This window comes from Silurus meridionalis, chromosome 12, assembly GCF_014805685.1.
Source record: "Silurus meridionalis isolate SWU-2019-XX chromosome 12, ASM1480568v1, whole genome shotgun sequence".
In the NCBI taxonomy this organism is placed as follows: Eukaryota; Metazoa; Chordata; class Actinopteri; order Siluriformes; family Siluridae; genus Silurus; species Silurus meridionalis.
The window spans coordinates 15,122,000-15,243,895 of NC_060895.1; the positions used below are offsets into that span (position 1 = coordinate 15,122,000).

Here is a 121,896-nt window from a genome sequence, read left to right on the forward strand (position 1 = left end):
CTACCACTCTGAAGAACAGAGGTTCAATGAAGTGTTTTCAATCAGGTATTGAAAACACCTGTGGATATCAGGGAGCAGCAATAAAGCCTAATAAGCACCAATTAGGCAGCTTTAAAATGACTGTGATACTCAGCTCCTTCTAGACATTTACTGGTGTGGTTACAAACATGGTGAGGTCAAGAGAATGGTCCAGGAAGACAAGAGAACAGGTGATTACTCTTCACAGGAAGGGCAATGGCTATAAGAAGATTGCAAAGATGTTAAACATACCAAGAGACACCATAGGAAGCATCATTCGCAAATTCAAGGCAAAGGGCACTGTTGAAACGCTACCTGGTCGTGGCAGAAAGAAGATGCTGACTTCGACTGCTGTGCACTACCTGAAGCGAGAGTGGAGAAAAGTCCCGTGTGACTGCTGAGGAACTGAGAAAAGATTTGTCAGATGTGGGTACTGAAGTTTCTGCTCAGACAATACGGCGCACCCTGCGTAATGAAGGCCTCCATGCCAGAACTCCCAGGCGCACCCCCTTGCTGTCCCCAAAGAATAAGAAGAGTCGACTGCAGTATGCCAAAAGTCATGTGGACAAACCACAGAAGTTTTGGGATAGTGTTCTGTGGACTGATGAAACAAAATTAGAACTGTTTGGGCCCATGGATCAACGCTATGTTTGGAGGAGGAAGAACAAGGCCTATGAAGAAAAGAACACCTTGCCTACTGTGAAGCATGGCGGGGGGTCAATCATGCTTTGGGGCTGTTTTGCTTCTGCAGGTACTGGGAAGCTTCAGCGTGTGCAAGGTACCATGAATTCTCTTCAGTACCAGGAGATATTGGATGACAATGTGATGCAGTCCGTCACAAACCTGAGGCTTGGAAGACGTTGGACCTTTCAACAGGACAATGATCCCAAGCATACCTCCAAGTCCACTAGAGCATGGTTGCAGATTAAAGGCTGGAACATTTTGAAGTGGCCATCGCAGTCACCAGACTTAAATCCGATTGAGAACCTCTGGTGGGACTTAAAGAAAGCAGTTGCAGTGCAAGCCTAAGAATGTGACTGAACTGGAGGCTTTTGCCCATGATGAATGGGCGAAGATACCCGTAGATCGCTGCAAGACACTTGTGTCAAGCTATGCTTCACGTTTAAAAGCTGTTATAACTGTAAAAGGATGTTGTACTAAGTACTAAGATTGAATGTCACTTGGGGGTTGAATAAAACTGATAATGATGTGAGCTCAGAAAAGACATTTGTGGTTATTTCATTATAAATGTTATGTTATATTTGTCTGACCTACACGTGCCTCTTTGATTTAATTGTAAGCAGGATGACTGAATGATCATAATCAATGTCAAACCGACCAAAACAATCAATTTCAGTGGGGGTTGAATAATTTTGAACACAACTGTAGCAATAGAAATGAACAATACTAGTGGAAACCTGTTTGTATGATTAGGATATCATTTGCACAAAGAGAAATGGTTATCATCTTAGCATACTGAAGCTTTCTTTGGACTGCAATCGTAATGAACAGATTTGCACTCAAGTCTCAACTTTGACAAAATAGATTTAAAAAAAGCACATGAATGACTGTAAAAAAGACATACAGCATAACTGTAGGTATCAGGAGGTATGTAATCACCTCACATATACGCATACTGTGTATATATATATATATATATATATATATATATATATATATATATATATATATATCTATACATACACACACATACATACACATATACACACACACACACACACACACGAGTGAGTGAGTAAGTGAGTGAGTGAGTGTGTGTGAGAGAGAGAGAGAGAGAGAGAGAGAGAGAGATCTGTCTGGCAGGTAGTTGGAGCTTACTATACAGGTTATCCAATATAAACCTTTGAAGGGAAGGAAAGGAATCCACAAGAAAATGACAAGTTCCACCGTTTATTGCCAACAGCAAGTATGTTCACCACCTCCTGTTATATATTAGTCATGAAACACTTTTATCTTAGAAAGGAAAATCAATAACACTTTTGTGTTCCACATTTTGCCCTAAACACACAACCATAGAGCACAAATCTATCTGATTTTCTAAGATACAGGTAGTATATGCCGACCAGGCATAACCAGGGTAATATTGTGCTGGTCCTCCTTTTGTTGCAAAAACAGTAATCACCTGTTGAGCATTAACAGCATTAACTTCTTCAGCAGTTGAGGTGTGGTCTGATCTGTTGGATCAGCCCACACGGACCAGCCTTCGCTCCCCAAATCAGTGCATCAGTGAGTCTTGGCCACCCATGACCCTGACGCCAGGTCACTGTTCCTTCCTTGCACGCTTTTAATAGATACTGACCATTGCAGACCGGGAACACCATACAAGAGCTGCAATTTTGAAGATGTTCTGACCCAGTCATCTAGACATCACAATTTGGCCCTTATCAAAACTCTCTCACTCAAATCCTTACGCATGCCCATTTTCCTGCTGCTAACACATCAACTTTGAGGACAAAACGACCACTAATTATCTCTTTATTGAACATTTTGTCCTCAAAGTTGCTGCTAACACATCAACTTTGAGGACAAAATGTTCAATAAAGAGATAATTAGTGGTCGTAAAGATATGCCTGATCGGTGTTTATTTCCTCGGCAAACTGATCTCAGTAGCATTTTTTTGCTGAACCAAAATATCCGAAATAGGATTAAAGTTGTCAAATTCATAGTCCTGGAAACCTGGTCCTAAACCCAGTAATGAAGCAGTTATTTGGATCAGAAAAAAAAAAAAAAAAAAAAAAAGTTAATTTTTTGGAAGAAATCTCATGCAGGAATTTTTTTCTGTTCCGCAAAATTACACAAAAAGAGGAATATTAGGATTTATATGAGAAGTGATATTTTGTCATTACAATTCAACATTAAAACAAACGTTGCAATTTAGCTGTGCTCTATAAACTGGGGAAACAAGAATCATTAATCGTGCCATAAAACGAAAGACTTTTGGTTGTCGCCAGGATTCTATTACTGTGACTTATGTGAGTAATGCGCAAACTCATAATTGTCTAATGAATAGCATTTGGAATAATGAAGCATTAACAATGTTGCCCCCAACTTTAATTATTTATTTTTTTATTTTAAAAAATTAAAATAAAATAAAAGTCTCCTGAGCACTAATTAACTGTGAGAAAATAGTTTGTATTTAAACCAAACCAGTTTGAATTCCTCTGATAATATTAATAAAACATGATTCATTTGTAGTTTATGCACATTTACAACTGCAAGGCAAATCTAAAGGAACAATAGTACAGTAAAAAGACAATTTTTTGTGGACACCTGACCATTTCATTTTACACCACACACTGCATCCGCAAAGCAAACAGCATTGTGGACGACCACACACACCCGTCACACACACACTTCACCCTCCTACCATCAGGAAAACGGTTCCGAAGCATTCGGGCCGTCACATCAAGACTGTGCAACAGTTTTTTCCCGCAAGCCGTCAGGCTCCTGAACAAACATCTGGACTGAACTCTCTCTCTCACACACACACACACACACACACACACACACACACACACACACACACACACACACACAACTGAGTGACTGATCTGTACAACCGGACTCAACACACATACACTTCACACACCCAGGTTTCAGCACCATTCACACCTCTCATTATAGCATAATGTTTACATGCCGTTTGTTGCTGATCTCCGGGACTTGCTCTTTTGCACAATATTCTGTTAATCCCTTGGTCACTGATCACTTTATCTTGATTGCTGCTACCATATTTTTTACACTATTATAGAATTGCAAAATTCTGTTTATATTTGTTTACATTTCTGCTACTGTGCACCTTATCCTGTCACGACAGGTTTTACTGGCGGAGCTACTGCTGCTTTTATTTTTATATTTTGTGTATTGTGTATTGTCCTGCACTGTCCTGTGTTGTCTTGCACTGTCTTGTGTTGTCTCTTGCACTGTTTGCACCAGTTGCACACATGCACTTTATGTGGCGAGGATCTTAGTTCCTGGCCCTGTGTTCTTCTGTTCTGTGACTGTTGTTTTATGTTGTTTTATGTAGCACCTGGGTTCAGGAGAAGGTTTCATTTCACTGTATACTGCATCAGCTATATATGGTTGAAATGACAATAAAAGCTTCTTGACTTGACTTGATTTCATGTGAGTTTTAAACATCTCATTTTACACTTATTCCACATTTGCTGTTATATTAACCTCCACTGTTCTGAGAAGATGCTTTACTAGATTTGCAGTGCACTTGAAATGCATTTGTGCTCATTTAGCCTTGAGGGTATTAGTAAAGTCTGGTCGAGCTGTAGGGTGAGGAGGTCTGGGGGCGCACTCAGCGTTCCAAATCATTCCAAAGGTGTTTAATAGAATTGAGGTCAGAGCTCTATAGGAGGCCACTCAAGATCTCCATCTCCAGCCCATGTGAACATTCTTCATGCTTTGTGCACAGGGCCATTGTCATGCTGGAGCAGGATTGAATTTACCAGGTATAGTAAAGTGAAAATTCAAGGTCAGGTCACAGCAGACATTTCCAGCCTTATTTGATTTATCCCTAAACTTGTTACCACAAAGTTGGAGGCAAACAGTTTAGAGACAAATCAAATAATGCTGGAAATGTCAGCTGTACCAATTATTTTGTCCATATAGCGTATGATGAAAGCAATCTGTATTTTAAGTGGAAGAATAAATTCAGCCCAGAACCCCTGATCTTTGTTAGAGCTTCCTGATGATTTGATTGTGTTTTAAATATGTAAAGTCCTGATCATCCCCTCAAGATCGTTCAAAACATGCACCATTCTGCATACTGTTCATAGCATTTAAGAATGATCACTGTGCACTTTAATCAACACTGGAAAACAACATTGTATTTAGTTCTTAAACATAACACCTGATGCAGGTAGTAAAAAAGTTCCACCATTATTAAGGTGATTATTCCCTCAGAAGTGAAAGCTCCTTTCTGCTGTTCTCAGATGTTTGATAACAGCACCAGGGGGCTGCAAGAAAAATTATTATGAAATAAAATGTGATTAGTGTGAGATGTGTGTAAGCGTGTTTCAGTGCATGCTCTCCCAGACGATGATGTTACTGAAGATGAATGAAGAAATGGATAAAAGTGATGCAAATTTTGAAAGATGAAAAATGTCTCTGAGCATTTAGCAATAAACAATTCATAAAGAGACAATTAAGAATTATAAACCTTTTATTGTGCATGGTTCTTTCTGTAGATATCATGACTTTACAGATACACTTTTAGATACATATTTATGATTATACATTTCTGAATTCATAACGAACATTTTAAAGTGATATGTCTGGTACTATGTATAGTATAATAAATTCATTTTGGAATGTACGGGTGTATGAGGTAACTGCAACCATTAAAATTACATAAAAATGGTCTCATTTTTGTGCATATTTTTGTAGGTTTCTTTTTTGTCTCCTCCCATGGACCAAATGTAGAGTTCTACTATGGTGGGGGAGATGTTAAAATGGCACACTTTGCAATTACAGTTTTATCACTATCAAAAATAGGAATTTGGGTTTTTTTTTTCCTTCAGTGACAAATAGAAGACATCTGCAAACCACCTAGACCAAATCATGTAATTAAACCAAGACTTGCAAGGTACCTGTAGTTCTTAAATTGTCGTGACAGCACCAATGCCATAACCACTCACGACACTAGACCTCACAGCAAGATTGTCTCACTGCCATCCTGCAGCGTCGGCAATCTATCACAATGACTTTACATAAAGAAAAGGCAAACAATTCTGTTTCACAGGAAGTACATGTGGGATCAACACATTTTAGAACTGCTTTTTGCTTTCTTTTTTTATTTTTTTCTTAGTTTCTCTGGAGATGATTAACCTTGATTTTTTGCATAAATTAAAAAAAAAAAACCTTCAAATATGTGAATCAAACAAAGAAACGAATGAATAACATTGGTGAATATGAATACTTTTATACTCAGTATTGAGGAGAAAATGAATAATGGTAAATAGAAACAAAAATCAGAGAAATTAAGAAAACACTAGGCAGAAGAAATGGTTGATTCCAATCACAAGTCTGAAATCATTACTCTTCAAATAAAAGATTTCAATAACTAGTTTTATGGTACTACAATTCAACACCCAAATACACAAGGGCTCGCACAATCAGAGTGTGTGCTCCATAAAACGCATCACAAGATCAAGACGCAGTCAGTACTGTTTTTTTTTTGTTTTTTTTCTTCTCACTAAGGTGCAAAAATAACTGGATAAGCATACATTTTTTTTGGGCTGGACAATATTTCAGAGCAAAGCAGCTGCATGTAAAATTAAGCTACAGTATAATTACATGATAATAAAAATAACTTTTGACTGTGTTAGGTTTATTTTTTTCCTCCCCCCATAATCACTGATCTAACCCTATACCAACCCTAGATCTCAAATGAGCAGGTCCTTGCATCATGCTGTACAAAAATATACTACCATTTCTCTTGTCTTTTTTTGCATCCCTACACATTCTGCACATCAAAACAAACAAAAAAGAAAAAAAAAAAAGTTTTTTTTTTAAGGAAAGTGCTAAATGAAATCTTCTATAAGGTGAACATATGTATCAGTCTCCCTTCTCTCAGTGATGTCAAACTAATCTACGAGATAGAGCTCGGTCCCGTCAGGACCTTTCGTATCGCATACCCTACCTTTCTTCATCCCTCTCCTCTGTATTCACTGGCCCTCTGAGTTCTGTCCCCTAAAAGCACGCCAGTGAGCGGCGCATCGTGAAAAGCTTATCGACGAACAGCGGCCACTGCACCGGTGACCAGTGCAACAGCAAACGGCTCACCACCAAATCGTGCACCGGTGCACAAGTAAATGGCTCACCAGTAACTCACTGGGAAAGCACGCCCAACCAATCGAACGAGTAGTGCACCAGTAAATAGCTCACCAACAAACGTGCACTCACGAGTAAACTGGGCACCAGCGCATCAGCAAACCGTCCACCACCACCAAATAACTCACCGGTGCACTAGCAAACAGTTCACCAGCAAACTGCACACCATCACCATGCCAGCTATGGAACACGGATCCAAAATCACATACTGGACAAATTATAGTTAAAACTAAAAATATAAATAATAAAAAAAAACCTATAGCTACACATATAAATGAATGATAAAAAGGGGTATGCAATGAACAGTAAGCTTCGTTCCTAATCCCTTGGTAATAAACCTTCCAGCTAATGAGAGAAAGAGAGAAATACTGTTCTTTCTAACAGCGCTGCACAGAAAGAAATGTTCCATAGCAGAAAGAAGGATTTAAAAAAAAAAAAAAAAAAAAAAAAGTCGATGAAATAATTCTACGGCGTCAGCTTCCTTGTCTCATCCTTTCCCTTCACTCACCGTTTCCCCTCAACGCACTCTGGTGCCGAAAACGAAACAGACGGAAAATTAAATGGACAAAAAAGAAAAACGAAACCAAAAACGACAGGATTTGGCCTTGTGGCGTCGGGGATCACTCAATGACGAGGTACTGGATGGCCACGGCAATGAGGATGGATGTGAGGGCGAGCAGGGCGATGATGAGGAGGGAGAACTGCTCGTCTGTGAGGCTGCGTCGAGGCTGCTGGCTTTCGGCAGCTTTAGGCCCCGTGCTGCCGGATGAGCTGGGAGATTCGACACGAACAGGCAGTAAAGTGACACTGGGACTGTACGGCCCCATGATCTCCGGAGCATCCTGGCACTGGCGGATTGCACACACACGAAAACGGTATTCAGAGGATGAGCTCAGAGAGTAGAGGCGGAATAGAGTGTCTGAGCCCTTGTACATCTGAAAGGGAAGGGGAAAAGAAAAAAAATAGGGGAAAAAAAAGTGAGATACTGTATTTTTTTTCTTTTCTTTCTTCAATAAAACCAGAAAGTTTAAGATAATGTTCATTATTTTACCGAATGTTAAAAATAAGTATTTATTAGGGGTGCAACAGTGCACAAATTTCACGGTTCGGTACACCCCTGGTATTTATTGCATTACCACTGTAAATTACCACAATACATTAAATAATTATAGCAATATTGATGTATGCAATATATGAATTAAAGCAATATATAGAAAGGCTTCAAAAAAGGATTTTTACAATAGGCTTGCATTAAACATCATTTCCACATAATATTATATTTTGACTTTGCTGAAACATGAACCAGGCAAAAGGCTCATAAAAAATTCAAACTCTGGAGGAAAGCAGGATAACTATGACAGCAACACTGGTACCTGTTTAAAGTCAGAATTTCCCTGCATGCACTGCAGGCAGTATATGATTGGATCTCCCTTCATAGGTGACAAAGATTCCCAATTAATCTCACAGGATTCATCCAGTCGTTCCACACGTGGTGCTAGACACAGACATACACAACGATGATAAAGTTAAATGCACCGTAACACACTATGAACAGGGGTCTAAGGTGAGAGAGAGCAGAAAATCTTACCTTTGAGTGGAGCTGGAGGTGAGCGGGGGGTGGTGAAGGTGTACACAGAAGAGAAGGGCCCTTCGCCCGCCTCGTTAAAGGCTTGGATGCGAAACGAATAAGAGGTAGACTCATTTAGCCTCTGCACTTTGTGAGTGTGGCAAGGTCCTTTATACAAGGATATAAACCTATAGAGTGCCAGAGAAAGCGAGAAGCTGAAGTGTTTATTCCATACTAGATTAATTGATAAAGAAGTCATTGTACATAAGGTCTGTTATGTTACGATTGTTTATCTTTTACAGTACATCAGGCAAAAACCAATGGACCAGGTGTGTCGTATTTGATTTGATCCTGATTATCCATCCTCATCACCAGGGTGTTTTCAAGACTAATACTTTGGTTAAATTCTTTGTTCTTGCATGTCCAGGCCAAAATAAATAAATAAATAAATTACAGCTCATACTGGATGACCGATAGTCTCACCTGCCATTTCTGTCCTCCATTTGGAGCTGGTACTGCAGTGAGTCTGTGGGAGAATTCTTGGCTGGACCATCACCCCACTTCAGCCTGAGAGTCTGGTGGCTGAATGCAGTACACTCCAGCCGTGGAGGCAGAGGAGGCAACGGTTTTGTCTTCAGTTTAAAAGTGTGGCTAAAGGGACCAGCACCAAGGTTGTTCAGAGCCTGGACCCTTATCCTACAAACACACACACACACACACACACACACACACACACACACACACACACACACACACACACGTCTTTATCTTATGTATTTATACAGTTAATTTAACTTCAGATTCGTTTAACCATGTATGCTACTGTGTTTATAATTAAACATGATAGAGTCTGACTAGATTTTGGATTCCATCCGTGGCCCCGTTTTAATGAAGCTACATAATTTGGGTAACAGCATATCATCTAATTTTCATTAACACTCAGAAAGTGCATTAAGTGCACTAAACAGGTATAATGAACAGATCTAAAGACAAAAAAACCCCACTGTCAGACATTTAGACAGTGAAGTAACTTTACATGTATTTGCATTAGACATTTTTTTCAATCAAAATGTTTATGTACAATTTTGTAAATTGAAGCTGAGGAAAAAAAACAACAACCATAATAAACATGGTCAGATTAATGGAATTTACTAATAACATTTGGCTTAGAAAGAAAGAAAAAAAGAATATATACTGCTGTAAAACAAAAATTTTTTTTCTTTTATATCAGCAATCCAAACTTCTATATATACCTGTAGGTGGTATCAGGTTGCAGGTTCTGTATAATGTACTTGTTTACAGGGCCAGTTGAGATCGGCTGTCTTTCTCCTATATCAATCAGGTAAGATATAATCTCTGCCCCATGATCACATGGTGCCTCCCAGCGCAGGCCCAAGCAAGTAGAAGGGGAGTACAATAGAGGAGAGGGTCTTTCTCCATCTTCCTCATCTTCTTCATCCTCCTCCTCCTCCTTTTCTTCTCCATCAGAGCCCTTCTCATCCATCTTCATTTCGCTCTCGCGGAGAGCATGAACAACACTGACCGTTGCAGGCACAGAACAGGGCGTCTGACACAGTACCACTTCACTAAATGTCCCTACGCCAGCCACATTCACTGCCTGAACACAGACAAACCAACATACAGATTATATATATATATATATATATATATATATATATATATATATATATATATATATATATATATATATATATATATATATTATATATATTATTGAACACACACTAGAGGCATGTAACAACCCTTAAACTTTATCTTAATTAGCTAAAAAGTAAAGTTTGCAGCATTTAGCAGATGCCCTTACCAGAGGGATGTACAAAAGTGCTTTGAGTCTCTAGCAATGAATAAATCTACACTCTGCAAGATGTCAAACTTAATATAAAGTACAAAGTAATGTTGCATTTTGGCATTGAGAACAGCTAAAAGAGCTTTTAATCCCCAAAAGGGAAAATGAAAGTTGACTGATACCCATTTACAAGTTTTTCAGACATATGGTCAACTAAACAAACACATGAGCTGAAGTACATGAACTGGGCCTCTTTAACCACTTGGGGGAGTAAAGAGCATAATATTTACCATTATTCATCTTTTTTTTTTAAATGACTGAATCATTTCCTTTCATGAGTCAAGAGTGTAAAATAAAAAAATTGATTGGAAACACCTTCAACCCAACAGTGGCTTAAGACTGATCCAGATTTTTAACATGCCCATATATTCAATATTTATAATTCAATATAAAATCAAACATTTCCAAGCTTAACATAAAACGAAACTTGACTCAGCTAAAAAAACAGTCTAGGTAGATCCTAGGTATTGTTTTTTTATGCCAAGAAAAACTGCTGACAATCTAACACCCTAACAGACACCACAATCTGTCTTGTCATCAATTTCACTAACCTGCACTCTGCAGAAATAGTTAGTGGCAGGCAGCAAGCCTTTGAGCTCATAGCTTGTTGCAGCTCCATTGTAGATCAGCTGCATGCTCCCCTCAGCTGCCCCCCACTCCAGACGAAACTCAGTCACAGCTGCACCATTACAAGATGGAGCCTGGAAGACATGAGATGGTTTCAAAGTCTAATTCATGTATTTATAATCAGGGTATTATGTCTCACAAAATACAGCTCTGAATGAAAGTCTGGGATGCGTCTCTGCTTTTGGCTTTTAGCAGTTTCATTATAACAAGTGATTATTAGTACATTAAAATATAATGTATATAACCCTTACTTCCCAGCTGACCACAGCACAAGAAGGAGATTTGCAAATGACATGAGGAGGTCGACAAGGCTCAGGTGCTCCGGGTCCTGTAGTCACCTCAACACGTTCAGAGAAAGGCCCATACTGGAAACCAGAACAATACACACATGCTTAGTACATTAAATTAACAAAATGAAATTAGGCTTATCACTTGAAGGTTATCCTACTGCTGTCAATACAGAGATAGAAATATAAGAAAAAAAATGTATGTAAAAAAGGGTATTGATCATATAATGCATTAAGATAATTACTTTAAAAGCCACATTTAAACTAAACACAATTTGCATTAATAAATTCTTATGCAGTCAAATTATGCCACTGTGTAAAATATCTAATGAATGCATAAGAACATGACTAATGCACTTAAACACATGCACATTTATTATATATATATATATATATAGTTATATAGTTAAAGATAAATACAACCTTTATAGCATGTGTAACTGACACCTTTGTTCACACGTAAAGGGACAGTTTGCTAACAGGTGGTCATATAGTGCCACCTGTTTAACGATACAGATACAAGCGTTATATAGATAACTTCAGACCTTTTAGATCAGATTTCTTTATATGCCACACACAAAAACAAGCTTACGCACACACAGTACATTGCAAAAGTATTCATACCTCTTGAATATTACCACATCTTGTCTCGTTATAACCACAAAATGAAATGTAATTTATTGAGATTTTATGTGATAGACTAACACAAAATATCACATAATTGTGAAGTGGAAGGAAAATGATACAGGGTGTTAAAAATTTTTTTTTTTTTTTTTTAATACAAATAAAGATCTGAAAAGTGTGCTTTCAATGCTTTGTCAAGCCACCTTTTGCTGCAATTACAGCTTTTTGGGTACGTCTCTACCAGCTTTTGCCCATTCTTCTTAGCAAAGCAGCTCTAGTTGAATCAGATTGGACGGAGAACGTCTATCAACAACAATTTTCAAGTTTTGCCAAAGATTGTCAATATGATTAAGGTCTGGACTTTGACTGGGCCATTCTAACATGAATATGCTTTAATTTCAACCATTACATTGTAGCTCTAGCTGTATGTTTAGGGTCGTTGTCCTGCTGGAAGTCTCAAGTCTTTTGAAGCCCCTAATAGGTTTTCTTCCAGGATTGTTCTGTATTAAGCTCCATCCATCTTACCATCAACTCTGACCAGCTTCCCTGTCTCTGCTGGAGAAAAGTATCCCCACAGCATGATGCTCTCAACACCATGTTTCACAGAGGGGGTGTGTGTTCAGGCTGATGTGCAGTGTTAGGTTTCCGCCACACATAACGTAAGGCATGTAGGTCAAACATTTCAATTTCGTGCTCATCTGACCCCAGCACCTTCTTCCACATGTTTGCTGTGTCCCTACCTGGCTTGTGGCAAACTGCAAATGGGACTTTTTCTTTTGCGTCAACAATGTCTATATATTATATATAGCGTATACACGTTTGTGTGTGTGCATCAAAATACTTAAGGCAAACTAATAATTATGTTTAATTAGTTAACTACTTGTAATTGACAAATTATACACTTCAATCACGCATTTAGGAAAAGTAGGGATAATTTATCCACCCAATGTTAACATGACATCAGTCTTAAAAGCTGCATGTTGTTCTTCGATCAATAATTTAATGTAACTGCATATCATTCATTTTTATATAAAAGCCAGTGCTGCTGTATAAAGCCGGTCAGAGTGAGAAGTTTGTTTCTACGGTAACAGTCAGCATTTAAATCTGTAAGACCAGACACTTTAAACTGTAAGAGAATTTTAGGACTTTAAAAATCGTAGTGTTTTGTGATAGAAATGAGTCTACTGTTCTGTACTGTGCACTGAAAAATGTTAGACATGTAGGCTGGGGAAAAAAAAGCTTTAGTGTGAAATCCTTAACATTAAAGTCATCTGGTGACTAACGTTAAGCTGATAAGCAGTGGAGTCAAAACCATTTTATTTTAGTTTTTTACTGAGTGCTGTGGAAATGGTGTGTAGTTCTAACCCCAGCTTTGTTGGCAGCTCTCAGGCAGAAGCCGTATGTTCTTCCAGGTAGTAGGCTATGCACGGTGCATTCAAGCTCATGGCCCTGGTGGACCTCTCTAGGCTCCTCTCCTTGGGGGGCAAACATCTCCACACTGTAAGCACACACCGCACTCCCACCATCCACCTGAGGAGGAGCTGACACACAACAGCAGGAGAAGCAAATTAAAACACACGCAAACACACGGACGCACAATAAAGAAATAAAAACTGCAAGCTTACCCCAGCGAAGTTGCACCTCTCTGGCTTTTGGTTTGCCAATTACTCTTGGAGGCAGACAGGGGCCAGGAGGAACAGCTGGAGTCTGGACCTGCAGGGTCTCCGAAAGCTGACAAATACAAACAATAATAACAGTGATGATAAGGTAATAAAAACAACAGCGATTTAGAAAAAAAAAAAAAGAAAAAACATCTGGTACAATTTAAATGCATTAAATAACTAAATGCTAAAGTGAGTAGATACTTTAGGACCTTCAGAAACCATAGATATACAATTAGAAGAATGTTAGAAAAGTTACGATAATGATGACACCTGCACTTATTGCGAAATACAGGCATGCAACTTGCCAATCTTACTAAATGTCACTGAATGCACTTGTACCTAATGAGGCCCAGGTGGAGTAACTCTCATCAGCTCATCTTTATAAAAAACAATAATTAGTCTTTGTTTTGTGGTATTTGAAAAATCATCTTTAGAAAGTAGAAAAATGTTAATTGACCCTAACAGCAACACAAGGAGATGCAGCAACTCTTCTTCTTTCAAAACACAGCAGCGTTCACACATTACTCTGCAGGAATGAAACAGTTTTCTCAACTGCATATTCACAGATTGCAGCCCACTCACAGTTCTGCCTGACTCCCTGCAAAGCCTACGCTTTCAACATGCAGAACTCTTTGGGGTCTCAATGTAGAAAATGAGAACAGTCATTTAGGAGTGCTCTTCATTGTAACTCTGAAAACATGACCACGGTTATTACTGTAGCTGGGGCTGTAAACTAAAGCTAATTTATAAAAACTAAATCTTTAATAGATGTTGGGCTACTTTATCGTGCTAGACTCAAACAGTCCACCATTACTTATTGCTGCAACGGGTTTTGGGAGAAATTGTCTTCCAACCATAATCGTTTAAAATAGCTCTGTGAGGTCATGTCTCCAAACTCTTAGTTTGACCATAAAGCGGCTGCTCTGGGCGTTTTAACTTGGCCTACAGAGGGTTTGTATCTTTAGCATGAACAGCTAAACCAGTGATTCTATGAATCAGATGGGTCAAACAAAGGTAAAGTGTTTTATTTCCACATTTTGGGAAGTAAACATGGCTTTGGATGTTGTTGCTTCTTGCTTATTTAAAAGCACTATCCCAATAGAGGCTCTATTCATGTTGTGTTTCAGTCAAACATGCTTATTTTTGCTCTATTTGTTCATTTGTGTACTTACAAAAATTGTTTTTTCAAGAATGTTGGTAATGTAAAAGAGAATAGGCATTTTTTTTAATCCTGATTCATCTGAGCCACAGAATCACTGGCAGTGGTTCTCATGCAATAGTTAGTAGGGCTGCGCAGGTCATGTTCAAACAAATAACATGGATTTGAGTATTTTACTGGGCTTTGTCCTCCTTTGCTGTGGCAGCAGACTCTAGCTTGGTATGTCCCGCCCGGCTTCAGCCCATCGCACACGCATTCCATAGCTGAACCCCTGTAAACTTCCTCCCAAGAGGAGCCTGGAACCATGAACACAAAACACAGCTGTATCACAGTTACTTAAATAATTAAACAAAATTCATGACAATGAATTAAAAATCCCAATGAAACTTGCCACTCAGTCCTTCAGACAGTTCCACAACATACTCAGTCACATCTGAGCCACCAGTCTCTTTGGGAAGATCTGTGGAAAGAGTGCGTGCCAGCAGCTAATTTAAATGCACTATCTAATGCGAGTTCTTTTTAAAGCTTGTATCTCAAAGCTGAACTCACCCCAGGTAATGCGGAAGCTGGTAGGATGCTGTTTGCCCTTAACATAGGGTTTGCTGGGGCATCCAGGTCTGTCTGGGGCCGTGGTAAACTCTGATACGGGACTCGGGTTACTCTTCCCTTCTGCATTATATGCAGCAACCTTGAAAATACAAAAGTCACTACAGCTCTTTAACTAAAAACATAACTCTGTGTAAATAATATACTATAAATCTCGCCCATGATAAACCGCAAAAAAAAAAAAGGGTAACGTATAACAGGACCCAAAAAAGTCCCAAATCATGTTGCTTAATTAGCATCAAAAACCAGGGATCACAGTATACTCCAAGTAAGCATACAACAAATGGGACACCACTCTTACTCTGAATTTGTACTTGGTGCTCCGATGCAGATTCCTCACTGTGCATGACGGCTCATCACCATCATAGCTTGGCTGGAACCCATAACCCTGCACATCCACACCAAACAGCAGAACAGCAGTGAAAACTACAGAATCCTGTACCTGTATGTGCATCTCATCGCATAAATGCAAATGCCAAGTGAACTCTGGAATCATTGCTAGCTTTGTGCGAACCACAGATTAACATGTTCGACACCAAGACAGCGCTGTGAATAGATTACTCCCTTTGTGCACTGTGAAATAGATGGTTAGATATATGAAACCAGAATCCTTGTGCAACAAGTGGAAATGCAGGAGTTTTAGAAAATATTTACTGATCAGCTAATTACAAATATAACTAACCATTAGCTTTGTACATACATCAGACAGAAATCTTGTTTAAAAAACAAACAAACAAAAAAAGAAAAAGTTTATCTGGCAGAAGAAAACACTCACTAACTGGTGAAATAAGTTATTATGAGTAGTTTAACTATATTAGTTTGGTTGGATTACTATTTATTTTATTAATGGATTAATATATATAATTTTTTTGGAGGGGTGTGTGTATGTGTGTCATATATATATATATATATATATTCTTTGTATAAAATAACTTCAATCTTGTAAAAAACATATTTATGGGGCACTTTTACATGGTCAGAGTGGTAAATCCTGTGTGCTAAGTTCTCACCGAGCCCTCTTCTTCCATTTCCAGTACATAACCGATATCGTCTTCTTTTGGTGAGCTCTCTGGCCTGTTCCACTGCAGGGACAGCCAAGTGACCCCAGCCTGGAGAAGCTCAAGGCTCTTTGGAGGTGCAGGGACACTGCATGAGGTCAACATGTGTACAGGTTCACTGAACTCACTGCAAAAGAGATTGAACACAAACACAAACTCATGTACAACTTAATAAGTGACTAAATAAGTACTCCCACACTACACCCACATGTATCAAGTAGCAACAGGCTCAGAGCACGCACGCACACACACCTGACACCCATGTCGTTTTTGGCTGCTAGGCGGAATGAGTATTTGGATGCTGGCGAGAGCTTGGTCACCCTGTACTGCTTCTGAGGGCCATAGTAGCACTGCTCGAACATTCCTGTACCTTTACCCTGTTCAGATAGGACCATTCAAATACACCAGAAGACACAAAGTTACCCACAGCACACGGCATGACAAATAATGCATACTGCAGATTTAGGGTCAAAGTGTAAAATATCTTTAAACGAAAACACACTGTTAATGCCTAGTATCAAGATGCCATCTGTGATTGCCAATTTCACACATCTAATTATTCATATATTGCTCCTACATACAAAACCTTATGGTTTATTTGTGCGACAAACAAAAACAAAAAAATCAAGTCAGCTAAATCAAAGTCCAAAATGAAACTGTTTGGCAGCTCATTTAATCCTGTTTGTTTTTTGAGGTTCTTGACATCAACCCATATTAGGATGTTGTGACACAAGCAACTGCCAAATGTGATGCAGCATAATCCTAAACCCAGAGGTGGTATCAAAAAGTTTCGAGACCTGCTTGGTTTACAAGAAAGTACTTCATTTATCTGTTTTTATAAACTATAACCTTCAAAATAGTCTCCTTGCAAAGCAATACAGTGCTTCCAGTGTTCCCAATACTTCTGGATGTGTTCTGAAGGGTTTCTTTTCGAAGCGTGTCAGCACCTTCTGCTATTCGTGCTGGATCTCTGCAAAGGTGTCAAAACAGTGGCCTTTGAACTGGATCTTCATCTTCGGAAAAAGGGCGAAGTCCGCAGGAGCCAAATTTGGTGAGTAGGGTGGGTGCGGAAGTGAGATCGTGTTTCCAGACTCCAGAACAGCACCAATTGCACAGTCAAGTCAAGTTTATTTCTATAGCGCCTTTCACAACAGACATTGTCTCAAAGCAGCTTTACAGAAATCAACAGTCAAGGTGAATGGTGTGCATTTATCCCTGATGAGCAAGCCGTGGCGACTGTGCCAAGGAAAAACTCCCTTAGATGTAATGAGGAAGAAACTTTGAGAGCACAGCTCCCAATGTACACAGAACGAAGTGCTTTGGCACACTGATTTTTGAAGGTCGGTGGCCCCTGTGACTGTGCGTGCAGCCTTTTGCTGCCATCTGTTGGCATGATACAAAACAAGTCTCGAAACTTTTTTTTTTTTTTTTTAACCACCTCCTAACCTAGTGTCAAATAGTGATGGTGCATAAAGCATTACCTCGTCCCACTGGAGAATGTAGTTTTGAATTTTGGAACCATTGTCACAAGGAGCCTGAAACAAGAGATTAGTTTTAAAATAAATAATCTGCAGCCTAGGTAGTCATGAACTAATGAACAATTATGTAATACACGATTACAAAGTGTGTGCAATGATTTGTAAAACATTTCCATATTAATACTCTAACAACATAAAAAATAAGTAATAATAAGTAATAATAATAAATACTGACCATCGTGAGATTAGTAGCTATTGCCTAAGGCGCACAGTACACACGCTCTCACATACACAAGATAATGTGTGGCAAAATAATTGCATGCATGTGTGTGTGTATGTATATGTGTATAAACCTTCCACTGCAGAACGAGGCAGTTTTTGGTGCCGCTGGCTTTGCGAGGTGGGATGGGTGCGTCAGGTTCACAGCTCAGAGTTGTAAAACTTGCAGGCTCAGAGGGGTTTCCTTGTAAACAGTTATACATGGCCTGGACCCTACAGGTGCAAATGTACACACAATTACCTATTAACTTTACAAACATTGAACTTCATTAAATACCATCAAATGTCTAAACTAGAGTACAGACCTGACATGGTAGTCTGTTGCTGGTCTTAGGTTCTCTATGGTTGCACTTTGCTCCTTACCACTAATCAAAAAATAAAAGTAGAACATTTAAATAATATTTGTTTAAGCTGTCAGTTATGAACAGTATCTTTACAAAAATTGGTTCAAAAATAGTTTTTTCCCAGAAATACAAGCTCTATTTTGCAGTATTACCTGTAGGCAGTGTTGTATTTGCCGTCCTTGCCGCTGTATGAGACAGACACCTCATAGCTGATACTGGCCTCCTCAGGTTTCTCCTCTGGCTCTTTCTGTTCCTCATCTGCAGTTTTCCAGACTGGAGTTGTCCAGCAGACGCATGCTCCTCTGGCCTGGATATCAGCCACCTGAAGAGATGACAGATCAGTGAACTCCACTGTTCAGCTGTGTCTCTGATAAGCCAGCTTCTGCGACTGAAGGAGCTGATATAACCACAGGATATAATACAAGCACTCCATGTCTAAAAGCATCCTCAATGTTTTTGAAGTGAGTTATGTAAGATTGATTTGATGCCCAGGAGTGTTTGAGAAAAGTGCATGTGGATTTTTTAGCATTATTTAGATGGCTGTATATATTTCTAATTCTGTGATCATCGAAGCACAGAGCTGCACAACAGATGCACAGATGCAAAAAAAAAAGCTTAACTCAGCTCTTTTTTTTCTCCCTGCTTGGTGCTATTTTATTCTTCTCTACTTCTGTAACCTCTGCTCACATCCTTGTAGTAATTTCTGTGGAAATAATCTGTCCATCCGGACCAAGAAGTCCTTCAACCGGAGCCTTCGCTTCACTGCCCACCTCATTTCCTTCTGTCACTTCATTTAGTCTCTCAGGGCTCTGGGAACGTTTGTGATGACAAAACCAATGTAACTAGGTTCCACATAAGGATATCTAGACTATTACTAACTGCAACTTCTAAGCCATTACTCAATAGCAATCATGTTTATTTCACTAACCAGGTTAGAACAACCTAAAATATAATAAACATTAACAAGAATATAGTGTAAAACCATTGAAGAACCTACAAAGACTACCACAGAGATAACACAAAGATGCCTGAATACCACTAATACAAATGCTCCAAAATTATTGGTTCAGCCTCTGTATATGGACAAACAGAAAATTATTTCATGAACATAAACAAAACAAAACAACACATTTGAGAGAAAAAACAAAAACCACATTAAAAAAAAAAAAAAAAAACACCACCAAAATAACCAGGCATGTAGTAATTTGGATGTTAATAATGTAATTATATGCAGTTTTAGTGCTCTTTTACAGTCAGCTCCCACACACGTACTTTTGCACATCATTTACAATGTACAATTATGCAACTGACACAATGTAAAGTCACATTTATTGCATAATCTGACAGATTTATGATTACAGACAACCATTAAGCTACTCAACAAGAGATTCCCTTTGTATAATGTCTGCAGAAAATCTCCTGCATACTCACCACAGGTTTGCTGATATTGCTTAACCATTCCAGAAGAGCCTGCACCTTTTCATTCGATTCTGAAAACAGAGAAACACAAAACACTTTCTACCAGAATATTTACTTTCTCGTATTTTAGAAGACGACCATAAAATAGGCTTTTCTGTGTAGTTTCTTTGACCTGGTAGTCCCAGTCCATGATCAATAACAATCAAAGTGTGAAATATGGCCTCTAGTTTAGGTAATGAGATCATACTACGTATAATTCAGTCAGGCTACATTTAAGGTTTGTGAGAAACTCAGTCCCTAATGCTTCATCACACCTGCCAGTAGCACAATTTCCTATGCCAGAGTGGAGATTTGAGAAAACTATCATTTTTGCTCTTTCGAACTGATCTATATTTAAAAAAGAAAGAAAGAACCGTTTAAAGTGATTCAAATCATAAAGTCCAGCTAACTTCAGTACGAGTGATTTGGTCTTTGCCTCACTGGTCTTTGCCAGTCTTTTGACAATCCTACCCTTTACCGTGAAGCTTTCACATTACAGCATTAAACCTCGTTTGAAAACATCTTTTCAGACAGGCATATCATTGACGTATTTGTACACCTTTCTGGTTGTATAGTTTTTCATTAATTTAAACTGTTAATTGAATTAATTTTTTTATGTATGCAAGGTATATAAATAAAATGTATTATATATATATTATTAACATTGTTATATATGATTATATTTTAACTACCTCTAGTAACCCCCAACCTATTAATGTCATGTTCTATTTCCACATGGCCTGCATTTACATATTAAATAAAAGATGCAATAACAGTTCTGTGTCAGTGCCAGGTTTAGCACTTTGAACAGGCTTCTATCGCAAAGATGTATCTTATTCCAGACAACACGCCCTATTCAGTTCACTAACCCCCAGAGTGATACAACAAGCGCTATCAAAGCTAGAAGCAGAAAATACCCGAATGAACATCATATTTTGAAGAAAACTTCCCTACATAGCAAGCATGCTTTTTTTTTTGCACACATACACAGTACATATTAAAGTTTGACACTTTAGTAGTGTTTGTGACAAACCTTCAGCTCAGAACAAAACAGCTGACTTAAATCTAAAATCCCAACCCTTCATAATGCTCCTGATTAATCAAGAGAAGAGAATAGGGATCATTTCATAAAGCAGGGGAAAAAAGAAAAACTGGTAGAATTATGGATAATGAATATTATGGCACAAGGGATAATGATGACTAGATCTCACTACCGGCAAGCTCTGTCTCTCTTAGTCTTCCTGGACATTCTTTCCCCAGGCTGCCGAGTGTAGCAGCCTGACTTTGCTCCTCCAAACCTTTAAGGAGGCCGTTCTGAAGGTCGCCTCCAGCTGCTGGTGGGGTTCCACGGTTCTTCTGTGGAGAGAGAGGAGGACTGTCTTTGGTAGGAGCCTGGCCTCCACCTCCTCCTCCTGCCTGACCACCCTGACGCTCTTTCAGTTTCTTCTGCAGTCGTTCATGCGCCTTGTTAGCCCTTTCATCCCGGTGAAACGCTGCGCGTCCATGCGCCGGGTGAGCGTCTGGAGAAACTGGAAACGCACAGACTCGTTGACTTTTTTATCTAAAGTTGTTGAAATTTGAAGCAATATTGATTCCTTTTTAACACCAGATATTAAAACCGAGAAGGGTTTCAAATAAATAAATAAACCCCACGATTTACGCAGCCTGATCTTGCTGATAGTTTCCAAGCAAATTATATAGACAGAGCAGCTGAAATGTGCCTTCTGATGACTTTAGGCAACTTTCCAATTGAATTGGTGACTTGAGCTTCCTAATAATGTTTACTTACTAGTGCACCTTCATATTAATCTCAATTATGTGTGTCCTGGTAAACGGATTAAAACTTACAATAGCTCAAGGACTGAGCTGCTGGAAAAACTGAGTTATAAAACTGCCATACAATCAATCTCTGTGTTTATAAATGATACGAAAGTGTGTAAACGGCAGTAACTATTTACTGGGTGATATGAGAAAAGATTGAATTTGCAGTACAAAATGTGTGCGTGTTTGTGTGCATGTTTGTGTGCGCGCGTGTATACTCACCCTGGTCTGGGTAAATGTGGGCTGGGTGGTACTGGGAGATGTACTGGGCATTCATGTCTCCAGTTCCTCCAGCCATGCCTGAGAACAGGTGAGGAGGAGGATGAGGCAGGATGGGATGTGGATGGGGGATGAAGGCCTGCAGGTGGGGGTGGGTGGCAGGGTGGTGCAGCGGAGAGTGGCCCCCAGGGTGAAACTCCGCCTGAGGCAACACCAGAACCCGCCTCACTCCATTCTCTTCAATGATCTTGGGGGACGAAGGAGGGTAAAGGGCAACAAAAAAAAAAAAAAAAAAAGAGAAGACAACAGGAGTGTGAACCTTCCAAATGTTCTTCACTGTGAATTCAATTTTTAGGAAAAAAAAGCATTTTAACTCACTTGTTGAACGTATCCAGGAGGCACATAGATTGGAGGCACTGAACCATTTGGGGACATCATGGGAACCTGAGCAGGACCTGCAAGAACACAAAATCAGCCACACATTAGAATACTAAGCTGTTACTATAAGACTGGTTCCTATTGCAAAATCAGATATCGGATCTCTCAGATACACCAACTATTTCCTCACCAAATATATCAGAGCTGTATAGCTTTTTCAACTCTTTGAAAATGTGTCTGAAAAGCTCAAAAAAAAAAAAAAAAAAAAAAAGATTCACCATGCCCAGATGTATAGCTGACAAACTTAAAGAATTCAAATAAATGGTTAGTGTGTTTTGTAGTCTCATATCTTTTTATAGAAGAGGTAAAAATATTATTCGGCACAGTAGGGAAGTTTACATTTCGACGAGTGGCCTTAAAAATCAGCAGTCAGACCATGCACAAATGAAATTCAATTGCTTCAGAGCCAAAAATCACTTACACAGAACCTCTGAATACACAAGTGTATATGCAATGCAAGTCCAATTGCCTTTTCCGGTGAAAGCAGTTGAGTGTTGGGCACAGTGAGCGATAAGTACCAGACTCTCTAGGGATAGCTACAACTCTGGCATGTAAGGATACAAAAAGTCATAAATCTACATCGATTTGTACCGTTACAGAAATCAACACACTGCTTGTTCTGGTATTAGTAGAGCCTTGTAACGCATGCTCATGCTGCTGGATGCATGCCATCAAAACACACACTGCACACTAGGATCAAAGTCCGCATCAATAAACAAAGTCTTGCTTAAATCAACAACAGCTGCTTATTTTAGGATTCTCTTTACAAGAATATCCCTTCGGAGACTCAGGAAGTACTGCTGGGGTCATGCTCATTTTTAGCATTGTGAATAGACAGGCAGGTCACTAGAAAACCAGTGTTACTAAATGGAAAGCAAAAAAAAATAAATAAAAAATTGTCCTTTTACAGCAGTGATGTGAAAACCACCATGGGGATCAGGCACTAAGATATAGTGTCTGCAAACCCACATGCACCAGTGGAATAGTGCTCTAAATCGACTATGGGATGCTCTAGGAAATCGATGGGTTGAACTAACGCATGAATGAGCCAAAAGATCTGCTGTAGTACAAGAACAAGTAAAAAGACACTCTTAAGGACAAAAGGTTCAGGCAAAACACCGCTCTGCTATTCAGAGTACTTGCAAAAATTATTCAAGACTGTACATCTTTTAGTTTCTCAAAAATAAAGTGTGCACATTCCAACCGCTTTAAACTCTGACCATCACCAATCGTTTTTTTTTATTTATTTTTTGGTACTCAAGCAAGGGATGGCTGTGAAAAGAAATAAAGGCTCCAAAAATTCACTAAGAAACCAACACAGACTGTTTTTGTACTGCTAAATATTTGTTTAACTGATGAAGATGCACAGACACACAGATAAAAGCCCACACCTTATTTCATTAAGTTAACACAAAATTAATAAATAAAGTAGTGACTTTTTTTTATTATTATTAACACTAATAACTAGGTGGTTTGGAGCCCATCAGCCTTTAGCTGCCAGCTTTATTACAGACAATGTTGTACTTTCTAAAGTGAAAATACACAAGCACTTTAGACAGACAACCATTATGTCTTTACTTTGATGTGGAGTGCTGTGGGAGCTTTGAAGTCTGATTTAAAGAGACTGAATCTGCATAATTGATGTGAAGTGAGTCAGTCTGATGTAACAGGTGAGTAGACCTGAAGCCAACACACACACACACACACACACTCGCGCACACACACACTCGCGCACACACACACTCGCGCACACACACACTCGCGCACACACACACTCGCGCACACACAATTTCCAGACTCGTTTGAGGAACTTTACAGAAGAAGAAAAAAAATCACAAAGGGCTTTCCAACATTACAGCTGAGACAGTGACATCTATGTGAAAAGATGCAAATCATATAATATCTAAAACATTTTAGATTGCAGAGAAAAAATATTTAATGTTTTTTTCGTATCCTTGAGCAAATATACATGGATTTCTTTTTAAAGTTTTCCTAAAAACTTCTGCCCAAACGTTCGAAGGGTTCAATTGTACAGAAAGTCTCTGTACACCACAGTTTGAAGATTTTCCTCCACTGGAAGTAATGAGCCGTCCCAAATTCGCTCCATCATGACGGCCATCTTCACAAAACAAGGACCATGAAAACATGGTTTGTCAAGGGTGAGGTGGACGAACTATAAAATGTCTTACATTGAGCCTGGACCTCAAGCCCAATGACCCCCTTTGTAATGAACTGGAACACAGACTCAGACTGTGCACCAGGTCTTCTTGCCTGGCAGTAGTATCTGACCTATATAGAGTCAAAATTTTTTTTTTATATTTTGTTTTTCCAGAGCTTATAGACTAGTTAAACAATAAGAGGCATGTGCATTCAATAAGGATAAAAAGGAGCAAGTTGTAGCTGCAATGCAGGTCTCAGATGGGTCTAAGTTTTACGTTTTTCTCCCTCTATTCTGTTTCCATGTTTGAGACTGAATTCAAAAAGTAAGAAAGCATAATTCTGTCAGAAACATGAAAAATGGGACAGGACAAACCAGCCCCGGGAGAGAACGACAGACAGTGGAATGGAAGGGAGGATCAAGAGAGACAGGATGTGAAAATGGGGAAGGAACAGAAGTATTTAAAAAAGAAATAAACATATAAATAAATATATATATATAAATAAATAAATAAAAGAACACCCACACTTACATCAGATTGACGCACAAGCACTGGCAGATGAGACACAAAGGCCACACCCCCCCCCCTCGCCCCTCTTTTCCTTATCCCCCATCCCCTTCTCTTATTCATTCATACACACGCACGCACACCCCTCCCCTCAGGAACAGAGTCAGGCTGCTGCTTTGCTGACGTGGACTCCAGAGCCAACCTTCCGGAGGAAGAAACAACAAACACAGAGCGAGAAAAACACACACATAAAAATCCGAGGCTGAGTCAGGAATAGGCTAAACTCCAAAACAGCAGACAGGCCTGTTTGGCATGTGAACAGCAGCTAAACTCCTTCTCCTAATACACAATCAACTGTGAGTGTGTGTGTGTCTGTGTGTGTAGTAAAGGAAAAGGAAGGGGCAAAAAAAAAAAAAAAGGAAAAAAAAGACAGCAGGCGATGTTGGGAGAAGCTGAAACAAGCTGAAGGCTTATGTGTGTACTGTCTAGCATGTCAGCTGCGCCTGTGCTGGAGGCAGACGACAGACGGTTCTCTCAGTCGCCGGCACTAACGCATCTGTATGATCCAGCAAGGTAGCAGTAAAACAGGCCTTTATACAAAGGCTCTTGTTTTGCTGTCACGAACCTGAGTGACCGTGGCTCTGGGAGGCGAGTGGGCTTTGCTCTTAATTACAGCTAATCCAGAATAACATGCTGTTGGAGTGGGCACCCTGCTGGCATCTAATTACAGAGACCCTATAAGTATTAAAACAAACACACAATCGCAAACGTATCCAATAACCTCCACACCAACACCGCTCAATTCTGCCCTTAAACTCACGCCTTTCAGCACGCATATCCATGATCACTGTGGTAATTCCAGACCTGTGCAGCACTGGAGTACACTCCAATCACTCAAAAATACTCAAACAAAGCAGTCTTTCCTTTCCTCAATTAAAAAAGGCAGATAAGTCAATTACAAATATATAAGGAATGAGACCGAGAGGGGTTTTAACCTCGGACCCTTGGAAGCCACAGTCTCTTCCCTCATCTCACACTAGTAATATTAAACAATTTTTGGCACTCTCATTGCAAATGCATACTGTTTTGCATTTCTTAATGTAGAATAAAAATCTATTACGGTATGTTTAGCAGTTAAGTAATTATTTGTTAAGGGAAGAGCTACTAGCTTTTGGGGCATATGATATAAAGACATTTCAAGCTTGTAAATATTTCATTAGGGTGGGTGGAAAATTCAGGTGTGTATATATAAATGAATTAAAAGGTATATATCTATCAATTAAATTATATTTGAGGTATATATAAATTAGATATGAATATATATAAAACAAAAGCTCAAACAATTTCATATACTGCCGACATCTAGATTTTTACCCAAAGGTTTGTGTCACATTTTATAATGGAGAACATAACAGAAAAACCTTGAAAACCCCTGTGAATAAACAGATCTTATTCCAGTAGAATCTAAAAGTGTGTGCGGAAAATAGGCCTCCGCAAAAAAAATTATTTGTATATAATTTAATCTCTTTAAAATCTCTATAATTTAATCTCTTTAAAAAAAAAAAAAAAAAAAAAAAAAAAAGCCCAAAGGAAGAAAAGGTCCACTGCGCCTTTCTATTTTTGTCTTCCGGAAATAAGAGAGAAAACAAACTACAACAAAAGCGCTACAGAATGGCTTGAGGGGATAATTTGGCTAATTCGCTGGACAGTATTCAAAGGGGAATGCGGCGAGACTAACTCTGCAAACCCACACAGATTTATTAGCGAAAATAGCCAGCAGTTACGCAACAGCAAGCGGCAAGATAAAGCAGAAGAGATATGATGGAAGGAAAAGAAAAGGTCTAAAAAAAGAAAAGAAGAAAAAAGTAAGGTAATAGACCGTCTCAGAACTAGCCCCCCGTTCAGATATATTATCAGAAGATGAACCAAAGGTGAACAGATCTAAAATCTCTCTCCTGTATGCAGAAAACGCAGAGAGGGATGAGTCACCAAGTGGTTTATTCTCAAAGCTCCAGACTGCAGATGCTATGAATGAACGGTCTGCGCGTGTGTGCACGAGATTTAACAGGAATTGACTCGAGTAAGCAGACACATCAGTGTGTAATCAAGTCACATGGCTCAGTTTAGATTAACAAGGCTGGCACTGAAGAGTGACAAATGCCAAAGTGGCATTAGGTATTTCTTTAGGCCTGAACTGATGTGTTCAATCGAGAAAGAAGAATCCTGCTTGCCTTTGTCAACACAGAAAAACAGATATGCTTTTCTGAATATGAGAATGAGTTTAGCTCAGAGAATAAACTCTAATAGTGCTGATCAGAGAGTCTGACACAGAGTCGGTAAATGACCCCTGATCCTACATATTCCCATTGCTAAGCAAACTGTAGCACAGAGCTAAATAAGCTCCCGGATCGTACGGCGTTCCATGTGTGCCGAGAAATGGGTAGAGCTAGAAATAATGCATCACTAATCAAATGCAGCAGTCACAGAATCGAGCTAATAATGTCTCCGATTAGAATGATTAATCCACCAAACAATACAGCTCAGCAATCTTCAGTCCAATTTTCTGTCTTTCCAATTTTTTTTTTACTGCATAATTGTACCAAATTGCTTCAGATTTTTTTTTTTTTTTCGTGATTAAACCAAATCAGTGGGGTCCTGTCACATATATTGCTCCTTTTTTTATTGATTTATTATTATAAATACCACTTTTTATTTTTATAACTGACTTATTTTATAACTGAAATACTTTGTACTTTTAGTATATTTACTATTAAGTTTAAAAATAAAGCCAAGTCAGTGCATATTCATCCTGCAGTTTCAGTCCTGTAAGGTGACTGAAATTCGAATGCATTATAAGTCTACATACAAGTAGATCCTTATCCTATTCTTAGTTTTGAATATTAGTTTATAACGAAATATTAAGGACTTCGAGCAGGTACTATTACGAAATAATAAAGTTGTCCTCTTGCTAAACAGTTCAGGCATCAAGTAGTATTCTTTTCCAAAAACAAGACTAGTTGTTGTTTATATGTACTGTGAAGCATTAAAATGTAAAAATAAACGGTCAGTTCATGTAGTGTGGCTTTTGTAGAGAAAGAGACACTTGACCAGGGAACAGACAGTTCTGGATTTGCATTATTAATAACACCATGCTATAGTACACGGTCCGGTGGAAAAGTGCTATAAAGCTGAGACACCAGTGCCTGGTGACCTCTGTAAAAGGTGCAGAGAGCTGGGATCTAGAACAGACTGGCAAAAAAACAAGACCATATAAAAACCATCCACTCCACACACAATCTTAAACCTTAAAAACCTTTTAAGCCTCTCTTTCACATGGATTATGTCTTCTGCTTCAGTAAGCAAACAGATATTGTGATTTACAGGCTACACAATCTACTGCGAGTTTATCTACATGCTATTTTTTGGTAAAACGCAAGTCATTCAATTATTTATTTTTTTTCCGCCTTTTGAGGAGTTAAACTCTGCGTTGCAGGAGCTTTACTGATGCTGGACAACCTTTACTCACAGTAATACTAAAAACAAGCACAAACCAAATTAAGATCAGTAAAAGGTTATCAGAAGCAGATCACACATGGGATTGCATAGTCTTTAATCGCCCAACATCTCAAAGGCTTCAGAACAAAGTGGGTTGTAGTTTCTCACAGCAACATGACTAGCTGCTTTTTTGTCCTATGATTTTCCAAAGAGAATAACAGCAGAAACCGTCTATAGCTGTTATAAAATGAGTGAGAACAGGAACAAAAAAGAAATTACAGGTGTTTACAAAAACCTTCTAAACAATGGAACTGAAATGGTATAAGTGCAATAAAACATCCAGCAAGTTAAAAAATAAATAGACAGTTGATCATTTTTCCAGAACAGCAAGTTCTCATTAATCGTGTTTCCTCAACACACCACCATGCTGTCGTCATCCCCGAAATGTTTCTAAATCAAGTCAAGTTTATTTCTATAGCGCTTTTCACAACAGACATTGTCTTAAAGCAGCTTTACAGAATTTTAAGAATTAAGGTGAATGGTGCGCATGTATCCCTGATGAGCAGCCATGGCTACTTAGATTACATGAGGGAGAAACCTTGAGAGGAACCAGACTCAAAAGGGGAACCCATCCTCATTTGGGTGACATCAAGAGTGTGATCATAAATCTTTAAACAATACAGAACACAAATCTGCACTACACAACCTGAATTCAAACCACGTGGCTTCAAAGCTGGAGAAATAGCAGAACACTGATTTAGAATGAAGTTAGCGGTTTTGTAGTGCGCTCTGTTGGGCAAAACCCAGGAAAGGATAAGAATCGCAAAGCGTGCAAACCGTGCTACATAAGTAGGGCACACACATGGAGATTAGGACAGAATTTAACTTGGTTTCTCACAACAGGTACTACGGTTGACTTGCCTCTAACCTGTGATAAACCCTAAATTAAATCCACCCCCCCAAAGCCTTTTTCCACAGTCCTGCCTGTTCATATTAAGCAGAGAGATACGCAGCCTTTGGCCTGCGTGCAGCATTTACATACTTCCTCCTACTAAAAATACATGAATGAATCCTAAAATAGAGCTGGGATGGAAATCGGGAGGAGGGGTTATCTGGTTGATTTCAGTGTTGCCTCCGGTTCACGTTAAGGTAAAGAACAATAGAAGTTAATCTCGGAACGAACGAGGTTAATCAACGAATCGAGCACGGCCGCCTCCCTCCCTGAAAGCATGATGAGCGGTGAGTCATCGATCTGCCAGCGTCACTGACAGACAAGCGCTCACAGAAACATGCCAGTTAGCACTAGCCTCGCTCTCCTTTGTCTTTCTCTTCACACACCTCCAGGAAAAGACACTTGTAAATTTAGGCCACTCGCATCGTTTTAGACAGGAAGGGACGATCTATCTATAGCAGCTGTTTACTGGGGGGGGAAAAAAAAGCCTGAGGTTAACCACGATAGGGAAGTGCTTTCTCCACATCCTCGGGTGCCACATCCTCATCTACAACCTTACAAATAGTTTATCAAGTGTAACATACCCATGGGAGATATCTGAGGTATGACTTACATGTCTTCATCATGCTGACAGGGCCAGATCACAGCACAAGAAGCTCAGTGATAAAGCAACTTTTATTAGAAGAACACAGCAACAATTCATCTGAATTCAAGTTTACCACCATGCAATACTTTATAGATTATTACTGGCTGCATAAGATGTGTGGTTTCTGCTATGTAAGAATGCAACATTAAAATATTTCTAATTGCTTCCTATAATAATAACAAGAACAAAGTTTGAGGTTAGAGAAATGTCTGGATTTATAATAAATAAAGCTGGAATCACTTAATTATTATATAGATAATACATCTCATTAGTATCCTATTTCGTTCGGCTATGTTTTGCAAATCTGGAATCTGAAGGCGAAAGTGACTCCTCATCCTCAAAGGCATTTACACAATGTACAATACTGATCCAATAATAGAAACCTGAATACAACTACCAAGCAATTGAGTACCGTAATCGCCGGACTATAAAGCGCACCCTTGTATAAGCCGTTACAAATATTTGTATTTTTAACATAAATAAGCCGCACCTGTGTATAAGCACCTGTGTCTACACTGAAACTAATGAACTTTACACAGGAAATATGTTGTGGCTCCTTTAAGAGCAGAGCGGCATTTTGGGAACAGCACGTCACTGCATTCTTCCGGTATTACTGCGCGTGTGTGCGTGTGAGACTGAGGATTATGTGCTCATTATTTTCTGATGCTCATTTCTAAGTTTCTTTGACTAACCCATAACTCCCTTCACCCAGACTCAACGTGTTACAACGGCTTGTAAACAGTAGCCGACCAAGAAAGTCATTGTTTACTGTCTTCCTCCTTCCTTTCACAACTACTGTATTTCTCTCTTTTGGCATCGCCATGCGTTTAAAAATCAACACCGGTGAAAGTTTTTCTCCCGAAGCCGTGCAGCTCAGAACACAGGTGAGGTGCGTTTTTCGTTTCTGTTCGGAAATTTCATTGGTCTAATGTTATGGGGTTCATTTTTTTTCCCTTGAAGTTTGTGAAACCAGGAAAAACCCAAGAAAAATCCATAAATAAAGGCGCGGGAAACGTGGAAAAAAAGTAGCGGCTTATAGTCCGAAAAATACGGTACCTCTGCATCCTCAAGGTTTAAGTCTCGAGGATGCTACACACAGTCATGGATGTGATTTTTCACATCATTATATAACAAAGCCCTCTTAGATATAGCAACTAAACATCCAATTCGGAAGGAAAAAATATCTATATTTTGTCCAATTAATCGATTGAACATAAATCTGAAATATTTTGTATAGCAGAGTATAGCAGGTGCCCAATTAAAGGTAATATTACATTTCCATGCTTCATTCAACCACAGTATTATAAATATAAAACATTTTCAGGTAAGGAATCACAGCATATGCTTTGCACCAATGCAGTGCAGCAGCATCAAATAAAGTATACGCAAATGAATTCGCATTATTCTCGCCACCACAGAGGCAGAGTATAAATCATATAACTAATACTGCGTGTTATCTAATCAAAAGCTCAGAGGTGCACTTTCACACGCTTCACGTCTTACTGTGGCACCAACTGCCATTCAGAGACACTGCAAGTTTTCTTTGAGTCAGTCGCAGTTCATAATGTTTTCATACATCCCACACAATGGCTGAACACAAAAGGACCATTCACACTAGATGAATGTGTAAGACATCTCATAGCAGTCCCACAGAGTGCCAACGCTGACTGTTGTGACGGAGCGTTCAACACGGAGAACACTGACTGCTATGCTGAGAGCGGCTCTCCATCATGTGATGCACAGGAGTGCATCCACGTCGAAAAAAAAAATATTTCTAACGGCATCAATGAAGCAATAACAGAGTTTCAGGAGATTTTACAGTGAGCTTGCAATATTACTAGCTTTCAGTTCCATAAAGACGTGAACAACAAACACCGACTTGTTCACTGTTTTACTTTTACTTGACTCTTATTTAGACTGGAGTAATTTTACCTACAGTTGAGGTAATGCAATGACCTCAGTCCAAACCCCTTATGCCAGGTATTCAAGCCTGGAAATGCTTACATAGGCTTTTTTGACTACATAATATTTTACCTGTTCAAATAGATGGGTTTTATGAAATCCCTCACTGTCCCTCACTTCTGGGTTTTATCTGCAGCCTTTTTTTTTACCGTCTATAAACCAAACGCTCTGTGACACTGAACTTCAGAGTCTGCAACACGGGTATGACCGAGGATACTAAAAAATCATTGCTACACAATGCATGAGCAAATTATATTTCAGGATTAATACATTTAAAAAATACATTTAAAAACATTTTGAACTAAAATATACAGGGACATTTAAGATACAGCTATTTAATTTATAAGCACAAAAGTTGCATCGAAACATTTTAGGATTTATTTCATGAAATGCACACTATAGCACCGTTCTTTTCTTCTAATATCCCAGACTGTTAGAGAGCTGGAGTCAGAGCACGGGGTCAGCTATGACACAGCACCCATGGAGAAGAGAGACATAAGGTCCTTGCTCAAGGGCCCAACGGTGGCAGCTTGGTGATGCTGAGGGCTTGATCCTCGACCATCTGATCTGTAACCCCAGCCCTTGTAACTGTAACAGCCCCAACTGTTAAGCTACCAACCTAAACAATATTAGAATGACTTCTGACAATCCTTAAAAAAAAAAAAACATATATATTTTTATATGTAGAGTCTGTGTAGTGTTTATTTTACACAATAATCGAAAACCTCAATAATCATAGACGACACTGTAAAATACATGTTTCAGACATATAATTAATAATCAAGAGTGACTTGTGTGGCCAATTACAACACACAGTTATGATAAAGGTCAAAGCAATCAGTATACATTAAAGACTGAAAGCGAAGGCAGCGGATTATGGAGCTTCTGACGAAACAACTGTGTGTGCATGGCAAATAATAGTTCAGCTTTGGCACACATTAAATGTACTGGTAGAGGGAAGTTAAAATGAGTTGTTTTTCGTATACCACAAAAGGTTCATTTAAAGAGTTAAACAATAAAAATTTTTTTACATTTTTTGTTAAATAAACTGGATTATTTGCATAAATACCAGATGTGTTCATTGTCACATTTTAGATGTAGAATTAAGTATAAAACCTATTATAAGGAAGAAGAAAAAAAAAGAAACCTGCTGGTTTTAAAATAAGTCAAGCAATTGTTCCTTCAGACATTCAGCATCAACGTCAATGTAATCAGCAAAACACTGCGAGGACGAAGAGGAAGCAATAAAAGATAAATACATGCCTTTGCTACAGACCCAGATTCATGAACGTTTAAGGACTAGAAGGAGCTGAAAAACACTGAGCTGCAAAGCTACTATTTGGGAATAAAGGAAACAAGGAAATAAATGAATGACCATAAGAAACACTTACAGGCAGTTAGTCATGTAAAACTATACATCAAGCAGAAAAAACCTTTTCAAGTGGCAAATCAAGAGCAGAAATGTATTGCTTGCTGCATAATTCAAATGCATTCTGTACAGAAGGACTGTTTAGCAATAATTTGCTGATATAAAACTAAAACGAAAGTCTTTCGAAGCACAATCTTTGACTATTAAACGTGAAATGAAAGCAGACCTTTTGATGGTACGCGATGCTATAGAACGATAAAGACAAATCAGAGCTGGAGCGCAAATGAGAAATAAAGCTTTGTAGAGGGGACAAGGTCCAGAGTTTCCATTCAATGAAGCTCAAATTTCAACTGGTGGATTCGCAAACCTCTCAACATAATTAAAGGCCACTTCACGCTGAACGCTTTTCTGAAGAGTGTTGCGCATGACAAAACGGATGACATGCTTCAGCTTTAACTACAGCGCGACGTGACTCTCGTGCATAAAAGCACGTAAAATAGTCCTGCCGCGCATGTAAGAATTTAAGGTTAATCGAGATCCGTTCCAATCACACAGCTCCGTTTACTATATGATCTTCAAGCTCACGGCGTAATCATAATACAACTCCGTGCAACTTCAAGTAATGAGCTGTGCATCAACCTCGGAGCCCTGAAGAAATTTAATAATGCTGTCTGATTACAGTCCCGGGCTCCTGTCATATTTAAAGTTATCTATTAACTATCTACTGCCTTCATATTTCATCGACACAAAACAAATGATGCTTTTGTGGCGTCAGTGCTTATGGAAAGCGAACAGTGTTATTTTGACTGATTGCGGCAGATTACTGTATTGTGATTTATAATGTACAGCAAGATTTGCATTATTTAATATCTACATGCATAGCATTTGGCAGACGCCTTTATCCAAAGCGACGTACATTTATCTCATTCATACAAATGAGCAGCTACGGGGGGTTAAAGGCCTTGCACAGGGGCCCAGGAATTGCAGCTTGATGTGGCTGGGATTTGAAGTCGTAACCTTCGGATCCAAAGTCCGATGCCTAAACACACTATATGGACAAAAGTATTGGGACAGCTGTCTTTCCCAACGGTTCTTCCCCAAACTTTTACCGCAAAGTTGTAGAGGCTGTCTAAACTTCATGAATATGTGGAGTTTGGAGTGGAAGATCTTGAGCGGCCCGATATAAAGCTCTGACCTCAAACAGATTCAACATCTTTGGGATGAATTGGAATGCTGACTGCATCCCAGGTCTTCTCACCCTACATCATTATCTGACTTTAATAATGCCCACGTGGCTAAAGGAGCACAAATCTGCACAAGCACACTCCAAAACAAGTGGAGCATCTTCCCAGAAGAGTGGAGATTATTAAAACAGCAATTAGAAAAAAGAGAACATGTACAATAAAACAAACTTTGAGAAATCTGGAAGAGTCTTACCTGTGATACACTGAAATTGACCATCCTCTCGCTGAATTGTGAAGGCCTCACCTGGGTTTACTTGAACCAAGATTACCTGTAAAATTAAAAGTAAGAAGAAAAAATTCAGAAATGCAGTAATGAAGAAGCCGTTTTGTTACATGCTTACTTCTGTAACTACAGCGATAATCTCTATTCATACGGATCAACACTATGCAAACTGCCTTGGTAAATACACGTAAGGAGCAAAATGAACATAACCTGCCGAAATTCTCATGTTTCTGGTTTTGTCCTTGTTCCCTCAGTAAAAGTACAAATTGTGTTAAAACCTTTTTTTTGCCAACAAAAGGAACTGTGCATCCTAGTTTCAGTGCACCAGCTGTCCTTATTCTCTGCTTCCTGCTATAAATATATTACTGATTTACTGATTAACCACAAAGTACGCCACACTAAATCGGGAAAAAAAAAAGAAAAAAAAACAGAAACCGTTTTGTTAAACGTGTGTGATGCTTTAACTTTGAACACATTATAGAATTAGACTGCAGAATTATTCAAAACATGGATAAAGGATAGTCATTTTAAAAAGATATCCTGCTGCAGCATTATGAATTCTTAAATCGGATTGGTCACATGACATTGACTGTTATAAGAAACTAATCCATTCTAATCACAGGTTTATATCAATATAGTCATTTTGAATGTATAGTAACATCTAATTATATGATTTTAACATAATTGTTGAGATGGAAACCATTTCTGTTAAAAGCTGATTAGTAGAGTGTCAGTGCTTCTTAACATTCAGTACATTTTCTGTCAGTAAAAAAAACTTTTCTGTTTCAAATTTAACACTTTTTTTTTTTTTTTTTTTTAGAAGCTTTATAGCTTCTATAACATACTTGATTGTCTGGCAGATGTTCCACAACATTAAATATAGCTGTAAAAACCTAGCATGAGTTCTAATTTACAAAAAAAAAAAAAAAGGAAAAAAAAAAAAAAGAAAAACAATTTCAATCATTGACTAACTGCTGTGGTATAAGAGAAATAAAAAGACTTGTAAAGATGTTATTATTGAAAAATTAACAACGAGTTAAGAAGGGCAACACACCGACCTGGTGTTAATGATTTTCCAATATTCTTCAGAAATGAATGACCAGAATAAGCTAATTAAATGACGTATTTTGTCAAATTCAGGATGAATTTTGAAAAGCTGGTTTTAAAGCAAAATGAGACATAGCAGCGCATCATCTTTTATCAGCTTCACCTAATTTACCAAACTGGTCATAAAACTCAAAAGGGAATATCTTCTATGCTGCGCTGATTACACCTGAAGCCATAAATCTTTCCTAAAATGCAGATAAAAAGGTATATAATAGTGTGTTCCTGGATATGACTTTCAAACCCACGTCACAGAGACACGTTAACGGCACTCATTACAGGGACACTTGTTCCATGAAGCCAGTCTGAGTCAGCCCTCCACTGAGCCTTTGTTAGGGAGCATTCATGACACATCTGGCTTAGCGGAAAGCAGGAGCACTGATCTGTTTCAGCAATGCAGCGGTCCTAACCCAAAAAAACTCTACCAGGAAGTCTTTTCAGGAAAAATAAAAAACAAACAAACCAACAAAAGAACATTTAAATGTTGTGAATAAGCACAAAGCCTGAATATAGAATACATGGGGGAAAGCACAAAGGCTATCAAAGACTGAGGTGAAGCCATGGTGAATGAAATGCAATGCAGCTGGAACATTATTAGCTTTTGTGGCCTTGTGTTTTCAGGTTTGCCATAGCGACCACAAGAGAGAGTGACTGAGCCGTCAGGCTGATCATAGCAGATTGGAGCGCAGCATTCGAACACAAACTAATTCTGTCGATCCGCCGTTTATGCTTCACTTGGGCAGGAGAGAAAAAACTTCTAAATTCAAAAAACAAACGAGCTGAAAATGAATGAAAATCATGTAATTCGGGACAAATTTTCAGCATTGCCCTTTAAATACAGAGTTAAAACAGAATTGTGTGAACAAGCTTAAAACAGTGTTTTGTTTTAACTGGTCTAATTTATTGTATTTTTTTGTCCGACCCCCCCCCACACCTACAGCCACACCTAAACCGAACCATCAGGAAAACTAAATACGTAGTTCAGAAGTGTACAGTCATGCATCATCACCAACCTGGAGAAGCTTGTGGCACCTGCTTTAGACTACGTAAACACATGCACTACACTACGACCGATCAAAATTCACAGCAAAATGTCAATATAATACTCAGAAGGAAAAAAAAAACAAAAAAAAAGTTCAACAAGGTATTACACATCTAATTAGGTTGTGATAATGCCCAGAGTAGAATATTCTGGCATCCTCGAATTAAAAAAAACAGCTAACGAACCGACGGAAGGCACTGTGTGTGTATTCGCATTACCTCAGTCTTGTTGCTGTCATACTGCCTATATTCCCACGGCATGGGGCTTCGGCTGTGGGTCCCCCCCAACACAGCCATCCTCTGCACTTCCTTCTCACTCCCTCTTCCCATTCATGAATGTCAGAGAGACGCAGGCAGGCAGGCGCGCACTGGCCCTCTGCGCACACGCGTACACACACATGTTCGCGTACACCTACGCACGCAGCGTTAAACAGCGATGCATTAGCGAGGCAGTACTATGAGTGGGTGGCTGAGGGAAGTCTTATTGAATTAGAGTCGAGATGCTACGGTCGTTCGGCTGCACGCGCATGCAACAGTGTCTCTTCGCCTGCTCGCTTTCCACCCCCCCTTTGTTTTCAGCAAAACGCTGGCTTATCCGCCGCCCCCCTCTTTCTCCTCTTAATGACAACTCTCCAAATCAGTTGTATAGGCAGGGTACATCACGATTCTGGTCCCTCGTTTTTTGTTTCCCCCCCCAAAAAGCCTGCACCGAGCCAGACACAATAATGCGAGTGTCTATAGAGTAAGAGCGAAAGCGAGAAAGAAGGGGTATGTGTGTGTGTGAGAGAGACAGAGAGGGAGGAGAGAGAGAGAGAGAGAGAGAGAGAGAGAGAGAGAGAGAGAGATAAAGAGAGAGAGATAAAGAGAGAGAGAGAGAGCGCACGCAAGAGCGAGAAGGAACAAACTGCCACTTACTGTTGCCCGCATCTCTTCCCATTCAAACGTGCTTGCTTCAGCAGGGCTGGCCACCGTGTCAGGAATCTCGTACACCGATCCCCCTCCCCTCCCCACCACAGACACACACACACACACACACACACACACACACACACACACACACACACACACACACACCCCTCCCCAGGGGGTTAGAGTCTCCTTCTCTTTCTTTTACCCACCACTCATGAGAGTGGCGAGGTAAAGCAGGGCGATGGCCACATGGAGGGCCCGTCTGAACTCCAGTCACTCCCCCACCCCCACCCCAGCAAACAGACGAGGGGGTCCGGCTCGCCTCTGCCTGCTACCTGGAATCTGTTTACTAGATACAGGGAGCATAGCACGTATTTGCTCTCTCTGCCGCTTTATCTCCTCGCCTGCTCTCTCTGCAGCAGATGGATGTCTCTCTCTCTCTTGTTCGCTTCCTCTCTCTCTCTCCCCCTATCCTTCTCTCTCGCTCTGCCTCACTTCCACCGCCGGTCTCCACAGCAACCCCTTCAACAAATAAGCCGTGCCGATGTCCGCAGCCTTCCACGCTGGAAGGGATGAGAACAGCGAATCACCTGCGCGCTGCTCACGAGAGAAGGGCAACACACAGACCCTGAAATTTGGAAAACCGGCCTTCATCTTCATCTACAGGTTGGCCAAAACTCACCAAATAATTTTGCGTTATAGACTATAGAATCCACCCGAACCTCTAGCAACAGCAAAACGTCTGTGAATGCACCGATTCAGAAGTTTGTACAGAGGCAACATTCAAAAAGTGGTATGATGTTTACATGTTAGACTTTAACCACATAACCACATCACCCCCCCCCAGGTCTAAACACCAGCCGCTCCACCCAGTAGCTTTAGTGCATGCCTGCATTAAATAACCAGCCATTTTCTTTTCTATAATAATACCTTTCTTTTAATAAATTTAGTAAATCATTAGTAGCATCATCAAAAGATATTTTGAAGCGCAGTGATTAAGATCTGATCAGAAGGTTCTGAGTTCAAATCCCAGCAACACCCAGTGGCCATTGTTGGGCCTTTCAGCAAGGCACTTATCCCCTTAACAACTACTCAGCTGTATAAATGAGATGAATGGATTTCGCTCTCGATACGGGTGTTTGCCAAATACCAAATCACGTCTGTCATGCAAACACCGACCAGTTATAGCATTAACATTATAACATCATGAGCGGTGAACTGAAAAACACTGGCTCTCTGCATCATAGCACCTGTTAGTGGGCCATATATTAGGCAGCAAGTGAACATTTAGTCCTCATAGTTGATGTTTAAGAAGCAGGAAAAATGGGCAAGCATATGGATTTGATATCTGATCAGTGTGCACTCGGTCATGGAACACTAGGAAATAAAGCAAATCAAAAATGTTAATAACAAAACACACACAGTTAGAAAGCGAGGTATACGTGAGCATCTGAGCTTCAAGTCCTGGTCTCGGTGGTCAAAATTATCAGAGCTGTGTTTAGAATGATTTTTGTTCCAGAGAACAGCTGCGTTTTGAATATTGTATTGACTGATAGAAGCTCGGAAGATTCAATAAGGAAATGAAATCCGACGGCTTAATAAACAAACCGAATTATTTTTTGCATTGGAGAGTACTAAAGTGCTAGTGGGTTGGAAGGAAGAGCAGCGTGTTCACATAGGATGTGTTTACGATGTAAGAAAATATGAGTTAACCTGTGATTGGCTGTCATCGCATGTACGCACACAAACCGACACACCCAGCACACCATCTTTTATCCTCCCCCCAACACGTTCGCTTCATTTGCAGAGGGACCTGCTGCACAGCTTCTATTAATACTATGATCGATGCGCAGGGAAAATGAGTTTGGGGGCCTTCTGCTGTGTTAAAGGACCGCCTCATTAGTAGCTGTGCTTTGGCACTAATCCAGTGGCTTCAGGAACGGTCAGTGACTGAGTGTTTAGGTGTGCATGGTCCTTCACTATCACACCCCACTGTCTCAGGCTTAGAAGGCACTTTCAAACAAGTCATAAATCCCATGGGTTGTGCGTCAGACAAACAGCAATGTGGCACAAAAAAAGGCTGGAAACATAGCTCATGATAACAACGGCACACAAAACCAAACGCTTCCAAGCAATTCCCTGCTGTACACGCCGTGTTTGCAAACCAGGGACGACCTTATTTTTCAAATGTATTAGATAACAGCAGTGTGTTTGAATCTGGGAAACCTGTCGTAGCAAGAAATGTATGTCTCTGCCTCTCCCCAGCCCTGTTCTGCTCTTTACCAGTGCTCTCGATGAGGATCTTGATTAATAGTAGGAAAACCTATTTAAATGGTGAACAATGATGTAAAGAAAAAAACAGGGTTCTCTCACCACCACTGAACAGACTACAGGGGGAAAAAACATATAAATAAAAAAATAAAAAAAACAATTATTGCAATAACTTTTCCACGCATGATGAAATTAAAATGTCATAAGATAAGAGGTTAAGATATTCTCCAGCATGAGTAATAGATGATTTGCTTATAGAGATTAGAGATGGGGACATGTAATTCCTTCTGTGGCGTCATGGGCTCAGTGAACTTGCTGGGAAGAAGCACAAGGCTGTCAGGGAGGGGGAAGCACGAGTGATTAGCGAACACGGCTGCAGTAGTCAGCGCTGGCTTTATTGCCCTGGAGATGGTGTTGCGTTCACATCTGTTAAAGGCTGACGTCTTTACCTCTTCTATGAGTCAAGGCTCAGGTTCCTCAGTATTTGTCCCTCTTTAATTGTTTACCAGTGAACCCTGTGGCCTCGCAGCCAAGTTACTGCGAAACTGTTGTGTGTGGATTTATTAAGAAGAGTTATGTAAATCTAGAAATAAAAAATAACATCAAAAAAGCCATTTCTCTTTAAAAAAAAAAAAAAAAACCCTACTGAAATATTAAGAATTCTGATGCTGTTGAAATAGTAGAGTTTCCCTGCTTATATTGTTGAGATAAAGAGTGACAGCTGATTTCTCCTTTCAGCAGAACAGAGGAAGTTGTGGAGAACATGCAGTGATGCATTTCCTCACACTTGCAGCGTTGTCTATAAAAAGGTAATGATCTAATGTAGTCACATGGAGCCATTTAACGAATCCGATGGCCAATTTTTTTTTAAACCTCATTCATCATGCCTTGTGGTTTCTCTGGACATCCCACAAATATTTCATGGTACTCCAATACTGCATCTGAAGCAAAGCTGTAACTTCCCTTCCTACGTCTGGTGAAAACCACCGAAAACACCCACTCGACATACCAGTTCCTTTCCTGTGTTGTCGTCGTCGTCGCCGTCATCTTTTGGCTGATCCCCCTTAGGGGTCACCACAGCGGGTCGCATCATCCATCTTCATACAACCCTGTCCTTTTACATCTGCCTCTTTCAAATCAACCACCTGCATGCGCTCTCTTAACACGTCCAAAAACCTCCTCCTCAGCCTCCCCCCTGCCTAGTGGCTCCATCCTCAGCATTCTTCTACCGATATATACCTCATGCTCCTCCTTTTCACATGACCAAACCACCTCAAGCAAGTGTCTCCAAGCTTGTCTCCAAAACATCCCACCTGTAATGGGGGGTGCCTAATAAATGAATAAACTCATTTCTAATCCTGTCCGTCCTCGTCACTCCCAATGAAAATTTAATCATATTTAAATCGGTACAGACGTCAAATCAACATGGCTGCTAACACAGTCATCAATGTAAAGCACATCTCATATACTTTCAAATTAGTTTATAACAATATTGACCTTAGATTGGGTAATTTAAAGGATCATATGCTGTACATGTCTAAACCTTTAACACTGAAAGCAAGTTCTTAATGTTAGTCAGCTAGCTTGGTTCCAACACGACTTTCTGAGCTGGAGATACTTCAGGTAACACTGCTACCATTCTACCATTTCACAGCAACAAACAGCAAAAATAAATAAATTGATAAGAGATGAGAGGGAATGGGTCTCAGGGTTTTTGTGTGAATTGTACACATATGGTATTTATTCTAACTCAATTCCCAATTGACACAAATGGTTTATTACGAGCACTAGTTCAGCAGATGGCATGGAAGTGTTCAGCAGTATAGCCATAATCATCTATGCTGTTGCTATTTACACCAACAAGCATTCCACTCAGTATTGGAGTTTCTTTGCTGAATTTGGTTACTCTTCTTGCTCAGGTACCATGAAAGCCGAAGCTGGGCATATGGGAGGAGATGAAAATAGAGCAGAGTAAAAATTGATTAAACACAGTCGTCACAGATGTCTTGATTAATGTCTGGCTCCAACTGCTTCTCTTATATCTCGTCAATAGCAGGTAAGCCGAGTGTGTCTTAGCTTTTAGAGGTTTCTCACGTTTTTCAGCAAATTTAAAAGGATTACCAGTTACAAAACTTGCAGCTAAATTTAAAGGCTCATTTATTCTCATCATCTATTACTATTAATTTCCTTGCAGTTTTTTTAATTGGTATTAGCTTCATTCGGAAATTTATTCACCATAAAACCCATAATCTAGTTTGGGTAAATTCCACATGACTTTCTATTGACTTTTTATTTAAAGCGACTATATAATATGCATCTCCATAACTGAGGCCGATGCAAACTACATCTAAAAAAAGAAGCCAACATAAATGATGCATATAAAGCGACTACCAATGCAATACCATTCACACCTATTCTGATGCAGTCTGATGCAATTTTGATTTGATTCAACGCAATACAATGCATTGGGGAAAATTATGCTACGCAGTTCAATATGGTAAATATTTCGTTTTTATCACTTTGGTTCGAACTGACAGCAAATCATAAATTTATTTAAGTGCCTTCTAATTTCTAATGCATGGCCCTTTCAGTGGCGAAGAAAAAAAAAAAAAATGTTTTTTGTTCTATCCCTAGGGAGCTGCAGCTCCACCTATGCCATGTTAATCTCTCAAGACACGCCTTGGCTCCAGTGGCGTTGCGATACAGTACAGACCAAAAGTTTAGACACACCTTCTCATTCAAAGAGTTTTCTTTATTTTCATGACTATGAAAATTGTAGATTCACACTGAAGGCATCAAAACTATGAATTAACACATGTGGAATTATATATGGAATTATATACATAACAAAAAAGTGTGAAACAACTGAAAAATGTCATATTCTAGGTTCTTCAAAGTAGCCACCTTTTGCTTAGATTACTGCTTTGCACACTCTTGGCATTCTCTTGATGCCTACTTTGAAGAACCTACAATATGACATATTTTCAGTTCACTTTTTTGTTATGTATATAATTCCATATATAATTCCACATGTGTTAATTCATAGTTTTGATGCCTTCAGTGTGACTCTACAATTTTCATAGTCATGAAAATAAAGAAAACTCTTTGAATGAGAAGGTGTGTCCAAACTTTTGGTCTGTACTGTATATATAATATATATAAACTTTTGGTCTGTACTGTATGTCATTAACGTAGCAGCAGTTGTGTGGAGAGAACACGCATGAGAAACAGTTTAGCAAGGAGAAATCAATCTACATATACCATATTGGTCACAAATTATTGCTCACTTAGCAGTAATAAAAGTATAGCGCATCTACTAATAATTATATATAAATAGTTTTTTGGTGCAAATATAAAAAAAAAAAATGAAGCACTGTTATACAAATGGCAACTTGTATCCAATGCACAAAAAAAAAAAATAATCTGAAATACCAATCGTATTTTATTACTCATGTCGATTAAGTCACCCTCTGATAACCTCCAGTGAGCTCCTCCTGTTTTCAGAGCTACAGTTATGTGATAAAGTGAAGCAAGCCGTTGCCAGAGATACAGATACTCCTACATTTGCATTTGTTGCTGAGCTGTGGCAAGTCACAGTGGACAAGTGTTATTAATGAGCGATGATTGGTAATAGGTCAGCTGCGCATTGCTTTAAGGCTTGAGAAAGAATACCATCTGGGCAGCCAGCCTACCTGGGATGTAGCTTTTTCTGATGGTGCACAACTAAACTGATGGGCTTTAGTGAGCATGAAGGATTTAAAAGTTACAACTGTTCAATTACATACTTAGGAAAAGATATTTAAAGATCTGTTTAAAGTGCCCAGCTCATGATTTATAGAGTTCCACTACACTGCAGAGCCTTTTTATTTTTAGCTTTGCATAGAATTTTTTCTTAAAAGGTCAATCTGTAAAGGCTTTGAGATCAAGGCCCTTAACCTTCAACTGCTCAATTGAATATATAAGATATTTGTAAGTTTGGATAAAAACATCTGTCAAATGCCATAAATTTAAAATGTACTGTAATGAATATGGTTTCAATGACAATAAAAGCCACTTGACATGATTTAAGACGTTGATACAGTACAGGACTACTATACACCATATTTGCAAAAGTATCACCTGGTCATTTATATAGTATGTGATTATTCCCTCCATTCTTCTGGGAACATGTTCCAAAAGTTGTAGATTTTGGTGTGTTCATCAGCCACAAGTGTGTTATGAAAGGCAGGTACTGATGTAGGTGAGGAGACCTGGGGTGCAGTCAGCATTTCAATTCATCCCAAAGGTGTTTATTAGGTGTCCATATGAGATCAGAGCTCTATAGCAGTCCATTTAAGATCTTCCTCTCCATGTAAACCATATCTTCAAGAAGCTCAGTATGCACAGGGGCATTGCCATACTGGAACAGGTTTGGGTTTAAAGGTTTAAGTGAATGCAAACTTATATTATAGCGCATCTAAAAAGACGTCCTATACATTTGAGTGCCTCCAGCATTGTGGTAACAGTTTGGAAAAGAACCACATGTAGAAGGAAAGGTCAGGTGTCTCAATACTTTTGGCAATATAGTATAGCTCTCAGACAATGAATCATATTAATGACATGCTCCTTACAATCAAAGTGAGAGTTGACAAGAGGCTTGATACACGATTAAACTCTCAGCAAAAAAATAATTATAGCATTATTTGACCTTACAGCTTGTGATACTGATAAGATAATCAATAACCCCACATGCTACAGAACTACTATGGAGGAAATTGAAGGATAATTAAAATGCCACTATATTCCACTTAATAAAGTCCATTAGCCATCTCAGCCAACTAAAATGCTTCAGGTATATCAACCAAAAAGGCAATAACAACTGTTCCAGTGGTTATTACTTGTACACATGGTTCATTGGTCATGTTGGTTAATGTAGTGAGCCTTGATTCCCTACCAATCCTCTCCCCAAACATTCAATAAATACTATGCAGCAATTATGTGAAAATTACTGAATGATTAATGAGGCATAATGTGTTTGCTTTATATCTGTAGTTTATTGTATCGGTTACTCGTATAAAGGTTGGAACTTTGTAAATCTAAAATAGGGGAAACAATTATCTTTGATGATCAATGATAAGTTTGTTGTTTAAAAGGCACTCAAACCACACATTCGTCCAAAAACTATGTTAAAATGTTGGCTAAAAGGACGGTGGATTACGACGTTCAAGTCTGTCAGTAGCATTTCTCGCTCGTCGCATTACAACCCGTTGGACAACATTTCACATTTGTGGCTGGATAATTTTGTTTTAATTATGTTATTCTCGCAAACATGCATTTGATTTACATTTGGAGCAATTAATGGCACTCCGAAGCAGAGCGATAAAAACCTAACCCTGACTTAAAAAGCAAAAATAACCTCGTTCAAGGGGTTTATGTACAGAATACAAATTTAGCTTTTCTACAACAGCAATATTGTGGAAACCAACATCTCCATTAAACAACTAGAGGTCGACTGATAAGGGTTTTTCCTCTGGCTGGTGTCTATGACGATATTTAGAAATTAAGGCATCCAATGACCGATATTTGATGCCGATTTTCTTTTTTCCACCTTCTAATCTAATTGAATCTAACAGTTAATTAATAAGACATGATACAAAAAAAATTGCTTCAATTAAACATATGCTGAATACCACGAGCCAAATACAAACTACTGCCACCTGCTGATATGGGAGAGTTATTTTCTCTCACGCAGGGGCATAACGTACACGCACGGTTTGTTGACTCACGTGCGCCCGCCTAATAATTGGCCTAATTTGCAGCACTATCGGCCGATGCCAATTAATTAAACAAATGCCAAAAATCAGCCCGATCAATCGGTCGACATCAATTAACAACATATTAAGGTGCAGCCTGGCGTATAACGCTAGGCCATGTGCATCCAACTGGGTTTATTTTTTAGCAGAAATACAGTAATAACCACACAGCCCACTTGGTGCCAGTGCTGAGAAGTGAGGTGAGGGTGGTTAGCAGTAAATGCAGAGCTCTGACAGGAGAGTATGAGAGCGTCACTGTGGGGAGTATTGACTTACACGACGATAGGCCCATGAAATCAATCTGACTGGAGGCGACCAGGAATGACTGTTCTCCAGACTGGCCTCTCTGATGTGTCTCCTAATGCAGAGACAGGGTGGGTGGTGGTGTAGGACTAATAAAGCTTCATGCTGTTTGATTCAGCTGCACCTACGGCATGGCTCACTTTTCAAAAGTACCATCACTTAAAAAAAAAAAAAAAAAAAAAAGGAGAAAATAAAGGTTCATATTTGGTAAAGGAATATGTTCTCATTCTAAAGCTTTAAGTCTATTAACTATAATCCATCTTAAATTGAGGCAAATATCCAATGGGCATGGTGAGAACCTGTAGATGGCGAGTACAATGATCCATGTGTCATATATATCCTCAGCTCAAGTTCTACTGGCTACAGGAGAACATTCAGATCTCACCCAGATCTATATCCACAGGAGACACCAAGATCTACTACAAGTCCCAAATCAGGTCAAGACAAACACAAAAGCCAAATTTTAGCCTGGATTTTGCAAGACATCATAAGAGCTCAATAGGAGCGGCCTGGTGCTACTGAAACCTATTATGCAAATGCAACCTTATCCTTTTGGTGTTATCAGCATGCTCCTGGTGACAAGAGTGAGAACTCGGCTCAGGCGCGGTGAATAGAAACTGCTGTTATTTGAGACACTTTGCTAGCCTTACAGAGAATTTTCTCAGCCATTACCATTTTCTCTCCCTTTATACGACACACGCACACCGAAAGAGAGCGGAATCCGCAGAGAGGACGCATTGCTATGGAAACGTTGCTTAGTTCAGCGGTGACCAGAGGGAGAAATGGCACTGGGTTAGGAGAAAGCCTAACAAGATTAATGTTTGCTTCTGACATTTTATGATTTGAGCAGGCACAGATCTGGCCATTACTCTGGTACTGTGGTAGGCTGTAATTTATGAATCCTGTGCTGCCTCTGAGCTACATTCATGCCTCCTCTGGTTGGCGTTCTGCAAAGATGCAGCATAATGGCCTTTGGTACAAGAAGGAAAATAGGGGTACAAACACACTGAATATTTGGCAGACGTTGATCCAAACATAATGTATGCAAAAACAAATGAGATGCTTTTGCTGTCTGCCTGCCAAAATAAAAGGCGGCTCAGCATCCTGTTTCACAGAAACCACAAAAAGACAGAATTGCGCTAGCCACACCTCACTAAATCCATATCTTCACAGGGTGGATACATTTTACTTGCTAGTTACCAAGAAAGCTAATTAGCTAGACTCAAAAGTGGTAGCACATGAGGACCTCTGGAGTTTGGCTAGTGTCTATTTTTTTGCCCCGTCAGCAGAATGCATCTTGGTAGATGTGTGTAGTGCAGCAGATTGGTGATAATATATGCCGGTTGAATGACAAAGTATGACCATTTCATAAGTGCCTTTTTTATTTATTTATTTAAACCAAGTCTTTTTTTGTAGGTTCAGTTACAAATGCAAAAAAAAAAAATAATAATAATAATAAAAAAAAAAAAAAAAAAAGATTTTTAGCTAAAATAAATCGCAAGTAGAATTTTTCTTTTTTTTTTTTTGCATTCGTAACTGAACCTACAAAAAAAGACTTGGTTTAAATTAAAAAAAAAAAAAAAAAAGGCACTTATTGGAAATGGTCATACTTTGTCATTCAACCGGCATATATAATCACCAATCCAGATCAAGTGGAAATCAAGCAAAGACGCAAAAACAACCCCAAAGTATAATGTTTCCATCTTTCTCCATTGGGGCGAAATCATAAAAATCTTCGACTGGTAGTGAAATCTGCTTGGCCAGATCTTCTGATTTGTCCAGCCCTTTATCAGAAAACATGCTGCTCTTTCACCCCTTCACACACCACCCCCGCTCGAGCACTTTCTCAGGAGAAAAAAAGCTGAAGAGCTGCATGTGCCCCAATGGTCCCTGTTTTTTTTTTTTGTTTTGTTACATGGCTCATGATGTTTGTGTACTTCGTCTCAGCACCTGTTAGGCATCAGTCCGAGAAAACAGAAGCAAAAAACGTCAGGAAGTCACCCGTAACATGCAAAAATATTATTTAATAAGTGAACAAAGCATACCAGAAATAATAATAATAAAAAAATCCAGGATGTTCATGACTTATGATGGAGATGTGCTCTGATGACTCTATCATAACTTAGAAATATCATCAAGTCAAGACAAAGCCTAGCCGACTCAGGAGTCTTAAATCATCATACATCAGCATGAAGTAATATTCTGCAATTTGTTAATAATTGAACAAAGTAGAGTATATAATTTTGCTAAACAAAGCAATTCTCTAGTTAAATGTAAAAACTGTACAGTCTATATGTTCGTCTGGCGACGATGATAAAAAGCAAATGAGCTAAAAAAAATTTAAATAAATCAGGGTTCAAAAAAACAAAAACACAGAAAAAATATGCACTTTAACACAGGGACAACTGAACTCTGTTGACCCCTGACGAGATAAAAACATCTCACAAGGCAGGAGATGCGCACATCCTGGCAGTGTCCCAAAGTAATTCAAATAAAATTTAAATGCGGTGAAAATTTTTATTATTTTTACACATTTTTCAAATCGCTCTCATCATATTAAGATTGAAATTTTCTAACTCGGGGACTACCTGTACATTAATTATTAATCCAGTACATTCAAGCTGCAGGGCAGACAGTAAAACTCATCTGGAATAAGGTGCAGTTCAGTCTCAGCATTCTCTTCCCCAACTTGCTGTGAGGGTACTAGAGGCTACAACAGAGTCTGAGGAAGGACTGTCTAACTAGAATGATACTTTTTACACTGCATATGGAATTTGCCCAATCGTTTTTTTTTCAACAATTACAAAGGAATAGTAGTAGTAGTGCTCTGGGAAACCCTAACATTTGAACAAAGTTTCGGCTGAGAGTCGGCTGATTGCTAACACAGAAGGACAATGGCCTTATGGCTGAACAAAAGAGCAATGCAGTAGTTCAACCAATGGGTTTCAATTCCCATGAGAATGTTCTTCCGAGGACAAAGACACAATTTTCAGTCCATGTGAACTTTATGCTCTCAAAAAATATCGCAAAAATTTTGGACTTTCCACAGAGGGTCAGAATTCTTCAAGTATTTGTGTTCGTTTATGACATTTGACCTCAAACACTCCATCACTTTCATATATAAAGATGTAGTCCTTAAACACCTTGCAAGCTGAGTTATATTCGGTGCTATTTGTAAATTTAAAGGAGGACTAATATAAACTGCCAAACAGGATAAACATGAACAGTGTGGTATTGCAGGACAGGGGTGTATTGGTACCTCATTGTAGCATGTAGCATAAGCTTTACTACTGGCTGTATATGCAGGATTCCCTTCTTTTCCCAACTCAGCATCAGTGTATGTTCCCAAGTTGCATAGCTATTAACCATTTACATTTTACAGCTACACATTCGGATTTCCTCATCTGTACAATAGTGTCCTCATCCAGATAAGCACATTCATATCCAACTGAATAGTGGACACAGTAAGATACTGTCTCTATGGAGCTGTAGGCCAATCAGCAAGGTGTGTACACAGTGGAAGGTATATGAAAATGTTAATCTGCAGTATGTTGAAGCTCTGAAGGCATTTTGTCCGACTGTATCCATAACACAGAAAATATACTTTATGTTAATTATTATCATACGATCATTAACAATCATTAACAAAAGTTGAGAACGTCAATGCCAATGCCTTTCTCACGCTGTGGAAAAATGCTGAATAAGTGTTTACACAATTTTAAGTTCCTTATTCAGCCTTAGGACGATACTGACCGCGATATTTAATACAGATATATCTGTAAGAATAACGTGGTCAAGAACGGTCGGACTACAGTCACAACAGAAAGCTGTGAATGAAAAACAGCTTACTGAATGTGCTGATGTCTATTCTAATCACAAGGACCTCTGCTCACGACACTCAGCATGAAGAAATACAGTATATGGACAAACGCATGTGGACACCTGACAATCAGATTCTTTTTGAACATTCCAAAAATTCCATAATTATTCTGCCTTTGCTGTTATAATAAACTGGGAAGATGTTCCACTAGATATTAGAGTGAGCTCATTTAGCCACAGGAGCTTCACTAAAGACAGACACTAATGTACACGGAGTACAATGAGGCCTGGGGTGCAATTCATCCCAAAGTTGTTCAACATGATTGGGACCAGATCTCTATAGCAGGCAAATCAAGATCCTCTCCTTCAACCCATGTAAACTGTGTCTTCATAGAGCTTGGCGTCGTCATGCTGGAAGTGGTTTGGGTCGCGTAGTTCAATGCTACAGCATCCAAAGACATGCGACTCCAACTTTGTGGTAACAGTTTAGGCAAGAATCACATGGCTGGAAAAAGTGTCCCATTACTTTTGTCCATATATTGTATTTCACAATTACAAAACTGGGCAGAAGTCAGACTGGGGTAGGCCTAGAGGAACAGACTTTGCATGACAAATCAAATTTTCCATTCTTTGTACACAGTATTGTAAGGCCAATATTAACCTCGTCAGAAAGCAATTATAGACGAACGTGCCTGGTGCTTTATGGGGTCTGGTCACTGTTAAACTGGCCTTATTCTCCCCCCCAGGGATTTTTTTGTACCTTTTGTATGCATCTTCTGCCCTGTTGAATGTGCAGGTTATATACAGTCAATTCCCCTTTAATTTAATGTCCAAAGTACAGAAATGAAGTCTCTCACCTCCTCAGCTGTACGCTCTCCTCAAACAAACCAGCTTTCAAGGCTTTAACTTTCACGCTATCATATCTTTGAGTCTCTGCTGTAACTCATGCAGGTCGTAGTACGTGTCAGTGCAGCGCATTCTGGAAATATGGACTCAATATTTGTATGTCTATACTATTTCTGCACACATTTCTCTTATTAAACACTAAAGTCACTGCATTCGCAATGTCCTCCTTTGACATCCGCAGCACTTAAGTTCATGAAAATCTCATGGGAATAACGAACATGGAGCGAAAACTCCCAAAAGTCCCAGTTTATTTCTAAATAAGCGTGGTTAACATGTTTTGGGGTGGAGTTCTCCTTCAACAATAAAGAACAGAGATGTTAATTAAAGATTGTACACCTTCATAAGCAATGTAATCTTTGGCAAGAACAAAAACAGGAATGACTATAAATGAAACCGTTCATTTAACTTCCTAAGTAGGCAATTAAACATTAATTTTTTTTTTACTGGTGACAAAAGCAGCCAGTCACCTAAATCATGATCGCATGCAGTTTCATCCGAGACTTTTGAATGAAGCACATGAAGATAACGGCAGCAAAATGTCAGGCTTCATTTGAATGAAAATGATTTTTATTTGCTTAGACAGATAGGTTGCGGATGCAGGGACACTAAAGACTTCAAACGGATGATGTTCGGTAGGCTTAACCCATGTGGTTTCCAACATAATCGTCTATGAAGCAGGTTGCCATAGTAATTGAGCTAGATATTTAACCTCTTTCGTGACGCCATTAAGCCCAGGTTAAACCCAAAGCTGTCTCGCTATCCTAAGCTTTGTGATACACCTTTCAAGCAGCAAGCGTGGGGTTCGGGCTGCACTAAGGGTTGCGGAATGGCCAAGCTTGCAACGGGTTATAAAATCCAAACACGGCTTTTACGTCTATTGCAACAGCCATTGCCGTTCACAAGAAATATAAATCGTGCCTCCTCGTAACAGTGTTAGGTTAGATGTGGTTCTTAACACCTCCAAAAGGTACACCTATAAAATTATAACATTTCAAGGAAGTGTACAAATCAAAGTAATAAAAAAACGTAAAAGGGCACGGAACAGGGCTGATGGGTAGAGCCTTGCAAGACAAAAGAAATTAAGAAATGGTTGTGATCTCTACAAGCTTTACAAGTGGGTTAAACAGCTGGGTACCTCGGCCATCAGGTAAATAATAGTCAACAGTCTGAATAATCTGGGTCAAAATCTGCTGCATACAAACAGGCAAGCAGAGAGTGAAAAGAGGAGTGCAGAAGAAAAGGGGGGGCAATGAATGGAAAATGTGAATGGCGTCATGCATATTCCACTTGGTTTTTGTAAAAGAGTTTTAACGATGCTGCTAGGCAGTGACTCCTGCGCAACACTGATATCTGGCCTCACTAGTTTCCACTCTAATCTGTCTGAAGAGTAATGGACCAGTGGTGCGTTAATACCAAGCAGCACACTGGGCAACAAGTGCGTCGGTGGAGGGTGGTGGCTGAGTGAGTGTGTAGCTGGAAAAGGTCACGGAAATGAGCTCTGCTAGTATACCATTTTCTCAGCCAGTCTGTCAACAAACATGCCACACAAACCCAATCAACATACACACACTTTAAATAGATCCATGTGCGAGAACTCTCCACTTAATCGTACCCTGATTGGGACCACGAGATATCTCGCTCTCTGACACACACTCACCTTGTCGAAACCATTAGTGGACAACATGCAGCATAGTTCACAGCTGGAGAGGGACCCTTGACTGAGATTTGAAGAGGAGGGCACGATGCCACATACTTCACACCACAAATTTACTTGGTGTGACTTCCGCTAGATATTTTATATTTCAACGCCAGAGGAGTCCTTCCTGCTCGGACTAGTGAAGGGTAATCACTATTCTAATCCTGTGGTAAATGTATGAGGTGCAACCTTTTACAATCAGCACCACATAGATAGCATACACGTCCTTTACCCCTGACGCAAACAGTAAAGAAGGGGGATAAGTGGAATTAACCAAAATGAAGTCAGTGCTTTTAACAGGCGGAAAGATTTATGAATGAGTCGAGCAGCAAGTGATAAAATTAACAGAGGGGAAGGAAGATGATGAGGTAATGATAATGAGAACAGAGAGAAGAAGAACATGATAGGATTTGCATGTTCAAGCTATTTTCGTGTCCAGTGAAAAAACTGATTGAACAGAACTCAAGTAGAACGACAAAGAAATTGATCGTTTCTTATAAAGTGGGAAAACTAGTATGAATGTAAAAGCGCCATCAATCCGTCTTGGTTTCATTCAGTGCCTTGCTTATGACACTGCTCACTACCAGGCCAAGGCTGTGACGCACTGCGTCTCTGGGACCATGAAGCTGCCTTTGTGACGAAGAACATTCACAATAATGCCGGCCAAAACATTTTCAACATTTGATAATAAACGCTGATATCTGAAGGCTTTAAATCCTCTTTCTAATCATCACCACTGTGTGATGCACAGGGCGTAGGGTTCATGTTATAATAACCGGGTCTAAAAATATCAATTACCATTTAAAAACATATAAGCTCCAGTGTACATAAAGGAATAATTCCTTATAATTGTTTTGTTTGCACATCCTTGTATGTACGTTTGCACATCCTTATGTATGCATGTGCTGAGCAGATAAAACAAAATGTTGCTGCATTATGATTTAGAGATACAGGTAGTCTTCTACTTACAATGAAGATAAGTTACGACGACCCGAGCGCAAGTCAAAAATATCGTAAGTCGAAGATGGTGCAATGACTGACAGTCGTTCCTGCGTCATGCTGATTTATAATTTTCTGCTCTAAACGGATCACTTTCCTTTTCTTTTTTTTTTTTTTACATATTTATACTAATTTTGTCATATCGCTATCGTTATTGTAAGATAGAAAAATCGTAAGTCGAACCATGGTAACTCGGGGACTACCTGTGTATGCTTAGAAGTACATAAAGAAAGGTTTTAAAGTTCTGGGAGATCATAGCCAGGCAAAGAAGGGTTAAAGTATGACTGAAGTAAAAAATCTGATCTAAAAATGAAGACAGAAATTCAATTTAATTAGTACTATCAAAACATTGGTATGTAAATGCGGTAAACGGCTGATCATGTGTGACTGTGACACTGTAACAATCTATTATTTACTATCTTTTCTATTTAAAAGAGGACCAAAAAGTTATAGTCTAGCATTGGTGGAAAATGTAGAACTTGTGGAACAAATGTACAATTCCTCAAACAATAATGTAACATGAGAACCTGAGGATGAAACATGCTGAACTCAAACGGAGTCATTAATCATATCATCTGCAGTCAGACCCTGGCATGCCTACTTGTTGGGCCCCATCTCCGTTGACCATGCTAGGTGGAGGTGGTTGTGGTGTGAGGAGTGCCAGATCTGCGCTGATTAACTGGCCGGACTCCAGTGGAGGGGGGTGTTCAGCCATGACTCCCACATTCAACCTAGAGGAGGCAAAGAATGCACAAAAGTCAAGTCAGTTGTTTAGTCAGATGTAAAAGACGTCAGAGCAACTGAATAACGAAACAGTGATGTTGAAATGGTGGGAATTTTTGAGGTGTTTTAATCCTGGTGAATATTCTCCCCGTCTGTATTCTACAATTCAAGTCCAGTGTGCCTTTCACTTGAAGTAATTAAAGGACCCCTAAAGGTGTGAAACACCTAATCGACACTGATTACATGTTAACAGCCTTCCCCTTTAGAAATAATGCACTGAAGAGTCACAAATAGGCAAACAAAAACAGTCACATGACTGAGTTTCCAAATACACCAAGGTAAAAACGCAGAAAATAAACCTAGCGTCTGTGATTATATTTAATCCTAGTCATAGCAAAAAGAATAAATAGAAGCATTCAAACTCTAACCGTGTCAAACCCTTTTCACGATAGTTCATTTACCTTCCTGAGGTCAACCGAGGTAAAACACTGAATAAGCGGCACGTCAAACGTCACGTGTTATTCTTTACCCGGTGCACATTTTTAACACAGCTGCGTGTAGTAACAGAGCCTAATTTTAGCCCGACTCATTGTATTTAAGTACCGAGCTGCCTGGGTGACGTGAAACAGCACAAAGAAATCTCTTTTATTCTCCCCGTCACATTCCTACCACCACAACCACCACACGCATTCAGCGTAATGCAAATAAAAGCCCATCAGCCACAGCATGGATCCGATGACTACAAAGCATTAGTGCTCATGCACGCGCACACACACTCCTGTGCTCCCTGTGATTGATCAGACTTGCAGTGAATCATAGGCAGGGAGCTAATAAGTAGGAAATGGCGTGCGTCCTTGAAGCTAATTAGTGTCTGGCGCATGCGTTAAAGGAGCTGATCAGCTTAATCAGCCAGCCCCATGCTTAAGTGTCATAAGAATGGATTCGACTAAAAGCCTATTTTTGGACTACTTTTGCATGGGGAGGTGGGGTAATGTAATAATTACCTACGTATCTCTGGGAAATTTAGTTCCGTCCAAATCAATCAAGACTGTGATTTTCTAAGTGATTGCATCTGAAAAGATTACACCGCATTCTACCGCCTGTAAAATGAGCAGGAGAAATAATTCAAGGTAATATATGAACTGATCGAACCGGCATATTAACAAAACATCTTTTAAGGGAAAAAGAGTTTTCCGCTTTCCTCTCAGTATGGACACTTCCAGGAAAATCTATTGTTTCCTGCCAAAACAAAACCAAGTTTAAAACACACTAAACAATAAAACATTAATGTTTATAAAGACTTGTTATAGACGTGACCCTTTTAGGGGGTAAGTTATGAGGTTCCTAAGACGGGCAACAACGTTCCAAATATGTCCCACTAATTTTGGTCATAATAATGCTTTACAAGCTTCTAATTAACATCCACACACAGTGAAGACGCTCGCATTGTTGTTATTTATGCAGAGTACGTCCAATGCAAACCAGCAACATTCTTCAGAAATATTTAAATTATAAAAGACTTGATTTAGCTAATTGCTTTTCATTAGCCACAAAGTTTAGAGCTCTCAGGAAATCCACATCAGTCGAGAGAAAAAAAGTACACAGAAAGAACAAAGGTCTTAAAAAATGCCTTGTCAGCTCTATTATCAGTGAATCAGCTGTAAGAATATAATTGAGAAGTGTGTAGGCGAGTGTGTTCGTAGATCTAAACACGCTTAGCCCTTTATCAGATGCTTTTATATCCGAGGCAACTTACAAATAAAGCAAAATACAAACAAAACACAAAGATGTGAAATGAGCTAATGGTGAGATATCCACCACATGATCATAGACATCTGCAGGATGGATGCAGGAAAGAAAAAAAAAAACAAAGAAGAATAGGAATCAGCGCAACTACACAAATGCACCATGCAGACACAACAGAAATCTGCTGTTTTATGAACATAATCTACAATGGGGTGCTGTGTAATTACTATTGCCACCCTAAATGCGATAAATTTCCTGCAACAGCTAATTTCAAAGTTTGATTTTATTCCTTACACTACAGAGAATTTCCTAACATGTGCATTTTTTTCATTTAATTAAAGAAGTTCAAGCAGTCTAAACATCTGTGAATGTTACATTTATTGTTTAATTAATAAGTAGTTTATTCCTGTTATTACTTTCACTATAGCAGCTGTAAGAAGTCTTTCCTTGCCAGCCTCTCCTTTTCCTCTATCAAGACAGAACACTACCACAAAACCATCCTGAAGCCATCTTTTTACCCCAAAGCCATCAAGTACACCAAGAAACACCATCAGTGAATGCTTAGAACTTTTGCACTACACATGTTTATACACTACGTCGTATTTATGCATTCCAACACAATCTATATAATGACTTTGAAAGTGCAGTACCATAATATTAACACAGATCACTAATGTTTACATTTTTAAAACTTATATATATAATTTTAATTATATATATATATATATATTTTTGCACAATATGGACTGAAACTTGTACCCTGTGCAATGAAAGATAGATAGATTTCTTTATTATCTATCCATCCATCCATCCAGTGGTGGATAATGTACCATTACAAAGCACTGACACTGGAGATTCCTTCTATTAATATATATATGTACAGGTAGTTCCCAACTTACGATGGAGATGCGTCCTGTTGACCCCACCGTAGCTTGAAAAAAGACTTAAGTCAAGAGATAGCCTAGCCTACCCAGAAGTCTTAAAGAAAGATCAGTATGGGGTAGTATACTGTACTTTGTTAATTTAACATATAACAGTACATCATTTACCAAAACAGAGAAATTTTCAGTATCACACTATCAACTATACAGAATATATGTATGTGTCAGTATCCGGTTTACAAGTGGAGGGCGGGGCATACACTGCTACGTTTATCCTTCCTCGTGAAACTCAAATTTTTTTTTCAGGTTTGTCACCAGGCTATCGTTATCTTAACATCGAAAAATTGTAAGGTCGCTCAATACCTAAACAATACTGTAATAGAAAAAGCTCAATGAGCTTTGAATCAAAACCCATTGATTTTAGGAAACTAGATCCCTGTGATTCACCACATTTCACACAGAGGCGGTCAGGATACAATGGTGCTAGAGTGCACAAAGAACAACCTGGCTCTCACTGCCCCTCTTAGCCAAGTGACGTAAGCGATGGGGTGCAGCCTCACCGTCCAAATCTGCTCTCTGAGGAGCAAGAGGCCAGAGTGCGAACACGGCTTCTTATTAGGACTTGTGGGAAGTGAGAGAAGAGCGAGCGCACTGACAGCCAGGCTCATGTGCTACGCCTCTGAGTCAGCGGCAATTATTTCAAGTGGCGATGACATGAGCTGTCTCCCAACCCCTGTTTGGTCACACGCAAGAGTTTTCGTTTGCAATGTCACAGTACTCAACACCACCCACACAACCCTACAATTCCACAATGATGAGGATATTATAGGTCAGCAAGAAAACATAACGAAAGAGAGTGACAGAGAAAATGGTTAATAGTGTGCAGGTGTTACTAAACCAGAGAAGCAAACACCCAGCTGAGCGTCATCTGGACCTACATGTTATCTGTGTTTAAGTAACGCTGTAAAATTGTTAACAGACCTGAGTTACCACTTCAAAGAGGCTCATGAGGAAGAAGGCTGCCAGCACTTCCCTAACTAGCCTGGCGCTGCTGGCTTGCAACAAGGCAAAGGCGGCAATGACAAATGATCTACACAGGGAGAAAAGTTGTTTCTAATTAAACTCTAAACAAAAGATTAAATGCTTTTATACAAGTACAGTCTTAAGGGGGAAAAAATCGAATCTTTGCCTATTACTTAGAAAACTATAAATATATATACACTATATATATATATATACACACTATATATATATATATATATATATATATATATATATATATATATATATATATATATTCATCATTTAAAGATTTTCTTCTTTGCCCATCAAACAATTTATATATACAGTGGATAGTTTGCGACTATTCATTTGGAACTAAGAGTAACTCGCCAAAAATCTGATAGTTCGCGAGAAGCCGCGAGTGGCTCGGAAGTTGGGAGTAACATTTCAAAACAGAGTTTATACTAATAAATTACACAAAAATCTATTTTATTATTGTATTATTCATTTTAAGTTCACAATTTTTGTTGAGTTTGCAGTACAGTACATGTACAATTCCCCTTGAAAAAGGAACAATCAAAACCTCACCATTTTTTGTTACTCAAAAGAGGTCATAGAACGTAACCCCCGCGAGCATCGAGGTTGCACTTTGTGTGTGTGTATGTATGTATGTACGTACGTATGTACGCACACACACAGTAGGCAAATCTCAAATAATGATAGATTAAACTAATCACGTTATTTTTACGTGTACTATGAGGCCAAATGAACACTAAATGGACAAAAGTATTAGGACTCCTGACTCCAGCCATATGTGGTTCTTCCATAAACTGTTACCACAAAGTCAAAGATGTGCAATTGTACAGAATGCCTTTGGATGTGGTAACAAAGTTCCCTTTACTTAAACTAGGAGTCCCAAACATGTTCCAGCAAAACAATGCCCCTGTGCACAAAGCCAGCTGCATGAAGATATGGTTGGAGTGAAAGATTTTGAGTGGCTCAGCTGTAGAGCTCTGACCTCAACCCTAATGTATGCCTGAATTGGAATACGATCTGCCTCCATGGCCTCTTCACCCTGCATCAAAACCTGAGAAAAAATTAGCACAACCACGCTTCAAATTATATTCAGAGAAAAGCAAATAGACCTAAACCAGTCCCAACATGACAATGTACCTGTCCACAAAATGAGGATCTAGAGAGATGCTTTCACAAAATTGGAAGGGATAAATGAATAGCCGCTGAACTCAATTACACTGCACCTTTTTAATAAATAAAACACTGACTGCACAACACTTCAATGCCTGATCTCAGTAAATATCTTGTTGCTGAATATGCACATATCCCACAAAAGTCACAGTAAGCTAGAAACAAGAGACTTACGGATAGTGAAAAATTATTAACTACATTCCACCATCATTTGAAATTAGTTACTCATATTTCTTTCAAATCCTGCTCCAAAGATCACGGCTGGTTATCTGCACGTCACATTTACGCTGATTTTAGTTTAATCATGGCCCCATAACAATATGTAAACCTCTGGCCTTGTTGATGCCAGAGGTCAGAGGAGAATGGCCAGACTGGTTTGAGCTGATAGAAAGGCAACAGTAACTCAAATAACCACTTGTTACAACCGAGGTATGCAGAAGAGCATCTCTGAACGCACAACACGTCGAACCTTGAGGTGGCTGGGCTACAGCAGCAGAAGACCACACCGGGTGCCACTCCTGATGGCTAAGAACAGGAAACTGAGGCTACAAATCGCACAGGCTCACCAAAATTGGACAATAGAAGATTGGAAAAACATTGCCTGGTCTGAGGAGTCTCCATTTCTGCTGCGACATTCGGATGGTAGAGTCAAAATTTGGCGTCAACAACATGAAAGCATGGCTCCATCCTGCCTTGTATCAATGGTTCAGGCTGGTGGTGGTGGTGTAATGGTGTGGGGGAAATTTTCTTGGCACACTTTGGGCCAATTAGTACCAATTGAGCATCGTGTCAACGCCACAGCCTACCTGAGTATTGTTGCTGACCATCCCTTTATGACCACAGTGTACTTCTGATGGCTACTTCTCAGACTGGTTTCTTGAACATGACAATGAGTTCACGGTACGCAAATGGCCTCCACAGTCAGCAGATCTCAATCCAATAGAGCACCTTTGGGATGTGGTGGAACGGGAGATTCACATCATGGATGTGCAGCTGACAAATCTGCAGCAACTGCGTGATGCTATCATGTCAATATGAACCAAAATCTCTGAGGAATGTTTCCAGTACCTTGTTAAATCCATGCCACGAAGGATTAAGGCAGTTCTGAAGGCAAAAAGGGGGTCCAATCCGGTACTAGTAAGGTGTACCTAATAAAGTGGCCGGTGAGTGAGTGGTTTTATATATATATATATATATATATATATATATATATATATATATATATATATATATATATATATATATATATATATATAAAAATAAAAAGTTGGCATTTCATTCACCTAATTCTAAACCTGATTATTTACGCAGTACAACGAGGGAAAATTTAAAGGCTACTTTAAGGACTTTCCCCAGGTTTCTGTGGTCCAGTCAAGTCAAGAAACTTTTATTTTTACTATTTTACTGTCATTTCTTTCATACACAGTGAAAATCCCTAAACATGCCTCCAGGACCCTGGTGCTACACTTAACACTGTAAAGCTACATCAAGTGGTGGAGATACTGTTCTTTTGAAAGCACATTAGAACGCAAGAACCCTGTATTTAAAAAAAGCTTTCTAATTCTCTAATCAACAGCAAAAAACTGCAGTAAAAACAACTGCAGTAAAAAGTCAGGCTACACACATCCCTACAACAGCCGTTTGACTGAACTTTATCCAATCTCAACACACACACACACAAAACTTCCTTCCTAATTTTTTTTTTTTTTTTTTTTTTACAGAAATTATGCTGAAACTACATGACATGAGAAAAGAAAAAAAAAACTAATGCTAGGTGGGTGGGGAAATAGAAAATGGGAAAACGAGAATGAAATATGAATAGAGATGACCCATGAACACATCTGTTCAACTGACAAGAGAAGAAAAAAAAAAAATCCTCGATGGGAACAAGCGAAATTTCTCAAGCAAAAAATCCTGCCCTTAAGATGCACAAAATTACATAAAAAAAAAATCCATATAAATTCACACTGTTTGAATTTAGAAAGAAACTAAAAATATTAAATATATATGTTTATAAAATTTTATATTTTAAATTTAAGTGCAATGTGAGTTATATCACCTACCTACATCCATCTGCTCAGTGAAGCCGGAAATAAAAATGATAAAATAAAATTTATAAAGACTCCCAGGGTCAGCCAGATAAGTTCAGCTATGCCTATTCTACTAATGTAATATATTTTCTATACACATAAGCTATAAGGAAGAACATTTTCATTGATTTGACAGTACCGTTATTAAAATAATACTACACTCTAATCCCATGTGAAATAATGGACAGTGACAAAAAAGTAGACTTACCAGAACTACAACACTGCACTGCTTTCTTCACTTTATTATTAGGTTTTCAGTTTCATTGATTAAACACTCAGTGCACTGTGGTTTCTCACTACACAGTTTCAGTACCTTTCAGATCATTATGCTCTGTACACCTGGTCCTGCACTACAGCCGTTTGAATTTTGTGTACACAGACCAAACCTGGACTGTCAAACTCAGAAACATAAAGAAAAGGCACATTGCACACCACATACACAACAGCACATACATGTCTGTTCCGATATGCCTGATTCTAACCAATTCAAAGGAAAGGTAACTAGAATAATAAGCAGAGGTGTAGCATCAAAGAACTCCAGAATCATGCACAGCTGGACAAATAAATCCATTAGTGAACACACAGAGCGAGTAAAAGCTGAAATGTGCTGCCCACAATCACATCACTGGCAAAATATATTAATCAGCAGGCACCTCGTTAGGTTTGCGTTGCACTTCACGTTGATCGGAATCAGACTTCCTGATTCCGACAGCATAATTCGTGCGAATAAACTAATACGTGAAGTAAATATTCCTCCACCGCCAGCATGATTACCTTTCAGCCGATGTATGTAGTGCAGCAGGTGGGATTCAGACCATTATCATTGCACTAATGCGCATTCAGTTGGATATTAAAATATACACACACACACACACACACACACACACACACACACACACACACACACACACACACACACACACACACACAGTGATACCTTGACCTACGAGTTTAATTCGTTCCGTGGCTTAGCTCATATCTGAATTTGCTCGCACATTAAATCAATTTTCCCCATTGAAAATACTTCAAATGGCATTAATCCGTTCCAATCCTCAAAATGCCACCCCGTTTTTAATGTTTCATGTTATTAAATTAGTTATTATGTTATGTTATTATTAAAATACATTTCTAAATAACAAATCTTGTATAGTAACATAATAGAAAGAGTATGTAAAGATTATGTAAAGGATTTATACAGTGTATTTACCTTGAAGATGAGACGACTTGAGCTAACAGACGCCGGCGGAGGGGGGAGAGGGGCAGGGGGGAGAGGCAATAAGTGGCAGAGGAGGGAAAACACGATTTTTTTGCTACTCTCTCTATCACTCCTGTACACTACGTATCCATAAACTTTTAATTTTTTACTTTTTCTTCTTTGCTTATCTTAATTTTCGTCACAGTCTTCACTTTCTGGCTTCGTTTCGCCATCTAGCAACGACGTCTCGAGCTTGTACCTCAATTTTTTGCTCGCGTAACAAAGCAAAAAAAATAATAAATCGACCGAGTGACCGCTCGTATCTCCGAAAACTCGTACATTAATGCACTCGTAGGTCAAGGTACCACTGTATATTATAAAAATAAAAAAATAAAAAAAAACTTTTGTTTGCAGGTCATTAAAAATGGGGGAATTATTTTATTTCTACTCGTTCACTGGTACTTTATATAAAAATAATTAGTACTAGTCATGAAAATGTGCTAAAGGAAATAAATGAATATATGCATTAATAAATATAATTATATAAATTCTAAATATATCAAATATAATATAGCGCTCTCCGTGCAGCATGCAGCTTGTGGCTTTAGTAATTCACCTCTAGAATTTCATCCGCTATTGTAAAAACACTGTATGGATTTTTGATGATAGTTCCAGCAATTAATCGGTCAACCTCTAATTACAACTTTGGTACATTTGCTATAAATAGATGTAACTCGTTTCTCCAAATGGCATACGAGAATTTTACAGCTGCATAAGCTGACAACCTCACAATATTCTGCACATCTGGGACAGTCTATGGGCACATGCAGCACCACCACTCCTATTAGCCTTTGAGAGTAAATGCTTTTATTCAATTCCACTGTTACATGACATCCAAGTTCATATTGACATGAAAATTTTCCATTCCATACACGATATCTAAACACGTCATGTTAAATTTGCCACAGAATGCAAATGAACAGCATACGCGTACAACCCTGATGTACGTATAACTAACTAGCGTTTTATCTACATCGACACAATAAATGTTCCATTTGAAATCTGCTTGCAAAATAAACATGACCATGGCAGGACTGGAAGATTGGCCGGTTTTGGAGAGGGAGGGGTCGGCCTTGTGGTGTATTTTTAAGCAGTGACAAATCATTTTAACTGTGGCTATCAAGAGTCGTGGAAAAATAAGGAGAATCAACAAAAGAGTACAGTTAGCTCTGTATTATCTTTTAAAGAAACTAAGGAGGAGCCATAAATTGGAAAAACATATGGGTTTTGTGCAGGGCAGTTCGTTGGTAATCTATCTTGCTTGCCAACTTTGCCAAGGTGATTATTAGCAAGCTGGCCAGCTTAACGGTCATGGGGAAAAAAACGTTGAAGAAGAAAAAAAAATAAATAAAAATGTGCAGGCTGGTCATGGAGGTTTATTTCACACTTCTGCATAGAAGAATGACAAAGAGCTTTTTCTGAGGTCACAGCAGTTGTGCCATCAGTCTATGATGTGATGAAATACATTGCAATAAGTGCAATTTCTTTTCTTTTTTTGTGCAAAAGTTCTTTAAAAGGTTCTTTTGAGTCAGCTAGCTTTGTCCCTCATCACTGCATAACCAGTGTAAGAAAACAAGGCAATAGAACTTTGTCATAGCAGAGAAGCTTAACCTGAGCTCAAAAGTTTCACAAGCACCTCTTTTCTCCTGACAAAGACACAAACATGCAAGTGAGGGAACATGAGGAATAGGACATGGTGTTCCATTTGCATTGTTGTGTTTCAGCTTTATTGCACTGCAACTAATGTTAGCTTTTGAACATTTTTCTCATGTCACAGACCGGTCAAGCTTTAACAGTGGCATAGCCTACACTAGTCTAAATGTTGGTTAGCCACAAAAGCAGCGCCTTCGTTTCTATATTCCTGCACACCGCAGTTAAAGTCATATGAAATATACTAAGCTACACATAATTCATAAAAACTTAATACTGAATACCTTCGAAGTATTTGGGAGAGCTAGTGTATGTGTGTATTTGGTGTAGTTCACGTGAGCCATTTTATTTTTTGATCATGTCAGCACAAAAGATGCTCCTGACAGCACTTTTTCCTGTTGAGGAGAAAGGAGGAAAGGAAAAAGAAAAAAAATAAAGCATAAAAAAAACAACATAAACCTTTATAGATGCAACATCGCACAGACAGTGTGCTTTTTTTTCACATATACTGCAAAGCTTTGTAAACTTGTTAATATTTTACATGAATGTGATCCAAAAAAACTAAAAATTATCATTAATTCATGAGACAAACCGAATTGATCAAGCTTGCGTCTTTCACTATGCCACTGTTCAACATTATATATGAAGTGTGACATTCACTGAAGGAAGAAATCACACTTATTTAGTAAGTAACTTCTAGACCAACTAGGGCCTACAAGCAGAAATCTGCCCACCATATCAAGAAGAGAGAGGAAAGAGGTGTCATTTGAGAAAAAAAGAACAAAAAAAAAACAACAACAAGATTTTAAATATTCTAAATATTTTAAATAAATCATTTTGATAAAATGTTTATGGTTTCTTTAGAACTGAGGCATTAAAAAAAAAGTTAAAGGCCAACAGTTCACACTGAAAACAAATATCTGAGCAAGACTTCCCTGAATAGTTTTCCCTGGAGCTGAAACAATATGGAGATCAACATCACACACATACACAGTCATCAGTATCAATAACACAAGCGTTGGTGAAGCTAATGCTGTAGCATTATACTAATCCAATCTATGTCTTTGTGGAATTGGATACATAAATGATTCACATTAACCTGCATAAGATTTGTCAATGCAAGGCGTGATTCTCATAATTTGTCATTAAAAATGAGCACACTTCAAACAGTGAGAACCAACCTGTCTCCACTTTAACTTCACCTGCTCACACCCCAACACACCAAGCCCATGAGGTTAGGCATCATTAATCTCACTCCTGCAGACGTGGCGATGCAGCTGAAGTTCTCATCACAATCCGGCTACTGGCCAAATCGTGGCCTGCTTATATTCAGAAGGATTAAGTGCAACCCAATCTGCCATGCATACACAAAAGCCTATTGCTCTACACACAATGTGGAGACTCAGAAAAGAAACAAACGGACACTGTGTTAGTCGGAGCACAAATATGTGGCAAATCGGTGAGGCGTTACACCAGCAGCGGAGCAGAACAGACACAAAAGGCTAAAAAGTCAAATAACTTCGTTATACAAGGTTTCCGCTGTGAAAATTGAAGCGAGTGAAAATGATGCACTGATATAAAATATCTGGGGTATAAAAATGCCCAAATTGTTCACTTGGTATTTAAGTCTTGGAAATATGAACCTCCTGCGTGTAATATTATTATTATTATTTTTTTTTACACAATGGTCGCTTTAAATATTTTTTTAGTCCCGAGTTTAAAACCTCAGAGGTCTAGGCAGCGCAACCGTGCGTTCTCGTACAACATGATTCAAGCCTGATTTATGTGAGCTGACTGATCAGAATTGCGAAAACAAGTTGCTGATAAGATCATCCAAAACAAGGATCAAGAGACAAATTTGTTTTGGTTGCCTTTGTGATTTGTAAGAACGCACGATCCTGTCTGCCTTTGCAATAAAAAAAAAAAAAAAAATCAACAACACAAAGGGAAATATATATACAAAATTAAACTGGATTAGTTAAACATGCCCCGCCAAGATCTGGGCAGTGTTATGACTTATTCTGAAGCTTCTTTCGCAACTGAAAGTCCGAAGCGACCATGAATTGTGTTATTAGTTCATGTGTTATTTCTACTGTACAGGCAAACAAAAACTTGTTTACAACAGGAGTTCCTTTGACTTGTATTTTCTACTATCGAAATCTGTTTAAAGGGATTGTCCCACTGTTTCACAATCATCTAATGGACTTGTAAAAGTGTAGTGTCACGTCTGGGGAAAAAAAACCCAAATACCCCAGTACATTTATATAACAAAGTTCAATGCACATACAGACAAGCATGAACACAGAGGGCATGACACTTGAGCCAAACACTTTGGTTTTCCATCTAAAACCTTAAACGAGGGATTAAAACTGACTCATGCAACAGGCAGGTTTATAATTCATCTCTTTATTTCTTTAATCGTGTCCTGGAAGATTAAGCTCATGAATGAAACTGAGGGGGGGAAAGGATGCCTGAATGCACGCAGGCTGCAGTCCCGTTAGTTTAGAGTGGATAGCAGGCGCTTATGCGAGCAGAGTTAAATGGATCCCAGATAAACGTTGACGTGTGCACTTTACAGATCCATGACCAGTTAGCTAGCCTGCTAGATTCCCACTGACACCTGGTTCCTGGTGGTGCAACTGGGCTAGCAAGCAGCAAGCGAGCTCCATCGTGTCGTCTGAATCTAACGCGTTTGTTTTAGGGGTCGTTTTCAGCACTATTACCAGTATATATATATATATATATATATATATATATATATATATATATATATATGCGCGCGCGCGTGTGTGTGTGTGTGAGGTGCTAGTTCGCTAACGCCGAGTTTCTACTCACTCGCTGCAGTTGTTCCTCCTCGTTCCGCTTCTTTCGCCAAACGGGTTCTGTATTCTGTGAGCAGGCTTCGTTGTTTGGTGTTTTTATATTAAAATAAAACTCTCTCAGAAACCTTATATCGCTTGACCGAAACTGTTGGACGAGAACAGCCGACGAGCTACTAGCAGCTAGCGTCTATATCTACGTGTCCCGCTGCTATTAGCTAAAGCCTTCCACTATATAAAACAACCAGAGTTAAACATACAGACTCGCTACGTTGCTCGACGAGCTTTAAAACATCCCTGACTTCCAGCACAAGACATAGCGGACGTGTTTTCCTTACGAGAGAAGGTTAAACGACACGTTGTGGTTGTCTCCAAACTGTTCCTCCACTTCTGCACCTCAGCCTCCAGCTGAACGGGAGCTCGGCTCTTTAACCGTTTGGACGCCCGCCATTATGCTGCTCACTCAGGAATGTACACAATCCCCTTGCGCATGCGTATCAGCGCCCTGAGGCTCGGACACGCAGCTCTTCAGCTGGCCCTAGTGTTGCATAAGTCACAATGCTTTGCATAAGTCTTTGCTACTGGGATTTTTCTTTTTATTTATTTACATATTTTTTTTGCACAATACATGATAATATATAAAGTGTTTTAGTGTACCTGGTGAGCGTAGTGTTAGAGTCTCAGTACTAAATAGTAGTCATCATCATCATCATCATCATCATCATCATAATATCATATCATATTTCAAACTTTTCAGTCATGTTTAGTATCTGCTTTATCCTGCTCAGGGTTGTGGTGGATCCAGAGTCTTTCCCAGGAACACTGGGAAAATTCACCAACTTGCATATTTTATACAGGTGAGAGGAAACCAGAGATCCTAGGAGAAACTAGGAGAATGCAAAAAAAAAGCTACCCACTGTGGTTCTGTAATGATTATAATTCATAATTCACAAGTCATAATCACTTCTCAGTCTGCCACTACATCCCTGACTTTTCTGACTTTTCCCAAATAGTAAGGTTTAATATCTTGCACCATATTTTATCTTCTAAAGCCACTTCTTTTCACCCTGTTCACGAACGATCGCGATAGCAATCTGGCTGCATTCGAGCCAGCAGTAATTGCTGCAAAAAATTGGATACAAGTGTGGGCCTCTTCTCAAATAATGCTGAGGTGACAAAGAAAGAGGTACAACAACTTGAGAACTGGTGCAAAAAAAAAAAAAATGTCAGTAAAAAATAAATGATGTGGTGGACTTTTTTGAGGACACAATCTACAACGAAACACCAGTGAAGTTTCAGGTAAACATCACCAATGACCTCACATGGGCTCCTTACTTTTAGATTAAAAAAAGCACACAGATGTCTGTACCCCCTGAGGAAGTCAAAAGGGCAGGTATACAGTCAGCTATCCATGCCAGCTTCATTGATTCTGTCCTGACCCACAGAATTACAGTCTTGTGTGGTAAATGTACTGAATCAGAGAGAAAAACACTCCAGAGGGCGGTGAAGCATGGCTAGAGAGTCACAGGTACCAGCCTCTTCATTAATAACATCTACACAAGACAGTGTACATGAAGGCCCAAAGCATCTAGGCAGCACAATGCTCCCCTTTAGGGAAAGTACTGCAGAGCAATTCAACCCAAACCCTCAATACTCATGAATAGCTTCTTTCCCCAAGCTGGAAGACCTCTGAACAGCTCATACTCCTCAGATTAAACCTTCACATACCTTGTCACAATTAATCTCACAGCACCACATACACTGTATTTGTACTGCTATTAAATCTGTTAACCTATTTGCTTTATCCATTCTTAGTAGCTCAGTGCAGAAAAAGACTAAGGTATATGATGTTCAAATTATTTTCCTCAGTAGGATTTTTAAATCAGAAATTCATTTTGCAAACTGCCTTTGCTCTATTGTTACATCCTAATAAGAAGCTAAACTAGGAAGGAATATGAAATGAAAAAAAAAATGAATAAAATACTGTATATTGTAGCTCATTAGGGTCCATTTTGCATTGAGGGTGTACTTAGAATTTAGTGGTCACTTTATTAGAGTACATCTTGTATCTACATGCATTTGCCATTTTAATGAGTTTCTACCACATTGTTGTGCCTGCATTATGATAATGGAATTCAGCATTACTGTGCGTGTCTGTGGCAGGAGGAGAAGAAGTGTATCGGGTTCACCAGTGATGCTGTTTATATTATTTTACACACACACACACACACACACACACACACACACACACACACACACACACACACACACAAACACAACTTGTTTGTCCAGTTCAACACTATGCACAGATCAACCTGAATCCTATAACCAGTCTCAGTTTTTGACCACATCACTGCCATTTAATGAATATCTTTGGTTAATCTTTTTTTTTTTTTTTTAACTCATACCGGTCAATAAAGAGCACTGATGATGAGCACTGATGATGAGCATGTCAATGTCACTGCTGCCCGAAAAAGGTCCATCACCCTGATTATATCTGATCATTGACAGTCCTATGGTGTTTCTTTTCAGTTAATGGACAATGTAGAGGGAAGGCTGGCATCCTGTGCATAGCAATAAGCAAGTTATATTCAGAAATTATAAAATTATACAGTGTACTTGTATAGTAGAATAAAAGGCAGGTTAATTTAAAAACATGTCCATTGAGAAATGTGGAAATGTCCTAATTGTTTTCAGGGATCCTGTGTTTTGGTACTTATTAGTCCAAAATGCTCTAATCAGATGCGTTTACAGTGTTTTACAAGCCTATTAGTAAGTGCTATTTATTAGGTTGAAGTCCTTTTATTTGTGCTCTACTAATTAATTTAGTGATTAAGTGAAAATACATTGTATAACTCCACCAAATATACACTTTAACTATAAGAAATAATCAGGTTTACAAGTTTTAGGTGGTTATGCAAACATATACTGTTTTATACCCTCTCAGCTCAAAAGTAGTAAACTGCACCATTCCTTGTCTTTTAGGGTGAAACATTCAAAGTTCAAAGTTTGTACCTTTAGCAGTTGTGGGCTTGAATCATATGACTTGGACATAAAAAATGTGCTGACTTTCAGCTCAACTTTGATTAACAATCACAAGAAACGTCTTTTGACTCAAATGTCACGTTGATGTTCAGTCAACTTGCACTAGACAAAGTATTTGTAATACTTTCGCAAAGCAAATCCCAAAAACAATGGCAAAATTAATTGAAATAAATGGGTATGCCTAGTGAAAACAGCATTTACTGTGCACTACTGCGACTACTGTAAAACTAAAATAAAATATCCAAAGTTTTTTATAATCATTTTTATGCATCTTACACATACCCTTATTTTTATTTATATGTTTTACAAATTATACAATTTGTCTACATTGTAATGAAAATCAATTGTAAAAAGGTTGCATGATTTGTGTTAATTTACTTGAATAATTATTATATTACTCTGACTTAAAACTTGGTTAAGAGCATATCATAATTTGTTTAGAACATGAAACCGGCGAGGTGGGGGGGGTTTGGGGGTGGGGGATTATATTCATTTTATACAAAGATTATTATTGACCTTTAAGCACTAGTGGTATTACACGTTATGCATTTTTTAAAAGTTATGTTAGCACAATTTGAAATATTTTTTTTACAATTTATTTCCTGAAAGAGTTTTTCAATTGACAGATCCGTCTTATTATATATAAAAAAAAAGATTATTATGACGTCTCTAGAGTAATATTAGAAAATGTAATACTCAAACATACAGTCTGTATTTAGCACATGCCAGAAACAAGAAATAGTCATGTAAAGATAGATACAGTAGTGTTTTGAAAAAAGACCAGCAGGTGACGCTGTTAGTAAACATATTGGAAAGGGCATCATAAAAGTCCCATTCATACCCGTTGAACATTTTGACCTATAGTTCCATATGAATCAGATAACATTACTTGAATTAAGCATGCAATATTCCTATAAAGTCATTTAATTATCCTCTATGCTTTACCAAGCCATGTGAAAGGGTTAGTGTAAACTAAGCTCTATCAATTATGTATATCAGGTTTGCCTTATCAAATTTCCACTGTTGTGCACCATTTTTAGCACAGTAAATAAGGTCCTGCCATTTTGTATTACCCAACACTTTATTGCCCCGCTATGTTCAACACCTTTGTGGTACAAATGTGGAATGTGAGTCTCTAATTCAGAGATCAGTTTTAAGAGGAAAATATCTTCCAAATCAGATATATTCAAAATAATGTTAGCAAACATTTAGTGGACACACATTTTTATGTTACATATATATTACCTGTGTAGTTGTGCAGCTTTCTGCTTGTATTTAACCACAAAACCTTTACACAATGAGCAGTAATTCAAAATATTGTTTCTTGTTAAATGTTTTTTTACAACTGTACTACATATATATATATATATATATATATATATATATATATATATATATATATATATATATATATATATATATATATTAATGTAAATGGTACATACATAAATGGTAGAGTCATTGACTCTTCAGGAAATAAAGATAAACAAAAGTTTTAACATATTAAACAACATCAAGCTGCCAGGACTGAGTTTAGCTGAAATTAATTTAATTTAGTTAATTCTTGGTCATGTTATTTTGTTTCAGGTACCCAAAACGTCTTGTTGTTTTGTTACTCTCACATCTGGCTTTCTTTTACTCACATTTCACATACCATTTTGAGCACACACCTCTTTCAACTCTTCCCTTGTAGTATTTGCTGAACGTTTTTCCTTCCGATTGAGTCTTTTGCTCAGCGTCCTTTGTTTTTTCCTATGCCAAAAGCTCCAGAATCTTTCACCCACAAAGAAGTATAGAAGAGGATCCAAACAACTGTTCCCAGCAGCCAGGCAATGTGTAATCACAGCTGCTTTTCTTACTAATTCAACATACTGACATGATTGATAGTCCTTGTTATTGAACTGCCTTTCAACTTCCAGAAAGACAGTGCGCACAACATGATACGGCATATAGCACACCAGGAAAAGAAGGAGAACGATAATCACCAGCGCGCAGGACTTGTTGTAATGGGGGTTTCTCCTCCCTTGACCATTTTTGAGCTGTAGCAATTTCCTGGCTGCAACTAAATAACAGATTGTAATGACTACAAAAGGTAAGATGAAGCCTAAGGACAGAGCAGCTTTGTTCAAGGTGATGATGGACGATTGAGACAGGTCCAGCTCAAGGCATTTGATCTGGCCAGATTGATCCTGAGACGTGCCAGCATACAAAAGAGGGATGGATGCTACTAACACCAACAGCCAAATGAAGCCAGACAGCAAGAAAGCTCCTTGGTTACTCTGTAAATACACATAGCTGTAGGGCTTAATAATGGCCACAAAGCGAAATACACTAAGGACCATTAAGAAGTAAATGCTGCCATACATGTTGACGTAGAACACAAAACCCATGATGCGACAAGTGATATCCCCGAAAACCCAGTTGAAATCCATGAGGAAGTAGATGGCTCGGAACGGCAGCGAACACACCAGCATCAGGTCAGAAATTAGAAGGTTTATCATAAGGAAATGGACTGCACTGAAGGATTTTCTTGTCCTACTCACACCGATGAAGAAATATAGCGAGACAAGGCTGGCAAATAATCCTAGGAAGAAGATACACAAGTAGACGGTTGGATAAACATTCCGTTTGAAGTCACTGATTGAACAGTTTTGATCGGGGTTTTGTGACCTGTTCATCATAGCTGCTGCAAAGAAAGAAAAAGAAACACGAAATATGATGAAGTTTTACTGTTAAAATAACAAAACACATTTTTCTATTAAAATCTACAGCACTGTGCACATGAACATGGAACATGACAAGCTGCTTTGTGTTATTCATTTCCAGAAATGGTAAAGGAATTAGTCTTTACATCATATTCATAATCCGAGAGAAGCTATCCACATTAAATATCTTATGAAATAAACTTTTACATGTTAATTTATTAGGTTACTGAGCCAGTTCTTGTTTTTCATGTAATGTGTCATTGCAGATTTCTTGTATAACCCAAATACGCTGCTTAAATATACACCTTATACAACAAGATCACTACGCCTTATAAACATCAATGCGAGATTTCTATTGCACAATCGTGTTATACAGAAAAATGGCAGAATTCATCTAGTGTTCATTTAATGATAAGCCATACACAGTGTCTTTATTAAGCCATGCACTTCACAAAAAAAAAAACATTTAGAAAACGTTCAGAAAATGTAATTTTATCCTTTTTTTTCCAAAGAGAATCATGTGAATTGGAACTGGACTCTGTTATATATAAATATAATACAATATAAATCCCATCTTTTTAATATAAATATGCCTCCATACACAAACCAAACTGTTGTTGTGAACCATAATGGAAACTAGATTTCCAGGGTATAACGGAAATAATGTATGCATTTGAAATCTCCAGACAAACAATAAAGGGAGATTGCTAAATCATAAAATATTCCTAAAATGTTGTTCCTGAGCACATTTTTGTATTTATGATGAATCCAGTTTGCTCTATGACACAGGTGTCTGAAAAAAGACTTAATTACAAATTTAAAAAAGCGAGGTAAACATAAGACTCAGAAATACATTGATTATTACTTCAATTAAGCAACAAATCCTGCATGATCAGGAAGAGTTTCTGAATTTTGAGGTATTTTCCAACAACATTTATTTATTGGATTAAGATTTATTTTATTTAACACTGCAAAGATTTCATTTTTGCATTAAATGACATATTAAGCCATGCTGTTTAAAAGCCAATCTTCTATTAGATGTTTAAAATAATATTTAATGTAAATAAATATACACTACACATTGCAAAATAACTCTACTTACCTACTGATTGTTGCACAAATTTAATGTTGAATATATGTAGAGGTTACCATGATTGAAAGGCTGTATAGTGTGGAGAAAGTGAACATGCTCTCAGCAGACTCCCTGATACATAGCTGTGGTCTTAGGACACACCCAGACAACAGTACTGGTCTGAGATATTTGCAAAATGTACCTGATAATTTAAAAAACCCACAATTTTTATGAAAATCACACACTGTACAAAATGCATGTACTGTTGCGGCATATAATCTGCAAAAAAAACCCTAACAATCTGACTAATTTACAGTAAACACTTTTGCATTAAATTAGAAAATTATCTGAAACTACTGTATTCACAGATATTTATATATAACACAGATAATGTTCTTTACATTTTTTGTTTTAATACCGAATACATTTTGATACTTGTATTTGCATAAAACGATGCAAAAGGTAACATGTGATACTAAGCCATGCCTCAACTCTATAAACGTTTTGAGAATTCCACAAGTTGAAGCATGCTTAAGGAGGTTTATATCCAACACTTGGAAAATGTGAACAGGCATGTCTGTAGAAGCTGATCCTGTTCCTGCCTGCTCAAAACAAGCTCACAGATGTTGACCATACATGAACAGGTTTTGGCTAACAGTGAAAGCCAAACCACTAACATACCTAGGAGGGTTCTACAAACATTATAGTTGTCTGTAACTTTATACAGTGCTGTCATACTTCAGGGGAAGTAATACATCTTTACTGATCTAAAAAACAATGCTGGAGATAAAAATTATATTTACAATGCAGGAGCATGAAATTAAACCTGAAAATAACACCTGTGTGTGTGTGTGTGTGTTGAGTACTGTTTCATTATTTGTATTTTTCTTTTTTGGTCAACATTTTTATTCTAATTTAGTTTCACTTCATTAACATATCACAGATCACAGTTCAAAAGAACTATATACGAACATATGCCAATCACAAAGATAAAAGAAATAAAAGTCAGATAGGCATAGTAGTACATTTCATCCTATCTAGCAACATCACAGCAAAATTTGTCTCCAAATAGAGTTGTCCTATGTGCCGTTAAGCCTGGCAGTGGTACCTTCCAATAAGACAATGTCTCTGAAGTATAATAGCCAAGTGAAAGTTGTGGGAGTGGATGGTTCTATCCATAACTTTGAAATAGTCTTTTTAGTGGCAGTACTTGCAGCTGATATGGTCCTTTTTTGATGAGCTGGGGAATGGAATCTTCTAACAATAGAAAAAGCAGAGGGTCTCGAGGTATATCTAAATACAAGAAATCTGAAAGAACAGAACATACAAAGTTCCAAAAAGAAACCACCACTTAGCATTCCCAAAACATGGGCATTATTTGCATTATTTGAAGATTTAGCTTCACCTGTTCTCACTGCTTTGTTAACTATGTTAACTATGTTCGAGTTATGCATAAGTTTTGTTTTACACCACAGTATTGCCGAATTCTCCATTCAGGTTGGTTAAAGGTTTTAAATTATATAGCTGCAATATAGCTGCAAATTGTATTTTATTCATTGATTTGATTTGTTCCAGTGCATTACCATTTATATTGTAACTTAACTAACACAGAGACGTACAGTGCTCTCCACTGATATTGACCTCTGGTAAATATGAACAAATAAGACTGTTAAAATGGTCTTAATTATAAATGAGCTATTTTTCCATGGTTTCAATAAAAAAAAGCATCTTCAGTTTGTCGGACACGAATGGAACTTCAAATAGTTTCTATGAACAAATGAAATCAAAATAGATCATTTTTTGGCAATAAACACCAGAGATGGTTTTAGCACACTCATATTGAACTGTATATTATGCTCACGGTTAAATATGGTGTTTTTTTAATGTCTTAGAGACAGTTTTTTGCCAAAGCACCCGGACAATTTGTTGCGATACAAAGCACCATGGACTCAAATATCAAAAATCAATAAATATGAAATAAAGACATGATTGCCTCAACTAGAAAGCTAAAAATGGGCCATGGTTGGAGTAGGGCTGTGATCGAAATCATACATCAAAATCAAAGCAGATGTGGTTTACTGACAACATGCTATAGCCATAACAGTCCCCTGAATTAAACTATAGAAAACCTGTGAGGTGAACTTAATAAAATAATCCATAATTGTCAACCATGTAATTTGAAGGATCTGGAGAGATTCTGTATGGAGAAATAGTCTCAGATGTCTTGCCATACATTCTCCAACGTCATTAGTCACGACTTATATCTTGGCAAAGGGCGGTAGCAAAAATATTAATTAAAAGGGTATCAATAATTTTTGATTAGATTAGATTAGAGTCGATATATATATATTCTTTTTCTTTTTTTTTGGTATGCTATTTGCACTTCTGGTTGGATGCATTTTATTGGCCTTGTACTTGTATTCTGCACAATGACAATAAAGTTAAATCAACTCTAATACACACATACATACTGACTGCCATTCAAAAAAATAGTCACGCATTCTAATTTGCAGTAATTTTTCAGCAAGATCTTGTACTGATGATGGGAGAGTCGGACCGCTGCGCAAAGTCTTCACCAGCACATCCCAAAGATTCCCAGGTTTGTACTCTGTGGTAGCCGATCCATGTGCGAGAATATTGTCTCATGCTCCCTGAATTTGAGCCCGATGAATCCTGGCATTATCATCTTGAAATATGCCCGAGCCATAAGGGAAGAAAAAATCTAACCAGCTAATTAAATCCAAACACCGGCAAAAGTTTCCTGAGCCTTTAAATTGTGTCTTAGTCTGGTTCAGGCTACACAATCATGGGGGAAGACTGCTGACTTGACAGTTGTCCAAAGGACAATCATTGATACCCTGCACATGGAGGGTAAGACACAAAAGGTCATTGCTAAAGAATCTGGCTGTGCACAGACTGCTGTATCCAAGCACATTGATGGAAAATTGAATGGAAGGGAAAAATGTGGTAGAAAAAGGTGAAACGAAGCCCATGCAAGAATCTGGGGAGATTCACAAAGAGTGGACTGCAGCTGGAATCAGTGCTTCAAGAGCCTCCACGCACAGACATATCCATGCGCTACAACTGACACATTCCTTGTGTCAAGCCACTCCTAAACCAGAGACAACATCAGAGGTGTCTTACCTGAGCCAAGGACAAAAAGGACTGGACTGATGCTCAGTGGGCCAAAGTCGTCTTTTCAGATGAAAGGAAAGAAAATTCTGCATTTCATTTGGAAATCAAAGTCCCAGAGTCTGGAAGAAAAGATGAGAGGCACAGAATCCAATTTGCTTGAGGTCCAGTGTAAAGTTTACATTCAGTGTCGGTTTGGGGAGTCATGTCATCTGCTGGTGTTGGTCCACTGTGACTTATCAAGTCCAAGGTCAGCACAGTCATCGACCAGGAAGTTTTAGAGCACGTCATGCTTCCCTCTGCTGACTAGCTTTATGAAGATGCTGGTTTCCTTTTTGCAGCAGGATTTGGCACCTGCCCACACTGCCAAAAGCTTGGACACACCTTCTCATTCAAAGAGTTTTTTTATTTTCATGACTATGAAAATTGTAGAGTCACACTGAAGGCATCAAGGGCTATTTGACTAAGAAGGAGAGTGATGGGGTGCTGCGCCAGATGACCTGGCCTCCACAGTCACCGGACCTGAACCCAATCCAGATGGTTTAGGGGTGAGCTGGACCGCAGAGTGAAGGCAAAAGGGCCAACAAGTGCCAAGCATCTCTCGGGGAACTCCTTCAAGACTGTTGGAAGACCATTTCAGGTGACTACCTCTTGAAGCTCATCAAGAGAATGCCAAGAGTGTGCAAAGCAATAATCAAAGCAAAAGGTGGCTACTTTGAAGAACCTAGAATATGACATTTTTCAGTTGTTTCACACTTTTTTGTTATGTATATAATTCATATATAATTCCACGTGTTAATTCATAGTTTTGATGCCTTCAGTGTGAATCTACAATTTTCATAGTCATGAAAATAAAGAAAACACTTTGAATGAGAAGGTGTGTCCAAACTTTTGGTCTGCACTGTATATATATACACATAAAATATTACAGTTTACATATTAGTATATTATTACTATATTTAGTTTATTACTTATAATGGTTTCAGATATGCTGTTGATGTAACAATGTGTACAAACAGAAAAAAAATATTCCTTTTTTTCTCAGTGTGCTTTTTATCTACTTCTTTTGGCATTCAATATATTTTATTACAATTAGATTTAAGACTAAATAATCAAGGCGATTTTTTACTCCTTTCTGGCTCGCAACTTCTGATTTCAAGCTGCTTTTCCTCCTTCACATTGAGCTTCATGGTGTATAATAAATATAAAAAATATGACTTTTAAAAATTTGTATGTGACAGCAAAGAATAAGTGAATGGCACAAATAGTTTGACGCCCACTTCTTGTGGATGCCCAACGGTCGTTTTAAGTCAAGGAACTAAAAGCAGCAACTGGCTGCCAACTAAAATGAAACGAGTCAGGCTGGCAGGTGTTTGCCATTTTCACAATCAGGTATGTGCTGATTGAAAGAAAACACATCACAATCTAAGAGAAGCAAATAAACCAATCAGTCCAAAAAAAAAAATAATAATAATAATAGTAATAATAATAATAATAATAATAATAATAATAATAAAACCCCAAATATATATAGATCAATTTAATTGAGGACAAAGGAAGAAGGTCTAACAGCTTGATCAACTTGCCTTGTGATTTGGCAGCTGATAGTGGGTCAGGCCCAGGTGTATTTTTTTTTAGCTTTGAGACTTAATTTTAGTCATAATACAAATAGTACAATTACAAGAAGTAATCCTTCTCCCTAAAACACATTATGTTTATATTGAAATATATGTGTGTGTGTTTGTGTGTTTCTGATGCAAACCGAAAATTTAGAAAACCTAAACTCCAATCAAACCCGTAAACCATTTTTGCTATCTGGTATATGGTGGGAGGAAAAACTAAAGTTTCAAAAGGTTGTAGTGAAATCACACACCACAACTGTAAGGAAAACAAACAAAAAAAAACACACCAAAAGAAGTAAAGATGGTCTACCAGGCTGACCAACTCAGGTTTGTGCTGGATTTTTTAGGTTAATGCATGTTAGTGGTTAGTGGAAGCCGAAAGAAGAGGTTAGAAAAGGTCTTAATTTTCAATAAAACATAAGTACATTTACTCAAGGATTTCTTGACCCCGCTTATACTTTTACCAAAACTATAAGAAAGAAATAATATTGATAGGAAGAGGAATGTGGCAGCATGTTGAAAGGCTGTCCCTGTACTCTGTATAATGGACTGAGGCTGAAGCTCTCAGGTCACGTGGTGCGCGCACGTGATCCTCATCTCGCGGCAGTGGCTCTGAACACAGCGTGCGGTGGCTCAGTATGGAGAAGTCCACAATCCCCGCGAATGGACCGGAAACGGGTGAAAGCAGCTAACAGAACCGGGCCAACATCCAGTAAAGACACCGGGAACTGATGCATTAGCACGAGGTAAACGCTGAATCCAATTCACAAGCCCGAACAGTTAGCGTTACTTAATAACCAGTGTTTATCTCACTCAGCTAGCATACTGCTGTTCACTCGCGTGGACACCAAATTAGCTGATTAACTTAGAGGACATCTGGACAGGGTTTAACTGTTTAACTGAACTGAATGTTTCCTGGATGAACCTGGTTTCCAGGCCTGCAGGTACATAATAACGGGTGCGGTGTAGCCAGGTAGCTGACAATGCTAACGTGAACTTCGCCGTACAACAGGCTACATGGGGCTGTATGACAACAACAACAACAACAACAACAACAATTGTTGGTAGTTTGGGTTCTTCTTTTCAGCAAGTTTATTCCTATTGTAATATCGGGTGTTGATTGTGTAGTGATCCACACTGAGATGGCAGTGATCTGGGCTTTAAATCACACAAGCATCCGATTTTTCCTCTTCATACACAGTTGGTAGCTTCTCTTTACTGCACATCACACTGTAATACACTATCACAACACACACTACAGCACATCACAATACACACTACAGCACATCACAATACACACTACAGCACATCACAATACACAGCACAACACACACTACAGCACATCACAATGCACACACTACAGCACATTAAAACACACATCCCCACACACTACATCACATCACAACACACACTACAGCACATTAATACACACGTCCCCACACACTACAGCACAGCACATCACAACACACACTACAGCACATTACAATACACACTACAGCATATTAAAAACACATCCCCACACACTACAGCACATCACAATACACACTACATCACAAAACACACTACAGCACAACACAATACACACTACAGCACATTAAAACACACATCCCCACACACTACATCACATCACAACACACACTACAGCACATCACAATACACACAACACACACTAGAACCCATACCATCACACTATAATACACTACATCCCTCACTAAAATACACTACAGCACAACACCACACTACACCCCACACTACAAAACACTACAGCACAACACCACACACTACACCCCAATCACTACAACACCAAACACAACACACACTGCAGCACATCACAATACACACTACAGCACATCACAATACACACTACAGCACATCACAATACACAGCACAACACACACTGCAGCACATCACAACATACTACAATGTCACTAAAACACCACACACTACAAGACCACGCCCTATGACACATCACCACATTACTACACACTAGAACTCAACACATCACACCACAACACAAATAATAATAAAAGCCAGAATCTTCTGATTCAACTCCAGGACCAGTCTATCACAAGGACTAAAAAAGTACACAGTGTAGCGCAGTGGACTTCCAGGATGTCCACCAGAGAACACTGGGCACCAGTGACAACTAAATGTCTATTGTCCACATGGTGCATTGACTGGAGGCAGCCTTTTTCAGAGCTCCATGTTCCTGAATTTGACAGAACACACTAGATTAAAGTTGCCATGATGGATACACCTACTTGTTTTCAGTTCAAGTTCATCACTGTAACTAAATCATGAAACGCCCTGGATTAGATTCTTGGACCTTTTTTTTGCAGGATCTCTCAGACGTTGTGCTTTAGGTTTTTACTGACAGAAGGCTGCACTGTTTTCCCTCTCTTTGAAATCAGCAGTTGTTTTGTGTTTAGTAAGACAGTGGATAAAGAAAAGGTACCCATCTGTTTATCCTGTTTGTCTGCAGAGTAGCATGCTCGACGTGGGAAAGTGGCCTGTGTTTGCACTTCTGCCTCCAGAGGAACTGCGTCTCATCCGCCAGGCGTGTGTGTTTGGCACCGCTGCTAATGAGGCCATCTACGTTACAGTCAATGATGAGGTAGGCTTCCCGACCTTGGTCCTTCAGTAATCTGCTGTCCTGCATGTTTTGTATGCTCACGAAACACCTGATTCAACTAATCACCTGATTTAAGAAGCTTGTCTGGGTCGAAGCAGGTGTACATGTGTAGGGAAAGCAATACAATATGCAGGACAGGGGATCCTCCAGAAATAGGATAATAGGACATGTGGCAACCTTATTATATGCATGATGTAATTTTTAATATATCTACCAAGTGGGTTATTGGTCCAGTGAATCATATGTTTTGTATAGTAGCTTTGGCAGTACAAATGTTAATTTGTCATGCAAATAAAGCAGTTTTTGAACTGAATTCAATTGAACCATTGAATCAATCATTGAAGCTTCTTAATCTCACACTCATTCTTTTCGCTCTCTCTTTTTAACCCCACCCCATCCCTCTGGGTTGTCTTCAGAGTGGACAGATGGAGTTAAATATAGGCCTGTAATACTAACACAAGCCTTGTTTGTATCCTGGAGAGCATGTTAATCTGTGTGTTTGTTAAACTATATCCACTTTGGCTTAACACGTTTCCTCTCGTTGGGATACACTGTAAATGAACACGTACAGATTTGTTTATCTTGCAGTGAAACACGGGCACAAGAATTGCATTCCTCGTGAGTGTAATGTGTGTGCTTCTTTCCCTAAGGCTTCTTATGTAACTGCAATTAATTATTCTTGATTAAATTAAAAACATATTCCATTCATTCAGGTCTTGTACTTCAGACCAGCAGAGATTGTATATTGCTGCGATTATTACTTTTGTAATACTTTGTTCTTTTTTACTTTCATTAAGAGGCACTTTTATTTCAATATAAATTGCCCATAATCTCAGAGCTTTCTTCAGATTTTGTGCATGCCTATGCTTTCTTGCTTGGGGTTAATTTCACAGTACACCATTACTGACTCGTGGGGACCTTCAGCACAGCAGCTCTGTCTTTAGAAAGATAAAAGCATGAAAGTATGTACACTGGTACCATTTAAACCCCAGTATCTGTTTGTGTACCTGGCTGTTATGTACTAACCTGTAATCAGCAAATCTAAGAGTCTAAATGCTGCTTTATAGGGTCATGAAACTTCCAGTTGTCATTCAGCAGCAGATGTTTTGTTGTGTAGGCATAGTTTTGTTTGGTTTTTCACATCAGGGAATATAAACTCTAGTCTACATTAATGGCGCAGCAAACCTTTGATGTCAATAAACCAAACGCAGCACTTGTTTTAGATTTACATGAGCCTGTGCCTTATTTCTAATAATTGATTTCAATTTTGGCATCTAATTGTACCTTTTTAACTGCTTGTGTTACCAGATGTTTGCTTTGGGAACAAACTGCAGTGGATGCCTGGGTCTGGGAGATGTCCAAAGCACCATCGAGCCCAGACGGATAGACTCCTTGTGCGGGAAGAAGATTATTTCTCTGAGCTACGGCACAGGGCCGCATGTTGTCATTGCCACTGCAGGTCTGTGATATGTCAAACTAACTGTGAACTTTTTTTTTTGTTTGTTTTGTCTAAATAACGTTAAAATGGTAATGTGGTAAATATGATTATAATGTGGTACAAAATATATAAGGAGATTTTTCATTTTGAAGGCAACCTTTTTCCATTTATATTTAAATTTCCATAGATGAACGTTTCTTGTCATGATTTGTTCATATGGTGCTTTAACATGCTTAATGGCCAAAGGATTGTGGAAATCTGACCACCACGTTCCAAAGCCATTAGCTATTAATATTGAAGTCTTCATTGAGCTGGCTTTGTGCACAAGGGATTTGTTTTGATTGACCAGGTTCGAGCCTTTTAGTTCTAGTTAAGGGAAAATGTAATACTCCAACATTACATTAAAATTGGATTCAACTTTGTGATTGTGTAACATACATGTACAGAGCCAAGGAAATGCAATTAGCATTTAACTAGAAATGCCTACGTGGCCTATTTACAATAAATAGCAATATATTTAATGAGGGTTCGGGTCCATATGTACAGGGGTGAGAGGATATATATATAATATATATAGTATATAATATATAATATATAATATATATAGTAATATACAGTATAACTGCAAAGATTGTGCAGAGGATACAACATCTCAAGAAGATAACATGCTCATATAGCATGATGTACATATGAGTGTATGAAACAGTATATACAGAATAGATATGGCTGGAATGTACAGTAGTGCAATGATAAACAGTAATGGCCACAGGGAAAAAAAAAGCTCTTATTCAGTCTGTGTGGGCTTTAAGGCATCTGTACCCTCTGCCCAACGGAAGAAGTGTGAATAGTCCTTGATTGTGGTGAGATGTATCTTGATGATTTCCCCCTCACCCTTTGCAGACAGGGTTGCTTGTAAACAGACAACAATCTTTGTAAACGTACTACAGTGGAACCCGGTTATCTCGCCCTCGGTTATCTCGACAACCCTATTAAGTCGACGTTTTTGAAGTGGAACCGCCAAATTCTCGCTTTTTCTAAGCATTTTTTATAGGTTATGTCGACTTTTTTTATGTCGCCGAACCCTAATATCTCGAACACAAGGGGGGAAAAAATTTGCCATTTAACGTCGGTTATCCCGGTGCAGCCGCAGAAGAACTCGCGGAAGTGGCGGAAAAATCAAGTCTTACAGCTGCTACAGGTGTTGTATTGTATAGTGGTGTTAGGCGTGGTGCGGAGGCGGAAGCCGGAGTAACGGCAAACAGAAACTTTATTTAACAAAGGCAGAGCCAACACAAAATACCCGCGTAGATCGGGATAATCCGGCAAATGGCAGTCCAATAATATCAACGGTGCGTTATCGAGGAAGCGCGGCGCAGGGGAAGCGACGGGAAGCGTCGAAAGTCCGGTGGGCTGAGGACGGAAAACGCAGCCGTGGAGTGAGCGAGGAGTCCGGGAGGAGACGGTATGTAGCGGGTGCAGCATACACACGACCACGCATGAACACGCATAATAACGGACCCCGAGAGTGGGTGAGTGAGCGGTTAGTATGGGGAGCCGGGAGTGAGTGAGTAACGCGCTTCAGCTGTGCATGATTTGCGCTGCGAGCTTGTTAGCGCGTGGAGGCAATGACAGCCTCTGAAGGAGGCGTGGCAGGTGGATTCCTGACAACTGGTGAATCTCTGCTGTTAGTTAGTGCACATATGCCTTTTGTTGTTATGCGATGAACGGGAGGCGAAAGCCGCGCTTGGCGGCGCGGAACATGTGATGACCATCCAAAAGCATAGAATGAACACCGGCAGGATCGGGGGGGGGATCTGCGGTGCGCTTTGGAAAGAAAAGAGCAGCCATTGAGAGAGTGCCGGTGGGAAGGCACGTACCGGGATACGCATGCGCGATAATAACGACCGCCGTGAACCAACATATACCAACAATAACGGACAGTGAGAGTGTGGAAGTTTAAATAGGAGCTGGTGATGATGATAAACGAGCACCATATGTGCGTGATTGAAGCCGGGAGCTTCAGAGAAAGCGGCCGAAAAGGCACCTGCCACGCCGAAGGGGGCTGAAGGGGGCGTGGCAGGTGGATTCCTGACAGATAAACATGTACGGTATGTATTTTTATAGCATGCCTTCATCAAACAAATCGCAGCAACGCTGTTGTGTAAAAACCCCTTCAAAAACATGTGCATGCACATTTATTAACGCACATCATGCACATAAAGAAATTTCAAGCACGTTAATATATTGCCGCCATTTTGATTTTCGTTTATCTCGATCATCGGTTACCTCGATGCTTTTTGGCGACCCCCTAGGACATCGACATAACCGGGTTCCACTGTACAATGTGTGCTTCCAGCTTTCTGGCAAATCATTTGGGGCCTACATATAGGTTTCATTGTTGGGTATCCACATACATTTGGCCATAAAGTGCAGCTAGGAAAGGCTCAGCTGGGTAGTATTACACATTTACTTCCTTTATCATGATCTAGTAAAACTCCATGACACGGCTTTACCAGTAGTGTAGATATCTGTACTTGTTACATATACTGTATATTGCAAATGTCTGCTCAGCTTCTTTTTTTTTTTTTTTTTTTTTTTAAACACCATTTTGTATAAAAGTATACTAATAAATAAATAAAACATCTTTGCAATTTCTAAAATAGAAAAACTACTGTGCAGTTTTATTGATCTGCAGTCTGATCCCTCTATGCAGAAGGAGAGGTTTATGCCTGGGGACATAATGGCTACAGCCAGTTGGGCAATGGCACCACCAACCATGGTCTGATTCCTGCTCTAGTATCCACCAACCTTATTAATAAGAGGGTGACCGAGGTGGCCTGTGGCTCCCATCACACAATCGCTCTTACCACCGAAGGAGAGGTACAGTTTATTCAATGTAAAACTTATTTATGAGGAGCTAGTTTCATTGTGGATATTGGATTTTCTGTGTTTTAATATGTCCTATTGTTGTGGCCTAGTCTAGGTCTGTTGTTATGCTAGCTTTTCTTTTCTTTTTTTTTATGCTTAGGTGTATGCCTGGGGGTACAACAACTCTGGTCAGGTGGGTTCGGGCTCTACAGCCAACCAGCCCACTCCACGCAGAGTCAGCAGCTGCCTGCAGAACAAGGTTGTAGTGAACATTGCCTGTGGCCAGCTGTGCTCCATGGCCGTTCTAGACAACGGAGAGGTGAAGCAGCCCATGTTTCATGTTAAATTAGTCGAGGGGCGTTCAAGTCAAAAAGGGACTTTTTAATTTTACAGGTATAAAAATAGATGCTAGCGTGGTGGTACTATGCGCAGTAGTCAGTGGCTAGTTTGTCCTTTTACTGATAGGTGGCGCATATGTCATGCGCCAGTCCGGAGACAGTTAATCAAAACGGCAGACAGCAGTGTTAGTGCGTGCATGGAACCATGTGTGGTGGTGAAGTTTCTTTTGAATGAAAGAGTAAAACCCATGGATATCTACAGAAGACTTCAAGCACAGTACGGTAATGAGACGTTCAGTCGCAGTAAGACATTTGAATGGTGTACACTTTTCAAAGATGGCCGTTCGACTGTCAATGACCTGATGATGAAGTGAAGCAGTGTGTCCCAGGGCGGTTCAGGCGCACTGACATCTCTTTCTGTGATAAATCTTTAAGGCAGTGGAGGAAGTCTACAGATTCTGCAGGGATAAAATGATGATAATGAAAAATAAATGCATTTTCCACTCTTTTAAATCTGTTTTTATTTTATAAACTATAAAAATCAGTTTGACTTGAAAACCCCTCCTTATATAATTCAGAGGATTTATGTTGAATAAACAGTATAATTCTCCCTTCCTGTAATTTATAGCTATTATGTGCTCTGACTATGCTTTGTGCTTACAGATCTATGGCTGGGGCTATAACTGTAATGGGCAGCTTGGTCTGGGTAATAATGGCAACCAACAAACACCATGTCGTATCGCTGCTCTGCAGGGAATCAACGTTGTCCAGGTGAGGAAATAAAAGTAAAAGTCTACAAAATTAATCAGGTACTGTGACTTATGTTAGCTTTGCTTAACTGATTAAGCTCTCAAAACCATACCTACATGTTTTTCCATCTTCAGAATGTGTCATTAAAAATAGCAATAAAAAATCTCCTGTGTGGAAAAGCATCATCCAGAAATCAAAGATCAAATCCTGAGGAGATAACGGATATCTGTAGTCTGGATGTCTGTGGTAAAATGTAGAGAGTAAATTTGGCAATTCTGTCTGGAAGAGAGGAGTGGCATTCTCTTTTTCCTCTGTCTATCAGATGCAGCCAGTTATGTTTGTTTGTGAGCTCTTGCATGCGCATGAGTCGGCTCGGCGCGATAATCGGGTAGATAAGTGCGTATTGTGGAGTAAAAGCGAGTCTTTCAGGTTGTTATATGGTATAGGAGACCTAACAGGCAGGTGGGAATCGACCATGACCTAATTAGAAAATCATTAAAAAACAAAACTTTAATTTCAAAACAAACTACAGGATAATAGGAGAGTGTAATTTTATTTCTTCTCTTTGTTTGCTGAACAAATAAAAGGTTACTCACTACATGTACAGGTAGAAAAATATTAAAGAAAATTATTAAAGCAACACTAAATGGTATTATTAAGTCAAGAGAAATACTCAATGACTTTACAGCAACTCGGGAACATTATATATTTTTCCCTGATTCAATAATACCTCACCTTTTTAATATCGTTCCTACTACAGTTACTACAGTCTGTGTTTGTTTTTTGCTCGGTTGGTCAGGATTTGTATACATCTGTCATATGACTGTTTGGATTCTTTAAATGATGCCGCAAGAAGTTGGTCAGGAGTATGAGTGTGTACCCAAAGCAAATAATAATAAAAGCGTGAAAGAGTGTGACATATTATCTGACTTGATCTTACTAAATGCAGAAAACTTAGTGTTATAGCTTTTTGTTTTCTTTTCAGTTTTTTTGGAAAACTGGTGAACGATTGCTAATAAGTCAGCTTGTTTCTGGGTTTGCACATGCAACCCATTTGTGTGTTTACCTAGAGAAGCCAATTGAGTTTTCAAACTCAGCACATTGGGCAAAGTGAGTGATCGGACCTCTTTGCTTATGTGATTCGTATTATGTGGTGATGGATTCGGTGACATTTTTACAGGGTGTAAATCACAGATGCAAATATATAGAGAAAATAGAGCTATGGCTCAAGAGGGGGCAACATTGAACATCACAGTTATGTACCTGATCCAATAGCAAACCTCTGAACTAGATATTGTCTCTTAGCTTTAGTCAGCTTGTGGCAGCCACTGTAACTGTCCTCATGAACATATCTTACTAAATGATCTAATCACGTTAGATTAGCTAGATACATTACAAGCTCTGGCTCAAGTAAAAAGTGTTGTCTCTTTGTAATCCCACACCAGGTGCATACTGTGAGATTACAAAAAGACACTTTTTTAGGCCCATTTACAAAAAAAAAAAAAAAAACGTGACTTTGTCTCTCTAGTGCGCAATAGAGCTCTATAATAAAGCCAGCCTGCCACTATTGCTACTGTACTAATAAGTATGTCACTATATCATAGATTTTAGTAGAAGTTTAGTGTGCACTGACTCCTTTATAAACACAGCCTTAATTTCTGTCTAAATATATGCACACAGCTGAGATTCATGTGCAGCACATGCCATATTATAAAGTTTTGCTTGTAGGAGCAATTAATTTTTTTCTCGGAGGACAAAATGACCAAACCTTATATCCTGTAGATTTAATAGATTTCAAAACGCACTAAATTGTTTTAGGTCTGTAACTCCCTAACATTTATCAGTATAATCTCTGTCCAGCTCAATTGCAATGAAAAGATTTGTTCACATTTCACTTTAGTGGAAAGGTAAACTTTCACTGGCTTATCTTTCCAGGTGGCCTGTGGATATGCACACACTCTGGCGTTAACAGACGAGGGGTTTGTTTATGCCTGGGGTGCCAATGCATACGGCCAGCTGGGCACTGGAAACAAGAGCAACCAGGCCTTGCCCACACTCATCAACATGGATAAGGAAAGGTGAGCACATAAATGCACAATTTTCACAGCATTTCCACCTCGATGATCCTGCGCTGATTTAAAGTTCAGCATGTGCATTGCTGTTATCTTGTGTGTGCCGGATAAGGCACTGACTGACATTGTAGTCCATGTCTATTTTCACATCAGATTTTTTAATAGTGTGTGTATGTATTTGCAGGCGAATATGCATCCAATTCTCTAGGTAGTGATGTCATGGGTTTACAGGAGTTAATTCTAGAAAAAGTCGAGACACAACAAACGGGTTATTTTGATTTTGTTTTTATATCACTTTCAGAAACATTGTCATTACCAGTAACTTGGAAAGTTTTATCTTATAAAGAAAACAGAGTGAAAACAGCTGTTACCTGTATATAGCAGAAACATGATCGTAAACAGTGATTCATTTTAAACATGTCTGAGCGCAAAGAAAATTAATGTGTAATTACTAACATGTTTTAAAGATTAGTAGTGGTTTGACAAACAAAAGTCACGTCCCTTGTAGATTTACCCTGAAGCTGTTATAAAACCAACGCCTTTCACTTACAAAATTGAGCATCTTTCTACTTTTAACCTTCCATTCCTGTGTTTTGTCATCTCTCCTTCAGGATGGTGGAAGTGGCTGCGTGTCACACCAGTCACACGTCAGCCGCAAAGACGCAGAGCGGCCAGGTGCTGATGTGGGGTCAGTGTCGAGGTCAGGCTGTTCCCTTCCCACACAGCACACATTTCTCCAGCACAGATGATGTGTTTGCCTGTTTCGCTACTCCTGCCGTAACCTGGCGTCTTCTAACTGTGGGTAAGAAAAGACTCAGTAAGGTTCAAATGCTGATGAAATATTTATTTACTGTACATTAGGGGTTTAACGTTACATGTATTCGTACCGAACCATTTTGTTACAGGGCTTTTGGTTCAGTGCACATACGTACCACATGCAATCCTTCAATCATTTGAATTATTATTAAACTTGAAAACATACACAATAATGCCATGGGTACAATCCTGGAAATTTATATCGGAAATACGATTTGGTAATGTAGTTTTGCATATGCATAAAATCACTGCTACTTCCAGCCATCGGCAACGCTAGCGTTATGAATTCTTTATCGTTCGCTTCGACAATTTCTCTTAAAAGGAGAAAATCCTGACAATTCGCCATATCGAGGGAGTGAATGGTTGAACGATGGAAGGAATAAACACACTTGTTAGTGTACTAAAATAATTATAACTGTTAAGTAGAACATATATATACAGTGGAACCCGGTTATGTCGATGTCCTAGGGGGTCGCCAAAAAGCATCGAGGTAACCTATGATCGAGATAAACGAAAATCAAAATGGCGGCAGTATATTAACGTGCTTGAAATTTTCTTTATGTACATGATGTGCGTTAATAAATGAGAATGTGCATGCACGTGTTTTTGAAGGGGTTTTTTTACACAACAGCGTTGCTGTGATTTGTTTGATGAAGTCATGCTATAAAAATACATACAGTACATGTTTATCTGTCATGAATCCACCTGCCACGCCCCCTTCGGCCCCCTTCAGCGTGTCAGGTGTTTTCTCGGCCGCTTTCTCTGAAGCTCCCGGCTTCAATCCTGCACATATGGTGCTCGTTTATCATCATCATCACCAGCTCCTATTTAAACTTCCACACTCTCACTGTCCGTTATTGTTGGTATATGTTGGTTCACGGCGGTCGTTGTTATCGCTCATGCGTATCCCGGTACGTGCCTTCCCACCGGCACTCTCTCAACGGCTGCTCTTTTCTTCCCAAAGCCGCGCCGCGCCCCTACTAACACTACGAACACTAGCACTAACTAACAGCAGAGATTTACCAGTATACAATACAACACCTGTAGCATCTGTAAGACTTGATTTTTCCGCCACTTCCGCGAGTTCTTCTGCGGCTGCACCGAGATAACCGAAGTTAAATGGCAAATTTTTCCCCCCTTGTGCTCGAGATATTAGGGTTCGGCGACAGAAAAACATAAACCGACAAAACCGACATAACCGATAAAAAATGCTTAGAAAAAGCGAGAATTTGGCGGTTCCACTTCAAAAACGTCGACTTAATAGGGTTGTCGAGATAACCGAGGGCGAGATAACCGGGTTCCTCTGTGTGTGTGTGTGTGTGTGTGTGTGTGTGTGTGTGTGTATATATATATATATATATATATATATATATATATATATATATATATATATATATATATATATATATATATATATATATATATATATATATATATATAAAATGTAAAACACACACCGTATTTTTGCGCTCGCTGACTGACCAAATGCCCGCTTATCGACCTTTTTTTTACCCCGACCCACGTGGAGCGAGGAAAAGGATCTTCCCAGTCTCGCCTCAGCCTTCGTGGAGAAAGTATCTATCGTAAATTAAACTTCGGTTTGTAAACAATAAAGTGTTATTTAGCAGTCAGTATTACAATTTAGTGCGTGTATATTGCGTGTACATTCGCTCTTCAACCTTTTCGCATTTCGACCGGTTTTAAGAAACGGATTAAGGTCGATAAGCGGGGTACCACTGTATTTAACCAAGCAGGCATTTTATTATTAATTGTTTAAAAAATTTACATAAATGAACATCAACAGTTTACCACCCAATCTCCTGCTGTACATAACTCTAGTCTTCACTAATATCAGTTCATTGTATGATTTATTTTCTTGTCTGGAAATGCATGTGATATTTAATGAATGTTTTATTTATTTTTTGTTAGACGGAGATGACTACCTAACTGTGGCTCAGTCCCTTAAAAAAGAGTTTGACAGCCCAGAAATTTCAGACCTCAAATTTCTAGTTGATGGGAAATGTATTCATGTTCACAAAGCTCTGCTCAAAATCAGGTAAAGAACTGTCCTTTAAAAAAAAAATAATAATAAAATATATATATTTTTTTATTACTTATTAGAACCATATTTTTGCAGGCTATAGAGTACATATATATGCGCCAAACTGCTTACATATGTATAAAAAAAACTGGGGGGGGGGGGCCAAGCAGTGAGCCTTGACAAGGTCTAAAATGCTGCAAAATTCTTTCCAGAATGGTTTGAGGAACATGACTGAGTTTAAGGTGTTGACTTGGCCTCCGAATTCCTCAGATCTCAATCTTATCAAGCATCTGTGAGATGCACTACAAACAAGTACGATCCATAACGGCCCACTTTATAATTTACAGGGATTTAAAAAACTGCCCGCTTTGACTCTGTGACAGATACCGCAACACACCTTCACCAGTATTGTGGGGTCATTTTCTCAGTCCCAACAGCGCTAGGCAGGTATTTTTATTCCAGGTATATTTATATTCTTCTAGCTGATCGGTGTATATGTAATTTTACCTAATGTTAAAATAAGTTGAGGGGGGATTTCCCTTACTTTTTACTTCCTGAAGGCAATGCAAATGAGATAAACCAAAAAAAATGTCACTAATCCATACAGAAACCTGCTCCAGCTTGCTCAAGAAAGTAAACCTTAAACGTCCCAAAAAAAAAGAAAAGAAAAAGCACACCAACATGGAACTTTCTGCAGAAATCCGTTAGACCCATACATCTGTAGGTTTTTTTTGGGGTTTTTTTGTTTTTTAGAATAACAATAGAATGCTTTCATATTTGATACATGTGTTGCTTTTCTGTGTTAAAAGATGTGAGCATTTTCGTGCGCTGTTAAATGAGAATGACGAGGAAGCCATCGAAATCCATCAGTTCTCCTACATGGTGTACAGAGCTTTCCTGGAGTACCTCTACACGGACGCTATTAACTTACCACCAGAGGATGCCATTGGTAAACTCATACATTTGCATTGCTTTTATTTATTATTATTTTTAAATCCTGACACTAGGATGATATAAATACCACTATGTATTGTTATATGTTGACTCTGATGCTACCACTCAAATAAATTAATTTGTTGTTGTTTTTTTCCTTGTATAGTTTTTACTTTTAATTACATTTTCATTTTTAATTATTACTTTTTTTTTATATAGACCTTAGAAAAAGCACCAAACAAGTGCTTGGTATTGCACCAACACATTTCATGGGTATCGCATACGCCACAAGTCTTATGATCTTGCATATCAGTGTGTGTTATTTAATATTGGATGTTAATGAGGGCTAAATCTTGTAAGAATTAATGTATTGACGCTTGGCTCTCTGATGTGCAGGTCTTCTAGATCTTGCTACCTACTACAGAGAGACTCGTCTAAAAAGGCTTTGCCAGGAAACCATTAAAAGAGGTATTTCGGAGGAAAATGCCATCACACTGCTATCTGCTGCAGTCAAGTACGAGGCACGGGTAAGCAAACACACCCACACACACAATTCCTACTCAGTCACACAGTAGACAAAACACTTCACATCCCATATATACCATTTTGATGTTTGCAAGGTCAAGGCTTTAAAGCAGAGTTTTTATGAACATGCTGTAAAATACATCTATTTTGCACAGAAGGGCTACATTTTAAGGCAGTCAGTCTGTAGTACTAATAATTCCTTAACTATCGGATAGTAGTAAAAAAACATTACATATAAGAGTTCCAAAAAAAGGAATGGCACACACTCACTTATAGATAGTATACTACATCATAATAAAGCTATGTGCTTTACCTGCTTCAGTGTCCTCAATCATCAGACAAATGCTGCATAAATGACAAGAGTGCCTCCTTGCGGGGAATTTTTTGGCTTGTGAAACATGAATGTACTGAAGTCCTAAGAGGCCATGCATTGTATTTTTTTTTTTCCTCTCATGATCACAACATTAAATAAAAGTGACATTTCTCGTGATCATTAATAAATTTTTCTGTGTATTTGGCATGAGAGGTGTGTTGTAGAGGCATAGATAATAACCACACCCGTATGCGGGCGCGTGTCACGTCAAGTCTTTTTGACAAGAAAACAATTACGTCGGGATCACAAGAAAATTAAGATTCGATCATGACAAAACAGCTCGTTATATCAAGATCATGAGAAAACAATAAAGAAAAAAATATAATGCATGGTCTCTTAGGACTTCTGTATGAATGAGCGTGATCATGGGTTACAGAGCCAAGTGAGTCAGTCAAGTGCTTCTTCTGTTTGTGACTAAGGCACTTCCCTTCAATAACATTGTGTAATCCCACATATTTATAATTTAGCACTAGCACACATGCACTTTTTGTCCGAAAAGAGTCCCCAAAGGACACGGAAATTCTATTAGGATTGATTTTTTTTAATTTTTTTTTGCTTGTGTTTAATATTTATAAAACCTTTGTTACGAAATGATACATTATTTCTAAAACTTAAAAAAAAAAAAGCACATTTACTGATGTGTTCATGTGAGTGGGTGTTGGCTGAGTACTTCATAGGTAATTTACAAAAGAATCTGTCATTGTCTTGGTGTGTATATGTGTATATATATATATATGTGTGTGTGTGTGTGTGTGTGTGTGTGTGTGTGTGTGTGTGTGTGTGTGTGTGTGTGTGTGTATGTATGTATGTATATATATATATATATATATATATATATATATATATATATATATATATATATATATATATATATATATATATATAATATAAATACAGCCATATTTATTATTTTAGTTTTCTTTTAGTAGTATGCTCTAAAACTGCAATAAGTTTGGTTGCCAGTTTTTACTTACAAGGGAAGTCTTACTCTCTAGCTGTGTATTTGTTACAGTGTTTGAGTTATGGCTCAAAGAGCAAAAAGTCTCAGAATAATTTATAATGGCCTTTTTTAGTGCACTGATGTCTATTAGTTGACATTTATTTTGACATGTGGAGCGTAACGTCATACGGGCATATTACAAGATTGTAAGATTGTACACTGACAGGATAAAATCCTACAACCTACAATTTAAGATCCAGCTCAAGGACATTGTCAAACTGCTTTTTTTCTCTTTGAGGACTTGGAAGAGTTCTGCTTCAAGTTCTGCGTCAACCACCTGACTGCCGTGACTCAAACCCATGCCTTTGCCGACATGGACCACGACCTGTTAAAGAACTTTATTAGCAAAGCAAGTCGCTATGGGGCTTTCAAAAACTGAGCCGGAGAAGGAACAGAGCAGAGACAGAGAGCTGATGAAGAAGCGGGGATCAGCGTTGCCAGAAGCAGGCAGAGTTCCATGATATGTTAAAGCGCATGGCAGAACGTCCTTGTTTTGGATAAACCACTCCACAGGCTGCTGATCACTTGGCACTGATGCTTTGAAGCTGCAGAAATAAAATGCATTTACAGTTTTGTAGGCTCCTGAGTAGAGAAACCACTATACAGTACTATGCAAAAGTCTTGGGCACATAAAAACTAAACATTTAGAAATGTTGCAATTAAACATTTCTACGTATAAAATGATTATAAAGTTTGGTGTCAATTCTGTATTAGATAGAAAAGTGATCATTCCGTATGCAGATGATGATGCTTTTTTATTTGTGACTCACTGGAAAGCAAAACCTTCCTGCAAATTTTTTCTTTTTGTTTTCTTTGCTGTTTCTCTGTTTTTAAAAAAAGAATTGAACAATGATTTCACGTCAGAGTTCAGTAGACTTCTCTATTCATTTTCCAGAGTGTGGCGTAGAACTGTAACTCGACAGTGATTCACTTCGGATCTGGAATCAGCGGTTAATTCTAAAACCACTCTGCCATTGACTGTTTTCACTAGAGAAAGTTTGTATTCTGGTGCAGAAGGCACATTGTCTCTACATGTTACTAATGAACACCATTTGAGGATTGCAAGTCATAATTCCCCCCTAGTGCAATTACATTTCTATCCGGCATGGAATGATACAGAGCCGTAGAAGTAAAACAGGTCTATATTGGGTGTAAACTAAACTGAATTATTATTTGCACTACCATCCTTTGCCTCTAAATCTGCAGATTGGATGGAAACTCTTTCATGCAACTTGAACAGTCTGCTGTTGTCTGTTCCGTCTGTTCTATTACACCAGGCTTACATTATAGTTTCATCTGGAAAGTGGCTTATTATGAAATATGTTCTTTTCTTTAACATTGTACCCACAGTAAAATTTTTTGAATAAAACAGAAAACAAAGAACTTTGAGAACTTTTGTATTAAAAAGGATGCCTGAGACTTTTCCACAGTACTATAAAATGCCCACTGGTACATTTATTTTTACAATTTTTTTTTACTTTCTGTAAAATCCCTTTACCACAGATATTATAAGGGAAGACCGTCCCACTAGTACAGATTAATAGTCAATCCGTTAATGGATTGCTAAGAGGATGCTTTCTGTAGGACCAAAGGAAAAAAAGAGAAATAAATGACACATTGGCAGTGCACATTGGATTCACTGAAAATCCTTTGTGCATTTTGAAAGGACTTTCATTTCCCTCAATCATTATGAACTATGATTTTAATACATTTATAACTATAGATAACTAGAGGAACCACTTAACCAGCAGCAACAAAAGCACTTATATATGTGTTTACCTTTCAATCGTAACGTTATACCCAATGCTAAAATATATAAAAAATATGCTTACATACTTTACAGTGTGATATGCTTGAGTTCCTCTTTTAAAGACCTCTTTTTAGGCATGGTCACATGGCTTGTATTTACTATTCTGCTACTCTGTATAAAGTTGTATTTGTATAGTTTGTGCAACATGGTTAGATTAGAGAGTTTTATTTTTCTTTACACCTGAAAGGTCATTATTTGTTTTGTGTATTGTCCAAATGTCAGTTTATGTTTAATATGCACTGTTATCTCTGGGTCTTGAACATTTTTCCCAAGGCATGCATGTAAAAAAAAAAAAAAAAACTAGACTATGTTCCTAAAGGTGGTGTTTACACAACAAAGTAAATAGGGCATTATGCCCTCTTTTGGTCATTTATCTTTTTTTTTGCTTTATATCTGTTATATTAAATACTCTGTTACACAAAGAAAAGAGTCAAACTAGACTGACAAGTGTATATTTAACTCTCTGAACGATCAAGTTTGCCATAAAAATATAGTTCATTTGTTATAGCACTATTTCAAAAAAGAAATGATTGAACTCTTGTTACAGCATTTGTACATGCTTTATTAAAAAATCTTGACTAATTGAACTAAAATGTTTAATAGTGGACTTATCAATAGTCTCTTATATTGCAATATCTGTTCATTGTGTTTGCTCTCACGTCATGTTTACAGTGAAGGGTTTCATACCGGAAAACTTATCAGACACTATAAGGTGATTTAGCTTTTTTTTTTTTCTCTCCGTTACACAACTGTGCGTTATATACGCAGTGGGGTTGTTATTTACCAAGTGATGGTGTGCTGACTAACTTTTTTGTGTTTTGATTGTAAGTTGTAATACAAACCTGCAGCTGATGGCACCTTCCCTTCACTTCTCAATTAGATTTAAGTTATGATTTGAAGAATGAAAATAGCCTGGCTTATAGCTATTGAAATAAAAAGTTCTTAAAATATCCAATTCATTATGTGTTGATATTTTACAGCCTTTTTATTTGTCCTACATTTTGATATTTCATCTCAACACTGGAAAGTCATTTGTTTTTGGATAAATGTATTTAATTTGTCCGATTTCACTTTGTAAAGTGTTGCAAGTGGGACTTGCACTTCATTCGGTTGTGATTACGATGATGTGTGTTTTTAAGAGGTTTTGGTTATGTGGGGGTCATCATGCGCAAAACGATTTAAGAATGCTACATGGCTTAAGAATGCTCAGATCACACCAATAGATGGCAGTATCACATTAAAACATGTGAAGTGATGATCAACATTTGAAACGGTCAGTATACTGATCAGATTGGGTCTTAATATCTGATGCTGGAAATTCCATTTCACTTTTTGTGAGCTCTATATCTTTGGGGAGATTTGAGTTTTTATGGCATTTGCTCATCCCACAGTCAAAGTCATCTTTATTTTTATCACGCCAACTTAACAGTATATCAAAACAGGATATCCTTCACCTTTGGTGCTACCCACAGTCATTTTTTTCCCAACACATTCTCAGACAGTCATTTTATTTATAGCTTGTAGAAAGAGGGTGGAAATGTATAGTCTATATTTACAAGTAACACATCACTTTGTATGCAGAAGTTATTTAGTAGCGAAGAAAACCGCAGGTTGTTGGTGCACTACGAATTTGGTTAAATACAGAAGGTTGTAATATGCTTTAAAGTTTTCTTTTTTTTGTTTAAAAGTATAAACGCTCTTACAATCACTAGTCCTTTTAGCATGTCATTTTTGTTTATCATTCTATGTGGTGCATAGACTTCCAGAAAACTTTAAATGTTACATGCAATACATTTAATCCATTTAAGCCCACAAAGTGTGTTCCAGCCTCCAGCCTTTACTTTCCTGATAGAAAATGGAAGTATAATTCGACTTACCATCAGTCACATGATATTAAATGGATCCCATCAGGCTTATTACATGTACGCAAACCTATTTAAAATTCATTGTGTAAGCCTATCCAGTCCTTCTTCCCCCTCTATAAAGTGTAGCAAATTACTCATCAGAAAATTCATCAATAAAAGTTATACATTGGGAACGAAGCTCAGCATTCGGGTACAATCCCAGATTGTAGTCATTTTCAGTGTATTTTTTTGAGTAACTGTAGTTCTGTTTGGTTATCTAGTGAAGGAGCCGTATCACTGTCTTTAATTTCAGTGAAGACAATAGCAACCGTAATGCGAAAGTCACAATGTCTGTTACCAGGAGATTTTAAGTAAATATACTTGGTTGTTTTGACTACAAGGAAAACACCCTCTCTAATGCTTTAAGTGACATCATTTAGCTTTTTTCACAGCCACGACTACAAGCAATTGAAAGCACTGAAAAATTGAGAGGTTTACTTAGTGACAATGTAAAAAAAAAAAAGAAAATATTTAAAAAAAAATTGTAGCAAAGCACTTTTACAAAAATGATGAAACTGAGCTAAGTTCCTGTTTCATTTTGGATTCAGTTTGCTTTAGAAAACTATTGAACACTTCTGGTACACAGATTTGATCAGTTGGTGAGTACTTTTGCTGTATTTAATGCGAGTGCTCTGGTAATGCTGAAATAAATACTCCCATTAAAAGAAATGTCTGTACTTGTTCTTTTTGTTTTACATTATACAAATGAATTCATGTCCGTCATCAGCTACAACTGTTCATACAAACTGAGCGTAATTCTGTGTAGCTATAACAGACTTGGTCATAGTTTCAAAGCCAGTAGACACACAGTACCCGGTTTGTTCAGGCATCACTATTTGGGGTGAGTTTCAATGGGCAATGTGACAACTTTTGTGTTGTGTGTAAATGTTTTGTGTGGTTAAACCTGAACTAAAGGATTTTATTTGCCTCCTTTACAAACTTTTCATTCTCACACAACTCATTTCCATGTAGTTTGAGTGCACAAACAGATGAACGATCAAAAATGGGCATTATTTCAAACTTACTTCTGATATCCTGATAAAAGAGGAAGCCCGTTTAGAGTTTGCCAACACAGATTTAGAGTCCTTCAGGTTCCTGTTAGCAATCTCTAAGCAGGTTTCCATGTGTTTTACACTGAGCAGAGGCTTCTGTTTAGCTGCTCTGCCATAAACCCCAGATCAGTGGAGAGCTACAGTGAGGATTGTCCTTCCCATCACCACACAAGATCTCTGGAGCTCAGTCAGAGTGACCATTGGGTTCTTGGTCAGCTCCTTTTCTAAGGCCCTTTGAACAATTATTAATGATACTGCAGCGCAACACAATTGAAAAAGCTGAAGTGTCAGGTTTGGGTCTCCTAGTTCAAATGAAGGGAACATTTTATGCTACAGAGTCCAAAGAGATCCTAAACTATTGTGTGCCTCCAACTTTGTGGTAACAGTTTGGGAACTACATATAGAAAGAACCAATTATTATTGGGGTATTATATATTTGACGATTTACAGAATAGTGCAGTAATTCAGGCAAAACTTGAGTCTGTCTATTGAAGGTGTAAGAAAAAAAAAGAGGGGGAAAAATGGTTTCAAAAAAAGAAAACTGATGACCTTTGTGCTTTTGATGTGGGTGTTTTGCTGTTTTGTTTTTCTGTGTTGACATGTTTTAAGGTGTGTTAGAGATGACAGTTGTACGGTGTCTACTTTTAGGAGTGATATAAAGCTCTTTAAAGTAGTCATGTGTGTGGGTTAAATAAGTATGTGGTTGTTGATCCAGGTTTGTTTTACATTTAGGTTTCTGGTTAAAGTGTAATACTGAGGGTTTTGGATTAGGCAACTGTGTACAGAAGTAAGGTCTGTAAAGGAAGAGGAGGTATTTGATTTCCTGTCTTACTACATATGTGCTTTTGCAAGATTCTCCATATGCAAGCAGTTTTTTTTTGTTTTTTTTAAACTAAATGAGCATTTCCGCTAGCACAACTCTAGAAAGCTTCCACAAGCTTGTGCTGTGAGAAGGCTCAGTCCACTTCAGTTACATTGAAATAATCTTAGTCATGTCATAAGAAACAATAACCATCAATTTAGTAAAAGTCGTGCTAACTTTGTGCTCCTGAGGTGAATGTTCCTCTGTTTCAGTTTCATGCTGTGACCTGGCATCAAGTTTACATTATCTTCTGAATAATGTCTGGCAAAATCCTTACTACAAACTTTCAATTCTGTTGGTGCCTTAATGTATTTCTCTTTTAGTCTTCCGCTATGAAGTTTATTTTACATTTTTAAAATAAAGAGTCTTTAGAATTTGTATTACTTTCAATGATCTCAGTCAGCAAACAGTTCTGAAAACAACTTCATTTAATTGTGAATTTTTACAAAGTCTAATAATAATATTGATTTCCCACTCTCTTATGAGTGTGACATTTAAATATAATTACTTGATTTTGCAATGAGTTATCTGTCAGCTCAAAGTTGCACAGGGTATTTTACATACAAAAAGGTTTTGGGATTATGTGTAACTTTTTTCTAATTGATAAATGGACATTGTGGTGTTAACTGTGATTTAATGAAAAATGATTGAAAACCAATATGCGTCACCAGCTGAACAAACGTTGCTCTTGTCCTGTATGATCAGTGATGTATCCCAGGCTTACATGATTTCTGTTCAAAAGCAAACAAATTAATCTAGAACTTTGAATAAATTCAGAACATGTTGAAGCCTTTGGTCTGTAACCTCCAGGGTATTTCAGTAACTTGTTTTGTAAAATGAAATGGTAACACAGTATGTCATGATTATAGCTTCTAGTTGTTTATCAGAGACTGCTGGGACTGTTGCTTCTTAAGTTCGTGCTCTATATATAACGTCTAGCATTATATATAGCACTAGCGCTACCAGCTGACTTAAGTGTGTAGCATTTTTAAATGCATGACTTCCACTGGCCAGACTACATTATCTGTCAAATAAAGGGCATTGCAGTTTACTTCTTCCTTCTGCATATGTGGAAAACTGTGCAGCCTTAAAGAATTTTGGCTCTTACTGTAAATTCCTGCCATTTTCTCTCCCTGGCACTACCAGCTAACTTAAGTGACCTTAGTGAAAAGAGTAAACACCCCACAGTGGAATGGAGTTAAAGTTACTGAGTTTAAGGATATTCAAAGATAAAAGTTGGCAGATGTTTGAAGCTCTGGTTATTTGGCTGTTGCAAATGTGCTGGATCAAGAAGGCATATGAAAGAGGGCATGTAGAATCTGGACACTATAAGGGAAAAAAAAACTATAAGGATGTCAAGACATATACATTTTATAATGTATACATTATAATGAAACATTTTGAAATGTAGTGTTGCCTTACAGGTCAATTTGTTACTGAAACAATATCATGAAATGTGGAATAAAGCACTTGGGGTATGCCGTTTTAAAGAACTCAACAACAGTGGACGGGTGTCTACCGGAGCTGCTTTTATCATGTTCATAATAATGGCATGTCCCAAAGACACTTAATCCTCTTATATCACAGCAATTGGTTTTGGAGTTAGATGAGCTTTTAAATAAAGAATGACATTGTATATTTTATCTGGTTAAAGTTACATTTAATGTTGTGGAGAATCTGTGAAACAAGTTTTAGTTCCTGTTATCACTCACATTATATCAGCTGGTTGTTCCATCAATGGTCTCTTGAAGTTAATAATATAAAAAAAGAAATACATTTCTGTATTTATTTATGTCGTGAGGGTATTGAAAAAGAGGAACCACAATGACGTCTTTCAATTTTACTACTGACTGCTACAAAGCATCGAATCTGGAGACTCCTTCCGTATATCCTGACATAAACATCCCCTTATATACAACATATAGGAAATAAGTTTGATCTTTTATCATGTTAAATAACTACATTTAAAAAAATCTGTCCATTATTTAGGCTCAAGTTATGGTACATCCTTATACCAACATTATAGAAAATATTATAATGCAAAAGCACAAGTTTATTTAACCTGAGATCTGCTTTTATAGAAAACGAATAAAAATTTAGTGACCATTCAAAATGTGAGAATTCGAAGGGTATGGGAACAGAAGACCGCCAGAAGGACGCCCCACAACATTAAACACAATTAGGATAAGACAAAGCAAGCGCGTGACAGAAACAATAACAGCGGACCGGCACGCCGTCTCGTCCTTGGTCTTTTCCTGCCATTGTAGGTGGTTGAACTGACCTGGGACCACGTGTGTTTCATTTAGTCATCATGCTCAGTTGTCTTAAAGGCTTGAAGCGTAGCATCTCCTTGACCTCGATGGTATGTGAACGCGGACAAAACCGCAGGGGGAGAAAGAACAATGGCTGCATGGTACATGTTTATACGTTTCACCGTGTCAGCAAAGACATCAAAACAACACTTTTTTTTTATTTATAGTCTCACAACGTCAAACCTATTGAGCGAATAATGTGAGCGACTCGCTCCATAAAAGAAAACCGTAACATCTGGTATATATATAACACAGACTGGAATGCCTTGAGGGTTTGTTACTAATATAATATGTCCTCAGCTGACTGTTAACATTTTCATCGCATTTATAAAAAGTAAATAACATCGTTCTAAATGGTCGAGGGGTTGGTCGAGGGGGTCAGTCTCAGAGCTCAGCACTTTTATTTTGTAAAGCAATGATTATTTTCTTAATAAGCGACAAATAAACCTTTCTCTCAATTAATGTTCACTTTAAATGTTGTGGAATGTCCATGAAACAAGTTCTTGTTATCACTTACATTGTTGCAGCTGGAAATGGTCATTGAACATGTGAGTCCTGTTCAGTCTCGAATTTTTCTTTCTCCTGAAGTTTAATAAGACGAAACAAAACACTGCTTGTCATGGAGCTGAGAAACAGGAAAGTGAATAGGAGCAACTGTGTTTTTGTTTTGTTTGCCAGAAGGGTTCACAGGCATCCATTTGAGATTAAGAGAGTGCATCGGCTCCCAACAAAAGAAGTCATGTGAGCGGGAGGTTTTTATTTTCCTGCAAATACGCTAGTGTAGAACATGGAACTAGTGTCGTTAATTGCACCTCTAGTATTATCTGTATGTTTCTATAGAGGGGTTTATTTAGTGTTTAGAGCAGCGCATCATGGATTATACACAAGCTGATGCGCGTGTGAATTTAGATATGACATATGTCTGTATTCCATCTGTTGCAGAGTGTGCATTGGCAGTAATTACATTATAACTGTTTGTGAAGTTTGTGTAATTACACATACTACATAAAGAAAATGAGATGAAAGCCCAGATTGTCCGGCTCTGTTATCACTGTCGATCGCCTAGCAAAGAGCTTTCCAATGTACATTTGTTCAGTTTTTCCAATGGCTTAAAACAGTTTAAACTCGCACAGTAGCGCAATATGTGGCATGAATACGCTATCAAATGTTCTATAATATGACCTAATAGGAGAAGTGAAGTGGGTGATTCATAAAGGGGTGGCCTAAAAAATGACAAGAGGATGTAGAGAAGGGAACTTGTACTAGAGTTTGCTTGTGGTGTTCCCTTTTTTCCCCCCATAGCCATGACAAAGTGTGAATTCATAAAAAGAAATGGTAAATTTCACAGTTCAAACGTGTTATTAGGAGGGATGTAAAGATCCCTAAAGTAAAATGGTAGTGTGTGTAAAGAAGGTGTGGCATGTTTATTCAGGACTACAGTATGCGTTACACTTAAACCTATGTGAGGTTTATGGTTAGAGAGTAAAAAAAATTGAGTGGTTATGCTTAGGTGATAAATTAGGCCATTACAGATTGTGTGAGGAAGTGATCTCTGTAAAGGAAAAAACATTTGCATTTTGCAAGTTAGTACAGGTGCAAGCTGCACTCTGTGTGGGTGCCCCTATTGAACTGAGGTGTATGATTACAATCAAATTTTCACAATTTTATGAACAATCACAATATCAGAAAAAAGAATTGAGCAAGGTTGCAGATTTCAGGATGAATTTATAGTTATTTGTCTTGATGTTACTCAGCTAGTAAGGTTCTAAAAGCTTGTGGGATACATAGAAGGCACAGTAAAGCAATTGAACTGAATTAAAATAAATCCCTTCCGAATAATGCAAACGAACTATTTTATACAAATTATATCTAGTTCCTTTGAAATAATTGGCAATCTGCAACTGCATCCCTCTCCCTCTTAAAGCCATTAATAACAAAAGCTTGTGTTTAACAGACTGATCGGTGGCCAGTTTCCCCAGTGGCAAGTTTCACTTAAGCAAAGTTCAGTAAAGAGGCAGGACAAAAGCATACCACAAAACAAAAGCTTGCAAACAAACCATCATTAAGTCTACCCTCCACCCCATGTCCTTAACTTTTCTTTTCGAAATCTCAGTCACCGCAATGACCTGCTGCAACCCACACTAGAGTCCTAGTGGTCAAAAAGTCTCTTTGCAAGACGTCAGGGAATTTCACACTCGCTGGTAGGAAAACAAATCCTTCTGATGAAACTCAAGACACTCAAAATGATCAGCTCCATCCGAGCAACTCTCAAATGACCGAATTATGGCAGAATAAAATCTGTTGCATAAATATTGGGGATAGGGGATTGGGGGTGGGCAATACAAAACTTAATGTGATACTGAATGCCCCACATTAGAAAAACCCCACCCCCACACGCACACTTTCAACATAGAGAACAATGCTCCTCCTAGGCTGTTGCCGGAAGACATACTGACAGGAGAGAGAGAGAGAGAAAGAGGTGGGGCAGGGGGCAGGAAACAGTCTGAAGAGAAGTAGTAAGTACACGCTGCCGTACGCACTGGGAGTAATGCTGAGACACTGCATTGGATCCATGCTGCGGGAGCACAGCGTGTTGTAGTCCACAGGTGCTTTTGGTGTGCCTTTTTTCCTAAACAGGACCAGCTGTGTGATTCCACAAAACAAAAAAGGCCACTTAAATCGTTGGAATGTTTCAAAACACACTAAGGAGTAAGATCACTGGATCATTTTGGATGTAGGATAGTAATTGATTCTGGATTGATTCATTTTTTTTTTTTTGGTCTTCAGGAAGACGTTTCATTAGACTTTTTGGACTACTATTGTTCACTTGTGGCTTTTCCTCATGGACTAAATGAATCTTCATGGACGAGTGAAGCCGGAGTGAGTCAGCCGCCAGCTCCTTACCTTTGGGGTGAATCAGAAAGGGGCAGAGTGTTGAAAAAAGGGGGGAGGAGAGGAGGAAGCTACAGCTTGTCTCCTGTCTCTAGGGAGAGCTGCTTTCAGCCCAGTGTCTCTGCTAAGGAATGCTGAAGGGAAGCGTTTAAACGCTTGCAACCACATGCTGCCCTGAAAGCAAGCACATGAAAGAGATCTCTGTGTCCTGGCCAGCAAGAGTGTTTTGGTCAAAGACACTTTAAAGGAATGCCTCAGGTTCCTTTTGCTTTGTGTCCAACCAACCATTCATTCTGGATCCTGCAACAAGGGAATTCCCCCACAGTATATCTGCTGTATAATTTCTACTGAAAACGATACCATTCTTTTGTGCAGGGATGCACAACATCACCTCGGATGGACAGATGGACAGTACAACTCTGCAGTGGGGCATCAGGAATGCCACAAACATCTCAGACCTGAGCATGTGCCCCAAGAATGATGGATTTAAGTATCCGCTCTACAGCACAGTGTTCAGCATTGTGTTTGTGGTGGGACTCATAATGAATGTTATAGCTATGTACATCTTTTCCTGCACACTGAAAGTCCGTAATGAAACCACCACATACATGATGAACCTGGTGGTGTCAGACCTGCTGTTTGTTCTCACTCTACCATTGCGGGTCTTTTATTTTATCCGACAGGACTGGCCTTTTGGTGGCGTGCTTTGCAAGCTGTCAGTCTCTCTGTTCTACACGAATATGTATGGCAGCATCCTTTTCCTCACTTGCATCAGTGTGGACCGGTTCCTGGCCATCGTTTACCCTCTCCGTTCACGGGAACTTCGAACCAAGCGCAATGCAAAAATAGTATGTGTTGCAGTATGGGTGCTGGTGCTCTCAGGGAGTCTGCCAACAGGCTTCTTGCTGGATTCTACCCCCCGCCAAAATAACTCCTCCGCTCAGTTCTGCTTTGAGAACTTCTCTTCCAAGCAGTGGAAGTCTCATCTATCCAAGGTGGTGATTTTCATAGAGACTGTGGGTTTCCTCATACCACTGCTCCTCAACGTTTTCTGTTCTGCAATGGTTCTTCAGACTCTGCGGAGGCCACTGACAGTCACTCGAGGTGGGAAGCATAACAAGACGAAGATCTTGCGAATGATAATGGTGCACCTATTTATCTTCTGTTTCTGTTTTATTCCTTATAATGTGAACCTTGTGTTTTACTCGCTGGTGCGCACAAAAATGTTAAAAGGCTGTGCAGCTGAAACTGTGGTCAGGACCATTTATCCAATTGCCTTGTGCATAGCTGTAACCAACTGTTGCTTTGACCCGATCGTGTATTATTTTACCTCAGAAACGATACAAAATTCCATCAGAAGGAAGTCACAGATGGGCACAAACTATAGCATGAAGTACTCTGAAGCGATGCAATCAGAGACCAGCTCCAGCTTTAATTTCAGCCTGAGGAGTCTTAAAAACAAGATGTTCTTCAATCCATTGCAAGAGTCTATTGCATGAGGAGACTTCGGGACTCTTAATACTGGTGTATATTTGCTACAAATATCCGTTCGGTTAGTGTACAGTTAAGTGTTACTACAGTGTTTAGAAGAGTCTGTGTAATTCTGTCTGATCAGTAACAGGTGTTTTTTACATCCTGCAAAATATGCATGCAATCAGTATAGAATGACATGTATATAAATATCCATCTAAAGTAAAGTATTTATCTCTGGAGAAAGAGCCTTTTTTTAAGAAATGTAATTAGATTACTGTGAATCACAAAAGCTAAGATCATTTGGAACACAGACCTGAATGCACTTAAGTAAATGCAAATAATAAAGTATTGTACCAGGACATTGTAATAGTATTAAAAATTAGTCCATACCTGAAAGTCCCAGTCTGAAACTAGCAGGACAGATTTGTGGATTGTTGTTGCTGATACAGTCATTACAGATTGTGGTTTTGAATGTTTTTGTGTTTTGTGGCTTTTTTTGTATAGAAATATTAAGCATAAAATCTTAATATACTGATGTGTCATAGCATTAAGTTTTTTGTGGGCTTTGCTTTATTTTTAATATTTTTTATTTTTTTAAGCACTTTATGCTACAGAGGTGTGCATTGGCATTAGCACGTTCTTCTGCACTGTTCTCCAACAACCCCCCCCCCACCTGTTTTGCTTTTTTAATAAAAATCATTTAAACTGGAAAATACAGTATTATAATGTTTTTCTTTCATTTCACACGACGGAAGACAGACCTGATGTATTTCATGGAAAAACAAACACAGAATAATAAGAATTAACTCAATTTTATTATAATTATAATTATTATAATTTTTAATAAAAATGAACTCAATTTTCTTGTGATATTTTAACTTCATTTTATTGGACAGTATATTAATCATATAGTCTTTTTAAATGTCATTTGCTACCTTATTATTGATTATTGATTGATTATTAATATTGGTTGGGACACAGCCTTTCTACTCAAATTTACAAAACAGATGCCTGAAAAGAAGCCTTATCTCCATTAACACAAACTGAACGACAAAATCACACACCAGTAACAATCATGATGATAATGTGCGAAATAAGAACTACAATGCATTTCTAAATTATTCTGTTAATAGTGAGGCAAAAAAATAAATAACGTACCTCTGCTGTGAAGAATTAATTTTTTATTTATTTATTTTTCAAATGAATAGCTTTCTGATGCTTGTATATTGAAAGGGAGTGTCTACTGGCAAAGAGCCAGTCTTTGTTCCTGGCGACTACTAAGCCAGAAGCAGCTGTTCTAACTCTTTAGGCAGACACGACTCACCCAAAACTGGCAGAAGAGTTTACACCCTTGACATGGGGGTGTAAAAATCATTGGTTTTCTTAGCACTTCTTCCTTTAAATTATGCATATCATGTGGTTGGGGCTGCATTACAACTTTAAATTAAAGTATTTTTAAATGTAATGTCTTTCTGATCTTTTTAAAGTGATTAAACAAATCCGATTGTTAACCTGCAGGTTTAAAGAGTAATTAAAAATGTACACATCTAAACCCTTATTAACTGATAAGTTTTCACTGACCCAATAGTACCGACTATATAAAACTCCCCTCACCTCCTTTTGTAGCCATAGCCAGGGCATAATGCTACTGCCACCATTTTTTGATGGTAGAACTGTTGCCTTTGTGTTGAGTGTGTGTTTGGTTTTTCACTAAAAACTATTTTTGGATTAACAACTGAGGTTTCATCACATGCCTTCTAGAAAATGTTCATGTGTAATTCTTTTTCAGCATTTCTCAGAAGTGGCTTCCTTTGGTAACCTTCCAATGAAGAATAGATCATCATAGAGTTGATATCCCTGATGATGATATTGTCTTCCTATTTTATCCAGTAAGCTCTGTAACTCCTGAAGTGTGAGCTGACCTCTTAGACCCTTTTCCGGCATTTGTCCTTTTTGCTTATGTGCTCATCTATTTATTTTGTCCCAACAACCTCATCATGAAGCTTCACAGGCAGTTCCTTGGTCCTAATGAGTGCAGGGTTGATCTAATCAGATCAAATCTGCAGTTTGAGCTGTGAGACCTCCGGACGTTTAGAGAGATTCACTGTGCAGCCATAACTGGACGCTGGTTAGTTTGAAATGAACACTAACTTGTTTAATATATTAAGTATGAGTGCTCAGGAATATCAAATATTGCTCCTTAGTGACACGGTTAAAAGGAGTTGGTGAATTCTTTCAGATATTTGAATTGAGAAAATCTGAAATGTATTTTTATTTCTATAGAAAGTCAGTTTGAATAGAGTATCAAAAAGGATTAATTTTAATAAACTTGGTGTTGCAAAAAAAAAAAAACAAATAATGAGAGGCATATTACTTTCAGGAGGTGCAGTATATGATGTAGTCATATTTTTCCTTTTGTACTCAGATTTAATTCATTCTATTGACATTCAGTGAGTAAAAAAGCATAGCAGATGGAAATTACAGCTCAATGTTTTGATTATTGTGGTGTTCAGTGCATGTAGGAGGTTCAGTGAGCTTTTAGAGCCAGACCCAGTGAGGGTGCTGTTAATGGCTGTAAAAAAAAAAAAAAAAAGCACCATCCTGTTTTGGTCAGGCTTCATCAGTTTGATGTAGTGCGCTCGCACAAATGAGTACCAGTGTGTAGGAGGCCTGAGTCGGGAAACTAACAGCCTGATCTTCAACATTTAGTTTTGAGTATGTGCTATTTTACAACTACAATAAAATTGTGCATGGACACATATATTAGATTATAATGTTTCTAAAAGTGTTCTGTTTTTGAATATTATTTAAAAATATTTTATATATTTATAATCATACCCAATCATTTTTCAGTGTTTTTTTTCTTCACATGCATCAATGCACAGTATCCTATTGCCCCTAAAGAACTGTGCTGAATATAAAGACACATGAATAGACGGGAGAATTTTAAAATCCCTGATGTTTCTGCTTACTGACTCATTAGTCTGAAAACATTGAGTAACTAACATGCTTTTATTTCTCAAACAATTTGATGATTCCTTTGAATCAATACAGTATTACTATTAAAATAGGTTTATTATAAAATGATTTTGTACACCATTTTAATAACAATGTATAAACATTTTATATGAAAATAGTACTGAACTTGAATTGACAAACATAGGAGCACCATGCCAAATTGTAGATAAATACATGGATGTACTGTAATGTTTGGTCTTTGAATAGCCTCAAATTGGTTTCCAGATAAGTGTGTTTAACCACTACAGTTGCCTGAGTTTTACAAGTGCAACAGAAAAGTGCTCAGAGTGCGTTTTCTTTCTTGTTATAAACGACTTTGCAGGAAGGAAGGCCGTATGAGACACTCGTACTTTACAGTGAAAAGTTGAGCGGGGCTATTCCTATTTAAGTATAACTTAGTGATTGCAGATTTTACAAAATATGGATAACAGTAATCTTATAAAAAAAAATGCAACATGTATTCTCTCTATTTCATTATATCTACTTGCAAATAATAATATATTCACATCAATAAGACTCACTCCACTTCTGCTCATTCATTCACTCGATCAATCAGCCAATCATGTGATCCAGATCATGCAGACCAAGGGTTTCAAGTATGGTATCTCACTGTCTTCACCTAATGATCCAAAGCAACTTTTATTAAAAAATGTCAGTCACTATTTAAAAGATTTTCACCCATCCATCACAAATATAAACACAAAAGGGTCAAACGGGTATAAACACAAAGGGTCCTCCCCAATGCTAATAAATTACAAATTAATATTCTCCATGGCTGCCTCTAAGGTTCTCACATGCTCTTTTGAATATATGGTGTGTGACAGTAAATGTATGTGATTTGACAAATGCATAAACCTTAAAATGCATTTGTCTCCACAAAAAGCTGCCCCAAAGTACTTATTTAGTCACATGTCTACTGGAGAGAATAACAGCACTGAGACACTTCCTATGAGGTCTAAAGAGGTTGCTGATTTTTTGCTTTAACATGCGAGTAACCATGCATATTATTGAAAAGAACAGTTTTTTACACAAGTACATTGTATGCATTTATTGTAAACTCATTTACTTGCAACCAGAATATTTTCTTATGGCAGAAGCAAAACGTGTTTGTTCTATTTGTAATTGTGAACTGTATCTGAGCTAAGCTTCACTACATGACTGGTTGTTATAAATGTGCTAGCCCTGCTTTATAAAGATTTTACATTTGTTTTTTGACATGCTTTTAACAAATATTTGATTCAATGATCTTTATTTTTATTGTTTATTAATATACAACATTATATGTTAATATTAAAGACATTGAAATTACAATAAAACAAAAATAATGTGTTAAATAACCTACAATATGTTTAATATTTTCGATTCTTCACAGTAGCCACCCTTTGCTTTGATAGCAGCTTTGCACTCTCTTGGCATTCTCTCAGTTAGACTCATGAGGTAGTCACCTGGAATGGTTTTCCAAATATCTTAAATCAGTGCTTTGAGATGTTGAGTACTTGTTTGCTGCTTTTCCTTCACTGAACAAAACACTGAAGAAGAAGGTGTGTCCAAACCTTTGAATGGTACTGTATATAATCAGCTGTGAGTAGAAGTATAATATCTTTCAAATGTTGGCATAAAGTTTGAATACCACTGCTGTAGTGAGCTGTATGTATACATTTTATTATGCTGTTCATTTTTTCATTTATTTGTCATATTTAGGATCTGGAACTTACTTACAAACAGTATTCACAGCTAAAGTAAAGATTACTTGAAAGGGTGTGGAGGTTTGTGTATCCAAACAAAAAGGCCAGTCTGAACCTGACGCTGACCTTTGAACTAGAAGGGCATCATGGCCATCAAAGAGTAACATATAAGCATTCTGACCACTCCCTGTTCAAGAACAAAACAGAAAAGCCCCCAACTGAAAAAACTCAGCCATGTTTCTTTGCCATGTTGTTTTTTGTTTTTGTCTCTCTTTAATCTTTAAGAGGAGCTTAGGGGGGGGTTATTGACATGAACATGCTGTGAGAAAGTTTAGTTGAGCAAGCTGACTCAGAACACACGCTCATGCCGGATGGACAGAAACAAGCCCTAGGCTATAAGCTTCAGTTTTACATCTACCTCTAGCACTGATTGAAAGGTTCTGTGACAGAAACTGCAGCTACATGGTCTGCAGGTCTGCAGGTTGCAAAGTTAAGCGTAGAGCGTAGATGGTTGCAATATTATTGTTTATCTCTAGTGTGGGTTTTCACACCAATGATTAGCTAGAAATAGAATATCACAGCAGATGAAAAAATTTTCATAGAAGGGAAGCTACACACGTCAAAGCTGTAGAACTCAATACAGTTTATTTTACAGTGAACTCTTTAGAATAATGTTGCTTATATTAATAATCATTTACATGTAAACATGTTTTGATATTTTATTTGATGTCACACCTCTGATTTTACTGCCTTGTGTATTTTCTTTATAAATTTAGATTGATTTATGGTGCTTGTCTCTGATTGTAAGTGTTGGTTTGGTTGAATTTCAATTCATATTGCTCAAAAAAAGTTTTGTTTACTTTTAATCCTAAATTGTAGAATGTGTCAGAATGCAATGGTAACCCCTCGTTCTCACAGCTCAGTAATGGATTTTAAATGTGTTAAATTGCCAGAAAGATTCACAGGTCATATATTTAAGTATAGAGGTCTGCTGGAATTTGTTGAATATTGTATATAATATGAGTAAATGCAAACTAAAATAATAATTGCATGCGCAAAAGGGGAAAAAGGTCTCTCAAGAGAGGAAAAGAGTGTTGGTACTATAGTTGGACATTGCAAGTTCGACCATTCCACAGCTATTAATGGCCTGTAGCCAAAACTGACTGAGCTCTTCAGATGAGATGGGTAGCAAATTTGATTTGTCAGTAACTGTTGAGTAAAATGGGGAAAATTACAAAACAATATGTAATCTCTGGATTCAGGCCAATTATGAACTTATAATATCTAAGGCTGAGAGAATCAAAATTCATATTGTGTGCTCTCAGTGCTAGGATTTGGTCCTCTTGGCTATTTTCATGGTTTTCAAGTGTTTTCAGGGTACACATTTTGTTTAAATCACATCTAGTTCTGCATTAGATTCTCGGATTTTAAATGTGTTAAATACTACACATGATGATTATTCATAAGCACAGATCGTTTAGTGTAAAAACACAATGTCAAAGGCCTGCAGTAAAGACAAATAACTCATCCATTAACCAAATCTGGGCTGAAATTTTACCCACCATGTTTGTTTCAGGACACTAAATCATGAGTATAATCAGACATTGTTTAGAGCATTTGATTTCTGAAGAAAGAATGGGACTGTGAAATAATATATAAAATCTAATGTATAAAAAATAATGGGACTGCTACACTGCTAAATCTGTATAAACATATCCTCTGAGGAGAAACTGTCTGTTCATTTTATTATTATAAAAATGTCTATGCAACCATATTCTGTGTAAAATTTTTCTTCACAGGAAAGGGGTAGGGAATTTCCAGAATATAGGATATTCAGGCTTTAGGAACTTGACAGAAAGTCAGAGATCTAGCTCTTATCATCCCAGTGCACTAAAATGACCTCTTACTATCAAGAAGCTGTCTAAATTCTAAGTTCATCTAACACAGGGTCAACGTACAACATAGAAGTTAACAATACACAAAATCTTATCAGGAAGCAAAACACTTAAACATATTTCATTGTATTCCTCATTTCACTAAAATCTAAAATATATATGCAGGAATTCATTTAGTCACACTGTTTGTGCTGACATGTCTTTTGGCTATTTTGTGCTTTAAATATGTACAAAAAACCCTCAAAGCTTTTGCTGCAAGGGATCGGTGTGTTTACGTAAGTTGCTTGTTGACGTTCATAGGCTTTCTGCGTAGTATCATGAGAACTCTCACGTGCACCAAGAAGACTAGCCTGCATACACAACTCTTATCTTATCACTTTAATAGAAGTCCCTGCAGGACTGTGAGAATAACCAGTACACACACACTGTATCCCAATACACAACTCTGCTTTCACAAACAGACCTTAATATGTTATTTCAGATTTTTTTTTTGTTTTCACACAACTGTGTTTTTAGCTGCCATATAACGCTACAGTTACATATTTTTTAAGTAATATTTGAAGTAAATCCACTCATTTGAGATTTCCAAACTAGCACATAAAACCAGAATAATCCTTTTTCCCAGATTCACCGATTATATATTTGCTACTGTGATGTTATTTACACTTCCTAAGTGCCCTAAACTAGGCTTAGGCTTAAACCCCTATTTTTTAGTAGAGCCTGGAATTTAAAAAAAGTCAACTGATCCCAAGTTATTTATTTCAAAACTGCTTTTGTTTATTAGTAAACTCTTACATTCGATTCATTTAAACATCTCTGACTACTGTGGTATGAACTAGTTTTTGTCAGTTTCACAAACCCCCGCTAGGGTTTGCACCTAACAAAGAACATGCTGAGTTTACATGCTCGCATCTTACCTCATCGGCTGTGTGCCTGTTTGTTTTGTGGTCATATGATCATGTCTATTTGTTGGCATGTAATTTTTTGATAATTACGGAACTTATATTGCTTGGTCAGTCGCGCTCATAAAACTCAAAGCTTCATTAAATTCGGGCATATATAAATATACAGTGGCTTCATAGTTGTAGCTGACATTAATAATAGCCTGTTTACTCAGCCTTCTGGATGTTTCCTTTATGGCTTTATGCATATTAAACATTTGTCTCTTTCTTTACTTTTTGGAAGCACATCTCCCTGATTTATGTTAGTGAGTGTGCTGTGTGTCTAAAGACACACTTGGACGCATTACTCTTAGTTGTCCAAATATTTAGTATTAGTGCACAAAAAAGACTGGAGACAAAATGAAAAGGGTGCAATGAGTAATTCCACTGGCATTTCAACTCACTTGATAGTAGCAACGTTATATGTTCTGTCTTGTGCCACGTCAGTTTGCACTTACAAGAGAGATTTCTTAAACTTCAGCATGTCTGTACACGCACATGTATTAACACATACTGATTACATGGGCGAGGATTTTCCAGTTTTACATTGCAGTCCAGTTTACACATGAACCATGGAGAACTGGTTATAGAGACAAGGATTCAAATAAGGAACATTCATTCATGTGCAGTTAAACAACAATTATCTGCCCACATGAAATTCAAAAGAAACAGGAAATTGCTATACTTAGCTGATATCAGAAAGTTGTGGCCATTCATGCAATATACAATGCCTGAGAAACAATCATGTAAAAACCATCAGATCAGTCTTCAAAATAAATTAATACCCATATTCTAAAAACATGTTTTCAAACTAATTTTTTTTATTTTTTAGATCAAAGTAAAATGTGATATTGCACACTGTGGTAGCGTGCATTAATTGACAGCCTGTTTTGTACATGAAGGAACAATGATACACAAAAAATCTTGAACCACAAGTCTAAAAGAAAATATATGCAGTTTGCCCACCAGTGAATCTATTTTTGTCGCTGAATGAAACTACTAAGTGAAAACCTGAAGAAAAAAAAATCCAAAAACGTTTAGCCACAGAACTTACTATAGACCTTCTCTCTACCCTCTTCTATATAGAACTAATAGACAACCTGACATTAAAACCACAGTCATAACCAGGGTTTATCAGCACAAGGCCACATAAGACAGGACACAACTAAAACACAAAACCTATACAGGTAGTGGCAAAGGGCAAAAAAGTATGATTTGTAATGTAACTTGAAAATCGAAAAAACAAAAGGATTTATAGTATAGCATATATACTGCAATAGCTGGATAACAGTGCATCTGTAGCCTTTTATTTCTACACCAACAGAGCAATACAAACTAAATGCTGTCATACTCCTGCCCTCCATATGGCGAGTTTCAAATTTATATGCCACTGTAACCAGTGACAGTTGGGAATGCAGAAGTATAACAGGCACGAGGATAGAATGTTAAAATGAGTGCACACTTATCAGTTTCCAACATTCATGTGATTTTAACTGAGAGTCTGACCATTTAAAGTGAACTTTTTTCTGATATATTGACTCGAAACAAGCATAGAGGAATGTAAACAAATAAATATGTATTATTCTGAATGAGCAGATGCATTCAATACTAATAACACAAATCAAGGTATACTTTTCTTTTAAGGGCTTCTAGTTAAAAATAGAGAGATTCTGTTGATTCCAACTAAATTTGTCATACAATATCATAGGAAAGTACAAACTAAAATAGTAATAATAATGCATGAGCAACATGTTAAAACAGGTCTCCCAAGTGGGAAAAAGGATTGGTACTATAGTTGAGATCTTTCAAATTATGCCACAGCCATTCAAGAGCCAAGAGAGCAAAATTGACTGGGCTCTAGATGAGAGGGGTATCATATTTGAATTGTCAGTAAGATGGGGGAGTTAGAGGAGGGGGGGGGGATAAATCAGTCTTGCACACCACTCGAGTTGAAGCCAATGATGAACTTACAGTAGCTAAGGTAATATCAAAGTCAAAATGTATATAGCGTGCACACAGTGCTGGATGTGGTTATCTTCAGTGTTTTCAAGCATACTTCCTGTTGAAGGCACATCGATTTTAAATATGAATACAGATACAGAATGTTGTCATAGCCATGATATGCTGATGTGGTTCTGATCTTATTAATATCACCTGGATAACAGGTGTGATTGTGTATATATGGACAGTAATGATTGACCAAACTGCACTGATGCAGCTGGGTATATCAGGCCTTATATTTAGTTCCTCTCTATTTAGAATAGCACAACATTGGTACTGACTTATTATGGATTATTGAGCCCCGATGGATACCATTTACACACAATCGAGGTGTTCTGTTTGATAGGTTTATGGCATTAAACAATGGAATTGAAAGAATACATACAAGTTGATGCTTCCTGTTTTTATAAAGTACATTGATGAAACATTTACAGTACATTCTGAAAAACATGAACCCTAGTAACTGGCAGGTCCTCCATTAATAGCAATGATTACTACCTTTTAATGTTGATTGTTACACAACCATGAGCAAGTGACAACACCTAAACAAGTGACTCATGAGAAGGTCTTTAGCATGCAACAGTGCCACAAATTTGTAAGCACATATTCGTGATCAAAATGTACAGAAAAATTTGTGAGGTTGATAAACATGCTTCTGTCACAATCATAAGGTTACCAGAGATATAAATTGGTCTATGTAGTTTTTGTTATCATGTAAACGGAAGCTTTGCAACACCTACATGAACCATTCCCCATTTTTAAAATGAAAGCACAGGAAGGACTGTGGTGATAAAGGTTTTGGTTTTAGAGCTTGGCTTCAGATGAGATGTGTAGGGAGACAGCACTCTTGTGCCAGTTTACCTGTGGTTTTATCGTATTCAGCAGTCAATACTCAGTATCTGATGATGTATGATGGTGGTGATGAGTCATTATTTGCTTTGAGTTCTTCACAAGAACATCTAAAAATAATTCCCAAAATTCAGAATTTCATAATCCTATAGGTGAAGATTTTTGGTGAATTAGATATAGAAGTAGTTTTCACCTACTATATAAAAATACATTTTTGTGTAAGAAACAGTCCAGCAAAGTCATAATGTAATGTTTATTTATTGATTTTATTTTAAGTTTCTTTCTTTTAACATTATAACCTCCAATCTATAAATTGACTGTTGTCATAAAAACCAAACTAAAGTTATATTCGTATATTTTTATGATCTGTCTTAATGTATCCTTCGAGCAGAAACTGTCTGCTCACTTTTTTTAAATATATAAATCTATGTCTACGCAATCATACTCTGTGTAAGAATTCCCCCCACAGGAAGGAGGTAGGATATTCCCAAAATGTTTAAGGCTTTTCCCAGTTGCACAAGAATGCAGTATTCTGGAGAAATCATGTGCAATGATTGAACATGCATGCCTGTAAAGGCTTGCTAAGTAAGGTGGGGTTATAAAAGCATACACACCCACACACCTATCCTATAGTCAGCCCCCTCACTTATAGCTGCTTCACTAGATTTATTATGGTATCACTAAGGAAGCACAATTGCAACATTTCTCGTATGTAAAACAACACGAATAAGCATGATAACTGATTATAACAAGGTATGACTTAAGATCAGTTGTTGACGAACACCACCAAATCCCTCTCTGGGTGTGTCAGTTTGTGTGATTTCTGTTAAAAAAAAAAGTACAACAATAGAAAGGAGCTTCTTAATCAAAGCAGTGGAATAAAAAAACAAGTTTGCTAGATTTGTTTGTAATGTGTTTTTGGTTCTAGTTTACTATATCTACTATTCTAGTAAGATGTGTAGAGTGTAGTGCTGAGAAGTTTGCGCAATCATCCAACCGGAAATCGTAACCAATAAACCCACCCTTATGAATAACGAATGTCAATTTTATATGCTTATATAAGTGCTGAACAGTCTCTAAGTGGGCTGTAATTTAAACATCTGATGCAGTCTATACATCGGCCACAATTAAAAAAATAACCATTAAGCTACATACACATTTACTGGCTAATATACAAACAGGTAAACTACATACTCAAACATCTACAGAATATTAGTTTAAGGAAGAGATTTTGGTTGATATTTATTTTCCTTTACAGTCTCAGAACATTTTATTCTTTTTATACCACAGACATTTTCAAGTGATTATAAAGGTTATACTTAAAGAACACCAGCACATAACAACTATAGCTATAATTATGTTTACTATTGTGGAATGTATGTATTAGTTCATATTATCATTTTAGTTTTTGCAGTTTGAGACTTTGCTTTGCCCAATTAAGGATTTAAAAGTGCTAACTGCATTGGAAAGCTGCACAACTTTTGCAAATGCAGGCAAATTAAGTTTTTCAGTCACCATGTCTTTCAGGGGTCTTTCTTATGTTCATAGTGAAAGCATACTCACTTAGGCATAAAGGAAGGAAGGCTTTAGGACAGGTTCATCCTTCTTACAAATCTTGTAACGGGGTGGTGGGAGGTGTCACAGAGACGACAGGGGGCTGACGGCCACAACAATTACCGAGCAACCCAGCCTATCTCTTGAGCCCTGAGCACCACTTTGAGGAAAGCAATTTCCGGCCATTTCCATTTTTAACAGAGCATGACCTTTAAACAGTGAACATGGAATGCATTACACGAACATACAATACAAAGGCTTGCCACGCTATACTTTGTTGTCCCAGCCAGTCCCAAAACATTGTGTACAGACAATAGAATGAGACAGTAAAAATACTAACAAAGCGACATATAAATAGAAAATGACCCTGCGGTGTTGCTACAGCAGTCTATATAAAAAAAAAAAGAAAAATGAAATAAAATTCATCTTTTAAATATATATTTACAATGTACTAAGGAAGGTCTGTTTCATCATTATAACAATAAATAAATAAATTATTGGCATCAGTTAGGATTGGAAATGGCACAGACTAAATATATATGTAATATACACTATATTTCCAAAAGTATTGGGTCACCTGGTCAATAATATGGCATGCGATTTTTGAGCAGTGCATTCCACATTTAGTGCGAATTTGCTCTTATTATTCCCTTCTCTCTTCTGGGAAGATGTTCCACTAGATTTTCGAGTGTGCTTATGGATATTTGTGTTCATCAGCCACAATGGTGTTACGAAAGGCAGGTACTGATGTAAGTGAGGAGACCTGGGGTGCAGTCAGCGTTCCAATTCATCCCAATTCAAAATAATATATATATATATATATATATATATATATATATATATATATATATATATATATATATATATATATATATATATATAATAGTTTAATTTTTTTTGCTGGCATAAAACTTCACACCTAGTATTAGTGTGTACACTTATTTAAGCATTATTGAAGTGACTGTATGTATGAATGTACAGACAAGCAGTATTGAGTGTCATTGTTAAATGTTGCCTTTAAAATGTTGAAGCTGTAATGAAATTGATATTCCACTGATATATGGAGTTTGGGACTGACTATCATGATTTTGCACATAATATCACATCATATTGAAGTGATTGAAAAAATGAACCTAGTAGCAAAATAATTTATACCTAAATTAGTTTTGGTAAAACCAGTTGCCATCAGAAATCAGAAGTTTGAATAAGATCCATTCAGTTCTTTATTATACATAAATTTAATCCAAATATTACAAAAACAGGAGTTATTTTACACAACCAGAAAACTGGCTTGATTCTGCTACAACCACCACCATGTTTTATTTCATTGAAGGTGTTCTCATATTCATGAGCAGTTTTGAGTGTTAAAAAGATTTTAACTATGCTGCTGCAGAGTAACCTAATATTACATAGTTTTTTTCTATTATTTCTTGATTAAGATTAACTAAAAAAAATTTCCAGTGAGCAGATAAAAGCCAGATATCTTAACTAGTGGTTAATAGAGCACCCACTATTAATCATGCTGACATGCTTCAGGGGTAGAAATCAAGATTTAATCAATATTTAATATCAAGAAAATACCAGCAGATTTTTCCCTAAAGCTTCATAACTACCACAAATGCTAGAACACTGGGTCAGTCAGCATCTGCTGAGCTCTTCCTCTTCCTGTATTTTATTCTTCAAACGCACAAAAAAAGCAGAACATTACACACAAAAGGACCACAAAAAAGACCTGAACGAGGTCCTGCGTGTGTGTATGTGTGTGATATAAAGGTTTGTGGTTGAAAATTCTTATATCATGCACTCTAAAATGCTAATACAACTATAAAATACACAATCTCTGCATATCAGTCAGAAAAAAACCAACTAGCTTCTTACTATCAAGACTGTGACAAGCATCACCAACACACATGAGGAGCATTAAAAAAAGGAAATCCTTTGCACACTCTGCACAGTGGATAACTCTTGGGTTCACACTTTAAAAATAAGAGTGACTATACTCTGAAAACACAGGAAAGAGTGTTGCTACACATCAGAAAATCTGAAGGGTCCAGTCATGAGACAAACAATAATTACAATAGGGGCCTGATTTATTTTTCTTGAGGCACAGCAGACATTACTTCATGTCCCTTTCCTGAAGGGGGAAACACTCTGTACTTGCCCTGATCTGAATTGTGACTACCGGAATGAAGACGGCTTTTGTAAACTATGGTATATTCCAAAACATTATGGTTTTGTCTCTGAGTATGTGTCAGTGGCAATTGTACATTTATTTATCTAATTGTTTAGCAGACATTTTAAACCATTGTCATTTTTAGCAAAGTAAAACAGAATCCAATCTGAGGATATTTGGTCTGAAAAAGTATTAAATAAAACAGTGTTTGGTTAATTAGTTATGCTACACTACTACCTACAAAGATGTACCAAAACGTATGTACCTACTCCTATAACAAGCATAAAAAGTTTTTTTTAATTTAGCACATGAGGGTTACAAGCATTGTCTTAAAAGAGGATACAAATTTACAACATTTTGATAATAAGGTGAAAACGTTGCAGACACTATTTGTGTTGTTTTCTCTCACTTTCATTTGAACTAAGATGAACCACCAGATGAACTAACATCATTATCATTAAAAGAACATGTGCTCTTTTGTGGTCTTTAATTAACCCTGTAATGTTATGAAGCACCAGATATCTAAATGTTTCAGTGGTGCAAACAAACAAATGAAATAGTTATGAAGTTTCTAACTAGAACTTATTTCTAAAAATAAGTTAAGCCTAAGAGTTATCTCAAAGCAACTCAATGCATTTCTTTGCTTTCCCTGTTCATTAACCCTTTGATGCACAACATGGGACTAAAGTGACCCGAACAAGTTTTTATTTTCTGTATCTTTGCAAGCAATTAGCACCAATCAGTATTGCAGGTATTCCTTAATTCATGTGTTTTGATCATCTCAAATCCTTATTTTCATTCTTGCTTTTTTAATAAAAGTAATTATTGTATCACTACACAATGCACGTGTCTAAACTGTGAGTGTTTCTTTGCTGAATCTATGAAAAAATATATTATTTTCTTTTACGGGTATTCTTTAAATATCTTGTTTTTTGTTTCCACAAAATATTGTCTTACCTTTTTTAC

General features: G+C 38.0%; 4 protein-coding genes across 10 annotated transcripts; 2 read left to right on the forward strand and 2 right to left on the reverse strand.

Annotated features, from left to right (window-relative positions):
• Nucleotides 1-5,194: 5,194 nt before the first annotated feature.
• fndc3a (fibronectin type III domain containing 3A) lies at nucleotides 5,195-67,609 on the reverse strand. 5 transcript variants are annotated; one of them, XM_046862625.1, is made up of 26 exons: nucleotides 67,164-67,609; nucleotides 54,377-54,506; nucleotides 34,906-34,981; nucleotides 22,319-22,395; nucleotides 21,944-22,187; nucleotides 21,199-21,429; nucleotides 19,874-19,932; nucleotides 18,595-18,764; nucleotides 18,404-18,463; nucleotides 18,173-18,311; nucleotides 17,823-17,876; nucleotides 16,594-16,718; nucleotides 16,294-16,468; nucleotides 15,585-15,671; nucleotides 15,227-15,365; nucleotides 15,069-15,137; nucleotides 14,855-14,973; nucleotides 13,480-13,585; nucleotides 13,220-13,395; nucleotides 11,195-11,308; nucleotides 10,868-11,017; nucleotides 9,703-10,067; nucleotides 8,933-9,145; nucleotides 8,471-8,637; nucleotides 8,256-8,377; nucleotides 5,195-7,817 (listed from the first exon to the last, which is right to left on the reverse strand). In XM_046862625.1, exons 2-26 carry the CDS (start codon nucleotides 54,488-54,490, stop codon nucleotides 7,503-7,505), a joined length of 3,666 nt encoding a protein of 1,221 aa, XP_046718581.1. In that variant the 5' UTR covers nucleotides 54,491-54,506; nucleotides 67,164-67,609; the 3' UTR covers nucleotides 5,195-7,502. The 5 variants fall into 5 exon arrangements, with proteins under 5 accessions (XP_046718581.1, XP_046718577.1, XP_046718580.1 ...); XM_046862621.1 differs by having other exon boundaries at nucleotides 21,115-21,429; XM_046862624.1 differs by lacking the exon at nucleotides 67,164-67,609 and having other exon boundaries at nucleotides 21,115-21,429; nucleotides 54,303-54,436.
• A 4,021-nt stretch (nucleotides 67,610-71,630) lies between these two features.
• On the reverse strand, nucleotides 71,631-74,174 carry cysltr2b (cysteinyl leukotriene receptor 2b). 2 transcript variants are annotated; one of them, XM_046863200.1, is made up of 2 exons: nucleotides 74,000-74,174; nucleotides 71,631-72,875 (listed from the first exon to the last, which is right to left on the reverse strand). In XM_046863200.1, the coding sequence occupies exon 2, from the start codon at nucleotides 72,871-72,873 to the stop codon at nucleotides 71,839-71,841; it is 1,035 nt and encodes a 344-aa protein (XP_046719156.1). In that variant the 5' UTR covers nucleotides 72,874-72,875; nucleotides 74,000-74,174; the 3' UTR covers nucleotides 71,631-71,838. The 2 variants fall into 2 exon arrangements, with proteins under 2 accessions (XP_046719156.1, XP_046719155.1); XM_046863199.1 differs by having other exon boundaries at nucleotides 71,631-72,878; nucleotides 74,000-74,170.
• Nucleotides 74,175-79,309: 5,135 nt separating this feature from the next.
• On the forward strand, nucleotides 79,310-97,269 carry rcbtb2 (regulator of chromosome condensation (RCC1) and BTB (POZ) domain containing protein 2). Of its 2 annotated transcripts, none has more exons than XM_046863038.1 (12): nucleotides 79,310-79,469; nucleotides 81,211-81,337; nucleotides 82,664-82,814; nucleotides 85,507-85,673; nucleotides 85,822-85,980; nucleotides 86,663-86,770; nucleotides 88,685-88,827; nucleotides 89,433-89,623; nucleotides 91,567-91,693; nucleotides 92,488-92,627; nucleotides 93,008-93,138; nucleotides 94,748-97,269. In XM_046863038.1, exons 2-12 carry the CDS (start codon nucleotides 81,212-81,214, stop codon nucleotides 94,886-94,888), a joined length of 1,584 nt encoding a protein of 527 aa, XP_046718994.1. In that variant the 5' UTR covers nucleotides 79,310-79,469; nucleotide 81,211; the 3' UTR covers nucleotides 94,889-97,269. The 2 variants fall into 2 exon arrangements, with proteins under 2 accessions (XP_046718994.1, XP_046718993.1); XM_046863037.1 differs by having other exon boundaries at nucleotides 79,311-79,469; nucleotides 81,206-81,337.
• Nucleotides 97,270-104,924: 7,655 nt separating this feature from the next.
• On the forward strand, nucleotides 104,925-107,520 carry lpar6a (lysophosphatidic acid receptor 6a). Its single transcript, XM_046862118.1, has one exon. The coding sequence runs from the start codon at nucleotides 105,719-105,721 to the stop codon at nucleotides 106,838-106,840; it is 1,122 nt and encodes a 373-aa protein (XP_046718074.1). The 5' UTR covers nucleotides 104,925-105,718; the 3' UTR covers nucleotides 106,841-107,520.
• Nucleotides 107,521-121,896: the final 14,376 nt, after the last annotated feature.

What these genes read in the sequence shown, in the direction of transcription:
- fndc3a (XM_046862621.1), bottom strand. Translation starts at nt 54,490, where the DNA reads ATGGCTGAACACCCCCCTCCACTGGAGTCCGGCCAGTTAATCAGCGCA. An exon ending in GCACCAAGTACAAATTCAGA is followed by an intron (nt 15,366 to 15,584) that starts GTAAGAGTGGTG and finishes TGTATTTTCAAG; the next exon opens with GTTGCTGCATATAATGCAGA. An exon ending in GCAAAGGAGGACAAAGCCCA is followed by an intron (nt 13,586 to 14,854) that starts GTAAAATACTCA and finishes TGTATTTGTCAG; the next exon opens with CTTTCGGAGACCCTGCAGGT.
- cysltr2b (XM_046863200.1), bottom strand. Translation starts at nt 72,873, where the DNA reads ATGATGAACAGGTCACAAAACCCCGATCAAAACTGTTCAATCAGTGAC.
- rcbtb2 (XM_046863038.1), top strand. Translation starts at nt 81,212, where the DNA reads ATGCTCGACGTGGGAAAGTGGCCTGTGTTTGCACTTCTGCCTCCAGAG. An exon ending in ACGTTACAGTCAATGATGAG is followed by an intron (nt 81,338 to 82,663) that starts GTAGGCTTCCCG and finishes TTGTGTTACCAG; the next exon opens with ATGTTTGCTTTGGGAACAAA. An exon ending in TGTTGTCATTGCCACTGCAG is followed by an intron (nt 82,815 to 85,506) that starts GTCTGTGATATG and finishes CCCTCTATGCAG; the next exon opens with AAGGAGAGGTTTATGCCTGG.
- lpar6a (XM_046862118.1), top strand. Translation starts at nt 105,719, where the DNA reads ATGCACAACATCACCTCGGATGGACAGATGGACAGTACAACTCTGCAG.